Raw genomic sequence first — 144,179 nt, forward strand, 5'->3', positions numbered from 1 at the left:
TGCTGTCATCAGACCACCCCAGGAGACTATGTGCACGTGGCTCTGGACAGTCCCAACAGGGACCTGTGTCCAGTCAAGGAACACCCGCTTCTGCTGACAGTACCCCAGTGTGGCTTAGTACCGGATACAGTCCGTAGCACCCCTGCCAGGCACAGGTACCGTGTCTGTGGCCACAGACACTGATCTGTATGTCCTGCCAGGTGCAGTCTGTGGCTGTCCACAAACTCCAGTATATGGCAGCCATGAGGTGGAACTGTGTGCATGCATACACACATGCGAAATGTTAACACCTAGGGCTACCACATACATGCACACACTGCACCAACAGTGCCCCACTCTGTACTGCTGTCCCTCACCAACACACATACACATACATGTCAATTGGTGGTATCAGTGGCAGACTCAGGCATACCTAGTTCACACCCTGTGCATATGATGAAACTGTGCCACCTCCTGCAATCTCCAACATCAGTGCAGGAACAGGTTAACATGTTGCTGATGCACAGGGTGACTACATAGAAGTGTATTACTAGTATCATGTTGGTAACAGTACAGTGTGCTGATATGATTGTGTGTATATCCTAGCATGCCTGATGCAGTAACTGTATGACTGTCCTGAATTGTTATCTACACCCATAGTAAGTACCATAGTGTAACAGCTGCACATTATTGCATACCGGTGGTAAGGATGTCAACAGATAGCCACATACATAGGTAGCACAGGGGAGAAGGTAATGCAAGTAGTGATACGCAATGATGGACATGTACACTAATGGTGGCATGTTGCCCACAACGACTATGCAATGTGGATGTTTGCGCATGTTGATATGTGTGCAGTACCAATTTAATTTAAATTAAATTAAATATTAAATAATATCAGTTTTACCATGGACATCTGAGCTGTGCATTCCTGGGTACATGTTTATAGTGCCTGCATATTTGCACTGTTACCTACTGGAAGTGGTACCCCTTCTTTGTTGTACAATGGACTACTTCCAGATCTGCTTACTGTAGCTTTGTTTGCATGCATGTTTGCTTGAGGTTCCCTGGAACACTGATTTCACCCGCAATGCAGATTTACAGAGCTTCTGTGGATTCCTAGTGACATCTGCATTGCGTACTATACGTATGTCAATGTCTCACTTGACAGAACGTCACTGTCTGTCCTGTTCGCATGTACGTTGCCTGTGACACATTGCATATGACTTACCTGGCATTTGCCCATGTGTGCAGTCATAAATGCCAGCGCTATGAAATCAGAAGCAGTACACCCACACATACTCACCTTCAGTATGTTGTTCCCCATTGGCCCTATGTGTTGGTAATCACCATGGCAATCACACTACTATGGTAACATGTGCAAAGGTAACCTGTGAATCACCTCTATGGTCCAGTTGTGGTATATGTGAGCCATGTGGCAATGTCACAGCTGCTACATGTATGCAGTCAACCCTCTCCCCTGGCCAGGAACATACAACACATGTGTGAGATGCAACCACATAGCCAATCTGGGGACTGAGCACTCTGAACCCAGTACTGCCATACCCTGTCAGGTGGCATGACATACTACAGTGACTACAATACCAGTCTGACATAGACCTGCACTGACAGCAATCCAAACACATGAACACACTGGGGCATACTTGGAGCCTCAGAATAGCATCCTGCCTGAGCATCACACACCTCTGCAGCTGGCACACAGGCATACATTAAGTCGGAACAGAGCACATGCCACACATGGCACACACATCCCATGTGCCAAACACTCACAGCCTGTAGGGCTACACAACACACCTGCTACAGATGTGTCAGGTACCTCTCTTGGCCGGTGCAGTGGGGTCCCACTCAACAGTCTGTACATGGTGAAGGTCACAGTGATATGCCCGTGGGGCACTATGGTCCACCACATAACACATGCATACAGATCAGTCAGAAGCATGGACACATATGACTCAGTCATTGTCCATGCCACTATGGATGACCTGAGATGTACCTCCCTGGACTACATGATAGGGAACATAGAAGGGCTCTCTCAGCATGTGGCACGGGCTGGTATGAGCCTGACCTTGGTTGCCATCATACCCTCATCAGGTATGCTACCACAATATGTAGGAAGGGTGTTCTATGTCTACATTCTGCTCAATCTGCAATGTCATTCATAGGGTATCCAATGGCTGTCAGCATGTGCTTACATGCTAGGGAAGCCACAATGATTTGCGAGGGGCAGCTTGCACGTGTCACCCATGGGCCATTGTATATTGGCGAAGCCTCTTGATACACACATAGTGCCTTTTGCTGCAGGGCACAGATTACATAGCCACCTCCACGGGTATCACACGGGATAGGACACTAACAGTAATGCTACACAACACCAGCAGTGTACACCGCAAGATGCATGCACTGGACACTGTCCTCAGCATGGTAAACTGCAATATCTGTGCAGTAACAGATTCCTGATTCACGGCTCACAGGTGCAACCCATCACTGCCAGGTTATACCTCATACCATGCCTGTTGTCCCCTACACATGTACCACACATGAACAGGGGGGAGGCATCTCAAGGCACCACAGATACACACACCTCCAGGTTGTTGGCACAGCACAAAGCATCAGGGCCTATCCAAGTGCAGCTAACAGTGTGTTGGACTGCCTTCTGGTTCATAGCCTGGCACACACAACCCTCCCATACACAGGAAACCCACCTGTCCTCCCTAACAACACGGAGAATATGACAGTCTCTAGATATGTCTTTATATGGCTGGACTGCATCCAGCCGAACATTGTGTGTGAGCATTACTGTAGCAACAACACACTAGCTGAAAGGTTCCCAGCATGTAGTCACTGAATTGCAGTAGAACAACATGTTACCACTCCCACAACAGGTGGGAACATGCAGCACCTGTTCATTGACTACATGCAGACTATATGGCCCAGACCAGATGTGTATCCCCCGCTGTTAGGATGATACTATATACAACTCACACTGTATATACACATACCACATGCAGCCCCTGCACAGTAAGACACAGTCATTATGTTATGCAGTGCAAATACCATTTATTCACTTGAGGCACGTGTCAGACATGGTAACTATTGAAGGTCACAGGTATATATGTGTATGTGTCACACACATACATCATGTGTGCATTGCCATTGCTGGTTTAAGCAATGTCATGCATTGTTATGAACAACAACCCACACATGGTCATTTTGTGTGACACAACCACATGTGGCAGTTGTGGGTTTCCAAAACATACCTATCTGTGCTCTGACAGTAGTAATAGGCCCAGTAGCGGAGCGCACTATTGGCATTACTGGGAAATCAGCCCTGTTTGGCTGTACTGATAGTGTGGTGACATCACCTGTGTTTACTGGGGGAATATGCAGCATCTGGTGTATTGTAGTAGTTGCCAAAAGGAACTGTTTTTTCACACTTGCAATTACATGCACCCTCCTACACCCCCACACACTTGGCATTTGCAGGATTCATACCCCTACCTAACTATGATATGACACGTGAGAAAGACACATTAGTGAAGTGCACTATTCGGATTAGTGGGAGGTTGCTCTTCTCCAGCTGTACTTATAGCGTGCTGACATCATCAGTGTTTGGAAAGGGTAATGTGCATCATGTAGTGTGTTCCCCTTATTGCCAAAAAGCACATGCTTTTTATACAGAATGGCACACACACAAACTCCCCTCATCCAAACACACACACTTGCTATTTGCAGGATTCAAACCCCTACCTAACTATGTTATGACACTTGAAAGAGACGCATTAGCAGAGCGCGCTATTTGGATTATTGGGAGGTTTCTCTTCTCCTGCTGTACTTATAGGGTGCTGACATCATCAGTGTTTGGAAAGGGTAATGTTCATTATTTGGATTACTGGGAGGTTTCTCTTCTCCTGCTGTACTTATAGGGTGCTGACATCATCAGTGTTTGGAAAGGGTAATGTTCATCATGTAGTGTGTTCTCCTAATTGCCAAAAATCACATATCTTTCATACAGACTTGCACACACACTAACCCCTCTCCACACACACTGGGCATTTACAGGATTCAAAACCCTGCCTAACTATGTTATGACACTCGACACGGATGCATTAGCAGAGGGCACTATTCGCATTACTGGGAGGTTTCCCTTCTCCTGCTGTACTTATAGGGTGCTGACATCATCAGTGTTTAGAAAGGGGAATGTGCATCCTGTACTGTGTTCTCCTAGTTGCCAAAAGGGACATTCCTTTCATACAGACTTGCATACACACTAACCCCCCTCCACACACACTGGGCATTTGCAGAATTCAAACCCCTACCTACCTATGTTATGACACTTGAGACGGACGCATTAGCGGAGCACTCTATTTGCATTACTGGGAGGTTTCCCTTCTCCTGCTGTACTTATAGGGTGCTGACATCATCAGTGTTTAGAAAGGGAAATGTGCATCCTGTAGTGTGTTCTCCTAGTTGCCAAAAGGGACATTCCTTTCATATAGGCTTGCACACACACTAACTCCCCTTCCCACACACTAGACATTTGCAGGATTCAAGCCCCTACCTAACTATGTTATGACACTCGAGATGGACGCATTAGCGGAGCGCGCTATTTGCATTACTGGGAGGTTTCCCTTCTCCTGCTGTACTTATAGGGTGCTGACATCATCAGTGTTTAGAAAGGGAAATGTGCATCCTGTAGTGTGTTTTCCCAGTTGCCAAAAGGGACATTTCCCTCACACGGACTTGCACACACAACAACCTCGCTCACCCACTGAGCATTTGCATGGTTCAAACCCCTACCTAACTATATTATGACACTTGAGGGAGATGCATTAGCAGAGCACGCTATCCAAATTACTGAGCATCTGGTCTGCACCTGCAGTATTTATAGGGTGCTGACATCTTTATTTCTACAAAGGTATGTACATCTAGTACTACCTGTCAGGTGGGGGATAGCATATATATGCATTTGCAGCCACCTACTTCAGGGTCAGATATGCACATCGCACTGGCAGGTTATGTTCTATACCATGCTTCGTGACCACAGGACCTGTAACACACAACACAACCAGTCCAGAACACCCCTCCCACATCCAGGACACACACTTTGCTTCCCTGGGAACAGTGCCAGGATATGCAGGTGTTCACATACACCATTACAGTTGTTAACATCAGGTACAGGCATATTGTGTGTGGGAACTACTCAGGCCTCTACAACATTACCCTACAGCCACTACAATTTGTGGATCCATGTGCTATGGCAGAACCACTCACCACAGCCACATGGGGGAATACATATTGCACCTGACCATCTGCAACATGGGTACTCACTGTTCCACACCAGAGGTAGATCACCATTGTTGATATCTGACCATACCCACCTTTCCCTGGACATCCATATCCCATCCCCACCCCCAGGCAAGGTTGTCACTGCAAACAAACTGTATTTATCACAAGCAGACTTTACACTTGTGAAGACTGGGGTGGAAGACTCCAATGGACCCATGCTGGGGGACTATACTGGCCACTCTGCATAATCCTTGACAATTGCATTCTATGAGCATGTGGAAGGTTTGCATTGATCATGCTATCCCACATATACCCATGACTGCTCCACAACAGGACACCTGTCAGGTGTACACCAGCCATATATGAGCTGTCCAACAGACAGAGTGAGCTAATACATTGCAGAGCTGTAGCCCACAGAGGGAGGACATCTCTGAACAGTACTGGCACGACACTTCAATCCCACATAATCATCACGACACAGTGTTGACAGTGAAATTGTCCAGACAATGCAGATAGGGCTCCCCTCAGTCTATTATTGACGCCCACTTACTGTTAGAGGTCCTCAGCAACCTTCTTCCAGCACACACCAACAACATGGATGTGGCCTAGCACATTCAAACCCTGGGATCTCCACTGTGTCCCTGCTTGACAGAGGCACAGCACACTAGCCTCACACGATGCCTTATGTGACCTACTTTACAGTGGCACAGTAGCCTACTGTACTGGGGATGCAGACGCCAAGCACACTCTGGCTAAGCTTTCATTCCCTAGGGCAAACAGCCTAGTATTGACCTCTACACCCAAATGTTTAATTGTCAGATGCACAATATTTGTTGCTGATAGACTGTTTGCAGGTCTTTATTGCCATAGCATTCCCTGTTTCTATGAACAACTTGTGTATCTGTGGAAGATGTTTGAATATGAGGGGGATCCACTATATCACTTATGTCTCTGTAGTCATTTAACTGTGTGCACTGGGCAGATTGCTGTGATGTGGTTGGTTCCTGGAATGACACGTACAAATACCAGATATGTGTGGCCAACTGTTAAATGGAGATATGGCCTAAGTGTGTGAGCATGCCCAGTTCAGCCTTTCCATGGCATGTTGTCTGACATATGTCTCATTTATCAAAGTGTGCGAGCATGCCCAGTGTGAGCTTTCCATATGTTGAACTCTGCAGTCCACCACATATGTGGATGAGTGTGAACTTCAATAATATCTCACGGTTATGGTTGTGTGTTGGGTGTCATGTTGTGTACTTACTGGCCAACTGCTTCGTGTCTGAACACAACAGGGATTATACTGTGCCTGCAGGGTTTGCATGGGATACTTTGCATACAGTTGTCAACATCCTTTCATACTGACCTGACACTGTAGTACCATATAGTGTACTGGTTCAGTACTTTCACTGTGGAGGACAGTATCCTGGGCTTTAGTCCTATCACTGCTTTAAATTTTCATAGTGAGCACAACAGACTGTTTAGGGGCCAGTTGTGCACATATGACCATGTTGCATTATGTTCAGATATGGACTACTTAAACCAGGCTTGTCCAACATTGGTAGTGTATTCCACAACATAGGTGGACATTGGCAAACACTAGCGATGTGCCCTAGGCCATTTCTAATGCTAGTCAGAGAGTGTGTTTGTCCTTCGACACACATTGTAACTGGAGTTTGCCATGACATGTCATGGTTAGTATACTGTGCCTCCGTCTACCTGTGACATAACAGTGATACCCAGGGTAAACCTACCATCTCCCATCCACTCATCAAGATTCCTCTTGAGGAGAGTCAGTGGGTGACTCTGGCTAACCTGTACTGGGAGTTTACTCAAGAGTGGGGGTGGCTTCTGTGTTATGGATCATTCAGTACAGCTTGTCCTATGTATGTCAGTGCTGGGGTTCAGGTCTCTCATGTGCATAGCTCACTGCCATTCAGATTGTACAAGGTGCAGCATGTTCATTGATTCCAGCTTGGACATGGCTTTCTACATCAGGCACAGCTTGCCTCTGGGTGGGCAGTATGGCAGTGTGTGGAGCTGCAGTTTGTTTAATCAGGCAACACATGGCATCTGTTCAAGCTCTTTGCTACTCCTGGTGAGGTACTGTTGGGGACTTTACAGTTTATGGAGGTGTCTGCTGAGGTACATCCCACAGGGGCTATTGTAGTCAATGATGACGGATGACTGCAGAGCCACAGTGACCTCCCCTTATCTAGATCTGACAACCTTCATGATTAGGTGGGTATATGGTATGTTTCTGTGAACACTACAGCCACATGTTTGTCCAGTGCAGGATATCTATCACCTTGTGTCCCCAGGTCTCTCATTACATGTTAGGTACATAATGGGTTAACACCTATGTGGTAATTGGTGGGCACTTACTGTATATCCACGGGGGTTGACTATACACTTTTCTGCAATTAGCTTGCTGACATGGCTATGGCACCAGTTGTCTGTTTCTATGTGGCCCTTTTGTGGGATGCTTGTGTCAGCTGGGGGTCAGATATGGTGGGCAGTTTGTAGTCCTCTACATACATGTTCAGACACAGTCCTTCCATGTTGGCCTGTACCTATGGGACATATATACCAAACGAGGGAGGTCCCAGGACCAAGCCTTGTGGGATGACACTTATATCTGGTTTGTAGTCTGACATGGCTGCAGCATGTCTGACCATGTCAGTTCTGCCCTTGGTCTGGTTTGCAACCCCTCTACTGACATAGGGGTTTATATTTAAGCTGGTGAACATATCTATACTGAACACGTAGGGTATTGTATGGAAGCATTTGCAAGGTCCAGCTATGCTGTGTGGACCACATTGCCCTCATCAATGACCTTAATGACTGTTTCAAATGGGTCAAACATGTTTAGGGGCAGGATCTGCACTTAAGACAGCCACACTGGGTAGGGTCCAGTGTCAGTAGTTCCCCGATATCTTTATGTCTGCGGTACATGCTGATCCTTTCCATAGCTGTGCAGACCAAGCTTGTCAGGATTCTGGGGTGGTAGTTTGCAGTATCCATTCAGGCAACACCTTTGTTGAGAAGGACCACTGTTATTGTACACTGCTCTTTGGGTACATATCCTGTGGTAAGGCTGACATTGAGCAGTAGTGTGATTTGACATTCCATTCTTCTTGGAGTCCATGTTGGACTCAGCCCAGGACACTATCTCATACCATTGCTGCTGTGTGTTTTGCTTTGTAGATGCTGGCTGTTACCTCAGCATCTGCAATGTCAGGGGGCCAGCAATCTGCTGGGATAGATATTTTGCATTCTGGGGGGGGGGGGGGTTGCACTGCACCTGCCAGGTTGTATGTTGGCAATATGTGTGTGTGTTTGGTATGTTGTTTGTAATATTTGTGTGATTCAGAGCATATCTGTGAATTCCCAACATGGTTCCTACCATCAGTTGAGTAAGCCTTGGGATTATCCTTAGTGTCCTGTACAATTTGTATCTTCATAGGTTCATAGGTTCATACTAGGCTATACACCCTAGGGCATTTGTAAGCCTAGCCAGAGTGTGTGTGTCTTTCGCCGCCCCTTGCTATGTGAATATTATGGCCATTTATGATTTACTTTACTGTGCCTCTGTCTGGATGTGACACAGTGAAGACCCCCAGTGTACATCTACGATCATCCATCCACTTGGCAATATTCCTGTTGAGGAGTGTCAGTGAGGGGCTCTGCCTAACATGGAGTGGGATCCTGTTCCAGGGTGTGGGGGGCCTCTGGGTTATGTATCTGTCCCTCCAGCACATCCTATTTCATTATGTGTTGAGGTTGACATCTGTCACTCTCACAGCTCCAATGGCTTTGAATTTTCTGGGGTGGAGCATGTCCATTACTCCTGTGTTGGACATGGCCTTGTACAACAGACATACAATGCCTCTGTGTAGGCAGTATGTGACTGCATTCAGCTGGGGTGTATACAGCCAGGCAGCATATGACATATATTTGAGACCCTTTATCCTCTTGGTGAGGTACCTTTGAGGTCTTTCTAACCGCTGCAGGTGTCAGGTAAGGTACATCCCAAATGAGGCATTATACTAGATTATGGGTCTGATAAGAGAACAGTACAGGGGCACAATGACCTCTGTTGACATAGATGTGAATCCTTTCATGATACGGTGTCCAATATAGACAGTCTTCCTAGCCACATTGGCAATGTGAGTGTCACATAACAGGTTACTGTCCACTTGTGTCCCTAGGTCCCTGATTACTCCTTGCATACATAATGGTTTACCACCTATGTGGTAATTTGTGAGTACCTTGTTTGGTATTTGGTGGGACATTCATACTGTCCAGTGTCTTCAGGACGTCTGGGTGGGGTTCCTGTGTGTGAGAGTGTGGTCTGTAGCATGCTACAGACTGTACAGCAGGTTTGACTACAGTTAGGTGCACATGGGTGGTCTCCGATGCTTCGTGCATTGTCAATTTCCTGGACATATGGGTGTCTGTGCTGCATATGGATACTCTCCCTCCTTTCATGTTTTGGTCCAGGTTTTGGGGCCATGACGCATGATATGAGGCATAACCCGGTAGTGCTGGTGTGCTGTCAGTAGGCTTGCAGCAGGTTTCTGTCACTGCACAGAGATCGATGTTCTCCATACCGAGGAGGGCCTCAGGAGCATGCATATTGCGGTTTACACATGTGGCATTTGTCAGCATTACCCTTATGTTTCTTACCACTTATGTTTTCTAGGGTGGTGGGTTAGTCTTTTCAGCCTTGCCTACATTCGGCTCTATGGAGGTGGCAAAAGCTTTATCCAGATGCCCACGGGTAACAGGTGCAAGCCATCCCTGGAACAGCAGCATGGCTTGTCATGCATGACATCTCAAGCAGACAGACATTAGATCCTCTTGGACTGACAGTTGTAATTGTGCCACCTGTTAAAGCTGATCATTCTGTGTTTGTACTGTGGCATCATGCTTGGTGAGGGTAGGATGCTGCAAACGGCCAGTGTCATACTGGCCTGGAGTACATACTCAGAGAGCTCATCCATGTCTCTTTTCATGTAGTCCAGGGAGGTACATCTCAGGTCATTCACACCAGCATGGACAATGACTGCATCATATTTCTACTTGCTTTGGGGTGACCTGCGTACTTGTGTTATGTGGTGTATTGTAGCAGCCTACAGGCAGCTTACTGTACCCTTTCCCTTGTTGAGTCTGGTGAGTGGGACAGCAGTGTGTCTGCCTATAGAGTCACCAAACTGTATCAGGCATGTTGTTTCTCCTTCTGGCCTGTGACTGTTTGGCACACCAGCTTTGTGTACTATGTGTTGCATGTGCTATGTTTGGAGGTTGTGGTTGCTTGGGGGTCTGCTTTGGAGGCCTCTGTTGGTGTGGTGTGCTTGTAATTAGGGCCTCCGGGAATGTTTTTCTGTGTTTATGTGTTTGGTTTACAGTTGTGATAGGTCTATGTGGGACTGGGTTTGTGGTGTGTGTGGTTACCTTCTCCTCCTGACTAGTTTTGACAGTACTGAGTTGAGGGAGCTCAGCCTCTGGTTTGGATAAATGGTTGCATCTCTCACATATATTTGTATTTATTGGGGGGAGTTGAGGGTTGTCTGTGTACTTGGGGCAGGTGTAACATTGCCTCAGGAGTCACAGATTCTACTTGTTGTAGTTGGCCTTAGTGGATTGTATGTGTGGGCATGTTTTATTGCCATACTACTGATCAGTGATTACTTCCCCTTTTATGTTTGCTCTATCATGTAGTAGCTTCCTCATTCTCTTGCATGGTTTGGTAATGGCTGGAGTCCAGCATGCCAGATGCCTGCGTGTATGGCATTGTGTCTTGTTGTTATTTGTGATTGCATAATCCAAGCATTCCTGGCTGTGTTCATGGAATGCCTGTATAACAGGTTCTGCGGTGTGTCCCATATTTTGCACCTGCACAGGGCCTTTAATGGATTCCACATCAGTTTGGAGGGGTGCAACTTATGCTTTACACATGTTTTTCATTTTGGTTTTCTGGCCAGGGACTGTGGTGAGGATGTGTATATCCGGTGTGATTACTCTATGGTCTGGTCTTACCAGTGAGGGATACACTTCTCATCTTGCCATCCAGTACCCATGTTGCTGATTATCACATCCAGTATGCTTACCCCTCTTGTGGGAGTGGTACGTTGTTCCTGGGCATTTTGGTTTATGGATTCTAGGAACTTTTCTCCTACAGTGTTGGTGCTAGTATAATGCTCCCAGTGTATGTCTGGGTATTTTCAGTCAAGCAATATAATGTGGTTTGGGGGGCTTGATATATTCATGTATTCCAACATAGGCCAGGTGCAGTTTCTGGTGTTAGGATGGTAGTCTGTAGCACGCTATATACTGGGAAGCGGTTTTAGCCACTGTTACTTGACCATGGCTAGTCCATGCTGCTTCTTGTTGTGGTACCAACATGGGGGTGTGGTTATCCTTGACAATTATTGCTAGTCACCCTCCTTATGTGCTTGTTCCATGTTTTGAGGCTGTACAGCACAGTATGAGGTGTAACCTGGTAGTGTTAGGGTGCTGTTGTGAGCCTTGACCCAGTTTTCTGTTACAGGACAGATATCAACATTCTCCATACTGGGTGCGTTTACACTGCACGCATCTTGCTGTTTAGACTTCTGGCATTGGGTAGCATTACATCTAGGTTCTTATCCCTTGTGGTACCTATGGAGGTGGGTTTGTGTTTTGAGCCTTACCTATTCAGGGCATGCTGTGGGTACTGACAGCCTTTGCCAGTATCCATGAGGCCTGGACTGATAGGTGCACACCACCCCTAGCAGGTGGAGCATCATGTCATGCTCAGCATGTCATCCCAGGCTGGCACACATTGGCTCCCCTTTGACTGACTGCATTACTTCAGCCAATTATTGCAAGTGATCATCCCATCGTCATATTGTGGCTTCATGCTTGGTGAGGGTGGATGTTAGTCAGGGTCCTCAAGTATGCATATAGTACATGGTGTTACATTACTTACCAGATGGCATTCATGTCTCAGGTGGTGCTGCAGGGCTGCCTCTGTCAGATACACATATTACACTCCCTGTACATGTTTGAGAGCAGGTTATGTCATTTTAGGCATTCATGCTATTATATGAGTGAGTCAGAGAGGGGTATCATTCCCAGGGTTCCTACTGAGCCAGTGTATGTGCTATGCGTTGCCTCTTTGCCAAGGCCAGGGCATACTGGGCACGCCTCCTTCTGCCTACTGGGGCAGGCTCAGGTTGTTCCTCCTCTGAGTCACGTTCTGCCTGTGATGGCCTTGGCAATGTTGGGGGGCTGTTTGGCCCGGCCCTATGCTGGTCCTGCTGCAGCTGTTTTCGCAAGATCATATTATGTAGCATAGCACATACCATGACAATTTGGGTACATGTAGTTGGTGAGTACTGCAAGGCTCCACCAGATGTGTCCAGACACTGCAACCGTGACTTGAGCAGCCCAAACACACGCTCTATTACATTACGTGTTTGTGCGTGTGCCTCATTATAGCATTCCTGTTCAGGTGTGTGTGCATTTCTGATGGGTGTCATCAGCCACGGCTCCAGTGCATAACCTGCATCCCCCACTAGGTGTCCGTGTGGGATGTCCCCATTGGAAAATGTCTGGTACAGCTGCGTCAGATGCCAGAGGATACCCGGTAGACTTGGTCATTGATTTGACTGTGGAAGTCTCCTCTAAACGCTTGGAGGGTTTTCTTACACCTCTTCTCTCCTCTAGATCTCCCCCCTCGCCAAGTGGAAGACCATTAGACACATTGGATCCATTGCCTTTGGACCCATCTTGTGGGCAGGATACTATTGTTGTGGACACCAATAAGGACCCTGACTTCTCGGCCAGTTTTATTACTGCCTTCAACACAAACTCAAGGCATATTTGTTCCATTATGAGGAAGAACTGTTTTTTTATCATGAATTCGGGGCTACACGATAGGCTAGGTTTATCTCCTATCTTCACGTATAGGAGGGGTAATAACCTTAAAGATATTTTACAGAGAAATACGAAATGTGACCACTTGACGAGAATAAAGGGCACATCTACTTGTGGGTGTTGCAAATGGTGCAGATACCTGTGAGTAGGTAACTCTTTCATCATTGGGGAGAGGAAATATTTCATCAATCACAAAATTAATTGTAAAACGAAGGCCATAGTATACGTAGCTTTTTGCCAATGCTGCGCAGCTTTCTATGTTGGTAAAACGGATAGACGCTTCTGTGACCATATATACCAACACATCTACGCTATCAACAATAAGAAAAGCGACAACGCATTGTCAAAACATATTCTTCACAACAGCGGCCACAGCTTCCTGTTTATGGGCATTGACCATATCAGCATGGATATCAGAGGTGGCCCACAATCTCTCATTGTTGAGACTCGTGAGCTCGAATGGCAACTCCAGCTGGACGCCTTTTCATTTCCTGGGCTAAACGAAAACTGTAATATTGCTGCTATTCTTAAATATAAGAGCTACCTTAGATAATACTTTTTTACTCTTAGTGGCGTACCAACCTATCCCATTGGTCAACTCCAAGGACAGTGAATAATGTTGCATATATTGCTTTGCTAGGGTTAAGCCCAATGAATGTTCTATTCCATCTATAGTTTAAAGTAATAGCAACTTTAACATATTGATTTCCTTTGATATGTAGCTTTTTTCATATTGCTTGCTCCTGTTAGGTGACCCGATGCAGTAGCACATTTAGTTGCTCTTGTTTATTGATATTTACTATATACAACTTTTTAGCTTCACATTTCATTTAGAATGTTTTTATTCTTTTATATAAGTTTTACAGGGCATACTATGTATTTGTTTTCACCTGCTCTCCTTGTTATTGTTGCCCTTTTAAGTTTCATCGTTGCCCCTTTAAGCAACATTGTGGCGCTTGTGGTGATGTCGTCAACAAGCGCCAGTTACTTTGTTTTAAATGCATTTGGTTTTAATCCTTTCAACTGCTGATGAAACTTCTGGCTTTCTGGAAGCGAAAACGCTGTTTTGGTCTTGAAATAAATTGCGTTTCTTTTCTTTTACATCGTTCTGGCTGCAGTGGTGTTCCGTTTTTGTTTTCAGTGAGTTTATTTGTTTCTTATTTAACTCATAGATATGGGAATCATGGTAGCTCCCAGGGCAGCCAGCACACACATTCATTATTATGCCCTGGGCATCACACACGACCTGGCAGTTGTTGGAGGGGAAGCCCTTGTGGTTAACGTAGGCCCTACCACGCTCACCGGCTGGTGCTTTGATGCATATGTGCGTGCAGTCTATTGCACCCACTACCTCAGGGTATTCCACTATTTGCTGGAAGAGATGCATATTGCTGGCCAATACCTCATGGGCATTGGGGAAATATACATGATCACCGACATGTGCTGACATGGCATCCAGGAACTGGTGCAGTACAAGGCTGATGCCTGTGATATCCCCATCATATCACCAGTTGGTCTCTGGAAGGTACCTGTTGCTAGTATTCTTATGCCAACACATACCTTGGTTTCCATTGGGATGGGTTCCCCTCTGTTGGTTCTGTGTGTGAGGCGTGGCCTGCACAGCTCGACAATTTGCTGCAGGAGGTCTCTGTCCACTCTATAGCGCTCTACTATCTCCAGCTCATGTAACATGTGGTAGGTGACCCTGAGCCTGTACACTCTTCTCCGTCTCCTCACTGTGGGTTGTCTGGCACCATCTGCATTGTCACCACCCTCAGCAAGTCGCCTATGTCTCCTTATGACAGCTATGGCAGCCCCTAGCATTTCTGCTCTGAGTTCAGCTTTTTCAGTTTTCACTTCTAATAGCTTACTCCTGTCTTGCAGTGTCTCCTGAGAGATACATCCTGCACTGCTGTTTGCAGAGTTTTAAGTGCTTGGCTGAGCTACTATTCTGCCTGTGTAATTGCCTGCTTCTAATTGTTTTCACCTGCTAGCTCCAGCAGTATTCCCTGCTAGCTTCCTACTAATTCTGTTGCTTCCTTTTCCTTTCTGTTTCCTCAGGAGGGAGCAACGTGCATACCAGCAAAAACACGCTCACAGTGGCTTACACGCGCGCACACATGCTTACACGGTTCGGAATCTGCTTATTCGGGTTAAAATGCGTGCACACCAGTACAAACAGTGTGACAACTCTGCCAACAGGCTCCCATATGCTCGGTCTGCCCTTCATGTGCGCACACTAGCGCAAACAGTCTTACAAGTCTACCAACACGCTCCCACATGCTCAGTCTGTCTTACACGCACACACACTGTCCTATCCGCACCTCATGGCGTGCACACATGCGCATGCACACCCAGCAAGAAACTTTGGTGTAAGTAACAGTGTACACCTTCCATTTCTTGACTTTCCCATGCTTATCTTGTGGCACTCCTCTTTCCCTGATCTGTGTATAAGTAACAGTGTACACCTTCCATTTCTTGACTTTCCCATGCTTATCTTGCGGCACTCCTCTTTCCCTGATCTGTGTATAAGTAACAGTGTACACCTTCCATTTCTTGACTTTCCCATGCTTATCTTGTGGCACTCCTCTTTCCCTGATCTGTGTAAGTAACAGTGTACACCTTCCATTTCTTGACTTTCCCATGCTTATCTTGCGGCACTCCTCTTTCCCTGATCTGTGTATAAGTAACAGTGTACACCTTCCATTTCTTGACTTTCCCATGCTTATCTTGTGGCACTCCTCTTTCCCTGATCTGTGTATAAGTAACAGTGTACACCTTCCATTTCTTGACTTTCCCATGCTTATCTTGTGGCACTCCTCTTTTCCTGATCTGTGTATAAGTAACAGTGTACACCTTCCATTTCTTGACTTTCCCATGCTTATCTTGCGGCACTCCTCTTTCCCTGATCCGTGTATAAGTAACAGTGTACACCTTCCATTTCTTGACTTTCCCATGCTTATCTTGCGGCACTCCTCTTTCCATGATCTGTGTATAAGTAACAGTGTACACCTTCCATTTCTTGACTTTCTCATGCTTATCTTGCGGCACTCCTCTTTCCCTGATCTGTGTATAAGTAACAGTGTACACCTTCCATTTCGTGACTTTCCCATGCTTATCTTGCGGCACTCCTCTTTCCCTGATCTGTGTATAAGTAACAGTGTACACCTTCCATTTCTTGACTTTCCCATGCTTATCTTGTGGCACTCCTCTTTCCCTGATCTGTGTAAGTAACAGTGTACACCTTCCATTTCTTGACTTTCCCATGCTTATCTTGCGGCACTCCTCTTTCCCTGATCTGTGTATAAGTAACAGTGTACACCTTCCATTTCTTGACTTTCCCATGCTTATCTTGTGGCACTCCTCTTTCCTTGATCTGTGTATAAGTAACAGTGTACCCCTTCCATTTCTTGCCTTTCCCATGCTTATCTTATGCACTCCTCTTTCCCTGATCTGTGTATAAGTAACAGTGTACACCTTCCATTTCTTGACTTTCCCATGCTTATCTTGTGGCACTCCTCTTTTCCTGATCTGTGTATAAGTAACAGTGTACACCTTCCATTTCATGACTTTCCCATGCTTATCTTGCAGCACTCCTCTTTCCCTGATCTGTGTATAAGTAACAGTGTACACCTTCCATTTCTTGACTTTCCCATGCTTATCTTGTGGCACTCCTCTTTCCCTGATCTGTGTATAAGTAACAGTGTACACCTTCCATTTCTTGACTTTCCCATGCTTATCTTGTGGCACTCCTCTTTCCCTGATCTGTGTATAAGTAACAGTGTACACCTTCCATTTCTTGACTTTCCCATGACTTATCTTGCGGCAGTCCTCTTTCCCTGATCTGTGTATAAGTAACAGTGTACACCTTCCATTTCTTGACTTTCCCATGCTTATCTTGCGGCACTCCTCTTTCCCTGATCTGTGTATAAGTAACAGTGTACACCTTCCATTTCGTGACTTTCCCATGCTTATCTTGCGGCACTCCTCTTTCCCTGATCTGTGTAAGTAACAGTGTACACCTTCCATTTCGTGACTTTCCCATGCTTATCTTGCGGCACTCCTCTTTCCCTGATCTGTGTATAAGTAACAGTGTACACCTTCCATTTCTTGACTTTCCCATGCTTATCTTGTGGCACTCCTCTTTCCCTGATCTGTGTCTGTCATCTGTCACGTAACACTGTCCTCCAATGAACTGCATTTCTTTCTGCCATTCCCCCCTGTGATGTCACCTATCTCTTACTCTGTTCCTCCCCCTTATGTAACTCTTACACTGCTCAGAATGTGCTCATTTGCTATGTGACAGTGGGATTCAGTATCCTAACCCTCATTTACATCAGATTGCCTACTAATGCTTAGTTACATGTCTTAGACTCAGCTTCCCCCCTTAGCAACCACTACACGGTGGCCATGTTGTTTTTGGTCTGCTGGTCCCTGCATTGTAAATCCATGTATTGAATAAAACCCACATTTGTGGGTTTATAACCTTCATTTTTATGTTTTACATAGCGCAGCCTGTTTGCGCGGGGCTGTGCTGCATTTAAACACCGGCGATCGCCGAAAAAGAAAAACATATTTATTTCTCATATTTGCATCGGGGTACCTTGCCAATGGCCACATATTTGGCCATTGGCATGCTGCCTGACACATATGCACCCTTTATTTGGAGCTGACATGGCTCCATTGTGATTTTTGCAGAAACGTACTCAGTTGTCAACTGAGTACATTTCTGCAGCTAAAACGACTCTTACACAGGCTCATTTCTGTTTCGTGGATCGCTACTCTACCTCATTTGCATGCCTTTCGGCTGCAAGTGAGGTATTTTGCATATCCACGCCCAGTCCGTGTAAGAGAAGTTTTAGCTGGTCTCTTACACGGAGTTTCGGGCTGTTCCTGGATCGAGAGGCTTGCATGGAGTCTTACACGTCTCTTACACTCCATGCAAGCCTTTGTGAATCCTGCCCTCTATGTTTAAACCACTTGGGGTTTTTTTGGCTTCTAAGGTGCTTATTTGGTGTTAAATTCAGATTAGGTTGAATGCTGGGACCATCCAAGCAGGTCAAACTAGTGGGACAGTATTCAAGTATTCAACTTCACCTTTATTTACTGATGCACTAAATTACTGCAGCAGGGGACAGAAAATGCACTAATGCAAAATTAGATTCATTGAAAAGGTCACTCAAAAGTACCACATTTCTGCACTGAAATATAACAAATGCATACCATTTCATACCTTTAAACCTCACAGTTCCCAAATCAATGATAACGCCAAAAATAACGTCGGGCAAAGGCAAAAATGTAGATAGCTTTTAAAAATTGCTTGTATAAACTTAGAAATTTGCTAAAATAACAGATTTTGCATTATCCTGCATTTTCTCAGGGATATGAAGTCTGCACCTCAAATATGTGCCATTGTTTAGTGAATGCAACCCTCAATGATTTGCTAAAAACACAAATTTTACAAGGAGCAGACCAAAAATATGTGGCAAAAGTCTTGACAGTCTTTGAAATTCTAGAAAGTTAACAGACATGTTGTCAGTGTTAATACTGATAATGATGAAGATTAAGCAGTCTTGGTTAAATCCTCTGTTGCCAGTGCCTCAGTGGACTGGGCCGTAGTCAGGGTTTTATCCCTCTAGACCACGGATCTGGCTTATATGGGCTTATTTCCAATTTCACATTATACACATGCCAAAAGGGAAAGAGTTCTCCACATACTGCCTTAGATGGACATACAAGTCATAGGTGTGTACAGCAGTCTTAGTGACTAGGTCATTAGATGGTGTGGCAGAGCATTTCTGAATTACTTCAGGCCCTGAGAGAGGAATATTAGGTTTGCATTGAAATAGTCCTTGATTATGATAAAGTTAGGCAAGATGGTACTATGTCTGAGGGACAAGATGACAGTTTTACAGTCACAAGGTCAGGCACTGAGATGGTTTTCTTAACCTATGTGATTTTTTCAGTGCAGAGAATCTGCGCTACAGTTGGACTTAAAGAGTGAGGGAACAGATCAGAATTAACACTGGACTTACTCTCCACCTTTGGCATAACAACACAATCACTGCCCAGGGCATAATTACTGACCAGTACATTTGGAAACAAATTCCGTTTACAAAGGAATGTTAGTGTCTTTATCTGTAGAAGATCTAGGTCTCAGCTGGTCAGAAAGTCTGTATGAAAATTCTGAATCAGTTCCTTGAAGTAGCATGTTTGACCTGCTTGAACCTTTACAACTACTGTGTGTTTTTTCTTTAAATATCAGTCCCAGCCAAGCTCGGTTTTATTAGGTCTGGTATGACTAATATATTGAAAAGGGATTCTGATATTTATATTCAAGAATAATTGTGCTACCAGTGAGTGTGTGTGTGTGTGTGTGTGTGTGTGTGTGTGTGTGTGTGTGTGTGTGCGTGCGTGCGTGCGTGCGTGCGTGTGTGTGTGTGTGTGTGTGTGTGTGTGTGTGTGTGTGTGTGTGTGTGTGTGTGTGTGTCTGTGTGTGTCTGTGTGTGTGTGTGTGTGTGTGTGTGTGTGTGTGTGTGTGTGTGTGCACGCACACAAGTGTTCACATTTGTGTGCATGTGTAAGACTGCTAAGACAAAGATGCCTACATGAGACTTTATAAGAGTGCAATATGTTACACTGGTGGAAAGGGTCAAGGATGAGTTAGGAGCAAATCATGGGAGCGGGTCAGGTAAGGAGTTATGGACAGGTGTGTGAGGCAGAGGCAACCAGGTAAAAAGACAAGAAGCACAATATGCCTACATATAAATATGACGTTAGCAATAAGGGCAAATTGTAGGACTTACACGAGGTGGAATGGAGGGGATGAAGAGGTGGAAGAGGCACAATGAGGCAAAAAGAAGGGCAACAAAAGTGATGAGGACATCAAAGGGTTAAGGTAAAAGGTAGTTAGAAAGGATCAGGAAGGGCTCAAGGCCTTTTTTAGGTACATAACAGAAAGACTGAAGGCAGGGATAGATGGAGAAAATTTGACAAAGATAGGAGAAGGATCACAGAGGACTGGAAAAAGGAGAGGTAGGTTGTTTCAGACTTCAGAAAATAAATAAGGGGAGGTGCCATACTGGGAGAGAGGGAGGGCAGCATGCAAAGAATGCTGGGAAACAGGGAGGGCAGAAAGGAGAGAATGCTGGGAAATAGGGAGGGCAGAATGGAGAGAATGCTGGGAAACAGGGAGGGCAGAATGGAGAGAATGGTGTACAGAGGTCAGGGCAGAGAGGAGGAGGTGGAGACAAAACTAGCTGTCCTTGGGGAGAATAAAGCAGAAAGTGCAGATCATTGGCTAAAGCAGAAGTATCGGAGAACTGGAAAACAATGAGTGCTGTAGAGCTGGACAAAAAGAAAACCAGCAAAATCCTGACAACTACAGACCTGATAGTTTAACAACAGTGGCAGGGAAAGTCACTGAGAGACTCCTGATGGGAAGGCTGGAAGTACTTATAGACCAACACAACCTCCAGGAAAGCAACCAACTTAGGTTTATGGCCAATATGTAGCTTTATGATTGGATGTAGGTGAACCTGACAAGAGGGTAACAGTAGCTGTAGTCCACCTCACCTTAGCAAGGCCTTTGACTCAGGATCACAAAGGAGGCTGATAGGAAAGCTGATGAAGCTGGAAGTAGCCGCCCCCCCCCCCCAAAAAAAAAAAATTGCTGCATGGCATTATGCAAAGATTTCTGGGATCATTAAGGCAGGCAGAAGATTGCTTATCCCAGCCATCCACAGACTATCAGATTCATCTGTTGACCAAGCTCACTGAATGTTTACCTTCGCCCCGCAAGCTTATCCAATCTAGCAGACCAGATTCCAGTGTAGAGGGCTGATTCATCCTGATCCTTCATCCACTGCCAACCCACAGAATGACTCTATCTTACCCTGTTACTGGTTATTCCAGAGTCTTAATCTGTGAAGGTGACTCACTTCTCCCAAACACTGACCCTACATCCTGCCAGTGACATGATTGCCTGCATCACCACATGGACTACCAAGGCCCCTTTTTTAACAAGTATGCATGCACCTTCATGTGCAGGGACAATGGCTATCATTACTGGCTTCGGTTGAGATAGAGGATGACCTTCTGTGCACCAGCTCCTTATGTAAGTACTATGGTCCTCTGTCCTTGCACTAAAGTGTCATTTGAGCTGGAAGAGAATGATCACTCCTTTCCCATAGACGAGGCAAACCATAGCCACTCCTTTGTCCTTGTCCACAACTCAGCTCTTCCACTTCCTGAACCGCTATTCAAACTCAGGTAATTTTGATCACAGTCAAAGCTTTATCCCTTCATGCCACAGAGGCAGATTAGGAATTAGGTAACTGACTAGTGGAGTATCACAGGGATCTGTCACGAGTCCAGTACTATTCAATGTGTTCACCTCAAATATAATGAAAGGAATGAAGAACAGGATCGATGTCTTCAGCGATGCAGCGGTTGATGGGGTAGGGAGAGTCTACATAAAGACCTGGAAATGCTGAAAAAGTGGGATAAATGTGCCAGTTGTGGTTTATGCAAATGAACGCAGCATAGTACACATCGGTCACAACAATCATCATGTGAAGTATCAACTGACAGGGAGAAATTGATGGTAAATGTGGGAGGTGACCACACCCATCCTGGACCCCTCGGCAGAGTGAAAGAGCAGTGTAAGCAGAAAATAGAATATTGGGGTGTATTCTAAGGGGGATATTTTTCAAACTTCTTCTTGTACATTGTCCTTCAGTACTGTCTGTAGTTCTGGAGGCCATATTAGGAATGAAACATCAGACTGCAGGAAGGAATCTAGGGGAAAGCCGCCAGAAAATTCTGTGGGACTGGGGAGAAGGGATGTCAGCAGAGGGGACAGGAGCTAGAGCGCACATAAAACCAGAGTAGTTGGAGGGGGACAATATTGATGCTCAAGATGATGTCAATGGTATGTGCAAGGGTCACCCTGAAAACAAGGACAGAGGGGAGGAAGGGTGCACAATCAGCATGTTTTAGAGATAAACTACTCCTTAGATCTCTGAAAGTGCTTGTTCAAAAGGAAAGTTGTAGAACTATGAATATATTATCAGAATGGATTGCAGGGAAAGGGTTCATGAGGCATTCAAGAAGAAAAGGAAGGGAAAAGGTAGAGACAGAGGAAATATGTTAAATGGGTTTTACAGGGCAGACTGGATAAGCTTATCATCTTTGTCCACCATCGAGTAAATGACATGCAACTCAGTAAGAAAGTGAAACATTTTTCTGTAATAATTCCTTCGATCGATGTGGGACCTCCTCCAGTGGTATCTCAGGGATACACCACATCTTCTTTACTGAAGTTCTTTTGTGTCTAGCATGACATTTGAGAACTCTTCCAAATACTATTTATTTTAATCAGTGCTACTCAAAGTCATATTTACCAAATCCAGTCTGCTTCTGATATGTCTACTCAAGTACAATTTCACAGGCAATTTTCCTAGAGCACTTTAGCAGACAATCTTCCAGACAACATTAAACTACCCACAGATGCCCTTAACAGTCCCAGTCTCCACATTCATCAATAGGTCTGTGACAAAGGGAGATACTGCCAGCAGGGCTATCTGGAATTTTGTAAATAATTATACGTCATTTGTGAATATCAACATGATCGTATAAGATGCTTGTGTTACAACTGTATTAGAACTGCATGTCATGTGTATATCAAACTTGTTTGTACAGACATGTGTACTGAAAAAACATTTTGCAAATTGCTTAAAATGTATCCACAGTGTGCCCTACTGGAATAGAACAGAAATGTACCTGCACTATTGTAACTGTTTAAATGTATATTTTAACAGTGAAAACTGGAACACAGGAAGTTAACTTCAGCCCAGCAAAACTTCAGAAAAATAGCTGAAATTAAATTACTTTATGGCTACGCAATAAAAAATTATATCTTTCAGTTTCAATCTGAGAAGGAGATACAATGCCTAAAACTAGGGAACTTTCCTCTCACAGATGACTCGCCTAGCCTACACAACCTCCTCTTTACCAGTATATCTCTGTAACCTCCTCCAACCATGCTCAATTACCGCTTGTTTCTGTACTACTCCATTCTATCAGGCCTTATCTTCCTAGCCTATAACACCACAGACCTCGACAATTATAACATGAAATACCATCACTCTCCTACTCAGTCAAACAACTACCCCCAACCTCTGACCAAATCATACAGTTACATCAGCCCACAACTTTATTCTTTTTCCTACTCTCTTCTATACTGTCTCAATCACATAAACTCCTATTACATTCCTATCCCAACTTTCAGGCTCCATCTCATAGAAACCAAACTAACAAACCTACTGCTGCACTCCCTAACACACATTAAACTACAAGCTGACATCCATCCCAACCCTGGCCCAAACTATGACTCAGCTAAAACACAAAAACACCTCCCCAACCCTAATCTAAACACCACAAACTACAGCACCTCTGCAACTAATATGCAACCCCCCCATGCCGGTCATTTCCAAATATGATCTACTAATCACCAACTTCAATCTCAGAGGCCTAGTAAATAAAATCACAGAATTTCATGCTATCTTATCCACCTACTCTCCTGACTTAGCTGTTTTAACTGAAACTTGGTTAAAACCACACATCAAAGACCCTGAAATTACTCTCCAAAGTTATAACATAATAAGGCTGGATAGACTAAACAAAAGAGGTGGTGGTGTAGCTGTTATGTTCAAAGACTCTCTTAAAGTAGAAAAAATAAACACAATCCCACCAGGCATCCCCAACACTGAAATACTCGTTACATGTCTACAAATTAACCCATACAAAGCCATGATTATCATAGCCATTTACCTGCCCCAGGAAACAATCTTCCCAGCATTGAACATCTCCTCTTCTGGTCCACCTCTACTTTCAGTCAAGAAACTATCATCCTATGTGACTTTAATCTTGACTGGCTTTCCTGTGCTTCCAACTGCCCCTCTAGCTTTATCAATCTATACAACTATACACAAATTATTAACTGTCCCACTCATACTGAGAAACACTCAAAAAGAGTCTCTACCCGATTGAATATTAACCAACAAACCTAACATGAGCTACCAAGCTGGCTGCCTTCCAATCAGCCTTAGTGATCATACCCCCACTTTTTTACTAAAAAAAGAATTCAAACCCAATCAATTACTCCCTTCATATATACTCAATGTAAAAAAAATTGCCCAACACTTTCAACCTATTGCTACAGCAATATGATTGGTCACCTTTAAAAAGCCTCAACTGGACCTTGGAGTGGAATTCTTGAATAAATTTCTTGACTTACTAACTAGTTTGGCACCCATAAGAAAAAGATATACCAAATCCAAACAGTTACCATGGCTTTCTAATGACCGCAAACTTCTTATCAAAGAGATAGAGTAAAGGTCCTATAGCAATCCTCCAAAACCAAACATGATCTCACCTCATATCAGCAATTAAGGAACCAAATTAAGGAAACTATAAATATTGACAAAAAATACGACTTCCAGTAGTTAGCTGAAGTGGTTGTGTGGTCTGCATTGCTCTGGGTATCACTCATCTCTGCATTTAAGTTTGACTTGAAGCTCTTTAAGGTTTGATCACTTCTATTTTGTATCTTAGTCTAGCATTATATTTGTTTTGTTTCAAGTTTTCAGAAGGAAAGTGAAAGTATAACGATTGGTGAGGATGGTGTGACTACATCCTACAATGGGTTTAAGATTTTTAACCATATGGAACCGAAATTAAACCGGAACGCTTTCAACTGTTCGCAAAAGGTTTTAAATTTGTCCCATCTAGGGGTTTTGATGTTTGTGATGCCATAACAGAACTGAAACATTTTGCTAGAAAGATTAATTTTGCCTTGATATTTGAACAACAACAGCAACAACACAAAGATGGGGAAGCAAATTTTAGACAAGCAAGTATTTACAACCCACCATTACATCCTGCATTACAGGTTTTTGAGGCAGCATGTATTTCAGACATTTATACAATAAGTATGGATAAAAACAGAAAGAAAAAATGTGAATATACATCTAATTTAACCCCTAATGAAAAAGAAGTACTGGATGAGTTATGTAGGGACAGAGACCTTCGAATTATGAAACCAGATAAAGGGGGTGGAATGGTCTTAGTGGATGCACTGGACTATTCAAGTAAAATCTTAGAAATGTTATATGACAGTACTACTTATGTGCCAGTATCTATCAATGAAATAAATATTGCTTACAGGAAAATAGACCTGTTAATTGAATAATTAATTTTGGAAGAGAGGTTAGATTTAAAGGTGGGGGGATACTGCACATAAAAAAACCTTGGATTGCTTCCTTCTTTGGCATCCCCAAAGTTCATAAAAGCACCACAGATCCTCCCTATAGGCCCATAGCTTCTGGTGTAGAATCAAAAACATACCCTATAGCTACCTTTTTAGATTACTCTTTAAACATTTAATAAAAGATTACAAACACCTATTGGTAGATTCATGGGATTTTTTGAGCAACTTAACACCGACGACATATGAAGGGGAAACATGTTTTTTGAACATTGATGTGGTGGAACTTTTTTCTTGTATTCCAGTGGAAGAAGGTCTTGATATGTTCCTGGATTTGTTAAGGGAGAGAAATTCTACATTTAGGATAGATGTAGATGTATTAGTGGAACTAATGAGGGTAGTACTGGAGAATAACTTTATCTACTTTGAGGGGGAGACCTTCAAGCAAATCAGAGGCATTGCTATGGGGGCAGCCTGTGCCTCCATATATGCTAACTTGGTCCTCTTCAAGTGGGAAACCAGATACATTTTTGGATCTATGTACAGAAAATACATCAAACTATACAGCGTTTTCTGGATGATATTTTTATCATTTGGGAAGGGCCTGAGGAATGCATAGGTCCTTTTATAGTATATTTAAACTCCACTACCAATTTTTTGAAGTTCACATACAAAGTAGGTCTTCATAAAATAGACTACTTGGATGTTAAAATAGAAAAATATGAAGGAAATTTGAAATCTAAAAAACATCGCAAGGACACATTTAGTAATTCTTACCTTCCATATACGAGTGCACACCCCTGGAAGCAGAAGAGGAGTATAGTAAAGGGTCAGATAGTCAGGGCAGCCAGAATGACCTCAGAAAAGAATGATCTCCTTTCTGAAATTGACCTAATTTCACAATTTTTTAGAGGTAGAGTATATCCCAGCAATTTAATAGTAGAAACAGCAAATTAAATTATTAAGGGATGGGGGACAAAATGTATACCCTTACTGGGTAACACCCAGTACAAATTACATAAATCTACAACTAACAATGTAGTAGAAAATAATTATGGAAGGGCCTTGGTTATCCAGTACAGTAATTTCTCTAGTGATTAAAAAAAATAGTGGAGTCAAACTGGAAAATGTTAAGACACAACCAAGAGATTGTGGACAGGATAGGTAATGAACCCCGATACGTATACAAAACAGGGACTAATTTAAATATATTATTTGAGAGGAACAACAAGGTTGTGGAAAAACAGATCATAACTGGGGCAAAAAATGTGGTAGGTGTGCATATTGTAGGTACATTACAGATAAGGAACAAGTAGTGTTGGAAAACAGTTTGAATAGTCAGGTTACTTTCAGAAAGGGTAATTGTCACACCAGGGGTATAGTCTATTTAGCTGTGTGGAGGGACTGCCCTTGTTTTTATGTAGGAAAATCTGAAAGGACCTTAAATAAAAGAATATATGAGCATACCTACAATATAAAAAGGAAAAAACATGAACAATGCATTATACAAACACATACACACAGAAACTACCCACAGAGGGTTTATGTTTGGGAATTTTGGAACAAGTGTTGGTTAGCCTTGGGGGGTGATTGGGAGAACTGGTTGTGTTGCAGAGAAACACAACTAACCCCCCAGGACTTAATGACCACATGTCAATTAAACCATATTTAATTAAAAAAGCAAAAACATTAGGAGTGTAAGTGTACAGTACATAGAAATAATACATTTTTAAATGTGTATACATTCCCCTTGATGTTACTATAATGAATTTTGGTGGTGGTTTCACACTTCTTATTAATGTACAATAAGACAATGTATGTTTTTCTATGTATTTATTAATTATAATTAATTATATTACACATACTTTTAAATTATTTTACTATATGGTTTTTAACCAAGGAAGTTTTGTTAAGGAAGAAGGTATACCTCTTTAAGGAATTTTGGCGCCTTTTTAAATGAAAGAGTTTATATATATATATATCTTTAATACCTTGGACATCTCTGGCTGCTGTGCGCTCCTGGCCCCAGCGTCTTCAACCTTTTCTTGTTCCCTAAGTGTTCCCAGATCACCAGCTTGTCTCCCTTCCACTTGAGGTTGAGAAATTGATTATCTGGAATAAAAGGACCCTTCCACATCACCTGCTGTCTTATCCCTGTGCTATTCCAAGAAAGGAAGAAAAGTATGTGTTCTCCTGATACTGGCAGAAAAGCTGACATTTAATAGTTTATATGTCTTGTAGATTGTAATTGTTAGCTTCTAGCCAGGAATGCCAGCAGCCATGCCCTCCTCTGTATCCAATAGCTAGATTATAGACCCTTAGTCCCTCTATTGTTGCCTCCATTAGCTGACTCATAGTTAGTATCTAGTCCTTGACCAGCCTTTCCCAGATATTTACTCCTGCCTGTCCACTAGGTGGCACTCTCATTCAGTCCCAACCATTAGTCCATACTGCCATCCTATAAATTACATCTTTACTCCCTGCAACTTATACCCAGCTCCTATCTTTCCTTCACATGCCTTCTGCTCTTCAGTTAATACCACTTTTCTCCTCTAAACATTACCACTTTACATTTATTATTCTGTAGTCATCTGCTCTTTCACTTACCCTGTGCTATCAGCTATCCACTGATTGTTCATCCTGAACTGTTCCACTCACTTGTCTCCATTCTTGGTTCTATGCTATTCAACATCTTTATCAATGATTTTCACTCTGCCATCCCTAATACTAAAATTGTACAATACGCCGACGACTCCACTTTAATCTGTTGTGCCACCAACCTCCCAGAACTTCTATCATACACACAAACAGCTTTCTCCACCACTGAGAAGTGGATGCTCCAAAACCACCTTTCTCTAAATGCTAACAAATCCAAAATACTTCTCTCCCCCACCCTCAAAATCCTCCCCTCTCGACAAAAACTCATTCCAAATTAGAAGCCATAGTAATTCAACTATAGAAATTGTTCCCTATGCCAAACTACTTGGGGTCACTATTGATGAAAACCTAAAATTTGACACCCATATTCAACTCAATATCAAGAAGACACATCAAAACTTGGCCTGCTATATAGAAACATTCACTATCTCTCTCCTTCTTCTAGACAAACACTCGCCACTACCTGTATTCTTCCCTCACTACTGCATGGCGCCCCTCTATTAAATAATTTATCTGCCTCCCTTTCCTCAAAAATGGAAATTTGTTATAATAAAATTTCTAAATTCGCCATCAAAGCCAAACACACCTCCCACCATTGCTCTGCCCTCTACTCACTAAACTGGCTAGAACTCCCCAACCTTCTAGTCTACCTACAACTTAACACTGCACATAGGCTATTATTTAACCCCTCCAAATGTCCTGCACTATCCAACATCCTACAACTTTACACCCCTAACAGGCCACTTAGATCTGCTCACCTAAACCTACTCAGTGTCCACACACCAAAGCGACCAACCGGCCAACTCCTCCTATCCTTTTCCTTAGCCAAAAAAATGGAATTCTCTACCTCCATCTTTACGAATGACTGAAAACCCTAACAACTTCAAAACCCCACTCCATTCCCACTTATTCTCTGATAGGAAGTGCAACTGCACGTTCCCCACTTAGCCTTCTACTCTCAACACTAATTGTATCTCCATGCTACTCCTTCTTCCTACACTTTATTCCATCATTCTACTTATTTCTTTCTGCTGCCTTTTGTAATTATTGTAAATACTGTAAATAGTCTGCACTCCCTTTTATCCCCCTCCCTACAATTTACACTTGGTCTTCCAATCTGCCCCAACAAAACTCAAATTCTATGTAACCTTATTAACCAATCATGTTAATTTATGACCCATATGCTATGTTACCATTGTACCCCATACTGTCTCTGGTCTTCCAATCTGCCCCAACAAAACTCAAATTCTATATAACCTTATTAACCAATCATGTTAATTTATGACCCCTATGCTATGTTACCATTGTACCCCATACTGTCTCTGGTCTTCCACTCTGCCCTAACAAGACTCAAATTCTAAATATCCTTATTAACCAACCATGTTAATATATGCCTCATATGCTATGTAACCATTGTACCTCATAACTGTCTCTGTATGACAATTTTACCCGTATTCATAAAACCTATTGTTTTCTGTTCTATCTTAATGTACCCATATGTTTGAATCTTAAATTTAATTTTACCTGTTTTTTATCTTTACTAAGTAATGTGGAGCTTTTCTCCCCGGGCCTCCACTGAAAACGGGCTCCTGAGCCCAGTGGACCTCCCCGGTTATCAAACTGAAATAAAATAAAATGTTGTTGTAACAGTTGTAATGGTTTGTTTCATTTGCTTGAAAAAGCCCAGCACTTCAGCAGGGTGAAAGCACTTGTACTTTATTTTGTTTTACTAATTAAATTACTTATAGCCTGTTCCAGTGTGCCCAGACCATTTATTTTTTCTGAGTTCATTGGTTTGATGGTCTGAGTGTTTTACCATTTTCTTATTACATTTGTTTTGTTTTACGTTTTCTGTTCTGTTGGAGTTTTAAGAGTTCCCCACCCACCCACTCAGTCCTTGTGTTCTTAAATTTGGTAACTTTTGAGATGCCCACCCCTACTATAAATCTTATTTTGGACACTCCTCCCAGTCCCATCTCATCAGCTTATTCTACTGAGTAGAGAGAGATCATTTGGGAAGGCCCACCCCCTTAGGTTCATAGGTTGGTACTAGGCTTTCAACCCTAGGGCCTATACAAGCCTAGCCATAACAATTCCCTCTCTATTTCTTCCCACACTATTTACTTCCCTGGATCCCTGTCTAGCAGGGCGACTGACGTGATCCCCCGGGTTAATTTCCTTTGTCCCATCCAATCGTCAAGGTTCCTTTTGAAGAGGGCCAAAAAGGCACTCTGCTTGACATGTATGGGCAATCTATTCCAGAGTCTGGGGAGTCTCTGGGAACATATCCCTCCAGCATGTTTTGTTTATTGTGATGATAAGGTTTAGATCCCTGGAGCATGTGGCTCTGAGGGATTGGGATTTCTTTAAGTGTAGCATGTCCAACAGCTCTGGGTTTGACATGGCTTTGTATGTTAAGCAGAGATCGCCTCTGAGTAGACGATATGCGACAGAGTATAGCTGGAGTTTTTTAAGGCGGTCAGCATAGGGCATCTGCTTTAGGCCTGTGATTCTTTTAGTGAGGTATTTCTGCATTCTTTCCAGTTGTTGCAGATGTCTTGAGAGGTACATACCAAACGGGGTGTTGTATTCTATAATGGGTCTAATGTGGGATGAGTACAGTGGGGCAATGACCTCCTTTTTTTCTGGATGAAAAGCCCTTAGTGATGAGGTGTGCCACATAGAAGGATTTCCTGACTGTTGTGGCGATGTGGTTATCGAAGGTGAGACCACTGTCCACCTGTGTCCCTAAGTCTCTTATCACACTTTCATTGTTTAGTGTACTGCCACCTATATGGTAATTCATGGGTACATGTTTTTTCCCAAAGGGGATAACTATACATTTCTTGGCATTGAGCTTGAGCCCATGGCTCTGACACCAAGTATCTGTTTCTGTAAGGCCCTTTTGTAGAGTATCCACATCATTTGAGAATTCAGTAATGGCTCCCAGTTTGCAGTCATCTGTGAACTTTGTTAGCCAGAGTCCCTTAGTGTTGGCCTGTACTTCAGAGAAGTAGATGCCAAACAAGAGCGGTCCCAGGACTGAATCCTGAGGTACTCCACTTGTCACTTGTCTGGAGCTGGATTTGGAGTCAGCTACTTTTACAGTGTGGGTTTTATCAGTAAGCCAGTTAGCAACCCATTCAGTGATGTAGGGATTAATGCCCAGCTTAGTAAGTTTATTTATGATTCCAGAGTGGGGGATGGTGTCAAACGCCTTGGCCAGGTCTAGATAGGCTGTGTGGACCACCCTACCCTTGTCCATGGCTCTGGAAACTGATTTGAAGAAGTCAGTCAGGTTCAGGAGACGAGATCGGCCCTTCACAAACCCAAACTGGGTGAGGTCCAGTGTTTGAAGGTTGCCAGTGTCTTTGTTTATACGTTCCATGATAATACGCTCCATGGCCTTGCAGATAAGGCTCGTCAGACTGATGGGACGGTAGTTTCCGGGATCCAAGGTGGGTCCCCCCTTGTGGAGTTGGATAACTGTAGCTCTACACCACTCAGTGGGCATGAAACCTGAGGTGAGGCTATGATTAAACATGACACTTAGGTGAGGTGCCAGTTCATATTGTAGTTCATGTAGTGCACAGTCCAGGATGTCAACTGGTCCCACGGATGCTGTATTCTTAGCTTTGGAGAGTGTGTTTTTTACCTGTGTGGCCGTTATTACCAGAATTTGGCAATCTTCCTGTATTGAGATGGGCCATTTAGGGGGTGAGAGGGGGGGTGAAGTTGGCACTGAATCAATCTGCCTGGATATTGGCAATATCCTTGGGATCAGTATATTTAATGTCATTCTGTTTTAGCTCAGAGCAGATCTGAGCATTGCCATTTAGATTCTTGACATAGTAATAGAATGCCTTGTGGTTGTCTTTGGAACCTTTGGCAATTTTATTTTCATAACTAGCTTTGGAGGATTTTATGGGGGATCTCAATTTCTTACTGAGGCTGGTAAGGGAGTTTTTTGCATCCTGGGATTTTCCTCTTTTCTGCAACAGTTTCTTCCTTTTGTTATAAAGTTTGTTTATGGCAGGGGACCACCAGATTGGCTTCCTTTTTTTGGATGAGAGCATCTTGGTTCTATTTGGGATGGCACAATTCATGCATGAGTGGATGTGCTCGTACAGTACCTTAGTGTAGGATTCAGCAGTTGAACTTTCAGTTCCTGTCTGCATGGGTGTCATGAAGTTTGTCACTTCTGACTTGAGTAGCATGAAGTTGACTTTGGAGAAGTCTTTTTATGGAGGTTTTCTTACTGGAGGGTGGGGGTTGGGATGTGGATGTTAAGCGTGATTAGCTTATGGTCAGACCTGACTAATGAGGGGGTGACCATAGGTGTGGAGCATTGATTTCCCATGTTGGTAATGACTAGGTCTAGGATATTGGAGCCCCTGGTGGGACTATGGATTAGTTGATCAAGGGCGTTGGAATTTATGAATTCCAAGAACCGTTGGGCAAAGGTGTTGGTACATGAGTAGTTTTCCCAGTTAATGGCAGGATAGTTAAAATCACCCAATATTAGGGTGTTTGGTTCTATCTTAATATTTTCCAGTATGTTTAGAAAGGTGTAGTGAGAATCTTGGGGTATGGTGGGGGATCTGTAGCAAGCTACAATTTGGATTGCAGTCTTAACTAGTGTTAGTTGCACCTGGAGAATTTCAGATGCATTGTGTTGGGCAACTAGCCTGGTGGTGTGAATATCCTTGGTGAATACTGACACTCCTCCACCTTTAGTGTTTCGGTCCTGGTTTGGTGGCTGAAAAGTTTGGTTAGACTGGTAGCCTGGTATTGCAGGGATGCTCTCTGGAGCCTTGAACCAGGTCTCAGTTACTGCACAGATATCAATGTTCTCCATTTTTAGGAGTGCCTCGAGAGAGTGCATTTTGAGGTTTAGACTTCTAGCATTGAGTAGCATTACCTTCAGATTTTGCATGCTTGTACCTGTTACGGTGGTGGTTTTGTCCTTTGAACTTTGCCTAAAACGTTTCTCAACCTTAAATTATCATGTTTCATCCCTTCCCACTTAACCTAAAAAAATGCACTTTATTCATCTGCTTTTACTGTATTTGTGTTTCTTCCTACTTTATTTTGCTTTTGCTGCCAGTTCTTAAAATTACTCAGTTGCATTTATTCTGCTGCATTTATTACTGTTTGTTAGTAGCCTGATTACATTGTAACTGTTATTTTAAGCCTTTTGATTTAAGCACTTGGGCTTCAGGCCAGTTGTTTTACATTAAGAAGGTATGTGGTCTGCACTCTTGTGGGAGGAGAGGGTCGATTCTGCCCTTCTGAGCTGAGAATTTCTGGTTAAAGGCTTATTGTGTCTGCTTATTTGAACTGTTTCTTTCTGAAATTGGTGCACCTTGTTTGCTGTAGCATAGACTAGATTCAGGCCTGCTGAATCTAGCTTTGTTTGCATAACTTGAGCACTAATCCAGGCCATCTTTTTTTTTTTTTGAGAAGGTTCCCCTGCACACTAGTGGCAGGAGTGTGCAGTTAGTACTTGTCTGATTGAAGACTGCTGGAACAGGACTCAGTTTTGAGCTTTTTTATTGGTTAATTGGTTAATTTGTTTAAATCAGTTTGCTTGTTTGCTACTGTTATATTAAACATTTCTAACTTGTTTTGCTTGCTTTTCCACCTTTCCTGTTACTAGAGTAGTCTAGATACAGATTTGCTGCATTCAGGACTGTATTGTATTTCTGAATTCCCAGACTTTTGTGTTAGATGGAAGCCTTTCAGCATATCAGTGGGAGTTGTAAACACTATTTAGCCTATCTACCACAAAAGGGTGGTTTCTAGCTCTGAAATTGTAGCTTATTGGCCATTTGGGCAGCTTTTCTCTCCCTTTCAACTTTCTGCTTTAAAAGCCCATGTTTGTGTGGGATTGTGCGTCATGTAGCACCGCTAAGCTGGGGTAAATTATTACCGGTGCCTGAAAGTCTGCTCTTCAGTTTTCCCCTTAGATCTTGCTAGTTCTCTTCTCTCTTGCATTTAACTAGCTTATTCACCTAGCACTTCATCTGGCTTCTTGTAGCAATTATTGTAGCACACATAAGTGTTAACAGCACTAAACATCCTATAAGGAAACAGCTCCAGTACTTATTAATAATGGCCATCCCTCCTGGCATGTCTAAAGGTCAGTTCCCTGTACTTTCTCCTATTAACCTGTGAACTTGGGCATTCTGAGGCAGTGTAGCAACTGCCTCATGTACACAGACAACCCTCTCCTCTTACCTCCCAACACTCAGACTTGTGAGAGATGCACTTACATATCCAAACTGGAAGCCATGCATTCTCCAGCTAAGACCGGAGTAGCTGGTCAAGAGGAGAAGGTCAACACCTGCACCACACCACATGGAACACATAGCCCTCCAGAATACCCACCATCACAGCACTCACATAAAAACACAAACCACACACCCACCCTCATGGAGACTCTCAATAGAAATCTACCCAAAGAGCAGAGACCTCCAAGGCAGAAATGCACTCGACCACCACAACACAGCACAAACCACAAGATGTACAGCTCACCTACACAGTGTACCCCCTCAACCTAAGCCCCTAAGGCAAAATAGCTTGCCCAATGCATTAATTATATTATTAATAATTCCCTGAAGTGCAGGCCAACACAGAAGGTCTTTGGCTAACAAAGTTTGCAGATGACTGCAAACTAGGAGCCATAATCGAAACTCCTAACGATGTGGACAAACTACAAAAGGGCCTCATTGAGACAGATACCTGGTGTCAAAGCCATGGCCTGAAGCTCAATGCCAAAACGTGTATTGTCGTCCCCTTTGGTAAAAACTCTGTACACATGAACTACCACATAGCTGGTAGTCTACTTAATGCCGAAAATGTGATAAGAGACCTTGGGACACAGGTGGACAGTAGTCTCTCCTTTGATAATCACATCGCCACAGTGGTCAGGAAATCCTTCTACATGGCTCATCTCATCACAAAAGGATTCTCATCCAGAAAAAAGAGGTCATTGTTCCCCTCTACTCATCACTCATTAGACTCATTATAGAGTACAATGCCCTTTTGGTATGTACCTCACAAGACATCTACAACAACTGGAAAGACCACAGAAATACCTCACAAAGAGGATTACTGGCCTCAAACAGATGCCCTATGCAGACCGTCTCAAAAAACTACAGCTTTACTCCATCGCATATCGCCTACTCAGGGGCGATCTCTGCCTAACATACAAAGCTATGTCAAACCCAGAGCTGTTGGGCATGCTCCACTTAAAGAAATCCCAATCCCTCCAAGCTACATGCTCTAGAGACCTAAACCTTGTCACCACAATAAACAGAACATGCTGGAGGGATAGATTTCTGTCCCAGAGACTTCCCATACTCTGGAACAGACTACCTATCTATGTCAAACAGAGCTCCTCATTAGCACTCTTCAAGAAAAATCTTGATGATTGGATGAGAAATGGGAAATTCACCCCGGGGATCACTTCTGTGGCTCTGCTCAACAGGGGCACAGGAAAATAATTTTCTTGGGTGGCGAAAGCCAGGGTACATTTTTTGGCTAGGCTTGTATGGGCCCTAGGGCCGATAGCCTAGTACCTACCTATGAACCTATGAACCTATAATATTAGGGGACTTGATAGCGAGGCACACTGATGTCCTAATCACTAGTTTGAATAAGGAGAAGGTAACAGTCAGCTGTCTGTTGGGTTCCAGGATCCGACACATAACACGTGCAGTCAGGTCACTCCATAACAAGTACAAGTGTGACTCTATCATTGTTCCTGTGGATGTGAATGACCTGAGACCCACCTCCCTGGACTACATGAAAAGAGACATGGAGGAACTCTCAGATTATGTGGCCCAGGCAGGTATGACCTTAGCCCTGAGCACCAGCCTACCATCACTCAGAATGATACCACAGTACAAGTAGAAAATGATTGACTTCAACAATTGGCTAAGTTTCTGATGTCATTCTAAGGAGATCCAGTATCTGTCTGTTTGGGATAACATGATTGACAGACCTCGATGCTTTGCCAGAGATGGCCTGCATCTGTCACCCCTAGGTTTCAAGATATTGGCTAAGGCTCTTGCCACCCCTATAGTGCCTTTTTTAGGTGGTGTTCCAAAGACCAAATTACCACCATAACAGCTATAAATAAATGCAATCTGAGGGTCATGCTTCTCAACGCTAGAAGTCTAAATCTCAAGATGCACTTGCTCGAAGCACTCCTCAAAATGAAGAACATCGACATTTGTGCTGTAACAGAGACCTGGTTTAAAGCAGCAGAAAGCACCCCTGCACTACCAGGCTATAATCTATTCCACACCTTTTGGCCCCAGAACATGAATTGAAGCTTCAAAGGTGGTGGCATCTCCATATTCATAAAGGATATGTACACCTCCTGACTAGTAGCCCAGCATAATGCATCGGAGATACTTCAGGTACAACTAACAGTGGGTAAGATGGCGATTCAGGTGATAGCCTGCTATAGGTCCCCAACCATGTCCCAAGACTCTCGCTCCATTTTCCTAAGCACCCTGGAAACCATTAGGGTCCAAACCATCACTCTCATACTGGGTGACTTCAACTACCCCTCCATCAACTGGTAAAACTACTCATGCACCAATACACTTGCCCAGCGCTTCATGGAATTCATTAATTCCGATGCCCTGGACCAGCTCATTCTTACCCCCACTAAAGGAAGCAACATCCTTGGCCTGGTTATTACTAACATGGGTAACCTTTGCTCAACACCAATAGTCAATTCCTCCCTGGTTAGATCTGACCACAAACTAATTACCATGGGAATCCACATCTCCCCCACACCACCAGCAAAGGTAACCATCATGAAAAACTTCTCCAAAGCTGACTTTGGGCTCCTAAAAACAGAGGTGGCTAACTTCACATCACCCATGCAAATGGAGAATAGCTACATGACTGCCGAATCATACACCAATGCACTGTAGGAATACGTACATAAATGCATGGAACTAGCCATACCCGACAGAAGCAAAACACTCTCCTCCAAAAAAAGGAAGCCAATCTGGTGGTCCCCTGCCATTAACAAACTCTACAACAGAAGGAAGAAACTGTTGAAGAAAAAGATGAAGTCCCAAGACTTGAAAAACTTTCTTATTAGCCTCAACAAAAAGTTGAGATCCCTCATCAAAACCTCTAAAGCTAGCTATGACGGCAGAATTGCGGCAGACACTAAAAACAACCACAAAGCCTTCTACAGTTATATCAAGAATCTCCACGGTAATACCCAGATTTGATCTGAGCTACTGCACAATGGTACCTACTATACTAAGCCAACAGATATTGACAACATACTGGCTGACAGATTCAGTGCCAACTTTACCCCCCCCCCCAAAGGACCAATCACAATACCAGAAGAATGCCAGGCACCCAGCATTACTGCAGCACAGGTTAAAGCTGCATTGTCCAAGGCCAAGAATACAACTTCATTGGGACCCGACAATATCCCTGGCTGTGTTCTACATGAACTACAAAATGAACTGGCACCACACCTGTGTGGCCTGTTCAATCACAGTCTCACCTCAGGCTTTGTCCCTACAGAATGGCACACTGCTAGAGTCATCCCTCTCCATAAAGGGGGAGTGACTACAGACCCTGGGAATTATTGCCCCATTAGCCTGACAAGTCATATATCTAAGGCTATGGAGTGCATCATCATGGACCTAATTAACAAGGATATAGGGAATCTCCAAACTCTGGATCTCATGCAGTTTGGTTTTGTGAAGGGAGATTATGCCTGCTCAATCTGGTTGACTTCTCTGAGTTAGTCACCAGAGCTGTGGATGAGGGCAAGGCAGCTCATACAGCCTACCTTGATATGGCCAAGACCTTTGATACCATTCCCCACTCAGGAATTATTGATAGACTCACCAAACTAGGAATCAATCCCTATATCACTAGGTGGGTTGCAAATTGGTTCACAGATAGAACCCACAGTGTGAAAGTAGCAGACTCCAAGTCAGACTGCCGACCAGTCATGAGTGGAGTCCCACAGGGATCGGTCCTGGGTCCTCTCCTGTTTGGCATCTACTTCTCAGAAGTCCAGCCAACATGGAGGGACTCTAGCTGACCATATTCACAGACAATTGCAAGCTGGGAGCCATTATTAACTCCCCAAGTGATGTAGACATCCTACAGAAAGGCCTCACTGAGACCAACAATGGGTGTCAAAACCATGGCATTAAGCTTAATGCCAAAAAATGCAACTTCATTCCCTTTGGGAAAAGCTCAGGCCCACTAATTACCACATTGATGGTAGCCCACTGAACACTGAAGGTGTTATAAGAGATCTGGGGACAGAGGTTGACAGCAACTTCTCCTTTAACCACCACATTGCCACTGTGGTCAGAAAGTCCTTCTATGTGGCACATCTCATTACTAAGGGTTTTGCATCCAGGAAGAAAGAGGTAATCATTTCTCTCTACTCTTCCCTCATTAGACCAGTCATAGAGTGTAATGCCCCATTTGGCATGTACCTCACTAAACACCTGCAATAGCTGGAAGGGCCACAAAAGTACCTCACAAAGGGGATTAAACACATGCCCTACATAGACAGACTCAAAAAAACTCCAGCTTTTCTCTGTGTCATATCATCTGTTAAGAGGTGATCTCTGCTTGACTTACAAAGCCATTATAAAGCCTGTTAGAAATGTTACACCTAAAGAAATCCCAATCCCTCTGCACCACACACTCCAGGGACCTCAACCTCATTACCATAATCAACAGAACATGCTGGAGGGATGGGTTCATAACACAGAGACTGTCCATGCTCTGGAATAGACTTCCCATACATGTCAGAACACCTCACTGGCCCTATTCAAGAGAAATCTTGATGAGTGGATGGGAAATAGAAAGTTCACTCCAGTGGCTCTGCTTGCTAGAGGTACCAGGAACTAACGTTGGGTGGCATGATTCCAGGGCACTTCTATGGACTAGGCTTCTAAAGGATCTATGGCTTTTGGCCTAATACACATCTATGAGCCTATGAACCTATGAACTTCCATACCTCACAACAAAAGTTCCTACACAACCCTCATAAATTCTGGCAATCTATTAACTACTTCATAAATACTGGTAAAACTTCCCCCACCCCTTCCACATCCAATACCTCCGAATCCTTAGCATCTCAATTCAACTCTCATTTTATCAGCTTAATCACCTCCCTCCTAGATAACTACCAAAAAACTACCTGTCTCAGTCCCCTCCTCTACCTATAGCATTGCTAACTCTTTCTCCTTTAAAGCCGTCCAAACTTCTTACATAAAAAAGCTCTTCAGCAAACTTAAACCCTGTTGCCTTGCTGACGACCAACTCCCCAACAAATTCTTAAATATTGCTGCTCCATCTATCGCCTATCCTATCTCTATCCTTATCAATCATTCTATCTCTAAACAATATGTACCTCACCTCTGGAAAATCTTACACATCATCCCCCCTCCAGAAGGGTGGAACCTCCAGATATCACAAACTACCATCCAATGGCCATCCTCCCACCCATAGCTAAAATCTTAGAGAAATGTATTCACCAACAACTCCAAAATCACCTCACCACTACAAGCTGGTATCCCACTTCCAGTATGGCTTTAGACCCGAGCATCGTACTAACCCAGCCTTAATATAATTTGCTGACACTATTCGTTACTTAAGAACAATGGTTTCCTAGTCTCAGCACTTTTCCTTGACATGTCAAAGGCATTTGACACTGTGTCCCACCAGCTTCTCCTAAACAAACTTGCTACTTACAACTTTAGCTCATCAGCACCTACATGGTTTCATAGCTATCTATCTGACCATAACCAGGCCACCAAATGGGAGAACAATCTTTCTCCTCTACTGCCAGTGTCCACTGGTGTACCCCAAGGGTCCATACTCAGATCACTCCTCTTTGTCCTATTACTAATAGTATAAACTCGGCAACCCAACTCGCTACAAGCATACAATATGCAGATGATACAGCCCTTATCTGCTCTGCTCCCTCCCTCCAAGAACTTCTGGACAAGACTCAGAAATCATGTCAGAAAATAGACACTTACCTATCTAACGACCAGCTCATTTTAAACCCTAACAAGACCAAACTAATGATTTTCACCAACAAACCTTCCAATCCCCACTCTCCTTCACTCTTTATTCATTCCACCAATGGAACCAGAATTGAAACCACAAACCATACCAAACTCCTAGGTGTAAGTATAGATGACAAGCTGAAATCTGATACTCACATTTCCCTGGCAATCAAAAGAGTTCATGCCAAACTCGGATCTCTCTACCATGCAAGAGCTTTCCAAGTAAACCAAGCCAGACTTGCCACTTCTAGATCCCAACTTCTATCTACCCTGCTCTACTGCTCACACATATTTACAAACCTGTGCAAAGCTGACCTTAACAACCTAGCAATCTGCTATAATAGAGTTGCAAAATGTGCCACTAATCATCCCCATAAATCTTATCACTCCTCTGCTCTTCTACAACTCAACTGGCTTGAGCTCCCCACCCTGATAACATTAAACCAACGTACCTTTGCATACAAGATAATTCACAACCCCAATCAATGCCCTGCACTTTCCACCCTAGTCCAATCACAGGTCAGTACAAGATCCCTTAGATCTTCAGACAGGCTAATGCTAAAAATAACCCAGTCTCACAACTACCATGGTAACGCTCTCTCTACTCTAATAAATAGGCAAGACCCGGAATGCTCTCCCACAACACATCCAAAACACTCCCAACTACTCTTCCTTTAAAACAAAAACAAAAGAACATCTCAAATACACCTGGCTCTGCCCTTGTAGTTCTCCTAGGTAATCCATCCTCCCTCCCAGTACTTTCACAGTATTCCTCTCAAAGGAGTTTTAAACTCTGACTCAAGCCCATTAAAATTGCAACTACTTTGTGAACATTCTGTCTGTGTAATGTGCTCTGACTAATGTCACTATGTCATGTTTCTCTGTCAATTTGTTCATCAGATTTTTATTGATTTTGCTCTGGTCTCTATCAATATTTATACACTCAGTTATCTACAATGCTGTACATAGTATGCTTTGTGATGAATTTTGTCTCTGTTAACATTAAATTGCTCAGTTATCTACAATTTCTGTAGAAAATATACTCTGGACTTCTTGAGTATATATATATATATATATATATATATATATATATATATATATATATATATATATATATATATATATATATAATATTTTGCATTATTTTGTATTATTATCAGACATTACTATTGTATGTGGAGCTTTTCTCCCCGGGTCTCCACTGAAAATGGGCTCCATGGCCTAGTCGGACACTACTTGGTTAACAAATGTAAATAAATAAATTAAATAAATAAATTCTGTATTGTCTTCGAAGCATTTTATTGTTTTATAACTTCTAGCATTGGCCAAAGATCCAAGGAAAACCCCTTCTCTATGTATTTTTACAGGTAGATGCTAAATGCTGTCACCAATGGTTGCTTTGGGCCTGGGGACTAGAAGTCAGATGACAAGAAATGATGTCATTTTGCAAGCTAGCCCAGCAGTAATATATGAGATATTAATTTGAGAGGTCTCTTAGAGAAACATAGCTTTCTGTATTCTGTATTTGACCTGACAACAACTAAAGAAGATGCAGTCATCACATTTGCCTTGCTCTATAGTAAATTAACTAGGGTATAGTAATTATCTTAGATTCAGTCAAGGATATTGTGAAGCATACTTTAGATGTTTTTCTTTCTTTATTTGAGACTGTCCTGCCATGTTGTTTAAAATATTTCCTGTGATTTTGAACTTTGATGTCACTGTAAATATATACTGAGTATTTTTTGTTCTTTTATGATTTATTATTAAATATGTTTAAACCTTTCATTGTGGCTGATCTTTGTAGAGCTATTTAAGTTCTGAGAGTACTTGTATATTTATTTGGTGACACTATGGGCCACTCCTAATAACCTTGCTCTTGGTCAAACTACCATTTGTATTAATAGTAACATTACACAGTAAGATTGGACACCCTTTGTTAATGGTCTTAAAGAAGTTTAAAGGAGCTGGCTGGTGGCAGTGATAACTACCTTATAGTCTGGGCAAAAGGGGGCATAGCTAGTAGACCTGTGCCAGCCTTTCCCAGGTGTGTGTGTGTGTGTCTGTGTGTGTGTGTGTGTGTTTAAATCAAACCTCAAAGAGTGTGTGCCAGCTATCTGGGCAGGGAGACAAAGCACTGGCTGGACAGAGAGGGTGCTGGAGGTCTTGGCTTGGCCACTCAGATGAGATCTAAACCCTATAGCTGTACCAGTGGGGAGTCTTACTGGGGATCTGGAGAAAGAGGGAGAAACCTGCACCGGACTGACTGTGGTCTGTATGTGCTCTTAAGGGAAATTGCGCTTGATGCAGAGAGCTGCATCTGGAAATACTGTGTGTGTATCTTGTCATCCTCTCATTGTGTTTCTCCCACTGATGCCAGTGGTGAGGATTGAGGCTCCTTGAATACTGGTCCAAGGGTGGGGCCTCACATTTATTGGTGGCAGTGGTGGGATATCCACATATTTGAATTCAGTGGTGTGGATATTGAACTCCTGTAGCCTGTAAATAGTGGTCACTAAAGAAGGTGTTTGTACTCTCAAGCAGCTGCACAGTGAAGATTCAGAGTTTCATATCACAGCAGTGTTATTTATTTTTTGTTAGCTTAGTTAGTCAGGGAGAGCAGGCAAGTGTGTCAGCAGAGTAGTATGGCAACCTGACAAAGAGCCAGTTGGCTAAGATGTGCCAAGACAAAGGATTGGTGCATGCCAACCTGACTTAATCAGAAATTATTGCAGCCTTAGTCACAGCTGCATCGCAGATCAGCAACCAGGAGGGCAACCAGACTGGCCTTGGGGATGTACAACTCTTAGAAATTGGACAGTTCAACCTTTCCACAGTGGACTTAAACATCTGTCTGGAATTAAAGAGACTTGAACTGGAGGCTAAACAGTTGGAAATATAATCAGCAGAGAGACTGCAGCATTTAGCGGCTGAAGAAATCGAGACACTGGCTTTTAGAGGCTGAAGAAAATGAGAAACTGGGGCAGGAGAAACAAATGGAATTAGAAGCAGTAGATTGACTGAGACATCTGGAAACTGATGAAAATAAGAGGCAGAGGCAGCTTGAAAAGGAGATGCTGGCTTTTGCCAGGGTCATGGGGGTAATGGGGACCCTTCCCCAGGGTCATGGAGGTAATGGGGAAGGGAATAACTGAACCCCAGAAACAATAATGGTCAGTAAATGTCTTCCACAATTTACAGAGGGTGATAATTTTGAAAGTTTTATTCATGTTTGAAAGGGTATGTAAACAGTATAATGCTGACCAAGGGCTCTGGGTATGGTTCCTGACACCCCCTTACTCATTGGTAAAGCTATAACTGCTATTTCTAAATTGTCTGATACTTATTGCTTAAATGATAATGTTGTTAAAAATTGTTTATTAGAGTGTTTAAATTAACACCTGCAGCTTATAGAAAAAAGTTTCATGAGCATAGACGCAAAGCAGATGAAAGTGTGTGCGAATATATTGCTGAACTAAGCACTTATTTTCATAGGTGGGTGAGTGGGTGTCAGGTCACCCCTTTTGAAGGGCTGGCAGACATTTTGGTGAGGGAACAAGCCCTTAGCACTTTGCCTGAGGAAATGAGAATCTGGTTAGTTGATAAGGAATGTAATACTGTAGATGAGTTGGGGAAAAAGGGAGACCTATACCTAGCAAGCAGGGCATCACTGCACAGGAAAGGGATATCCAGTGCTGCACATGGGTCTAAGGGAACCCATGGTGGGCAGCCTAAACTGCCCCAACAGAGTCCACCAGTAGCAGGGGAAGCCACTAGTTCAGGTACACAGCTAGGATCAAGGGTTAAATGTTTTAAATGTAACCAGTGGGGCCATGTAGCATATAGAAGTCCACAGAGGCAAGGTGGGGAACAAAAGGTAGGAGAGGCAGCAGTGGGAATGACAGAATGCCAGCAGTAAGCTGTCTGCAGACAACAGGGATACCAAACTACTACAAAAGGTTGTATCCTATCTTAGTAGATGGAAAACAGACCACTGCTAAGAGACACGCAGCCTCTGACCTAACCATTGTGAAGCCTGCAATAGTTAAAGTTGAGCACCATTTGCTTGGGTAGTCTACTCCAGTCAGAGCTTTAGAAGGGATCCTATTCCAAATGCCTTTACTAGGGTTCACCTTGACTGGGAGGGTGGAAAAGGAAGCAAGCAAGTAGGTATGTTTCAGGATATCCCTGCAGATATTCTGACAGGGAACGATTTTGATAATGCGGTACCTTGTGCACATGCAGTTATATGCAGTCACGCTTGGAGACAGGCATGTGGGTCTGGTAGCCTGGGGGGGACCCAGATAGACCACACACTTGAAGCCAGGACTGGTGAAGTGGTTACTTCACAGAGGGAGCTACCCTGTAGCAGTGAGACTGAAGGTGAGCCACAGCTGCTGGTGGGTACTGATGTTCCCTTGGACAGAGTGACTGCAATGGTAGAAGTGAATAGTAGTACCCAGGCTAACAGTGTGACACCGCTGTCAGAAGATACCAGACTTTCTGTGGAAGAGGAGCTGGGAAGGATTACAATGAGAGAGCTGAGACAGGCTCAGCTCTCAGACCCTACATTACAAGGCTTGAGGGAGGTAGCCAGAGAGGCACTTGATTCTCAAGGAAAAGGGGAATCTGTATACTGGGACAAAGGGTTACTGCACAGAGAGTGGACCCTTGAGGGAGAGCTAGAGGGTATGACAGTACAGCAGTTGGTAGTACCCGGACCTTACCATCTGGCACTTCTAGCCATAGCCCATGACATTCCCTTTGCTGATCATATGGGCATAAAACATACAAAGAGATGTATTATGCAGAACTTTTATTGGCCTGGGATTTCCATGGATATAACAGGGTACTGCAGGACCTGTGAGCAGTGCCAAAAAGTAGGCAAGGCAGGAGATAAGGTGAAAGGTACTTTGGTGCCTTTGCCTGTGATTGAGGACCCATTCCAGAGGGTAGCTATGGATATTGTGGGGCCTCTGAGTACCCTAAGTTCCACAGGGAAAACGTATATCCTAGTGGTAGTAGATTATAGTACCAGATACCCTGAAGCGGTGGCCCTGTCCTTCATTGAGGCAGAAAAGGTGGCAAATGTTTTGTTAGAGATTTTCAGCAGGGTAGGTTTTTCAAAAGAAATGCTGTAGCATAGGTGCTAATTTCATGTCAGACCTGCTGGCTTGTCTGTGGGAGTGCTGTGGATTGAAGCACCTAAAGACCACCCCCTACCACCCCCAGACTAATGGTCTGGTGGAGAGGTTAAACTCTACACTAAAGATCATGTTCCGGGCATTTGTAGACCAGTTTAAGAGGAAGTGGGACAAATATTTACCCCATCTGTTGTTTGCTTACAGGGAGGTGCCCCAGGAATCCACATTTTTTTCACTCTTTGAGTTACTGTATGGGCATAGGGTGAGGGGACCTCTAGATTTGATTTGTGATGAGTGGGAGAGTGAGTTTGAATTTCACAAGGAGTCTGTTGTGGCATATGTCCTAAACCTCAGGACAAGGCTCAGGGTAATCATGGGCTTGGCCCAGAAGAACCTGGCATGATCCCAACAGCAGAAAAAGGTCTGGTATGACAGAAATGCTCAAGCTAGAGAGTATGCTGTAGGTAAGCAGTTTAATGGTTCTCATTCCTGTCAGACACAACAAGCTGCAGGCAGCCTGGGAGGGACCCTACAAGGTGGTAAGGAAGGTCATTGATGTTAACTACATGGTAGAACTGCTAGGTAGGAGGCAGGAGCACAAACTATACCATGTAAACTTGATGAATCCCTACCATGATAGTGAGGCCCTTATGCTGAGTATTTGTAGTGGATGGCAGGAGGAGTCTGAGGGAGATCTGGTGACTGATCTCAGTGAGGCTGCGACAGACACCTCAATGGAAGGGGTAGCTATATTTCAGCAGCTATCCCCTACCCAAGTTCAAGAAATTCAATCAATGTTACAGGAGTTGGGGGGCATGTTCACTGGGAAACCAGGGTGTACCCACCTGGTGCAGCACCATGTGGATACAGGCCCCTTATAGGGTGCCTAAGAGAATCAAACAGACTTTGAGGGAGGAGATACAGGAAATGTTGGAACTGGGGGTAATCCAGTAGTCCAGCAGTCCCTGGGCCTCCCCAGTGATGCTGGTACCAAAGAAGGATGGCAGCACCAGGTTCTGTATGGACTACAGGAAACTAGTCACACAGAGTCAGGTGCTTACCCCATGCCTAGGACAGATGAAGCCCTAGAGCAGCTGGGTGTGGCTAAGTATCTTACCACCATTTATCTTACCAAGGGTTACTGGCAGGCGCCCTTGGCTCCCAATGCTAGAGAGAGGTCAGACTTGGTGACTCCTTTCAGCTTGTATGAGTTCACAAAGATGCCCTTTGGGATGAAAAATGCCCCAGCGACTTTCCAGAGGCTGGTAGATCATATCCTAGTAGGAGCAGGAGATGTTGCCCTTGCTGACCTGGATGATATTGCCAGCTACAGCCATTTTTGGCAAGAGCACCTTCAGCATGTCAAGGGAGGTGCTGAGCAGACTACAAAGGGCAGGGTTGACCATTAAGCCCATTAAGTGTCAGGTCAGTATGGCCGAGGTCTGTTACCTGGGACGTAGAGTGGGGAGTGGTAAAATCAGACCAGAGCCTGCCAAAATGGAAGCCATCCATGCAGAGCTTGCCCCTGTCAACCAAAAGTAGGTGAGGCCATTCTTAGGGACAGCAGGGTACTACAGAAAGTTTGTCCCCAATTATAGTACAATAGCTGCCTCCCTCACCAATCTGACAAGGAAAAAAATCCAGATAAGGTAGTGTGGACCCCAGCATGTAAGTAGGCATTCCAGAAGCTTAAAGGAGCTTTTCAAGGACCCCTTGTGTTAGCTAGTCCAGATTATAGCACAGAATTTGTTGTGCAGGTAGATGCTTGAGACCATGGGCTGGGGGAAAAGAGCACCCAGTGGTATATCTCAGCCATAGGCTCCAACCCAGGGAGGAATACTATGCAGCTGTAGAAAAGGAATGTCTAGCCATAGTATGGGCACTGTAGAAACTTCAGCCTTATCTGTATGGAAGGAAATTCACTGTAGTTACAGACCACAATACCTTAACATGGCTGCATCTAGCCAGCTCGCACAATGCCAAGCTACTAAGGTGGAGCCTAGGGTTGCAGGCATACAATATGATAGTGCAGCACTACAGTGGTGTTAGCAGTGCCAATGCAGATGGGCTCTCAATACAGGGAATGGGGTAATGTATTCCCAGATAGGCTCATCCCTCTCAAGCAGCTTGAGTCTTCGAGTGGGGAGAAGTGTGACAAAGGGAGATACTGCCAGCACAGCTGTCTGGAATTTTGTAAATAATTATATGTCATTTGTGAATATCAACATGATTGTATAAGATGTTTGTGTTACAACTGCATTAATACTGTATGTCATGTGCACATCAAACTTGTTTGTACAGACATGTATGTTGAAAAAGTTTTTTGCCAAGTGCTTGAAATGTATCCACAGTGTGTCCTACTGGAATAGAACAAAAATGTACATGCACAATTGTAACTCTTTAAATGTATCTATTTTAACAGAGGAAACTGGAACACAGGAGGTTAACTTCAGTCCAGGAAAACTTCAGAAAAATAGCTGAAATTAAATCACTTTATGGCTATGCAATAAACGAGGCTAACTTTCAGTTTCAATGCAGTAAGGAGACACACTATCTAAAACTAGGGAACTTTCTGTATTGTCTTTGAAGTGTTTTATTGTTTTATGACTTCCAGGATCAGCCAAAGATCTCAGGAAAAGCCCTTGTCTATGTATATTTACAGGTAGATGCTAAATGCTACCAGCTGACATCAATGGTTGTTTTGGGACAGGGGACTGGAAGTCAGATGACAAGAAATTATGTCATTCTGCATGCTACTGGATGGCCAGTGTCCAGTTGCCCAGCTGGGGTTACCTTGGATAACTCTGTTGAACAAAATCTGGACATAAAACTAATCAATCTGCCAAACATGAATTAAGAATTATCACACACAATAAAGGTTCACTGACAGGATGCAGTTTGGAAGTGGATGGCAGGATGGTAAGGGGGTGGCTGGACATGCTATGTATCCAGGAGACAATATGGAAGGGCAGTACAACAAAGACACCTGGCTTGGTATACAGGGTCTACTACTCAGGAGGAGGATGGAATAGAGATGGCATGACAGTTGTTGTGAGGGAGAGTATTCAGAAGAGTGTAAGGGATGTCATCAAAAGTAGACTAATGCAATGACAACATGGGTTGGTGTTGATACTGGGGGACCTGAATGCACATATTGGGAAGACAGAACAGGATATGAGGACCACCTGGGTCCAAGTGGGTGGGACAACAAGAATAAAGAAGGAGAGGCCATTCTAGACTTTTGTCTGGCAAATGGCTTGATGGTGGCCAACACATGTTTCAGTGAGAGAGACAGTCACAAGATCACATGCAAGTGTGACCAACATGCAACTCAGGTGGACTAGTAAAGAAAGGGTATTGAGATAGAATCAGTGATTGTAAAGTCATCCCCAGTGAAACAGTCATCCCACAGCATAAACCACTGGTTGCTACAATAAGCTGCAAGCAGTGGTCAGAGAAGGCTCTAAGGTCAACAGAGACAAGGCTGAAGACCTGGAAGTTGAGTGGAGAGAAATCACAAGATTTCTTGGGTGGCACAGTGGTGCAGCGGTTAACGTTGTCACCTCACAGCAAGAGGTTCTCCGGTTCGATTCTCAGCTGGGGTGCCTTCTTTGTGGAGTTTGCATGTTCTCCCTGTGTTCGCGTAGGTTTCCTCCGGGTACTCCGGTTTCCTCCCACATTCCAAAGACATGCATCTGGAGCATTTCTCCCTGGGCCTCCGCTGAAAACAGGCTCTGTGGAACCTAGTTGGACTTTCCTGGTCAACAAATGATAAATAAAATAACTAAATAAGAGTTTCAGTAATTACTCTGGGCTTTAACACCTCAGGATGAAAAGGAAATGGGCAGAGTTGAAGAAGAATGGCAGCATCTCAAAACCGCAGGTGTGACGACTGCAAACAGGTATGAGGCCGAGCCAGGAATGGAAATAAAGTATACAAGGACAGCTGGTGGTGGAATGAAGAAGTTCAGGAAGTCTTCAGAAGAAAGAAACAGTGCAGAAAAAAGTGGGAGATAGAAAAGATGGACCTCGCTAAGAAAGAATACTGGCTGGTTAACAAAGAGACTAAGAGAGGAGTTGCAATATAAAAGAATAAGGCTTCAGAGGCACTCTACCAGCTTCTAGAAAGTGACTCGGTAGATGGCACAAAGAAACTCTATCAGCTTGCAAGGCAAAAACAGAAACATGAAAAAGATAGTCAGGCACCCTTCATAAGGGATACCAGCAATAACATGCTCACCATCCTGCTTCATCCTTCTATGTGGCACACCTCATCACTAAGAGCTTTTCATCCAGAAAAAAGGAGGTCATTGTCCCACTGTACTCATCCCTCATTAGACCCATTATAGAATACAACGCCCTGTTTGGTATGTACATCTCAAGACATCTGCAACAACTAGAAAGGCCACAGAAATACCTCATTAAAAGAATCACAGGCCTAAAGCAGATGTCCTATGCTGACCGTCTATAGAAACTCCAAATATACTCTGTCACATATCGTCTACTCAAAGGCGATCTCTGCTTAACATACAAGGCCATATCAAACCCAGAGCTGTTGGACATGCTACACTTAAAGAAATCCCAATCCCTCAAAGACACGTGCTCCAGGGATCTAAATGTTGTCATCACAATGAACAAAACATGCTGGAGGGATAGGTTCCTGACCCAGAGACTCCTCAGACTCTGGAATAAACTGCCCATACATATCAAGCAGAGCACCCCTTTGGCCCTCTTCAAAAGGAACCTTGATGATTGGATGTGAGATTGGATGGGAGATAGGAAATTCACCTCAGGATCACGTCAGTCGCTCTGCTAGACAGGCGTCCAGGGAAGTAAATACTGTGGGAAGAAATAGCCAGGGAATTGTTATGGCTAGTCTTATATAGGTCCTAGGGCTGATAGCCTAGTATCAACCTATGAACCTATGAACCAGTCCACAGAAAGTCAAGGGCAGATTAAAGGAGTAGTTCCAACAGCTTGTGAATGAAGAAAACTACATAGAAGTTGTACTGCCCCAGTCAGAGCCTATGGTGAGAGAAGGGGAGGAGCTGTACTGCCCCAGTCACAGCCTATGACGAGAGAAGGGAGGAGCTGTACTGCCCCAGTCACAGCTATGATGAGAGAAGAAGGGGAGGAGCTATACTGCCCCAATCACAGCCTATGGTGAGAGAAGGGGAGGAGCTGTACTGCCCCAGTCACAGACTATGATGAGAGAAGGGGAGGAACTGTACTGCCTCAGTCACAGCCTATGGTGAGAGAAGGGGAGGAGCTGTACTGCCCCAGTCACAGACTATGATGAGAGAAGGGGAGGAACTGTACTGCCTCAGTCACAGCCTATGGTGAGAGAAAAGGAGAAGCCCACCATAGGAGAAGTAAGAACAGCACTAAGGAAAATGAAGTCAAGGAAAGCAACAGGCTCAGATGACGTCACAGCAGATATCATTAAGATGTTGGGTGAGACAGGGCAGAAATGGCTCCTGCGGGTACTTGTAGCAGTGTGGAGAGAAAGGCATATCCCAGATAACTGAAGAATAAGCATTATAGTTAGTGGCAGTGTTCAAGAACAAAGGGGACAGTCACAACTGTGGGCAGTACAGAGCTATCAAACGTTTGTCCCATTGTGTGAAAGTCCTGGAGAGGGGGATTGATAAACAAATAAGCAGAGAAGTAGGAAGTAAGATGAGAGATGAGCAGTTCAGATTCAGATCAGGATGCAGTCCAACAGACTCAGTGTTTACACTGAGACAGATAGTTGTGAAGAAGGTAAAGATGAGGACAGAGTCCAACTGGGCATTCCTAACCGTGAAGAAAACATATGACAAGGTCCCAAGAAAGCTGGTTTGGACAGTCCTGCAATAGTTGAAAGCCCCGGAAACATTGCCAGAACTAGCTCAGGCTATCTACAAGGACCCAATGACTCAAGTGCAAACAGTGTTTAGGCTCTCAAAGGGGTGCCCACTAGGAGTGGGTATGCATCTTGGTTCAGCTCTGAGCCCACTGCTATTCCTACTGGTGTTGAACAACATTAGTAAACACATTGTAGAGGACAGATGAACAATGTTACTGTATGCAGACATTGTGACATTACAGGTCGACTCTGAGCAAGAACTTCAGCCAAGGATAGGGGAATAGAATGCAAAACTGAAGGCACATGGGAAGAAGCTGAGTTCAGATAAGACAGTTGCAATAGTAGCAAGTGAGGGAAATCAGAAGAAGCTGAGAAATGAGGTAGATGGGAAAACAGTGGAACGGGTTAACAGCTTCAAGTATCTGGGAAGATTGGATGAGGAGAAGGGAAGTCTGAATGAGGAGGTCAAACTTAGAATCAGACAGACTGCAGCCAATTGACAAAGAGTGTCAGGGTAGAATATGACAGAGGAATGTCAAGGAGGCTGAAAAATAAGGTGTGCAAAACAGTGGTGTGACCAATGCTACTGTATGGTACAGAAACCTGGGCAGTGAAAGCGGAGCAATTGAGGAAGCTAGAGGTGATGGAGATGAATTGCCTGAGATGGGTGTAGGATGCACACTGTGGGACAGATGAAGAAAGGGGGGCATAAGAGCAAAAGCAAAAGTAGATCCACCACCCTCACTGTAGGTGATTCTGAGACGTAGAAAAGCAGAAAACAACATGCTGAAGAGGATTTGGGACAGACAGGAAGAAGGCAAGACGAAACAAGGGAGTCCAGCAAGGAGGTAGATGGATTATCTGAAAGAAGACCTGTGGTAGTCAGGCGTGAGTGTCAAAGAAAGCAGGAGAGTGACATTGATTCAAGAGAGATGGTGACAGATGGGACAACACCCTGACCCCATTAGAAAATGGGAAGAAAAGGGAGGGGAGTTAATGATGATGATGGTGATGATGATGATGATCGTGATGACGACGACGATGATGATGGTGATGATGATGATCGTGATGACGACGATGATGATGATGATGGTGATGATGATGATGGCGATGATGATGATGATGATGATCGTGATGACGACGACGATGATGATGATGGTGATGATGATGATGGCGATGATGAGGATGATGATGGTGATGATGATGATGACGACGATGATGATGATGATGATGATGATGATGATGATGACGATGATGATGGTGATGATGATGGTGATGGTGATCGTGATGACGATGACGATGGTGATGATGATGATGATGGCAATGATGATGATGGTGATGATGATTGCCTCAAATTCCAAAATCCTTGGACTTACCCTGGACAATGAATTAAAATCTGACCTCCATATACCCAATGTTATAAAAAATTACCAAATGCTAAGTGCCTTATTCAGAATCAAACCCTGTCTCTCAGAACAAGCCCAGAAGGCTGCAGCCAGTGCTTACATCCTGCCCAGTATTTTCTGTGCTGCTCCAGTCTGCATTAACCTTCATACTACTCAGCAACAAAGCCTAGAGCAAGGCTACAATAAAACAAACTTAGTCTCCAGTCTCCCTAGCAGAGCTCAATGCACCACTGCATTACTTTAGTTAAAAACAACTGGATGGAGTTTCCATCTATCTCCAATACACACAAGTGAAGGTAGCCACTCTGTTCTGCACCAGCCACCCAAATGTGCTTTCCTAATCTCACTGATGAAGCAGCTCTGTGGATCTCTGACATCATTTAGCTCTTGATATCTTTTCCTCCTTCTCTTCCTCTTCATCCCCTTCTACACCTGCGTACGCGAACGACTTGCTCTACTACAATCCACCTTATTACTTTTTCCTTCTTTGACACCTGCTACTTGTCACATTCCCCTAGACACCTGCTCTATTTTGGATCTATAACCACTGTACTTCAAATATTGTTTGTACTCACAAAGGGCTACTATAATCTCTCTTTATGTTTTTTCCTCTTGCTAAATATGTTTTTGGAGCTTTTCTCCTCAGGCTTCTGCTGAAAAGGGGTCTTTCCTGACTCAATTGGACATTCCTGGTAACCAAATACAAATAAACAAGACACAGCTAAGTGTTGCTCTGCATTGCAATAGAAAAAGCAAAAATCTGTCTAGAAGTTTTGTATGACTCTGTCAGCGACACCCTGAGATCTGATGAAGTCCTGACTTCTTCAGGGACAAAAGCTCTTAACTATGATTCCATTAAAGGATTTTACTTCATTTGTGAGTGCTTGGACTTAACTTTAGCACTGCATTTCTCAGGTTATTAATGTTCTAGAAATGTTACTTTAGCACAACATTTCTCAGGTTATTAATGTTCTAGAAATGTTACTTTAGCACTGCATTTCTTAGGTTATTAATGTTCTAGAAATGTTACTTTAGCACAACATTTCTCAGGTTATTAATGTACTAGAAATGTTACTTTAGCACAACATTGCTCAGGTTATTAATGTTCTAGAAATGTTACTTAGTCACAGCATTCACCGTATCAGTCATCACTTCTGCAGTTTTACCTGAAATGTCAGGTAACAGAGTTCCAGGTAATGCATCGACATTACTCTGAGAAACTATTTATTTAGTAATCAGATGTTGATGGTATTATAGCCCATCTCTGGATTCTTGATGCTGCCCTGGTAGGTAAAGTCTTAAGATCAACAAACAATGTTAAAAAAAAAAAAAAAAAAAAATATATATATATATATATATATATATATATATATATATATATATATATATATATATATATGTTCAGATCTACTTCAGTAGATTGACTTACCTGAACACCGAAGCCCAGATACCTGAGATGAAACCACCGAACAGACCTGGATACCACCGGGAAAACTGTAGGTTATCCAACACCACGAAAATAAACCACACTAAATTTAACCCATCCAACTGGGGGAGGGGCTTCGCCCCCACATCCCCCCTACTTAAATATGCCAACTCCTTGATCATACTATAGCGCACAAAAAGGCAAAGGTCACCATGTTGGCCAACCAACTCTTTTCCAGTGTTAAACTTCCTACATTTTGCCTTTTGGCATCCTGGTCTATTCGGTGCTTTTGTCTTGGGTGTCTGTGCTTCGGTGTTCAGGTAAGTCAATCTACTGAAGCACTTGACTAATTCTTTTAACTGTTGGAATAAACTGACTGTGGATTATTCAACTCAGCTTGCATTTCATTTTCCACCTAATCAAGTTTGGCTGGAAGGTCTTGTTTTGTTCCAGATCCATAGGTTAATATGTTCCTAAGTAAGTACTAAGCTAGCTGCCCTTGCGGGCCATTTTAAGCCTAGCCAATTCCCTTTATGTGCTCAAAATAACCTATCCTATTTTATTATAGCGTTACCCATCCCTTGGTCAATAATTATATATTACCCCTAAAAAGAATAACTGGGATCATATCATAGATAATTTGACTGGGCCCATGTGTGGGATAAAGAATTTAGGAGCTGCGTCTGTCCATTGGTAGTACAGGGGGCAGTCATGGGGTAAATATTCTGTTTCCCATCTATAGATCTAAGTTGCACTTGAAAATGAACAGGAATGAAGTTTGTTTTATGTGGGTAGGGAATCTGTTCCATAAACAGTGGTACCCTCTGTGAAGTATATCTCTCTCTCCAAACCATTTTTGTTGATGTTACAGATGAGGTTTAGATTCCTAACCCCAGTATTTCTGATGCCATTTGACTTGTTGATGTGCAGTAGATCCATTAGTAATGGATTGGAAGATGTCTTGTATGCCAGACACAGGTCACCTCTTAGTTGTCTGTAGGATACTGAGTAGAATGACAGGGCTTTGAATTGGTCCATGTAGGACATGTTGTTTAGGCCTTGTATCCTTTTGGTTAACTATCTCTGTGGGCATTCCAGTTGTATGTGTTTGGACAGATACTTGCCAAAGGGGGCATTATATTCAATGACTGGCCTGAGGGTGGAGTAAAAGAGGACAATGACCTCCTACATCTAGACACGGTCACTTTGTTTATGGACAGTAACTAACTTGATTTTTCTGTCCTAGTGGTTTGTTTATCTTTTTGGCTTGTCGCCACAGCAGAACTCCAGTCCGCGAATGGTTGGTAGTCGATTTTTATGGTGCCGAGTTGCCAGCCAGATGCCCAACCTTCAGCAAAGGCACGCCCATTCATGCATGTCTTTCAGAGGCCACTCGACCGGATTTCCTTTCTGTGGAGACTCACAGCAAAGTGCATCCTTCCCAGTTTGAGAATATTTTCTCTCATTGAGATAAATAGTTATTGTTACATATGCAATTGCTCTTTCCTCTGTGAAGGCACAACGACTGAATAGTTTTCATCTGTGTCATAAGTAAAGCCATTCCAGGCATATGACATGGTTAACTTCTGACTGTACCATGCCAATACACTGTCACAAATCAGTACTTCTTTACAATTTCTAAAAGTGGTTACTTCCAATAATTTCCATTTCTAGGGCACATTTTCTTTTAGCAATTAAAACAACCATGCTAACTCTTTATATTCTTTAGGCACGAACATTTTATAAGGAATCAAACCAATAAGCAGCTGTAATTAGACATTAACTAATAATTAAACCAAGAAACGGCTGTAATTGATTCACACAAGTGGGGAGGGTACACCACAAATACCTCTCACTTTCTTTGCAGAAGGGAATATCCCTTTCCTGTCCAGCAAATGTCTTAAGTATTCAGTGTGTGACTCACAGTCCAGGAAAGTCCCAATTATTCAGTGTGCGACTCAGCAAACTCATATTTTTTTTAATCTAAGTGCATAGTCTTGCGACCTTTACAGCATTTACTAAGATGCTCACATTCTCTCTCTTTCTGATAATTTTATTAATTGATTTTTATTTATTTGTCTGTTGATCAGGTGAGTGGGATGGTCACTAGATCCTTCTCAGTTAGTAGCAAGGATGGGGTAAAGGGGAACAGCCACCACAGGAGCAAAGTATTAGGGAGAGCAATCGAGAATTCCTGCATATTTTTGTTTTTCTGTACAGAATGGCACTTCAGTGCTTTTTGTTTTTTTCTCTTCATCTGAAGAGCTGAGGGGGCATCACTCAGCCACATCTCAGACCAGAGACAAAATTAAATATGAAGAGTTAAAAGTTGGCAGATCAAAAGACACAAAGAAAAACAGAAATAGTGCATCAAAGGTAGCTAACAGATGTCAGCAGAATCACTTAATGCATAAAGGGTGATGTATAAAGATGCTGTGTATGGCTCAGTTATGAGTGACAGTGACTATTTTATCGATGTAAGTTGCAGTTTAAGTACAAATTAAAGTCATATATGAGTTTGTCCATCCGAAATATTGAAATTAAGGAAAGCCAAAAAAAAAAGAGTGAGCATGGGGTGTAATTCATCTGAAGAAACTGCATTCTGGCTGGGTTGTAGAAAATGTAGGGTGAAGATCAATAATGTTCAGCCCTGGAGCTTCTCGTGGTTCTGCATTGGACCCAGTATTGCTTAGCATTTTCATGTTTAATTTACAACTGAAAAATAAAAAAAATATATGGTTCATAGGTTCATAGGTGTGTACTAGGCTAATGGCCCTGAAGCCTTTACAAGCCTAGCCCATAGGATTACCCTGGCATTGTGCCACCCGACCTTAGTTTTTAGTACCTCTGTCAAGTAAAGCAACTGGGGTGATCCCTGGAGTGAATTTTCTATTTCCCATCCACTCATCAAGATTTCTCTTGAAGATGGCCAATGAGGTGCTCTGCTTGACATGTATGGGAAGTCTATTCCATAGCATGGGTAGTCTCTGGGTTATGAACCTGGCCCTCCATCATGTTCTGTTGATTGTGGTAATGAGGTTGAGGTCTCTGGAGTGTGTGGCGTGAAGGGATTGGGATTTCTTTACATGTAGCATTTCTAACCGAGCTGGGTCAGACATGGCTTCATAAGTCAAGCAGAGATTTCCTCTAAGTAGGTAATATGAGACAGAGAATAGTTGGAGTTTTTTTAGTCTGTCCATATAGAACAAATGTTTAAGGCCTAAGATCCTCTTTGTGAGGTACGTTTGCAGCCTCTCCAGTTGTTGCAGGTGTTTAGTGTGGTATATACCAAATGGGGCGTTGTACTCAATGACTGGCCTAATGAGGGAAGAGTAGTGGGAGACAATGACCTCTTTCTTCCTGGATGCAAAACCCTTAGTAATGAGATGTGCCACATAGAAGGACTTTCTGACTACAGTGGCAATGTGGTGGTCAAAAGAGAGGTTGCTGTCAAACTGTGTTCCCAGATCTCTTATAACGCCTTCTGTGTTCAGTGGACTACAATCGATGTGGTAATTCATGGGAACTGGGTTTTTCCCAAAGGGGATGACGACACATTTTTTGGCATTGAGCTTAAGGCCATCATTCTGACACCAGTCGTTGGTCTCAGTGAGGCCTTTCTGTAAGATGTCCGCATCACTTGGGGAGTTAATAATAGCTCCCAACTTGGAATCGTCTGTGAACTTTGTCAGCCAGAGTCCCTTTGTGTTGGCCTGGACTTCAGAGAAGTAGATACCAAACAGGAGAGGACCCAGGACCAAACCTTGTGGGACTCCACTCATGACTGGTCAGCAGTCTGACTTGGAGTCAGCTACTTTCACACTGTGGGTTCTACGTGTGAGCCAGTTTGTAACCCACCTAGTGATATAGGGGTTGATGCCTAGCTTAGTGAGTTTTTATATGATTCCTGAGTGGGGAATGGTATCACAGGCCTTGGCTAGATCAAGGTAGGCTGTATGAACCACCTTGCCTTCATCCACAGCTCTGGTGACTGACTCAAAGAAGTTGACCAGGTTGAGCAGGCATGATCTACCCTTCACAAAACCAAACTGTGTGGGATCCAGAGTTTGGAGATTCCCTTATCCTTGTTTATTAGGTCCATGATGATGCATTCTGTAGCATTGCATATCAGACTCGTGAGGCTAATGGGGTGAGAGTTCCCAGAGTCTGTAGTTGCTCCTCCTTTGTTGATAAGGATGACTGTAGCAGTGCGCCATATGGTAGGGACAAAGCCTGAGGTGTGGCTGTGATTGAACAGGGCACACAGGTGAGGTGCCAGTTCACTGTGTAGTTCATGTAGAACACAGCCAGGGATATTGTCAGGTCCATAGAAGCTGTATTCTTGGCCTTGGACAGTGCTGTTTTAAACTATGCAGCAGTAATACTGGGTGCCTGGCAATCTACTGTTATTGTGACTAGTGCCTTGGTGGGGAGATGGGTAAGTTAGCACTGAATCTGTTGGCCAGTATATTGGTAATATCTTTTGGCTCGGTATAGGAGGTACCATTGTGCAGTAGCTCAGAGCAAATCTTGGTTTTGCCGTGGAGATTCTTTACATAACTATAGAAGGCCTTGTGGTCATCTTTACTATCTGCTGCAATTCTGTTTTCATAGCTAGCTTTAGAGGATTTGATGAGGATCTCAACTTTTTGTTGAGGCTGATAAGGGAGTTTTTCCAGTCTTGGGACTTCACCTTATTCCACATCAGTTTCCTCTTTCTGATGTAGAGTTTGGTTATGGCAGGGGACCACCAGATTGGCTTCCTTTTTTTGGAGGAGAGCGTCTTGGTTCTATTGAGTATGGCAAGATCCATGCATTTGTGTATGTGTTCGTACAGTGCACTGGTATATGATTCTATGGTCATGCAACTGATCTCCATTTGCATGGGTACCGTGAAGTTAGCCACCTCTGTTTTTAGGAACCCAAAGTTAGCTTTGGAGAACTTTTTCATGGTGGTTACCTTTGCAGGTGGGAGGTGGGGGTGGGAGGGATGTGGATTTCCAAGGTGATTAGTTTGTGGTTGGATCTAACCAGGGAGGAGTTGACTATTGGTGTAGAGCAATGGTCGCCCATGTTAGTAATGACCCGGTCAAGGATGTTGCTACCTCTAGTGGGGGTAAGAACGAGCTGGTCCAGGGCATTGGAATTAATGAATTCCAGAAAACATTGGGCAAGTGTATTGGTACATAAGTAGTTTTCCCAGTTAGTGGAGGGGTAGTTGAAGTTGCCCAGTATGAGAGTGTTATGTTGGACCTAATATTCTCCAGGGTGCTTAGGAATGTGGAGTGTGAGTCTTGGGACATGGTTGGGGACCTGTAGTAGGCTACGAACTGAATCGTTGTCTTACCCAATATTAGCTGCACCTGAAGTATCTCAGATGCGTTATGTTGGGCTACCAGTCTAAAGGTGTACACATTCTTTATGAATATGGAAACACCACCGCCTTTGGAGCGTCGGTCCATGTTCTGGGGCTGAAAGGTGTGGAATGAGTTATAGCCTGGTAGTGCAGGGGTGCTTTATGCTGCATTGAACTAGGTCTCTGTTATGGTACAAATGTCGATGTTCTCCATTTTAAGGAGTGCTTTGAGCGAGTTTTTTTTTTAGATTTAGACTTCTAGCGTTGAGCAGCATGACCTTCATATTGCATTTGTTTGTAGCTGTTACAGTGGTAATTTGGTCTTTGGAACACCACCTAAAAAGGCACTATCTGAGTGGCAAGCCCAGGGGTGACAGATGCAGGCCATCTCTGGCAAAGCATCGAGGTCTGTCAATCATGTCATCCCAGGAACACAGATACTGGATCCCCTTAAAATGACACCAGAAACTTAGCCAATAATTGAAATCAATCCTTTTCTGCTTGTACTGTGGTATAATTCTGGGTGATGGTAGGATGCTGCTCAGGGCTAGGGTCATACCTGCCTGGGTCACATAATCTGAGAGCTCCTCCATGTCTCTTTTCATGTAGTCCAGGGAGGTATGTCTCAGGTCATTCACACCCACATGTACAATGACAGAGTCATATTTGTACCTGTAGTTGAGGGACCTGAGTGCATGTGTTATGTGGTGGATCCTGGCACCTGACAGGCAGCTGACTGTTACTTTCTCCTTATTCAACCTAGTGAGTGGGACATCAGTGTGCCTCACTATTGAGTCACCTATGACTAGTGTGTTGGGCATGCTGTTTTGCCTTAGAGGCTTTGGTTGAGTGGCACACTGTTTATGAGAGTTATGTGTCTCATGATTAGTGCTGTGTTTTGTGGTGATCAAGTGCGTTTCTGCCTTGGAGGTCTCTGTTGTTTGTGTAGATTTTTATTGAGAGCCTTCGTGAAGGTGGGTGCGCAGTTGTATTTTTATGTGAAGGCAGTGCTGGTACATGTTTTGGAGGGCTATGTGTTCCATGTTGTGTGGTGCAAGTGTTGACCTTCTCCTCTTGACCAGCTATTCCAATCTTGGCTGGAGAGTGCGTGGCTTGGCTATATAAGTACATCTCTTGCAAGTCTGAGTGTTGAGAGGTAAGAGGATAGGGTTGTCAGTGTACAGGAGGCAGTTGCTACATTGCCTCAGGAAGCCCACATTCACTAGGTTAATAGGAGAAAGCACAAGGAACTGACCTTTAGACATGCCTGGAGGGGTGGGCATTAATAATAAGTACTGGAGATGTTTCCTTGTAGAACATTTTGTGCTGGTAGCACTTTGTGTGCTACAAGTTATTGCTACAAGAAGTTTGGTAAAGTGTTAGACTAATAAGCTAGTAAAAGTGCAGGAGAGGCGAGAACTAGTAGATCAAAGGGAAAAATTGAAGAGCAGACTTTGGCACTGCTCAGAAGCATGCAAACAGTCTTGGATACAGCAAATTTATATCTGGACTAGACTATTTACAGGAAAGGTGGGAAACAATCACAAACACAGGAATTTAAACCAGAAAGTTGAAATAAATGGAAAAACTGCCCAAACAGCCAATAAACTACAATTTCTGGGCCAGAAACCACTCCTCTTGTGGTAGATAGGCTACATATTGCTTACCACTCCCACTGATAAGCTAGAAGGCTTCCCTCTAACACAGAAAGACTTGGGGGCTCAGAAGCTTACAAACAGTCCTGGATACAACAAATCTGTATCTGGACTAGACTAGTTACAGGAAAGGCAGGAAACAAGCTTAGAATTAGATTTTTTTACAGAAAAGCAGCTAAAACAGCACTAAAAAATTCAAGTGCACTGCAAGCTAGCACACTTGAGTGTGCAGCAGTATTAAAGCAAATACAGTTGAAATAAATGCAATTTATTCAAAATATATTCTGAACTGAATTCAATTATTGTTTTATTCAACTCTGAACAGTTAAAAAGTGCCAAGAATATAATTATCAGTTGAGAAGCACACAGGGAGATTCTAGCAAAGTTTTTTTTTTTTTTTTAGTAAAGTGGAAAGGGAGAAAGGAGGAGCAGAAGATAATTCAAGGTTAAGAAACTAAACGGGTTGGCCTTCTCAAATGTTCTCTTTGTATTAGGTAGAATGAACACTAGACTGGGAGGAGTGTCCCAGATCAAATTTACAGTAGGGGCGGGCAACTGCAAAGCCACCAAGTATAAGAACAGGATACCAATAAGAAGGGAGGGTGGGAAACTAAATCAGTTATATGATACACTCCTTGGCAGGAAATCAGAACAAACACAAACAGATGTTTACCAAATGGAGAAAATTTCCAGTTAATACTTCACACACAGTGAAACTAGCTAGAAAAGATTTACAAACAGTGTGACAGTAAAAAACGTATTTATCAGGCCCTGTGAGGCAGATAATTTTAGTACAACCATGCAGATTAGTTTATAGCTATAAAATACAGTAAAAATATGCAGCAGACAATAAAAGTGCTATAAATATCTATAATGAGCAAATATCACAGAATACCATGCTATCAACACAAGGGAGCCCTTTTAAATGTAGCCACATCCCAATAAAATTTGATAGGTACTGGTTCCCAAAGGTTTTGTGGGGGCTATATATATATATATATATATATATATATATATATATATATATATATATATATATATATTTGAACAGAGGTAGCTGGGCATTTATAAGTCTCCGCTCTCTAATAGGGACATAGGTGCCAGACCAGGGGCATATTTACTGTTCCCCAATCCCCATCCACTGATTCAAGTTTCACTTGAATAAATGCAGGGTTGAGCTCTGCTTTACATGGATGAGAATCCTGTTCCATAGAGGGGGAGCCTTTGAGACAAAAAGTTGTTCCCCCACCGTGTCCTATTTATGCTGCAGGCAAGATTTCAGTCCCCGGATCTGGTGGTCCTGATGATATTTGTTGTACTAAATTTTCAATAGGTCCATTAGGGATGAATTGGAGGACACTTTCTAGGCTAAGCATATGTTGCCTTGCAGCAGCGTATAAACCACCAAATAAAAGGACTAGGCTTTGAGACAGTCCACAAAGGACTTGTTTTCCACACCATGTATTTTTGTTAGGAAGAATCTCTGAGGATGATCCAGTTACATGCTAAAGGGGATGCTGTACTCAATGATTGGTCTTATGAGAGTAGAGTACAGTGGAAAGATGTCATGTTTGGATCTAGATCCATACCTCTGCATATAAGTTGTACAACATAGAATGATTCACTATAGCAGACACATAGTGGTCAAATGCCAAATCACTGTCTGCATGCTTTCTGAAATTCCTGACTAGACAGTCTACTTTTAGGGGTGTATTGTCAATGTAATAGTTTGCTGGAGTGGCTGTCTTTCCAAAAGATACTATGACACAATTTTTGGCATTGAGTTTTGATCATGGCACTTGCACCTGTTATTACTTTGTTAGGTCTTCTTGGAGGATATTTGTATCTTGGGAAATTAAATGACTAGACCCAGTTTGTAATCATCTGCAAACTTGGTCAGACAAAGGGCATTAACATTAGCCCTGCCCACAGAGAAGTAGATGTCAAACAGGAGTGGTCTTGTGTTACCCCACTAGTAACCAGCATTTTTGTAGAGGAAGAGTCCCCTATTCTAACTTCTGTGGTCCTGTCTCCAAGCCAGCTGGCTATCCAGCAGGTGAATTTGGGGTTTTTATCTAGTTTAGTGAGATTTTCTACAATGCCTGAGTGGAATATTATGTCAAATGGCTTGGCCAGATTGAGGTAGCAGTATGCACCATTTTGCCTTAGTTCATTGCTTTGATTACCTTCACAAAGATGTCTACCAGTTTGACTAAGCAAGACCTACCTTTGACAAACCTGATTTGGGTCCACTGTTTGTAGGCTACTTTTGTTGTCATTTAGGATATCCAGGATTATTCTGTCCATAACATTGCATATCAGGTTAGTCAGGCTTATGGGTCAGTAAATCTCTGGACAGCGATGGCCCACTCTAATGCAACAAGATAACTGTTGTAGTTCTCCATGCATTTGTCATGAAGCCTATTTGTTGGCTGTGGTTAAATAGTGTTTCTAGTGGCCCCAACAGTTCATGTTTCATGCTACAAATGAGACAACCTGGGATATTATCAGTACCCACTGATATCATGTTCATGGCTTTAGAGAATGCCTTGAGCATCTGCTCTCTAGGGAAAGTTCAGAGAGTTATGGATGTGGATATTTCCTGAAGGGCATCTGGCAGGGCGAGGTGGGGCAAAACTGGAGCTGAATTTGTTGGCCAGGATGTTTGCTATATCTTCCAACCCCATACACGTGGCACCATTTGCAATTAATTTGGTACATTACTTTATATTGCCTTTGAGGCTATGGACATTGTTGAAGAAAGCTTTGTGGTGGTCCTTGGCCTATGAGGCTAATTTTACCTCACATTTGGCTTTAGTGGATTTCATTACACCCCTCAGTTGCTTGTTTAGGTTGATGAGGGATTTTGTACCTCCTAATTGTTGTTCCATGAAAATCTTCCTTTTTTATACATCTTATTGATATTGGAATTCTACCTGGGTGGCTTGCTTTTTTTAAACACATTTACTGAATCATCATGTAAGACATAGGCGTGAGGGGGGGTTAATAAAGCCTACACTGTCTTTTTTACCATGTAGGCATCATGCCACACTGCTTACATGAAAGTAAGCAGGTCTGTGATCCAGTAATCACTGCTGGGCAGCAGGCATGCACGTGCCAACACAGGAACTTCCGTAGCATGCAAATTACCTCATAAGTAGGTGAATCTCATGCAAATGAGGCAGGTATAGTGATCTAGCAAGCAGATAGACAGCTCTGCAGACCCTGTGTCAGTGTCCTTAGTGTACACAAATAAATTCCGTGTACAGGAGTGTGAAAAGGCAAAAGGGGTGTAAAGATGCAGATGGATGGACAGAAATGGCATAACACACACACAGATATGAGTGAAACTATCCCCTGCATGTCTCAAAAGTTACATTAAATATGTTAAAATAAATTTTTTTTAATAATCTGGGCATGTTTGCATGCATGCCTTATATATAAAAAATTTGTGGAAAAACTCAAAATTAATATAATGAGACAGAAGCGTATTACAGGACCCTGCATGCAGTATTTACAGTGGTGCATTGATGCTGTTGCTAACGTGGCAGTGCTTGGAAGCATGTAGTATCCAGGGAGTGAGCATGGAACCCCATGCAAATGAGGTGGAGTTACTGAATAGCATAATGGGGTAATCATGTCCGCAGATGCTGTTCGTCTAGGTATAGAACTGTGTTGGTGTCCACAGAGGAGGTAGCTGACATCAAAAGAGGGTGTGTCTACTAACTTCTAAGCTAATTGGAGCACAGCTGTGCCCATTTGAGTGGTGCAGTGCCATGCTGAGCATGCAAGTCTGGCGGGGGGGGGGGGGGCTATGCATTGATTTCTAAGCTTTGTTTTGCTACCATATGGTAGTGAGCACATTTCTTTTCCCCTCACCCCTGAGGTGAGGGCCATCAAAATGCAACACTTCTACTGTGTAGCACACTACCCTGAGTTATTGGGAACCACAAATTGCACCCATGTACATATCAAGTCACCACCCAGTGAGGAGGGTCGAATCTATGTCAACCGAAGGGGTACCACTCCATCAACTGCCAGATCATGTGCAATGCCCAGGGAATTATCATGATTATGTGTGCTGGCAGCCCTGGCAGCTATCACGACTCCCATATCTGGCACTCATCACAGCGGTACCAGATGTTTGCTAGGGAGAGCATCCCACACGTCCATTTACTGGGGGATGCTGGGTATACACTGGAACCGTGGATGATGACACCCATCAGAAATGCACACATACCTACTAAAGAACAAACTAGGAACATCATAGAGCATGTGTTTGGGTTGCTGAAGTCACGATTCTGGTGCCTCGATATATCTGGTGGAGCTCTGCAGTACTCTCCAGCCACATGTGCACATATGTTCACAGTTTGTGCCATGCTACACAATATGATCCTGTGGAAGCAGCTGCAGCAAGCAGGATCAGCAAAGGGAAGGGATACACAGCCCCTCACCAGTGCCTAGGTCACCACAGCCACACTCACAGGAGGACTCGGAAGAGGAGCCCACTGATGATATCCCTGTAGGCAGACATAGGCATGCCCAGTACTCCCTGGCATTGGATAAGAGAGAATGCATAGCACATTCACTGACAACCGAGGGTCTTAGGGACCGACACCTCACTCCTATGCACATACATATATTAAAATAGCTGATGCCAGGTAATCCACACAACCTGTACTTATCCATGTATTGACTGTGTACTGCTTGCATCACACAGAGTCAGCCCTGAAGTACAGTTTTGTCAACTGCTGTGTTCACAAGGTAAGTCTCTAACCTACACACTAATTGTAAGAATTACTATAATAAGGTATCATATGTATGGATCTGCTGTTATTATGCAAGGAAATATAGGGGGTGATGTGGTCAGATTTAACATCTACATGGGACTACAGATACCCAGTCCAATAGTATATGTTCCTCAATATTCTCTAGGCCTCCTGGTTGAAATATTCATGACATCAGGCAAGGGAGATGTTAAACAGTGGCCATGCATGAAATTTGGACTACTGTCTACCCAAGCTGAACAAGTGCTGTTTTTCCCCCAACCCCAACACAGCCATGTACCCTTATAGCCACATTAACAGAAAGTCAGCTATGGTATATCAGTGGACCAGGCATTCTCAGGGCTGTTATAGATATCACTCACACATTTTATGTCTCTCTTCATGCAGGATAACATTGTACATATGTATGTGTTGATTGTGTGATGAATGACTCCTCTCTGTCTAGTGACCAGTGTGGCTTAGTGGACTAGGGAAATTAGCAAAGGTGATGGTGTTGATGCCTCTAACAAGGAATTACTCACATCTTTTGCATGTGAGGTGGTACTATGTTGGTGTTTTCATGGAATGTCATATCACTCAACCTCTTAGTTCATGAAATCTGGACAAAGTCAGAAAGATTGAAGGGACAAAGGCCCAAACATAGGGACAGAATTGAAATAATGGTCACATAAACCTAGACAGTTGATGGAATAAAAGCTGTTGCATTATCACATATTCTCTGAAGGATATAATGTCTGAAACGCAAATGTTTGTCTGTAGTTAGTTGAATGTATTGACGCCAACATTCAGTTATGCGGTGGAAGACCACAAATGTATGAGGAACAGGCCAAACATATGCGGCACAACTCTGGATATTCTGTGAAAATCAGGTGAGTTGAGAGGTTTGCAGACTGTCAGCCTGTGTGTGGTGTAACATCACCAACCTCAGGCACATATTAATTACAACAAACAGCTGGGGAATGCCATGAACATGTTGAGTAAAGTGCAGTACTGCAGAAACAGAGGCGAATGTTAATGTCTGTAACACCCACAATTGCCGACTGGAATACAGGTAAGTGTGGCCTGGAGTCGCATTATAAGTACTGACAGTCCCACTGGGCATGGCTGTACACTTAGGAAAAATGAGTGCACTTCCATTGCCCCATCAGTGAAATGACCTGTTATGTATAAATTGTTTATATGTACAGACATATATGTTTACATATCCATCTGTCAGTTTCTCTCTCTCACACATGCATAGTATCTCTATCGCTATGTATTGTCAGATAGATATATACTGATATATATATATATATATATATATATATATATAGTTTCTCCCTTTTTAATTTCTCCAAATCTTTTGGATTTCTAGTACAGTGATGGGAATGGACCCCATTCCTAAGTCAAAGTACGATTAAAGTTCATGAAATTAATAGTTTCAATCTTTGATGTCAGCCGAAAGTGCTCTTCACAGCACCCGCAATGTGCCTAGTAATGACTCCTTCTGCAATTTGTATGGAGTTACATGTATTGGTAGCATATCTAAATATGATTGTAAACTCTGTTTTTATAAGACCCATTGCTCCTGCTACTATTGGAACTATCTGGGTATCTTTCTTCCACATTGCTCTAGTTTCTGCTCGCAAATCCTGATATTTTATGATTTTGTGTCCCTCTGTACGCAGGACACTGTAGTCAGTGGGTGTGGCGATTTCAGTGATCAGTGCTACTTTTGTCTTCTTTTCTTGGACCAGTATATCCGGTTTTCTAACATCTATCTTTTGAACTGTTGGCAATGGATGATCCCATGTGATGCAGACTTCATAATTTTCTATGATGCTTTGTGTCTCATGTTTCCAGGGTTTTTCAGCCACTTCAATACCATAGTGTTTGCACAATCCCCAGTGCAACAGTCTCGCCACATTACTATGCCTTTCAGTATACAGTCCTTCTGCCATTAGTAGGTCACAACCAGCAATGAGGTGTGCAACTGTTTCCAATTCTGTTTCACAAAACCTACATTTGTCTGTTTCTCCCACATGTTCAATGGACTTAGTAAACCAGCATATATGTAGCCCACTATCTTGGACCACCAATATTAACCTTTCATCTCTTGGTTTGAATTTGCCTCTCCTTAACCATTCCTACATTCATTCCTCATCAACACAAGGTTCTTCCAAAGGTTTTCTATACTTACAACTGTATTTATGAATTTTCCACATTTCTTGCCTTTCTTCCTGGTCCTTCACTTTATATTCTTTCTTTTGTTTTTTGGCACATTCAGTTGCTGCCTGGTTTTTATCCACTTGTAGTTTGATTTCCATTCCTGCTTGATGCTGATATGCTTCAGCTAGCCTATGCAGAGAAGTCATCTTAGATTTATTCTCCTCATATTTCAAAATTTTCACTATATTTGGGCCCTCTGAGGTCAGTAGATATGTGTGGAGTCTCACAACTGCAGATCTGTACATGTAATCAATTTCAAGGAGGCCCATCCCTCCTTCGGAATGAGGAATATATAATCTTGGTATGCACTGATTTTTATAAATCCTTTGGTGAGTATGAAGCATCCTTCTTGTTTTCCTATCTAATCTATCCAGCACGTTTTGGGGCCAATCAATCACTCCAAAACTGTAAGTTAGGACAGGAAGAGCAAATTAGTTTATAACTTGGGTTTTGTTCCTAGATGTCAACGCTGTTTTCAGGATTAATTTAAGTCTTCTAAACTACTCCTTACTGAGTTTTATTTGGATTTGTTCATGTTTTATTGTTGATCCTTCGTCTGCCCCCAAATATTTATACACTCCCTCTTGCTCAAGTTTTTTTGTATCATGTTCTTGTCCCAAACTGATGCTTTCTTGATGCTGCAGTTTTCCTGCTTTAAAGGTTGCTTTTGGATATTTATCAAGACCAAATGGGATTCTTATATCATCTGAAAAAAATTTGACAACTTGCAGTTGTGCTTTCAGTTCCTCATCTAATGAGCTATACAGTTTCAAATCATTGACAAAGAGAAGACGAGAAATCTTTGCACTTTGTTATTTTTTAGGAGCCACATTATAGCCATGAGCTAAGCTGTCAAGTAGACAGCTTAATGGGTCAAGGACAAGGCAGAATAGCAGTGGTGATAGAGAGTCACCCTGGAATATCCCCCTTTGGATTTTTATCCCTGGAATAATAAGTTGTCCTTTATCATGGCTTAATTACAAAGTGGTCTGCCACTGTTTCATGGTCACTGTAATGTACTCGATCAGTGTAGGGTGTATCTTATACATTTTAACCACTCTTTTATCCATGAATGTGGGATCCAATCAAATGCTTTTTTGTAGTCAATCTGGGCCATTCTTAAATTATTCCCCTTTTTACAGTTCTTCACTATGACTTTATTTAACAGCAAATAGTCCTTTGTTCCATATGACTTTCTTTTATTGCCCTTTTGTTCTATTGCCATAATTAAGTTTTCTTCTAAATGACTATAAACTCTGTCGGCATCAATTCCAGTGTATGGTTTATATCTCATCAGAAGGTAAGTTATTGGTCTATAATTTTAGGGTAGCTTGCAGGTTCACTCTTAAGTAGGAGAATTGTTTTTCCTGTTGTTAGCCAGGCTGGTGTATGTTCTGGGTGTGCATATAAATAATTCTTACTCATGGGTAAATCTTCGTACAAACATGTTAATACTTTTAACCAGAAGTTAGGTACTGCATCTGGGCCTGGGGTTTTCCAATTAGAGGCTTTTCTTAACTTTCTTTCAATCTCTCTGGCTGTTACTTCATCCCATTTTATATCCTGTACCTTTAAACTTCTTATTCTTTCTTTTACTTCTTCTATCCATTTAGCATCTTTGTTATGTTCCACAGGATCTTCATAGATACTTCTCCAAAATGTATCTATTTCTTCTTTTTTTTGGTGGTCTTTCAATTCCTTTACCTTATTTGCCAATTCTCTATAAAACATTTTTGGTCATCAATAAATTGCTTATTTTGTACTTTTCCTTTATGTTTGTCTACGTAACTTCTAATATTTTCTGCCTTTGTTGAGATTTTTAATTTATTATTTGTGATAGTGCATGATAGATCCTGATCTGCTCTAATACTGTGCATTACTTTTAACAAGTCTATCTTTCTGAGTATTTTTGTTGATCTGTTCCCTCTTCTATACTCTTCTAATAGTGATGCTTCTTATCTTAGTTGCTTTATAGTTTTCTCTATTTGATACTTCCATGATCAGACATCCATGATCGATACATCCATATTAGATGGCGCAGTGGTGCAGTGGTAGCATTGTTGCCTCACAGCAAGAGGTTCTCTGGTTTTATTCTTAGCTGGAGTGTCTTCTATGTGGAGTCTGCATGTCCTCCCTGTGTTCATGTGGGTTTTCTCTGGGTGCTCCGGTTTCTTTCCATGTCACAAAGACATACATCTGGAGCACTTTTCCACTGAACTCTACTGAAAATTGGCTTCATTCCATGTTGGACTTTCCCGGTAAACAAATGTTAAAAAAATAAATGATGGTATTTGATTTCTCCCCTTTCTCTCCTTCACTACCCTGTGTTCTTGTGGTAGAACTTTATCAGTTATTAATTTGGCTGCACATGTATCTTGTTTACTTCTGTTATATCGCATGAATCTCTATGGACAGTCCTAATTACTGTATTAATTTGTTTTATCAAACTTCTGTCTTTTTGGGTTTTATTGACCTTCTGCAGTCTATTTCTTTCATTGATCTTAATATGTCTATCTCTATTAAGTCAAGCATCTCTTCTCTTTGCTCGGTTTCTTCTAGACACTTTTTTTGTTTTCCATTTCCTGTGGGCATTCTATACAAAGTGCTATAGCATCTTCCTGTGGCACATTCTCTTCAATTTCATCCTGTGCCATCTGTTACTCTGTTATATGGGAACTCACTGGCCAATCACTCCTGAACATTAACTTTGTCAGAATTTCCACAGTTTCCTGTTCCTTTCCTTGCTGTACAGCTTCAGGTGAACATTTATACTGGTTTTCTGTGGAAGACTCCAAAATATCTTCATATGTCACCTGACCAATTGCTTCCCGTTCTACTGGTTTCCCCATAATTTGGAGTTCCATTACTTTATTCTGTTGTGGTGCTTTCTGAATGAGATTTTCTACACTGAATCCTTCACTTTGCAGGCACTCCATAACCTCAGTTTCTTTTTCTTTAACTTCTCCATTACTAATCTCTTTTTCTACTTTTCCTCTTTGTCTTCTTTTTTTGTATTGTAAAGTTTTCCATGTCCAGATTCCTTTGCCTGTATTTCTCTTCAAATATCTTTGGTGCTGTTCTTTTTGTATGATTAGTTTTGTTTTCCCCTTTACTTAGATATTACACCATATTAATACTCTTTCCCATATTCATCCTGATCTTCCTGTTTCTCCTTACTTTGTGGACTTGTTCCATCATGCTGTGATGTAACCTGTGTTAGATCTACTCCAAATCCTTCACTTCGCAGGCACTCCCTAACTTCTACTTTTTTTTTTTTTAACTTCTACTTTACTCATCTTTTCTACATTCCCTCTATGATATTTTTTCTACTGTGAAATTTTTCATATCTGGATGCCTTTGCCTGCATTTCTCTTCAAATACCTTTGGGGCTGCCTTCTTTATGTTGATTAACTTGGCTTTCTCTTTTGCATAAATATTGCGTCATATCAAATCTCTCTTTCTTTCCCATGTCCATATTTCCTTTTTATGCTTTTCAAAAGTATCTCAGTTTTGTTGTTTACATTTTTGCACTTCCTCAGATGCTTCTTTTTCCAAACAGATCAAAGTTTCTTGATCTGTATACTGTTTTTCAGAAATATGTTGTATTAATGACCCCAAATTTTTATTTGAAGCTTCTGACAGTTTTTTTTGTGGAAGTATTTTTCTTTCTTCTAACTTATCTCTTAATCTTTTCATTCATTCTAGGCTATCTGGTTCTAAGCAGGCTCAAGCCCCGAAAAGCCATTTGCATGCCTCCCCCAGGTTTGGCTTACCCTGGAACTATGCCCTTAGGTTTGGGGAACTATGCCCATTATTTTGCAGTGCGACCTGGGGTATACTAGGGTGAGGCTGCGATCTCCCATCCATTGCATTCATCAAACAAAGCCTTAAGCCAGCTCTTTGCCACAGCTATACATATTGTTTTATTTTGGTACATACGGATTTCTTTAGTGTCAGATCTAATGAATCTCCTCTATCCCTCTATCACGCGTGCGCGTGTGTTTAAGGGGTAGGTCTTTGTGGCTTGTGGCTCTGATGGATCTAGATTTTTTGAGGTTTGTGGTAGTCAGGGTTACAGGTTTGATATTACCTTGTCAGTGCACAGTGTCACAGGTCACCCAAGCTGTAGGCTGAATTTAGAGGAGTAGTTCTTTCAGTCTGGCAGCATAGGTCAGATTTTCAGAGATTTAAATCCTCATAACTTTCTTGTGTGGCCTCTCAGCTGCTGCTCCAGCTGCTGCAAGTGTCGGGTCAGATATGGGGCATTGGGTCATTCATCATAAGGGGGATGAGGATGGGATACTATGACCTCTCTTGATCTAGATGTCTCTTGATCTTCATGATAAGTGGGCAAGGTGGGTCTTCCTAACTATTAACTATTTTTTTTTGCAACATGGGTGTCGAATGACAGACTGCTGTCTGGTCCCCCCCAGGTCCCTAACCCTCTTTCTGTGCTCAGTGGATTTCCAGGTAGCTAGGTAGCTAGTATGTTTTTTTTAACCCGGTATTATGATATGCATTTGCATTTTAACTTTAGGCGGCGTGGCTGGGGCACCAGTTATTTTATTCGTTATCCCTTTCTGAAGGGATATCTGTGTCAGATGTGTTTGAACCTCTGCACCAGTTTGCAGTCATCTGCAAACTTTGTCAGCCATAACCCTCCCGTGTTTGCTTGTACTTCGGAAAAGTAGATGCCAAACAAGAGTGGGCATATCTCATGTCTGAAATTCTATTTTTTTTGCATAATACTAACAATACATCATTTCTTTCTTATCCTCAATAGACCCCTCTGTCATCTTTATGGATCTTCTTTGGCCTATTAGTTTTTGTGATTTTTGTGGCCTGCTACTTCCTTCTACAAAGGGGGGGGGGCATCCTCCCCTTGGGCCTGGCCTAGCCCCATTGTAGGAATGTTTCCATATTTTGAGGATTCTACACTGTAATTTATTTCCAGTCCTGGCACCAGTGCACCTACCAGGACTGGGCACTTTTCTATCCTGGGTCTTGTGCACCCAGCTATCTTTTTTAGCTTTTGACATACTTCTGGCCATGATATATGGTATATAAACGCAGTCTATATATCAGTGTCGCCTTGGTGAGATTTTGTGAAAAACAGGGTCCACCTCATGAAGGTACTCACCAAGACTTGAGGATGAATTAAATTTCAGCACTACTACTCTCCTTCGCTTGCTGACTTTTCATGTCTCCATTCGGACTCCTTTTATATATATATATATATATATATATATATATATATATATATATATATATATATATAAAACTCTTTTCACTGAATCACATTTCACTGAAGTACTGTCGGGCAAATAAAACATATATGCCCTTTTCCCCACTGTAGTGCGATCCTGGAGTTAGTATATATATATATAGTTAAGGGGGTGTGGGGAGCACAGCCCCCCACATTGGGGTGTGTGGGTGGCATAGCCCCCCACCTACTTTTGATTTTATATTGTTAGCTTTCAGTGAAATGAGATTTATAAATATAAAATCTAAGTAGGTGGGGGGGCTACGCCCCCACACCTCCCCTAACTATATATACTAACTCCAGGATCACACTACAGTGGGGAAAAGGGCACATGCATTTTATTTGCCCAACAGTGTTTACATTCAGTGAAATTTGGTTCAGTGAAATGAGTTTTCTATGATTTGAGCTTTCAGAGATTTTTTGAAGGTGAATTGAAGTTCAGTGAAATGAGTTTTCAGTGAATGAAAGTAAACCCATATATCAGCAGTATTTAACACATATACATATACACACGCACACGGCTACATTTATATACACATCTCTGTTATATAGCGGGAGAAGCTCTATTCTCCTGCATCATAACTAGATTATGGAACAATCTCCCCCTTCTATAACCACACTACCTTCTTGCAATCACTTCAAAGACTCACTAAAAACTCACTTAAAAAGTCTCTGGTTATGCCCATGCACCAATCCCAACTAGTAACCCTCCTTTTACCTCTCCTTCATCTCCCCTCCCCTAGCCACCCTGCCTCACACTGTCTGATCACTGCATTCCTTCCCCTGCAGGCTCTGGCTCACCCTTTTCCCTCCCCTTCCCCCTCCTCCCTCAATCTCTCAGACCTGTTATAACATGCTTAACTGCCTCACTTCATCCCAACTCCAAATACATATACAACTGACTTACACCTAGCCCTCTCACTACCACGTACACTACTCACTCAGTCTCTTCTCTTACTCCTCTGTCTTCCCCTTCCATCCCATTAGCCCTTCTAGCTTGTTCCACCTTAGTGTGGAGCATCTTCTTTATATCTGTTTGAGTTTAGTGCAATATTTGTATATAAGATTTAGGTATATGACTTTAGAACAGTATCCATTTGAGCTTAGTACTATCTGTATATACATCCTACCTTTATTCCTAGCCTCTAGCTAGATATTGGTATATCTGTTCATTACTATGTTTCATATTGTATGTATAGCTAATGTTTACTGCAGTGTGTATTATTTGCTATTGTATGTATATTCAGTTATTCTTCATGTACTCTGCTGCTCATTTATTGTTATGCAGAGCTTTTGTCATATATTGGCATGCTGAAGGAAGAGTATGTGAAAGCTATGAGTATGTCACCTACTGGTGACTGTGGTCCCAGCTATGCCATATGACTGCTACCATACCACTGTAGACTCATGGTAATCTGAGGCACATTAGGTGTACATCTGTGTGGCTAGGTCTGTTTGCCCACTTTTCTACCCTGGGTATGTACATCATGTTTGCACTGATGTGCTATTAACTGGGGACATAGGACTACCTGATGGTAAGGATACTACATATATATTTGCTCAGTGATTATGGCCATTAGTATGTCACCAGGCAAGTGTTTGCAATACCCTCCTGCAGGATACTGACATAACACAGAGACTCCATGAGTGCTCACAATTAGCAGGCAGCAGCCAACAGTGTTAACCACAGTCATTCAGTACTCATGGGCACTGTGGTGACATGCAGTCCAAGCAGTAGAGGACCCAGGACTGCACCCTGTTGAGCACTGCTGCTTACAGATCAGCTATCAGAGTCGGGTGTCCCAATGTTGTGCATGTCTGTCATCAATGGGCCATGTAGTGACTCCTACAATGACAGTATCATGGATGGCTACATGGGTGCTTTGTATATGTTGCCTGAATGGGTGGTATAGTCAGATGGCTTGGCTCAGTCTGGGAGTTGTACAGCCTGATGTACCCTCACCCATGTTCCTGCTGACTGCCTTGGAAATGTCCACCACATCTTACAGTCATGCACCCCCTGTCACACATCCAAAGTGTGTACACTCAACTGTGTTTACACCACAGATGTGTGCTGAGCAGCTCCCTGATGATTGCCCCTATGGGCATACAGTTATGGATAGTTGTAGAGTTATGTTGGTCAGTGGATGCACCACCTCTGTGCAAGAGTAGAACAGGTACATTAGTCCACTCAGCTGGTGTGCTGATAGTGGTGTTTGTATGAATGTAAGGGCTTCCCACTGGTGTTACTTACCCATGTCAGCTCACAGGTGGGTGTCAGCCTGGAACGTTAGCATGTGCAATAGATGCTCTGTGCCTTCCATTGTGAGGCCTGCTATGAACTGCTCTGTCAATATGGTGGTTATGGGACAGGTTGTAGGACTGTCATATGTCACATGTGGTGGGGACTAGGGAGTGTACATGATGCAGACAGTGTAAAAGTACAGGTTAGTTATGTGCACAGACCCATCATATGTGGCATGATGGTGTCTGTAGTCAGTGGCTATCTGGGCCTGTCCTTTGGGGTAACACAAGTCACTACACTGTGTGTACTGGTCCTGCTTTGTGTGAGTGGTGACAAGTGCCACTTACCATGTTTACACACCATCACAACAACATTATGTGCTGCTGTTACTGGAGGAGGTTGTGCCACCATGTTAGGGTGGTATCCCCACCACAACTGTCACACAGTAATGTCCACCTGTTATTGCACAGCCTGGTAATGGCACTTGTCCACCAGTCAGGTGTGCTGATCCATGATGAGCCTGTGTCCCTGCTGTTCTATACAGCCCAGTTCATGCAGTTGTAATGCTGATGACATATTGCATGGGTGTAGAGCTCTGCAGACATGCCAGTCCCATCTGAAGGGGAGGTGCAGTCACACTATGTCAAACATCCCACAGGTGGTTATAAATGTCTTTCTTGACATATATGTCTATTGTCTGCAAGGGAGTTATATGCTGGTAGTTCTAAGGAGACTGTCATGTGGCCAGATCCCATGAGGGTGGACCACACATTGGGGGGCTGTAGTGGTCACCCATATTGCTACACACATGATGATATATGTCAATTCCCCATGTGGAGATGTCACTACCACTGTTGTACACCTACTGACACTGGGTCAAACACTGTTAATGTTGCTTTATGCCAGATCATGCCTCCCTATGACTGTCACACTATGCAGTGGATATTGGGCAGCAGTCTCACTCCACCATCCTTGGCCTGACAAGGTCTATGTGTATATTAGGGCAGCAGACCATGGTAGAAACTGCATACATCATGTTCAGAGTGGTATGTCAGCTGGTGTATAGGCATGTATCTGAGACTCATACCCTGGGAACATAACATTGGGAGACCTACACTGCACTACAACATTCACCAGTGGGATTCATCATCCAGCATTAATGGCATGCCCCTTCTAGGTATTTCCTCCCTGCAGTCACAGCCACTGTCAGTGACCTCTGACTGGTACGTTAGCAAGTGCCTGCATATTGGGAGCCATCACAACCTCCCACACAGACCCAACAGTTATCCAGGATGGCCTATGACACAGTCAGTTGTTGTCTGAGCCACTGACACAGACAACATGCCAACCACTGCACAATACTACCGTATGGGATATCATTCACCACAGCACAATATTGTAGTGTTCACACACCACACACACTTAAGCCATAACACATGAATGTATGGACACACAGTACTGTACCCTTTGACAGTCATTGTTCATTAGGATGTGGGGATGCATTCACTGTTGTACCACCTATACCGACAGGTTTTGGATGTAAATGTCAGACTGTCACTGCAATGCTGTCTGTGGCAGACAACACACCTATCATTGTGTGCAATGGAACCCTTGCCATGTCACCACACAGGCTTATTGTACAACTGTAGCAGCCACACAGGTGCCATTGTACACCAATACACAGTGTAGATAACATGTCCTATGGAGTCTGTGTCATGACAGTACAAATGTAGTCTGTCACCTACATGCTTTGATGGGAATATCTATGTTCCCATACAGGGGAGGTGTAAGATCCCACAGAGTACCTCCCATGTTGCCATGAGAGGAGTAACACATGTCTCGTGTTCTACACAGCTACAACATCAACGTGGTATACATAGCACATACTGGAGAGATTGCTACTTAATGCATGCAGTACACACTACATGAAACAGGTCCCGATGCATGTAAAGCACACATCTGCTGTGACACACATCATGTGCAGGTTACACAATGGGATGCAGAACACAACAATCATAACTGATGTTGGCCAGCTGTCTGAATCGGATGCAGGATATTTGTAGATGGGTACACTCCATCACCACAGCTTGGAGATGTGTAAGTTCCAAAAACTCAGGTGACACGTTCATAGGTTCATAAGTAGGTACTAGGCTATTGCCCTAGGGCCTATATAAGATTAGCCAAATGGTACCCTGGCTTTCGCCACCCAAGAAAATTATTTTCCTGTGCCCCTGTCGAGCAGAGCCACAGAAGTGATCCCCGGGGTGAATTTCCTATCTCCCTTCCAATCATCAAGATGTTTCGTGAAGAGTGCTAATAAGGAGCTTTGTTTGATATAGATAGGTAGTTTTTTCCAGAGTATGGGAAGTTTCTGGGACAGGAATCTATCCCTCCAGCATGTTCTGTTTATTGTGGTGACAAGGTTTAGGTCCCTAGAGCGTGTAGCTCAGAGGGATTGGGATTTCTTTAAGTGGAGCATGTCCAACAGATCTGGGTTTCACATAGCTTTGTATGTTAGGCAGAGATTGCTTCTGAGTAGGCGATATGCGATGGAGTAAAGCTGGAGTTTTTTCAGATGATCTGCTTAGGGCATCTGTTTGAGGCTGGTAATCCTCTTTGTGAGGTATTTCTGCAGCCTTTCCAGTTGTTGTAGATGTCTTGTGAGGTACATACCAAAAGGGGTGTTGTACTCTATAATGGGTCTAATGAGTGATGAGTAGAGGTGAACAATGACCTCTTTTTTCCTGGATGAGAAGCCTTTTGTGATGAGATGTGCCACATAGAAGGATTTCCTGACTACTGTGGCGATGTGATTATCAAAGAAGAGACTCCTGTCCACCTGTGTCCCAAGGTCTCTTATCACACTTTCAGTGTTAAGTAGACTACCGCCTATGTGGTAGTTCATGGGTACAGAGTTTTTACCAAAAGGGATGAAAATGCACTTTTTAGCATTGAGCTTGAGGCCATGGCTTTGACTTCAGGCATCTGTCTCAGTGAGGCCCTTTTGTAGGATGTCCACATCGTTAGGAGTTTTGATTATGGCTCCTAGTTTGCAGTCATCTTTGAATTTTGTTAGCCAAAGACCTTCTGTGTTAGCCTGTACTTCAGAGAAGTAGATACCAAACAAGAGAGGACCCAGGACTGAACCCTGTGGTACTCCACTTGTCACTGGTCTGAAGTTGTTTTTAGAGTCTGCTACTTTCACAGTGTGGGTTCTGTCAGTGAGCCAGTTGGCAACCCATCTTGTGACATAGGGATTTATGCCAAGTTTAGTGAGTTTATCTATAATTCCAGAGTGGGGGATGGTGTTGAAAGCCTTGCCGAGATCTAGATATGTTTATGTGAACCACCTTACCCTCATCTATGGCTTTGGTGACCGCTTCAAAGAAGCCTATCAGGTTTAGGAGACATGATCTGCCTTTTACAAACCCAAACTGGGTAGGGTCCAGAGTTTGGAGATTACCAATGTCATTGTTTATAAGTTCCATGATGATACGTTCCATAGCCTTGCATACCAGGCTCATCAGACTAATGGGGCAGTAGTTCACGGGGTCCATGGTGGCTCCCCCTTTGTGGATTGGGATAACTGTTGCTGTGCACCATTCAATGGGCACAAAGCCTGAGGTGAGGCTATGATTGAACATGGTACTTAAGGTGGGGTGCCAGTTCATTCTGTAGCTCATGTAGAACGCAGCCTGGGATGTTGTCAGGTCCCATGGATGCTGTGTTCTTGGCTTTGGAGAGTGTGTTTTTTACCTGTGCAGCTGTGAATACAGGAACTTTGCATTCTTTCAGTATAGAGATGGGCCCTTTAGGGGGTGAGAGAGGGGTAAAGTTAGCACTGAACCTGTTTGCTAGGATGTTGGCAATATCAGTTGATTCTGTATATTTAATGCCATTGTGCTGTAACTCAGAACAGATCTGAGTGTTGCCATTGAGATTCTTGACATAGTTATAGAATGCTGTGTGGTTGTCTTTAGAGTCAGTTGCGATTTTGTTTTCGTAACTAGCTTTGGAGGATTTTATGAGGGATCTCAACTTCTTACTGAGGCTGACCAAGGAGTTCCTCCAGTCATGGGATTTTACTCATTTTTGCAACACTTTCTTTCTTCTGTTGTAGAGTTTGTTTATGGCAGAGTACCACCAGATTGGCTTCCTTTTTTTGGAGGACAGCATCTTGGTTCTGTTAGGGATTGCACAATCCATGCACTCGTGTAAGTGCTTATAAAGTGCATTTGTGTAGGATTCAGCAGTCGTACTTCTATTGTCCGTCAGCATGGGTGTCATGAAGTTTGCCACTTCTGTCTTAAGAAGCGTGAAGTTGGCTTTGGAAAAAAAATTTATGGTGGTTTCCCTAACGAGGGGGGTGGGGGTGGAATGTGGATGTCTAGGGTGATTAGCTTTTGGTCGGATCTGACCAACGAGGAATTGACCTCTGGTGTGGAACACCAGTTGCCCATGTTGGTAATGACCAGGTCTAGGATATTGCTGCCCCTGGTGGGGGTGTGGATAAGTTGATCCAAGGTGCTGGAATTTATGAATTCCAGAAAACGTTGAGCACAACAGTTGGTACATGAGTAGTTTTCCCAGTTAATGGTGGGGTAGTTGAGATCACCCATTATTAGGGTGTTAGGTTGTACCCTAATATTTTCCAGTGTATCAAGAAATGAGGAGTGGGAATCCTGGGGCATGGTGGGGGATCTGTAGCAAGCTACAATTTGGATTGCGGTCTTGCCCAGAGTTAGTTGCACTTGGATAATCTCGGATACATTATGCTGAGCAGCTAGCTTGGAGGTGTGGATATCCTTAATGAATATGGTCATGCCTCCACCTTTAGTGTTTCGGTCCAGATTAGGTGGCCAAAAGGTGTGGTATGAATTATAAAAAAAGATACCACGAATAACAATCCAGCCAATATACAGAAAATGTATTACTTAGCGCCTCGGCTATTCAGCCTTCAAAGAGTAAAAAACACATTATTAACATGACCAATATATACAAATAAAATTAACAAAACACACCCACTGTAAATTAGATTAAATTAAATTACATATTTCCACTCACAATCCTTGTTTAACCCTAGTGGTTCCAATGTGTTAAACTTTAAAATATATGAAGTTTCTTTTTTACGAAGTTTAATATTTAAACTAACAAGTTCACCCAGAGATACCACAACCTTTTCCAAAACACAACCCTGAATACAATCAGGGTTAGAACCATGAAAATCAAAAAAAATGACTACCTAAAGGGCTGTCCATTTAACATTTTTTATATCTCTTAGTGTTCTTGAAAGCGTACTTTGAAACTTCTACTAGTTTCACCAATATAATATTTATTACAACTACACTTTAAAGCATATATAATCCCACAAGTGTTACATTAAAAATGACCTTTTACAGAAAAATAACATCCATTAATATATTTAAAATAATTTACCACATTTTTACATACAGAACATTTGCCACATTGCACAGTACTTACAGGTGTTGACATTGTTTGTGTCTTTCGGCTTTTTCCCGGTTAGGGGTCGCCACAGCGGAACTCCAGTCCGCTAATGATTGGCGGTAGAGTTTCATGTGCTGGCTTGCCGGGCCTAACGCACAACCTTCAATGAAGGAATGCCCGTTCACGCATGTCGCCACATAGAAGACGCTCTAACTGAGGATCGAACAGGCAACGTCTAACTGTGAGGCGACAACGCTACCACAGCACCACCACCGCAGTTCCTGCTAATTCCCACAATAGGTAATTCAAAATGGTTATGTACTACCATGTCTCCTAAATTTCTTGCCTTCTTATAAGAAATTTGTAACCTTTTAGGCAATAATGAATACAATTCCTTATCTCTAAATAATATAGGCAAAACTGTTGTGCCGTATTAACAACTTTGTTACTGATGACATTAAAAGTAGTTACAAAGAAAACATCATTAGTACTTGTTCCATCATTGCCTGTATAGGAACTAAAAGTATTATCAGGCCTAAGATAAGCAATATCCCTGTTATTAGTTTGAGTATTGGGCCACCTTAATTCCATTATTTTAGCTTTAGCCTTTACAACTAACCTGGTATCAAAATCCCTATGAAGAAACATTTTTTCAGATTCCAACATTTCCTTATTAAATACTTCATCTATATTAGGAAGTCTATGTATTCTTAAAAATTCATTGTATGGTAAAATGTTCATTAAATGATCTGGATGACAACTGCTTCCGTATAGGAATTGGTTTCTCTGTTCAAATTTATTATATAGCCCAGTATTTCACATAAAAAAATAAGATCATCTATAAATCTTAAATACAACAAAACCTGTGACCCATAAAAACTTTGACTATATATATTGTCAAACTCAAATTTGCCCATAACCAAATTGGCATACATGGGGGCGAAAGCCGCCCCCAATGCAGTTCCTTGTAGTTGACAGAAAACTTCCCCATTAAAAGTAAAAAAAAACATTTGTTAAACAAAATAAAACCAGATCAATCATAAAACATGACATAGGGGAATCACCTAAAAATGGAACAAAGCCTGAATACCAACATTTTGTTTAATGTTGGTGTATAAACTTTTTACGTCCATGCATAACTAATACATAGAACTATTCCATCTAAATCCCTTTATTTTAGTCAAAAAATCTTGACTATCTCTCACATATGATGGTAATCTTAAAACATATTTTTTTCAAAACTTCATGCAAAAAAAAGTACTGATAGATTTTAAAAAATACTTTTCAGCAGAAACAATAGGCCTCCCAGTCAGATTATTAAGGCCCCTGTGCATCCTGGGTAAGCAGTAGAAAACAGCTCAACTGCTATTTGTAACATCATCGGAAGAAAAATAACGTAAACATTGGCCCTTATCAAGTAATAACTGATAACTATCAATAGCTTTAAAATAACAGTCGATATTGCATTTTTCATAGATATTGCTATCATTTAAGTGCATGTAGCACATATCTAAATATTGCACAAAATTCAAAACCACAATTTGATTACCTTTATCAGATGGCTTTACAACAAAATTTCTATCATTACAAAATTTAAAAAATTCTATCCATTGTTGTTTATCTAAATTAAAACAAATGTTAGATTTATTACACATTAACATGTCATAGTGCTTTTCTACCTCAAAATTAATTGTAGAAATATAGCTCTGCATGCATGTATTAGTATATGGGGCAATAAAACAACTTTTAGCCTTAATTACACTAGTGTCAAGGCTAATATATGCACTAGCAGCACCGTCATTAACTATACAATCAGTAGAATTATCTAAAGCAGATGTACATGAGTAAAAGGAATCATCAGAAACACTTTCAGAGTATACACAATTACCACTATTAACATTTATATTCTTATTATTAAAAAAAAATGTATCAATGCAACTTTCTACCTAGCAAGAAAATCTCACTTTTTAAAATATGCACTCTAGGAAGAGCAGTGGGTATGAATTTCAAACTTTAACGCAATACTGACCTCACAACATCAGAAACCGCAGCATTAGATAAATTCAACAACAAGGAGTAATTTACAACAAAGCGACCATCAGTTCCATCTCTTCTTTTTGTTAAATTGTCCTTTCTGATTGCCATTGGCATTTCTATATTGTCCCCAGTCACTTCTGTTCCGTTTACCGTGAAAGTTGTTTGCGGGTTTACTATTAGTCCATTGATTGTCTTTCTGAAACCTCTTATTAAAGTCTGGAGCATTTCTGGCCTCCAGTAAACTGGGAAAGTCTTCCTGTTCCCCAGTGATATTAGAATTTTGCTCAGCCCCATCAGGAAGAGCAAAAGAAACAGTAGAAAAAGCAGAGCTGTTATTTAAACTGCTGTTATTTCTTTTCCTGGATGAAGAGCGTTTATTATTATGTTTATAAAGAAAGGCCTGATCTAATTTATAATCTTTAGTGTCTCTTGTATTTTTAAAACTTTTTCATTCTATGAGACCCTGTTCTATTTCTTGTAGCATCACAATAATATATTTTAACATTTCATCCAACTTGAAACAAGAAACAAATTGTTGCAATTCCATACTCACCGCCAAAATCTCTTCCTTAAGCTGACGTTTTTTAAGGTGGTCTCGATCAATGAGAATATGGATCCATTCAAGAGAGCAATTATGGGCTGCTGCAATCCACCTTTTGCGAAAAGCCAGATCCTCAGGGCTTTTCGTATCAAAGGGGGTAGTAGGTGACTTAGCAGCCCGCAACCCTCTAGGAGTAATATTTAAGTCCAAGTAGACTTGCCCAGAGTTAGTTGCACTTGAATAATCTCAGATGCAGTATGCTGAGCAACTAGCCTGGAGGTGTGGATATCCTTAATGAATATGGACACGCCTTCGCCTTTAGTGTTTCGGTCCAGGTTAGGTGGCCGAAAGGTGTGGTATGACTTATAGCCTGGTAATGCAGGGGTGCTCTCTGGAGCCTTGAACCAGGTCTTTGTCACTGCACAGATGTCAATGTTCTCCATTTTAAGGAGTGCCTCGAGTGAGTGCATTTTGAGGTTTAGACCTCTAGCATTGAGTACCATTACCCTCAGATTTTGCTTGCTTGTACCTGTTACGGTGGTGAATTTGTCATTTGAGCCTTGCCTAAAAAAAGGCACTATAGGGGTGGCAAGAGCCTTAGCCAGTATCCGGAATCCCAAGGGTGACAGGTGCAGGCCATCTCTGGTAAAGCGTTGTGGTTTGTCGATCATGTCATCCCAGGCAGACAGATACTGGATCCCCTTAGAATGACATCAGAAGCTTAGCCAATTGTTGAAGTCAATCATTTTGTCCTTGTACTGTGGTATCATTCTGGGTGATGGCAGGATGCTACTCAGGGCTAGGGTCATACCTGCTTGGGCTACAAGACTGGACAGCTCCTCCATGTCCCTTTTCATGTAGTCCAGGGAGGTACATCTCAGGTCATTTACACCAACATGGACAATGACAGAGTCATATTTGTACTTCTTGTGGAGTGACCTGAGTGCATGCATTATGTGGCGGATCCTGGCACCCGACAGGCAGCCGACAGTAACTTTCTCCTTGTTTAGCCTGGTAAGTGGAACATCAGTGTTCCTGACTATAGAGCCACCTATGACTAGAATGTTGGGTACGTTGTTATTACTTATGGGCTGTGGTTGAGTGGCACACTGAGTTTGTTGGCTATGTGTCATTTAGGTTGTGTTGGGGGGGGGGAGGTTGCTTGCGTTTCTGCATTGGAGGTCCCTGTTGCTTGGGTAGATTTTTTTTTTGAGAACCTCCATGAATGTAGATGTGTGTTTTGTGTTTCTATGTGTGTGTTTTGGTGGTGTAGGTTTTGAGGGACTATATGATGAGTGTGGTGTGGTGCAAGTGTTTACCTTCTCCTCTTGACTGTCTAGTCTAGACTTGGGTGAAGAGAGCTTTGCTTCCAGTTTGGATAGTGGATATTATCACAAATTATGAATGTATGGGTATGCTGACTAATGCCAATGTCCTTGTTAGACTGTCATACACATAGAAACCTATGGAGACATGCACATATACTGCTGTACCTTGATGATGTCATATTTCCACTGTGCTGCCATGCCATCCTGTGCCACTTTATTGTCGCAGTATGTCCATTGGTTGTCCATTCAGATTCCTGGAACAGAAATATACACAGGTTCGTGACATACCTCTCATTGTGCAACAATACTGCCAATGCAACATTGTACAACATAAGGTCCACAAAAGTGTGTTGTGTACTCATGACACATGCCAGCATACAGTATATGTTGTTGTCTACTACAAGAGGTATGGCAACACAATTCTGCAGTACACAAGTACATGTCAAGTAATATAGTCACCCTGTGGATCAGACACATAGCTTCATGTCCCTGCATCAATGGGAAGGATGACAGGGATGTAGCAAAGGTATCATCACATGCACAGAGTGTTGTGTGGGGTTGCTGGAGGCCTAGGCTGGCCCAAATGGTTGACAACATGTGTGTGAGTCAGGAAGGGGAGCAGGTTAGATGGACCATGGAGAGGTGCTGTGTGTGTCTGTAGGTGACTTGCATGTGACAGTGGTGTGTGAGTGTGTGTGTACACAGGCAAGCTCAGTGCTAGCCCTACATGTGTGTATATTGGACAGCTTTGGACCATACATGGTAGAGTTGACAATTCACCATCTCTGGTCCTGAACACAGGAACTGGCTCTGCCAGGAGTTGCACTGGCACCACCATGCCCAAGGTCAGGCATAGTGCTAGTGCCTGATGATGATTGCTGTCTTCTGGGACTGTGTCCTTCATGGGACCACCTAGGACCATGAGCCCATGGCCTGCCATGTTGTGGTGTGGACAGCACACTCCCCTCTGTAGCACTGGATGTACTGCCACTATGTGCATGGCCTTGTGGACTCTCAGCAGATGGTGTTACTAACCTACATTCATGGGTCTGATGCCCTACTCTGACCACATGTGCAGTCCAAGTCATACACTGTCTCAGCCCACCATCTGTCCACTGCATCAGTGAAATGATCCAGGGTGTCCCCAGTGCAGTGAAGGCAGTCACGGATGTCAGACTGTGCTGCATCCATGACCCTAAGCATCCATCTGGTGTTGCATTCAGAATGTGCCTGTGCCTCCATGATGCCCGAAACATGTGCTGAGTGACTCATGATGTGACACCAACTGCAACAGGTGGCAGCTGGCCAGCAGTCATCCTATAAGAACCCATGTCAATCCACCTGTGTGGGACCTCACCAGCTCTGGCTATGGCTAGTGTCTACACTCACTGAGGCCATAGTTGCCACACTGTCCTGTTCAATGTCACCACCCTCTGACTATCCAATATCTGTGGCCTCTGGGGACTGGATATGTGTGGGCATAATAACTGTGTGCAGTGACAATGGGGGCAGAAGAAGGAGGTCAACCTGTGGGACAGATTCAACCCCTGACAGCCCCACCTGTGCCTCACTGTGGCTGTGAAAGTAAAGAACAGGTTAAAATGAAGCTCAGTGGATTACTTCTGAAAATGTAAAATAAATGTTCTGCATTTCAGTGTGTAGAGTGCACGCAATTAACTAACTTGGCAAAAAACATATAGCTTGACATTCATTGTTAATAAGAATCAGAAGTAAAATATTTTATCTTTTATAAACTATGCAGCTTGTGAAATTTATTATCTACAAGCAGGTCAAGACAAACTCTTGTGTGCAGCTGTGTGTTGTCAATATGAAACGCAAGATAGGTCACAAGATAGGTCAAGGATGAAAGGAGTTATTCTTCAGGAACAGAATGTTTAAGATATGGAAAACAAACTGTCTGCAGACCAGCTTGAAAGGAAAGACTTATTATTCTGGCAAATTCTCTAAACTGCCGATGCAGGCAGAAAAGACACTATAAAGATTGGGACCTTTTCTTTTGTATCAGAGACTTTGATTATTCTAAGCTGAAGTACGTTTTGCTGTATATACCTTTCATTGTTAAGCAAGATGTAAACCTTGTGTGCAGTAAATGAATGTCGTAACAGCAGAACTGTCTCAGTGTCTTCATTGAGTAAAGGTACAGACTACCTGAATAGTGTAGTACCAATTTAACAGTTTAACATTGGTGAGAGCAGTCCAGTTCAAACAACCAGGGGAGTTGACCTGAAGAGGTGCCTCTCACAGTACTACATTCCAGCGCAGACCTTTTTAGAATCGATTCTTCTCTTCCTAAAGGTTGTCCATTGACTGGAGGACAAACACTGCAGTGCAGTACAGGGCAGTAAGGTAATTCTCCTTCAGACAGTTGGTGATATACGAGGTCCAAATTTTCCCCTGCTAAAAATTTGTCACACTAGCATCTAGTGAAAGACAGCAGAGAATTCTCCCACAACTGATCTCCGTGTCAAGGCTGACCATTTTTGTGGTAAATATTTTCTTCTGTTTTTCTTTTAACAATTAATGCAATTCATGAAATTGCCAAGAAGTGCACTCAGTCTTTTACTTTTGATGTGTCTGAATCATATGCACATGTGTGGAATTATTTAAATACATGGTATGATCAGCATGTTAGGACCTGTAAGTCTTTATTGGGGAAAACTGACAATCCAGCATTGTGCGAATGGATTGCTACCTTTGATTGGTATGTACTGTCAAAGGAAAAATAACTTCAAAATGATCAACACATGGCAGGTTCAGGTTAAGGCACTTTAATCTTGCAGCAAGGAGACAAAAACGTGCTAATACAGAGTTTGTCTAACTAGAATCAGGAAGTGAAACTATTTTTATACATTTTTACAAGGTATTGCCTACTAAGCTGACGTAATAAATCACAAGTTCTTTCGATATTATTTCACAGCAGCTGTTTGTCCATGATTTTCTGCTGGCATATCAAGTTTACAAAAAAACATCCTAAGAAAAACAACGTGGCCTTGTTGACCACCGGTCTGATACAACTTCTCACTATGCAATTTTACCATTCAAGGTACTATGGCTAATTCGAGCACAAAGCAAGTACAGATTACAGTTCATTTCTTCAAGCAGTCTTTGTTTGATGTATCTCTTCTTTTCCACAGCTGTGCATGTTCTCATAACACGAACAGGGCTGATTATTCATATTCAATCACATTATAGAAAACAGTATTGTTCTATTCATTCACTATTCATTCATTTTTCTGACCTAGCAGATAATCACCTGCTTCTCAGTACATTTCCAAAAGGCATAAACATGAATTTTGCTGTGCTAGCAAATACTAGGTCAGACAGCATCTTGCAATTTCAGAAAGCATACTGCAGTTTGAAAAAGCATCTTATAATTTCACACAGAATTAAGCTGTACATAAAATAGAATGAAATGTGTTAACCCTTTTAGCTTCTAATAAGCACTAAACATATACATTAATACATATTTTTCTAACATTTCCCCCGTTAATACTTTTTATTCTATTTTCAAAAGCATAACCAATTGCTTCTTCTCCTAACCTCATTCTATTCAGAATTTGCAGTTAAGAGAGTCATTCAGTTTAAACTTATGAAAGTGTTTAATTTTTCAGCAGTTCTTCAATTTCAGTACTTTGATACAAAGTCTCAGAAATTGACATGTCTATAAAATCTTTGATCAATCTTTTCATGCAGGGAATACCAAAACAAACACACATGCCTAATAGGAGTAATCCTACACAAATGGCAATCAGGACGTTCATTAGGATGCTACACCACCCCCCAAACAAATTCTGGAAAAAGTCCATCAGTGGGTTCGGGCCTGGTTTGGTCATGGCCGACACTTGCTGAATCACCTCAAGATGGTCGTTTATCTCATGCTGGTTGTCAGGAATATACAAATAGCACTCCTCTTTTATTAAAGCGCATGTACCACCTTTCGCTGCTAGGGTGAAGTCAAGAGCCATGCGGTTTTGAAGCACCACAGTTCTCATAGCGTTCAGTTCATCAGTCATTAACTTGAGAGCAGAAAAAGTTGCATTACTCATTACTTCAAGAAGTTTGGACAGTTTTTTCAGCTCCCAAATCGATTTCACTGCGCCATATGCAGGGGCTATACCTGCCCACGATATAATAGTGTCACTCAAGTCCATGTGTGTCAGTTTATCTTTGTTTTTCATGGAATTATGGTTTCTCCAGCCTGCTTCGATTCGTCCCACTGGATTTTCAGCCTTCTGATTGGATTTCCGGTTTTCTTGGTGACCTCTCTGACATTTCAAATTCTTCCCTGAGGCAAAACTGCAGTGTGTTGTATGACCGGAACCAGGTAACCCAAAAAACAACTGCCGGACCAGTTCTCAGGTAACCATTTGTATGCCTTTTTCCCACAAACAAAATAACAGTTCTCTACTTTAGTATTAATATACACTTGCCCTGAATGAAACATTTTCTTATCAGTAATAGATAGTTGTTTTAAAAGAACAGGATTACGTTGTATCTCATCAATAGTCTTATGGATCGACTCAAGATATGAGTCATAGTTTGCATCACAGATATAACCTGCATTATTGGCTTTGGTATAACATTTCTAAGGAACAGTCACATTACAATTACTCCAACCTACCTGAACAGTATCATTTTTGTAAAAACATACAATTCCCTTTTGTGTAACAGGCAGGTACAATGCTATTTTGTCTTGTGATTTTACAGTTGTAGTATCAAAAAGCAAATTTTCCCAGGTCTCATTGACCCCTAGGGGGACAGCAGTCATTAATAATCCCCCATATGCTGTTGGTATAGCTGTGCAGATCCAGCAATTCAAAACATTAAAAGTTTCAGCATACATATATTTAATTGCTTGGTAAGTGTTAAAGTTCAGATGCCAGTCTATGAATGATTCACGTTTATTCAGTTCAGCTCGTGTGGCTGGAAAAAGGAAAGGCCACAACAGAAAGATTAATGTTACCAGTATGGCCAACAGAATGATCATGCAATACTTCTGAGGTTGTTCAGCATTTCTATTTGCTCCGTATCTGGTCATTTTGTTCTTGTATAACAGTAACAAGTTTTTTGTCCAGTTCAAAGTTTTTAACCAATTTACAGTGTGTCAGATGAATCCAGGATGCTCGCTTTGCGATCTTGACTGCAGTGGGTGTTGACAGTAGCACTTGGTATGACCCTTCCCACTTCGGTGTGGTCCAGTTCCTTTTCTTGATAACCTTCACCCAGACCCATGTGCCTGGGACTACTGCTGCTTCCGATGGTCTGGTTTGTTCTTTATCTGAAACAGAATTTAACTGCAAAAGTTGTTTATTACTTAAAAGTTGTCTCATATACTCTACAAGTGAACTGTCAGCCTCCTGGTCTGCAGGCAAAAGAGGTTTCCACTGAGGTATATAATATGCCCTCCCAAACAGTATTTCAAAAGGAGTTAACCCCTTTGCATTTGGAACAGTTCTCATACTCAACAGTGCCAGAGGCAGGCAGTGCACCCAGTTCTTCTGTGTCTCACTAATCAATTTCCTAAGTTTGTTTTTCAAAACCCCATTATGCCTCTCTACTAATCCTGCGGATTGGGGGTGGTATGCACAATGGTTCTTTAAGGAAATTCCAAAATATTGACTCAACTGTTGTATGGTTTGATTTACAAAGTGTGTGCCATTGTCACTGTAGATCTTTTCCGGTATGCCAAATCTAGGAATAATTTCTTTAACAAGGACTTTTGCAACAGTAGCTGCATCTGGATTTTTGGTCGGAAAAGCTTCCACCCATTTGGAAAACATATCTATAATGACAAGACAATATTTCTTATTTTCACATTTGTTTAGTTCTATGAAATCCATACAGATAGTATGGAACGGGTACGGTGGTGTTGGGAAACTCCCTTGCTTAGGCTTCAATGCCCCTTGTGCATGATGCCTGTTACAAACATGGCATGCTGCACAAAACTTTTTTGTGTAGTTTTTAAATCCATATGCAGTGAACACTCGGTTCACTAACTGTACCATCCCCCCTGTTGAGACATGGCACTGTCCATGGCTCAACAAAGCTGCATATCTAAACAAGTTAGACGGCAAAATTGGTTTTCCTTCTTTGGAGATGTACAGCCCTTTCTCAAGAATTGCTCCTTGTTTTATCCATTTCTGTTTTTCTACATTTTGTAGTAAGTGTCTGCATTGTTTTTAACATTTCTAAATCTAAAATCTCAGAAGGTTGTAATTCCTCACTCATAAGAAATACTTCTGAAGCTGAAGCTGCCTGTTTTGCAGCTATATAAGCTCTCGCACTACCATTTGAAATCCTATCCTGTTGCTTGGTATGAGCTACGCATTTACAAATAGCTACTTTCTGAGGTAACTGAATAGATTCTAATAAATCTAAAGTAAATTGCGCATGATTAATCGGTTTAACAGTAGATGTTATCATTCCTCTATTTTTCCACTGTTGTGCAAAAACATGTACAGTAGAAAAAGCGTACTGGCTGTCAGTAAAAATGTTCACACATTTACCCTTTGCCAAGGTACATGCCCTTGTCAAAGCAATCAATTCTGCTACTTGTGCAGATAAGTTGTGTGGTAAAGACGTTGCTTCTAAAATCTCAGTATCAGAAACTACTGCATACCACACTAGATTCTGTCCTGTAGGACCCCTTCTGCATGAGCCGTCCACGTAATATGTCACCTCGGCATCATCCAAGGGAACATCCGTTAGATCTTTTCTAGGCAGTGTCTTTTGCTCAATCTCCTGCAGGCAGCTGTGTGGTGTGCCATCCGCAGGGGTTGGGAGCAAGGTAGACGGGTTTAAAGTTGTACATCGTTCAATTGTCATATGAGGTTGGCTCTGGAGTATAGTCATACAGGAAAGATGTCTAGCAGGAGAAAGATATGCTACTTTTTCTTGCAGTAAAATAATTGTGACTGCATGAGGCACTCTCAATGTGAGAGGGTGGAATAACACTATGAGGCCGAAGCCTGTACTGCCATTGCAGCTGCAACTACTGCCTGTACACAGTGGAGCAGGGATCGCGCCACTGGGTCCAGCTGTGATGAATAATAAGCTATGGGGCATTGCTTACCCCATTCTGCTGTGTTAATTAAAAGCACTACACCCTCACAAACTCCCCTTGAGTACCTTGTTCCCCATTGTCCCTTTTTTTTCAATTATAAAGGAATTCCCAATACTATTCTAGCATGTCCAAAGGTCAATTGTCAATCTCCTCTCCGGTCCAGCTGGTGAATCTGGGAATCTTGAGGCAATGTTACAACTGCCTCATGTACACAGACAACCCTCTCCTCCTCCCAACAAATTCCAACACATGTGAGAGATGCAACCATATAGCCATACTGGAGGCTAAGCTCTCTCAACTCAGTACTGGCGAAACCAGTCAGGAGGAGAAGGAAACCACACTCACTACAATTCCAGTCTCACATAGACCTACCACGACAGCAAACCAAACACATAAACACACAAAAACATACTCGGAGGCTCTAAATAAAAATCTGCCTAAGCAGCAGAGACCTCCAAAGCAGACACCCAAGCAACCGCTACCCCAAAACAAAACACGTGCAACACATAGCTCACAAAGCTAGTGTGCCGAACAATCACAGCCCTTAAGGCTAAACAACACACCTGATACACTTGTAATAGGTGACTCTATCGTCAGGCACACTGATGTCATGCTCACCAGGCTGAACAAGGAGAAGGTCACGGTGAGCTGCCTGTCAGGCGCTAGGATCTGCCACATAACACAAGCACTCAGATCACTCCAAGGCAAGTACAAATATGACTCAGTCATTGTCCATGCTGGTGTGAATGACCTGAGACGTATCTCCCTAGACTACATGAAAAGAGACATAGAGGAGCTCTCTGAGCATGTAGCCCAGGCCGGTATGACCCTGACCTTGAGTAGCATCTTACCCTCACCAAGAATGACGCCACAATATGAAGACAAGATGATCAATTTCAACAATTGGCTTAAGTATTGGTGTCATTCAAAGGGGATCCAATGCCTGTCAGCCTGGGATGACATGCTCGACAAGCCACGATGCTTCGCTAAGGACGGCTTGCACCTGTCACCCCTGGGCTTTCGGATATTGGCAAAGGCTCTTGCTACCCCATAGTGCCTTTTTAGGCAAGGCTCAAAAGACAAACCCACCTCCATAGGTATCACAAGGGATAAGAAACTAAGAGTAATGCTACTCAATGCCAGAAGTCTAAACCTCATGATGCACGCACTTGAAACTCTCCTTAGCATGGAGAACATCGATATCTGTGCAGTAACAGAAACCTGGTTCAAGGCTCCTGAGAGCACCCCAGCACTACCAGGTTATACCTCATACCATGCTTTTTGGCTCCAAAACTTGGACCGAACCACAAAAGGAGGGGGAGTATCAATATTCGTCAAAGATACCCACACTTCCAGGTTGGTGGCACAGCACGAAGCATCAGAGACTATCCATGTACAACTAACAGTGGGTAAAACTGCCTTCCAGTTTATAGCCTGCTACAGACCACCCTCCCAAACCCAGGAACCCCACTCGGCCTTCCTGAGAACACTGGAAAATATGAAGGTCTCTCCAAACACCATTATATTGGGAGACTTCAACTACCCAAACATAGACTGGGAGCATTACTCTAGCTCCAACACCCTAGCCCAAAGGTTCCTAGAATTTATAAACTCAAATGCTATGGAACAACTTGTTACCACTCCCACAAGAGGGGAAAACATACTGGACCTGATCATCACCAACATGGGGACTCTATGATCCAGACCAGAAGTGTATCCCTCACTGGTAAGATCAGACCATAAACTAATCTCACTGGATATTCACATCCCGACCCCACCCCCTGCCCAGAAAACCGCAGTGAAAAACTTCTCTAAAGCAAATTTCACACTCCTCAAAACTGAGGTGGAATCCTTCAAAGCCCCCAGGCCTGTGGAAAATATGGCCCAGACCGCAGAATCCTTTATAAACACATTCTATGAACACCTTCAGGAATGCATGGATCATGCAATCCCAAATAAAACCAAGACCCAATCCTCCAAAGGCAGATGTCCTGTCTGGTGGACCCCAGCCATAAACAAACTATACAATAGAAGGAGGAAGCTAATACATGATAGAGCAAAATCCCAAAAAGGGAAGGCATCTCTGATCAGTATTAGCAAAAAACTACAGGCACTCATAAAATCGTCTAAGGCCAGCTTCGAGAGAAAAATTGCACAGGACACTAAGGATAATCACAAGGCTTTCTTTAGTTATGTTAGGAACCTGGGTGGGAATTCCCAGATATGCTCAGAATTAGTCCAAAATGACAAAAAATACACCAAACCCACAGACTTTGCCAACATCCTAGCTGACAGGTTCAGCACAAACCCCCCCCCACCAAAAGGGCAAATATCTATCCCAGCAGAGTGCTGCCCCTGACATCTCAGATGCTCAGGTAAGAGCTGCCCTCTCCAAAGCAAAAAACACAGCATCAATGGGACCAGACGGTGTCCCGGGCTGTGCCCTACATGAACTCCAAGAAGAGCTAAACCCAAACATAAAACTATTGTTCAATCTCAGCCTTACTACAGGATATGTACCCAAAGAGTGGCGTACAGCAACAGTGGTCCCTCTCCACAAAGGTGGTGCCTCAACGGATCCTGGAAACTATCGCCCCATAAGCCTGACTAACTTGGTCTGCAAAGCTATGGAAAGGATCATCATGGACCTCATAAATAAAGATATTGGGGACCTACAGACACTGGATCCTACCCAGTTTGGCTTTGTTAAGGGCAGATCCTGCCTCTTAAACCTGGTTGATTTCTTTGAAACAGTCACCAAGGCCATTGACGAGGGGAAGGTGGTCCACACAGCCTACCTGGACCTCGCAAAAGCCTTCGATACAATACCCCACTCGGGCATTATAGATAAGCTCACCAGCTTAAATATAAACCCCTATGTCACTAGATGGGTTGCAAACTGGCTCAAGGACAGAACCCACATGGTTAGAATTGCTGGAGCCATGTCAGACTCCAAACCAGTTACAAGTGGCGTCCCACAAGGCTCAGTCCTGGGACCTCTCTTGTTCGGTATATATTTCTCAGAGGTACAGGCCAACACAGAAGGACTGCGGCTGACCAAGCTCGCAGATTACTGCAAACTGGGCGCCATAATCGACTCTCCAGCTGACACAAGCATCCTCCAAAAGGGCCTCATAGAAACAGAAAACTGGTGCCAGAGCCATGGCCTCAAGCTAAACGCCAAAAGGTGTATAGTCATCCCCTTTGGCAAAAACAAAGTGCCCACAAATTACCACATAGGTGGTAATCCATTAAGTACAGAAGAAGTAATTAGGGACCTGGGGACCCAAGTTGATAGCAATCTCTCATTTGACAACCACGTGGCCAAAGTGGTTAGAAAAACATTTTATATAGCCCACCTAATCATGAAGGGATTCACATCTAGATCAGTGGAGGTCATCGTGCCTCTTTACTCATCCCTCATCAGGCCCATAATTGAGTACAATGCCCCTTTTGGGATGTACCTTACCAGACACCTGCAGCAACTGGAAAGACCCCAAAAGTACCTCACCAAGAGGATCAAAGGGCTCAAACAGATGCCATATGCTGCCCGGTTAAAGATACTCCAGCTCTTCTCAGTGGCATACCGCCTGCTCAGAGGCGATCTGTGCCTGATGTATAAAGCCATGTCCAACCCGGAATTAATGGACATGCTGCACCTCAGAAAATCCAAATCCCATCGAGCTACATGCTCGAGAGACTTGAACCTCAGCACTGAAATAAATAGGACATGCTGGAGGGACAGATTCATAACCCAGAGGCTCCCTTCACTCTGGAATAAAATCCCAATCCAGGTTAGGCAGAGTCCCTCATTGACTCTCTTCAAGAGGAATCTTGATGAGTGGATGAGAGATCGTAGGTTTACCCCGGGTATCACTTCTGTGTCACTGTTAGACAGAGGCACAGTATACTAACCTCGAAAAAGGGCATAGCAAAATTAATTTAAAATGGGTGGCGAAAGCCAAACACACTCTGGCTAGACTTATAAATGCCCTAGGGCAGATAGCCTAGTATGAACCTATGAACCTATAATACTGATGTCATGTAACCTTGTTTACAATCTACAGTTTGGAAAAACGTTTATGATAGTTTGGTAATCCTAAAACTAATGAGGATGCTATCAGTTGTTTCAGTTTGCAGAAAGCTGATTCTGCTTCTGGTGTCCATTGTAATAAATCTTGTTCTGCCACAGGCTTCTTGTATATCAAGTTAGTCAGTGGAGCAGACTCCAAGGCATAGTTTGGAATCCAACTCCGACAGAAATTAGTCGTGCCCAGGAAGGACATCATTTCCTTCTTGGTAGTCGGTTTGGGTGCTTGTAAAATTGCTATTCTCCTATCTTCATCTAATGTTCTGCCTTCTTTGGATATTACATATCCCAGGTATTTAACCTGCTTTCTCCAAAGCTGCAATTTGTTTTTGTTTACTTTATGTCCTTGAGTGGCTAAAAATTATAGTAATACTATGGTATCTTCTCTACTTTCTTGCTGGGTGGGGGCTGCCAGCAGGATGTCATCTACATAAAGTAAAATTTGGCTGCCTCTTGGTGGGCTAAATCCTGCCAAGTTGCTTGCTGTCTTTTGTGCAAATATTGTTGGGCTTTCACAATACCCCTGTGGTAGCCGTGTGTATGTATACCTTTTCCCCTGAAATGTGAATGCAAATCAGTGTTGGCTGTCAGGGTGTATCGGTATCGAAAAAAATGCATTGCTAATATCTACCACAGAAAAATACTTCTATTGAGGCTTCAAATCATTCAATAGGGTGTGTGGATCTGGCACTGTAGGTGCTCTAGGTATTACTGCGCCATTTACAGCTTGTAAGTCTTGGACCATACGCCACTCTCCGTTTGCTTTCCTGACAGGAAATAAGGGTGTGTTACATGGTGAATCAGGAGATTCTACCAGTACTCCTTCCTTAAGTAAAGCTGCTATTATAGGTTTGATTCCTATTTCTGCATCCTTCCTTAAGGGATACTGTCTCTTTTGAGGCCTAAATGCTGATTTTGGCGTAATAGTAACTGGTCCTGCTGTACGAATTAGTCCTACATCTGATTTCCCTGTTGACCAGAGAGTTTCTGGTATGCTCCGTAAAGCTTTTTCTTCCTCTTCTAGTAAGAGTGCTAATCAGCTGTCCTCACTAGACTGCAAGTGTACAGCTGGGTGTGTCTGTGTTATCCAATTTAACTTCTGCTTTTGTATTCCTTGTTCTGACAATTCTAACTCTGTTTGTTTTTCCCGTTTTGTGACTTTTTCTCCAAGATCTGCCCATTTCACATTCTTGTCTTTAGTTAACTAACATGTGGTAATCGATTAGATTTATAGAGTGCAAGGAATTCCTGGGGCAATGAACAGCTAACTACACTGTTCTCTTCTATGTCCCAGTACAGATTACGTAATACTAATCTGTTTGCATGTTTTTTAAACAGTTCTTGCTCATATTCCTTATCAGGTCCTGGTGTGCTACAATAATACAGAGTACAGTGCAACAAATGCTGTTTATCAGTGTCAAGGGAGGGGGACTTACTGATGGCTACATTCATCAGTTCTTCGGTTACTGCCCCTGGACCAGTTGTAACTAAGTCCTGGCTGTACCAATAAAATGTTTCACCCTCCGGTCGCACCACAAAAGTATCCATTTGTCGCTGTGCTTCCATACCCTGCATAGTCGGTACTACTGCTATGCCAAATATCTGCATAAGATCTCTGCCCAAAAGATTCACTGGGCATTTTGCAGAAACAACAATTTTGCTTTTCTGGGTCATCCCTGAAACAGGGTCAGTTATTGCTATGTTATGGGAGAGTGGATCCCAATACAGCTGTCCATTTCTGCTTTCACTAATATGTAATCAAGTGATTCTGAATTTTCTGGTAATTTGGAAGGATGTGTCAGGGTTCGTGAAGCCCCTGAGTCACACAGGAATTTAACTTCCCTCCCCTCTACCAGAAGTGTAACTTCCGCTTTCGTGTCTGCTAAGTAGAGCTCTAGGCTCAATAATGCTAAGCCCAAAATTTCACTTTCTTCACCATCGGTGATTTCTTGTACTTCTTCTGTTTCTTCTATCACATTCTCTACTCCCTCTATCACATTTGCATTTGTCTTTTCTTGGTTATTCCCTTCTAGTGATTCTTGACTATCATATAGTCAGTCCTCACCCTCCTTATCTTCCATGGCCACCTTCTTGTTTTGCTTGCAATCCCTTGCTAAATGTCCCTTTTTTTCACATTTAAAACATTCACCCCTTTTCTTTCTCTCTTCAAACTCTTCTGATCGTTTATCAGATTGTTTGTTTCCCTGGGCATTTTTCTTGCCCTTTTTTCCGGACTGTACTACATAAACTTCTATTCCGTCTTCTACAGCAAATACTTGGGCTTTCTTTTTCTTTTTACTGTTAAAATGCCTTTCGGCATGCCTAGCATATTCAAGTAGTGACTGTAATCTACTTGTACGATGGTCTACCATGTGCTTTGTAATAAAGCTGCTTATAGGCAAAATATTGCCTTTCAAAAATGCATTCTTTAATTGCTGCTCATATGGGGAATCATGTGTTTGATCTTCAGGTACCTGCATTCCACAATGGTTATTAAAACACTCTAATAATCTAGCATAATATCTGTCAACAGTTTCACCTTCCTGTTGGATGCATTGATTAATGCAAGTCCAGTCTGCCCTAGGCTTCCATTTCTCAGAGATTTGGTCTGTTAGACTTTTCACTCTGTTATCCAGTTCTGCGTTGCTATGTGGGAATGGCTTGTGTTCTGCATCATGGGGATTCCAGTTGCCACTGATCATGTGCCAATCTGGACCTACGATTTGTCTGACTACTTTTTCTACTTTTTCTCCATTTAAATGATAACTTAACCTCATGCCCTGTAAGTCTTCTAAGAATTTTCTAAAATTAACTTTTGGATGGGGAATTCCCTCTGTGGCTTTCCGGATGTCTTCCGGTGTCCACGGTCTATATACTAGGAGAGTCGGGTCCTGTCCTGCCTGTGGATTTGGTACTTCTATGAGTGGACATATCTCTTCTTCACTCATAGCTCGTGAATTTTTGTTTATTTCATATAACTCAGTATCTCCTCTTAAGTTACGTGTTCGAGACCTGGTCTCGATGGGATCTCTAACATACGGTCTTGGCTTTGCGGTAACAGCCGGGTATAGCGGAGGAGGACCAGCTTATCCACTTGCTTCATATTCCGATGTAGGAAGCAGAGGGGGTGGAGGGGCTGATGCTATTACCAAATTATTGTCTTCTTTATCTAGAAACATAGCTTTTGAATTATTACTTTTTTGCTCCCTACGGTTTGTTTCCTCAATCCACCTGTGTGCCTGAGGAACCCCCAATTGACATTGCTTTTTTACCTGACCTTTTGCATCAGCTTTAAGCTGTTTGACAAGTTTAATAAGCGAGGATTTTTCTAATTTGCCATTAAATTCATATTTATTAACCCATTTTGTATAGTATCTAACATTGTCGGCACGCTGTGATTGCATATATTTTGCATCTTTGGTTAGCGGTGGGTTTTGGGAACTTTTTGTGCACTTATTACCCATATTGTTCTGATTGTTAAAAAATGTTACGGAACCCTTCTTATTCTCACGTGGTACCACGATTTTCTGTTTCACAGTTTATCTAGAATAACTGTCTTACCTATTCTATTTCCCTGATCTATGACAAGACTGCAATCTTTCTGTCCCTGACTTGTACAATACAAATCTCCTGACAGATATTTCCAATCAAGTCCCTGATCTAAAACAGAAAAAAAGGTAAATCTCACCTTACCTGAGCCTCCGTGATTGACCATCTCTGGTTCGTATACCGACTCGTCCTCCAGTCGCAGATCAGAAAAGTGGCTGGCCTCTTTTGAACGACAATTCAGTCAGAGGTCTTTCAAAGCAGAAGGTCCGATGTGGTTTCTTCCCTGTACGGTTTCATGCCACCTGGCCCATCTGACCTGAGGCGAAATGAGAGTTCCAGTCCGAAGGACCAATCTGTCAAAGGAAAAATAACTTCAAAATGATCAACACACGGCAGGTTCAGGTTAAGGCACTTTAATCTTGCAGCAAGGAGACAAAAACATGCTAATACAGAGTTTGTCTAACTAGAATCAGGAAGTGAAACTATTTTTATACATTTCTTACAAGGTATTGCCTACTAAGCTGACGTAATAAATCACAAGTTCTTTCAATATTATTTCACAACAGCTGTTTGTCCATGGTTTTCTGCTGGCATATCAAGTTTACAAAAAAACTTCCTAAGAAAAACAATGTGGCCTTGATGACCACCGGTCTGATACAACTTCTCACTATGCAATGTTACCATTCAAGGTACTATGGCTAATTCGAGCACAAAGCAAGTACAGATTACAGTTCATTTCTTCAAGCAGTCTTTGTTTGATGTATCTCTTCTTTTCCGCAGCTGTGCATGTTCTCATAACACGAACAGGGCTGATTATTCATATACAATCACATTATAGAAAACAGTATTGTTCTATTCATTCACTATTCATTCATTTTCCTGACCTAGCAGATAATCACCTGCTTCTCAGTACATTTCCAAAATTTTGCTGTGCTAGCAAATACTAGGTCAGAGAGCATCTTGCAATTTCAGAAAGCATACTGCAGTTTGAAAAAGCATCTTATAATTTCATACAGAATTAAGCTGTACATAAAATAGAATGAAATGTGTTAACCCTTTTAGCTTCTAATAAGCACTAAACATATACATTAATACATATTTTTCTAACATGTACGTAAGGCAAAAGTGCCACAGAGTGTACAAAAATGTGCTATTTGCAATGATTTAAATGTTGCTTTTTGCATGCCATGTCATAAACGTATTGTGCAAAACCTGGAACACAGGAACAGAATCAGGATAAAGTAATGCACAAAGCACAGACAGTGGTTCCTGTTTCTATATATCCTGTTACAAAAGATTTGTTAGAGGGTGATGCAGATGTCAAAGTTTATTCCTTACAGTCTGATTTGCAGGAGTTTAAATATTGGATTACTAAAGTTAGCAACCAGCAAGATCTTGACCTCATGGGTCATTTTCAGATTTACTGTGATAAAAGGAATGCGTCTGGTAAACTGCAAGCTGACACCACTGAATGTACAAAAGAATTTTCTCAGTTTTTGAAATTTTCACAGACTGAAATTAAGAGCTTTACACAAACTGTTATTGAACAGGGCAGTAAAGCTACTGGTATGAAGCGTTAATGAGTAAAATTGTCCGTCTGCAAGAAAAATATGATAAGCAGTTGGCTGAAGCACAGCATGACATAACTGTTGCTAGGGAGGAAATAAACACATTATGAGCTCAGTTAGAGACACAGGAATCTGAGGCTGCTAAAGCAACAGACTTAGCTAATCAAGATCTTTTAAAATTACAAGCCCTGTTAGAAGAATATCAGTCTAAAGCACTAGAAACTACTGTCACAATTCCTATCATAGCCTCAGCAGGTTTTTCTGCTGATGCTTATCATCAGTCTAGGATGTTAGAAACTCTCCCTAAGTGGGATGAACAGAAGGGTATTTTAATAACATGATTACATTGGAAGCTTGGGTTCTTAAAACTGTAGTCACTGTATGGAATGATACACTTGAATGTTGTTTCTGGAATTTTATTCCTTAGCATTTCATGGCTTATATTCAGCAAAAGCAGTATCCAATACAAACTAAACACCTAAGAATGACAGCAGTATTGTTAGCATACACTAGGGGGCAGTCTCTCACACCAACACTTTTAGATCAATTTCAAATGACAGTTTGTGACTCTTTAGAAGAACAAGCAGAACATTACCAGCTGGCATATATGCTAGTCAATGGCAGTGATGACAAAGGTATGAAAGATGTAAATTTTCAAAGAGCTGTTATGCGCTCCTTTTTGGACCATTTCGAAGGTGTCCCAGGGGATATCAAACTTATTTATGAGGAATCTTCAAATACACTCACAGAGTTAGTAGATAAATTGTTGCAAGCATGTATTATGTGTAAAGATAATGCTATTCATAAGCAAAACATTTACAGTCCCCGTTCTGCACCCATTGTTAGTGAAGTAAGGGGAAGGGGGCATGGGAGATGGATTAATCAGGGACAGCAAGTCCCACAGCAGGTAGCAGGACAATCATGTCAAGGGCAAGGTATACAGGGGCAACAACGGGCAGCTTCAGCTCCCCCAGCCACTCAGTTAGCTTCTCAAGTTACTCAATTTATAGAGGGTCCTCCAAAGAGACAGCCTATTTGCTATTCCTGTAAACAGGTAGGTCATACTAAAAATGATTGTAAATATTATCACAGATGGCGCCAGGAACAAGAGGCAAAGGGTAAGTTTCTTACCGTGAAAAGTTTTGATAAGCCACGTGTACAATGACAGCAACAGGTAATGTAGCCAGAAGTACAAACACAGCAGTACACTTCACAGCAATATGTGACAGAGGGTAATAGGGGACTACAGCAGCAACCCCTATATACCACAAACTCTCAACAGTCAGTATTCCCAGTACAGCAAAGGGATGGTGTGACACCTAGTGTCAATGTACAAAGTAATATTGTTAGCACACAGGATACAACTGCCCCTCCTTACTTTGTTCCTGAGGGTCCAGTAAATCCTAATTATCAGCAGCAAATAGCTTTGCATCATAAACTTAATTGATCTTCTTATGTTGACTGTGAAGAGGTCAAGGAAACACTGCAATTATGTCCTTTGCAGTCCAATACCACCAATGATTGGGGTGGAAAATAGATCTACTATAGGGGTGTGACCCACCCTACCCAAGTCTCTTTCTTGACTAACTTCAAGAAAGGGAAAGATGGACAACCACTTATCAACATTTGGGTAATGGGAAACCTGTGGGAAGATGTTCTTCTAGATACAGGAGCAGCCGTCTCAGTGACAGGTAGGCATTTGCCTCCTGACTTGTCTAAACGTGCATGTATTTCAGGTTTTAATGGCTCTGGATGACTAGCCATAGGTAGTAAACCTGTACAAGTACAATTCTTCCATCAAGGGGAATCAGTAAAAGGGGTATTTTTGATGCATCATTTTTGCACTTCTACAATCTTGGGAATGGATATATTATCCAAAATGGGAATTGTCATAGACCTTCCTAATGGCACTATATGTCAAGGACAAGGCCCCATGTTGTGTATGATTGAGGCAATACATGTATCAAACAGTTCTGAAAAGGGGCATACTGTCAGCCCTACTGAAAATTAAGTATGGTTAAAGGTAAAACAACAGTTCCCTATGTTGTGGTCTCAAGGGCCCACAGACTGCAGGAAGCTACAGGAAGCAGTTTCTGTAGGTAGTGATAAAGATTTTATTCCACTGTTTCAAAAACAGCATCCAATCTCAAAGGAAGCAGAGACAGACATGCAAAATTGCATACAAAGATGGCTTGATGTGGGAATAATTCAAAAGGGAAATAGTCCTACATATTTACCCATATGGCCAGTTAAAAAGAAAGATGGCACTTACCGATTGGTTATTGATTTACGAAAAGTGAACCAATTCACGACTCCCCGGGCTCATCTGATTCCAGGGGTCCCAGAGTTATCAGCAAGAATAAAACCACAAAGTCAGTGGTTTACAGTCATAGACTTAGCTAATGTTTTTTTTTTTTTGCAGTACCACTGCAGGAAAAAGATTGGCAAAGGTTTGCCCTTACTTTTCAAAATGAACAATATGTCATGACATGGTTACCGCAGGGGTTTCAAAACAGTCCGGTTATATTTCACCAAATACTTGGACGAATATTACAAGGTCTAGAATCTGATGATTCTGTTCTGCATTACATTGACGACATACTAATGCAGTCTGAAGCAAAAGAACAGCATTTAGTTAACGTTACACAGGTCCTTCAAACACTGCAGGAGGCAGAGTTTAAAGTTAAAAGTGAAAAGGTACAATTCATGTCATCTGAAGTAAACTTTCTAGGTACTATTTTACATCCTTCCAGGCATACTCCTTGTTCAGAGAGGGTGCAGGAAATTTTGCAAATTGATAAACTGGTTACCATTCTGGATTTCCACAAATTTCTAGGTATCATGAATTATAATCGGGAATTCATAGAGGATTATGCCAGCATGACATCTCCTCTGTATGACACGCTTTCTAGCCAGAAAGAACTACCCTTTCCGGAGTGGGGACCAAAGGAAAATATGGCTTTTTGTGATTTAAAGGCAGCATTGGCCAAGGCTACAGAATTAATTGCTCCAAATCTAACATGTCCCTTTGTGTTACAGGCAGCTGCTGGACCCAACACACTCTCTCTTGTGCTTTTACAGGAGTTGCCTCAGGGCTCTGATTCTAGAAAGGAAAAGACCTTACACCCCATTACATTTTTCAGTAGGAAGATGACACATGTTGAGAGGGGATATCACCCATGTATTCAGCAACTTTTGGCCATTTACTGGGGTTTAAAACAAACGGAATACTTAACAGCTTTCTCCAAAGACATTATAGTACAGATACCACATTATGCCATACAGGCTTTGATAAATGAGACTCAGTTAAATAAACTGATTGAGGACGTCAGTCAAGCAGTGTTTGCAAAATGGTTGGCATTATTTAGTGCCAAGCAAATTACAATAAAGGCAGGAGATAAGTATTACTTATCTAATTTTATGGGATATGAAGGAAAATGACACAAATGCAATAGGCATATTTCAAATCCAGAAAAGCCCATTCTGTCTCCTGATTTTCAGGAAGACAGGCCATCCGTATTTGTTGACGGTGCTCGATTTTGGGACAATGGACAATATTGGACTGGATTTGCAGTAGTACCAGAAAACCCTTCTATGGGACAGCCGACTGATTCAGTTACCAGGACACATGTCTGCTCAGCCAGCTGAACTGGAAGCAGTTCTTTATGTGTTACAGCATTTTCCACTTGTCAATATTTTTTCAGACAGTGCATACATAGTTAATTCTCTGTGGCTGCATATGTCTACATGGGAAGGAGAAGGTTTGTTGATAATATGGGCAAACCACTCAAGCATGCTTCTGTGTTACAGATTATTTAAAATTTAGTTCATAGTCAGTCCCTTGTGGGTTGCTACAGAATCTTAAAGGTAAAAGCTCATCAAACAGCTACAAATTAAAAATTTCAGTTAAATAACTATGCAGATCAGATGGCAAGAAAGGCAGCCAAGGAAGGAATGTAATTGTATTCTACAGAACACCTTTCTAGTGTACCAGACAAAACCACTGCAGTACATGCCATACAGACATTTTCAGTTCAAAATTTGCAACATGATTTGCTGCAGATCCAAACTAAGTTTGGATTTCAGGAAGAATTACACAAATGTACTCTTATAGGAGAAAGTCCAGAGCAATATTATGCAAAATGTTTTGAAGACAGTTCTAGTCTTCCTTATATACTGTACCAACAGGCATGACAGTTAGTGAAATTTAATCATCAAGTATTGGGACATTTGGGTACACAAACGTTATGGCCCATTGTAAAGAACAAGTACTGACATTCACAGTTAAAGAAAATCTGTGATTTAGTGCATGCTGAATGCTTAATATGTTTGCAGGTAAAAGCTCAACTGAAAAAAACACAAACTCATTACATCCGAGTGACGTCTCCAGGCGTTTCTGCAGTTACCTCCTACTGCTCCTCTAGGCGTCAAATATTGCCTGTTCATATTTGCATTAATAATTCCAAAACCATGTTACATACAAGGTACCGGAAAATTTTATCTTCATGCATACATGATAGCAAACACAATTGTATTGATATATGTCCTCTGTCAATGGGTATTTGTTAAAAATGTAAGGTGATAACTTCAATTTTTAAATGCTGAAGCCACGCCCACTAGGAGTTAAAGGTACACACTCAAAAGAGCTCTACTGGATTTAAGGGTAACTCCAGCGGATGGACCTTGGTATGCCATCCAAATTGACTTTGCAGGTCCATTACCCCCCCCCCCCCCCAGCTAAAGGTGGGTACAGATATCTTTTAGTGGTAGTTGATTTTTTTCAAAATGGGTAGAAGCAATTCCTACCAAAACAATGATGGCTAAGGCTACAGCAGAAGCCTTATGGAAAAAAAAATGTTGTCATTGGGGATAGCCACAAGTTATCGAATCCGATAACGGACCACAATTTGTCAGTAAACTGATGACAGCTTTGTGTGATTTGCTTGGTATCCAGCAACAATTTCATGTTCCTTACCATCCCCAGTCTAATGGGACAGTTGAAAGAATGAACAGGACTCTTAAGGAATGCCTTAAGAAAGCCTGCTTGGAAAAAGGCGTAAATTGGGTAAAACATTTGCCTGGAATCCTGCTGGGTGTCAGAGCAACTCCACACAGTAAAACAGTGATCTCACCTTTTGAAGTCATGACAGGTAGAAAAATGCCTGTAAAATTGCCATTCAATCCTACTGTTAGTAGAAACAGACCATTATTAGAAATTGCACAGCATCAGCAATGGGTAAAATATATTTCTGAATTCTGTCAAAGCCTATCAGAAATGTAAGCATTCAAATTACAGTCAGATGATCCTGTTATGCTAGAAAAAAACTTTCTCTCTGGGACACAAGTATTAATCAAGACATTCCAGATGGATGGTCTGTGGGATAGTAATTGGCAAGGACCTTTTGAAATAATTGCTCAGTTAGGACCTCTAGTGCACAAAGTTAAAGGAAAGAAAAAAAAAACAAAATGATTCTTGTTCACAGAGATCAGCTGAAAGTCATTAAGTAACTTCATGTTTTGTGGTTTTTTTTGTAGACTCATTGCAAATCCCAAGTGTGAAACAGTTGAAAAAGCATCTCTCAAAACAACTTTTCAGATTAATACCACTTACGTGGAAAGGTTATATTACTGTACATAATGAAGATTCTGTTTGTTATTGTACTGACTGTACTCACTGGAGACCTTGGGGCAGAGTGTCAAACAGGAGAAATGCAAGTTTGGAAAATAAACAATGACAAGAATACTCTAGAGCTAGGCTGGCGTGGATGCTCAAAGGTAAATCTTTTTTTGTGGGCAAAGACAGCAGGACAACTTCACTTGTCCATCTAATGCTAATTGTACCTTTGGGCATATAATAGTTCCTAGTAATGTTACCTTTTGGTCCGCGGTTATGGGTCATTATTACATTCGACCAAATAGTTTGAAGGTAACCCTTGAATTTGATTCCAAAGTTTCTATTAAATGTTGTCAATTTCCTATATTTTATTTGGGAAAAGGAGAAAACGCAAAGAAATATCCACCATCAACACAACAGCTAGTCTTCACCTATGTGAAGAAATGTGGTAACCATACCATACAGGGAATTAGTATTCCTCCCAATAATATGAAAGTACAACGAAATTTTACTACTGGAGTTTCTGCAGTATGTAGTAGTACCACAGTCATTACAGGCAGCATACATTAGGCATATGTTCTATCAATATTAACAGGTAAACCTACCTCTGTTCATACAGACCATTTGGTTAAAATCCTTTCTACCTGTAAAAAGGTAGGCAGACAGTATCAAAAGGTGGTAGTACATTTTAACATCACATTCCCAGACACAGGCAGGTGCTGATATAAAAGGGCCTGGTATGATACTCTGCTAGGAGGCCTAGGCACAGGCACGGGAACTATTAATGCAGCTGACATTGAAATTCTGACTAATCGATTAAAAGTAGTGGGGGGAGACATCTCTCAGATTGTGCATTTACAAGCATCTTGGAATCCAAAAATATGGAAGATACAGCTGCACAATATAAATTATCAGCAGCAGTTTTTAGACAAGTATGATGCTATGCAGCTACAACAGGTGAAATTTGATGGTAACATGGCAATTTTTGTAAATTAGACAAAATGCACTATGCAATCTTTGCATGTGGAAATTCAGAAAAATAGAATACAAACTGAACTTATGTTACAAAATGAAAATATTTGGCTATGATTGTTTAACAAATGGATACCTAATACAGATTGGATTAAGCTATTTACTGAAGTAACATACTGTACTCCACAGTATTGCACAAGAAAGTTTATGCATTATAATGTTACTGATACAACTATTATGTGTCAATTTACTGTGTTACCTATGATATTTCTCTTACCAAAAGGGTATGAGTATTGTTGCCACAATTTGAAGGTAATATGCGTTCTGACTACTTAGTTCATATTAGGATAACCACAGTGGGCGACGCAGCCTAACTCAAAGTGGCTGTTACCTTGCACATGTACTGAACTGTTTTTACCTTGTATATTTACTGAATTGTTTTTTTTTTTTTTTTTACTATATTCACCAGAATGTGTTTTTTACTGTGCTACTATTGTCGTGTTACCTTAACCCTACCTGATTCATATGTTGTCATCTTTCTGGTTCCTCCTAGCTCCCTTCCTCCTATCCTGCACTAAAGAACCTGCCTGGTCTTTAAGGACCCCTTTAATAATTTTCCAGCCATTCTAAAGTCTGGTCAAAGTTTCTGCTGCCCAGTGATTTGTTTTCTGACCTGATCCTAACGGACTGGAAAGTATGTCACACCCTAGTCGTAGTTCTCTACATGTATATGCTTAATTTTACACTGTACTGTGTATAGGTGGTTGACTGTTTCTGTGCAATTTCTATCCTGTTTCACACAGAGATAGTATTTAAGCCACTGAGTCAGGTTACCAGCAGCCATACCCCCTCACTATCTGTGTTCCTACTGCCCTTTTCCTATACCCCTACATACCCATTACCTGTTGCTCCCCTACACAGTTACCTTTATTGTAGTTACCTTGTTGCATTCTGCTTTTTGCCCACTAGGTGGTGCTCCTAGGTAACCTCAGGCGATTACTTCTCCCCCACTCTTTCCTAACCTCTTCTCTGGATCTTGTCTCTGACTGCTCCACTTGACTAGCTGCTAAACCTCCTTCTTTTGTGTTACTGCTATTATCCCTTTCCCTTTACACCCATAGCTCCATTATATCTCTTCTATCCCCTCTCACTCCTCTACCCATTTCTACCTCCAACCTGCCCAACCAAACTCTACTTGCTACTGATCACCTTCACTGCACCTGGAACCTGCTTCATATCTGATTGTCTCTGCAACCTCTTCCTCTACCGGCTGTAACCCGCTTCGTTCACACTGCGGGCTCACTCCACTCCCCTACCCTACCCCCAATTCCCACCCATCCCCAGTGGTCCTAAACTTATACTTCACTAACCATTCCCCTCTTATTCTCATCCTATCACAAACCTCATCATCATTAGGCCACTACCCTATATCTTTCTTTCCTAATTAGTACTAATTACCTCTCTTTTGAACTACTCCCTCACATTTTCTAATCACTCTCTGTACTACTTCCCAATTCTACCTCCTCTATAACCTCTATTTATTTCTTATTTGCATAATTTACACCCTGCTCTATCTCCTGAAACACACTCTCCTATTTTTTACTTAACCTACTCACACAAACTACTCACAACTCATAACTACTTATTACAATGGCCCCAACACACAAAACTATTTTCACAAACATATTACTCTTAACTATCATGATAGCCTCTCTTACTATACCTTACTCACTCACCTTCTTTGAAAATCTTTCTTTACATGAACAAAGCCATAACTTCCAACAAACTTTTACATCTTCTTTCATCTACTCCTTTAACCATAGTAATATAACCTGTACCTCTAATTATATACTACCAAAATATCACAGAGCAACCCATGTTACTTACTTTACTTTCAAAAAGAACTTTAATAATCTCTACAAAATCCATAAATTTCTACTATATCCCTAGCAACACCCCCTCCTAGATGGTGACATTCATCCAAACCCTGGCCCCAATACTGACTATGCCTATAACCTTAACAATTTAACATTGCCTGTGATTTCTACATTAATTAAACCACCTAACTCCCTCCTGATAGCTCACCTTAACATTAGAAGTATCAACAATAAAATTTCCCACCTGCATGCACTCCTTGAGGTGCACTCATTTGATATTCTATGTGTTACAGAAACTTGGCTAAAACCAACTACTCTAGACCAGGAAATTAGCCCTCCTGGCTATAACATCCTCAGATGTGACCGTAAAATCAAAAAAGGTGGAGGTATAGCCATTCTCTATAAATCTAATCTCCAAATTTCTCCTTTTAATGTGCTACCATCATTAGATACCAAATCTGAAATCCTGACTATCAAACTCCAAATCAATAACTCCAAATCTATCTATCTAATTTGTATGTATCTCACCCCTGGTAACAATACCAATACTCTTGAAAACTTACTTAGTTACCTCTCTACCCAATTACCACAGGAGACCATTGTACTGGGTGACTTTAACATTGACTGGTCCACCTGTAGTTCCCCTAAACCTACTAATCACGTAAATCTCTTTGGATTCTCACAATTCATAACCACTCCTACTAGAATCCACAAACCTAGCAGTAAGGAAACTACTCTTGACTGGATCCTTATTAACAGCCACCCTGAAATCTATACTCCAGGAACCCTTCCCGATGATATCAGTGACCATATGCTTACCTACATTACTAGACAAAAAGTCCATATCCCAAATAACCTTAATCTCAAAACCTCCCACTCAAAATAATTCTTTAATCCAGACAGCTTCCTAAACGAACTTCAAGCTTGTGACCGGTCACCACTGACCCATCGTGAACTTCATGAGGCTGTGACCTACTTTAACAATACCTTTCTTCAAATCCTAGATTACCATGCACCTTATTGCTCTATTAGAATAAGAACCAAATCTGCCTCATTGCTCACAAAACAAACTAGGCAAAAGATGCTCCTCAGAAATAAAATCTGGGCTAAATGGAGAGCCACCAAATGTCCATCAGATCACCCCCACTTTAAACAGTTAAGAAATGCCACCAAGGACTATAGTCTTAGAGACAAAAAAGATTTCTACCTTCATCTCAAACAAACTAGCCAACAAACTCAACAAAAAGTTTGGTCAGGGATAAACAAACTTCTTCAGCCAGGTCACTCTATTAGTCCAGCCCCAGCAGGTTTTAATCATAATAACTCCAACCAGATCCCCGAAGTCTTTAATAACTACTTTACAGAAGCCATTCAAACACTAGCCAACTCTTTACCACCTTTTACTGCTTCCCCACTAAACACCTCCATGACTTCATCTCCTACCTTTCAAATACAACCTGTACCTACATCTTTCATCTGCAAGCTACTTCAAAAACTGAAATCTTGCACCCCTTCTGCTGACTGTCTCCCATCTGAATACCTACAAATTGCCACAAAAGCCATAGGCTATCCCATCTCTCTCCTTATTAACAGAACTATCTCAGAAGGCAAAATCCCCACCATATGGAAAGTATCCCACATCATCCCTTTACATAAAGGTGGATCTTCTATTGAGCTTTCTAACTATCAACCTATTGTCTTACTCTCCCCATTAGCTAAGATAATGGAAAAATGTATTCACAAACAATTACTTAACCACCTACTACAGTATAACCTACTAGCAAACTGCCAACATGGCTTCAGACCATTCCATAGCACAACAACTGCCCAACTATCCTTCACCAACTCTATAAATAAAAATTGTAACAATAACTCATTTTCCTCTGCACTTTTTATTGACCTGTCAAAAGCCTTTGATATGGTTAACCATAATCTACTTCTAGATAAACTAAAGGCCCATTCTCTCGATCCACAAGCATTAAAATGGTTTAGGTCATATCTGGAAAATAGACAGTAAGCAGTACTTTGGGATAACAATCTGTGTACATTACTTCCAGTAAATATTGGGTTACCCCAAGGCTCTATCTTAGGTCCCCTTCTTTTTTCCTTATTTATTAACGATCTGCACATGAACATACATCAAGCCACCTGCATTCAATATGCAGATGACTCCACCTTAATCTGTACAGCTAAGAATATAGCCTCTCTCCAGTCCCTCACCCAAACTGTTTTTCATAATGTTGAAAACTGGTTTATGCAACACTACCTCCTCCTAAACCCCAAAAAAACAAAACTACTGCTATTTTCTCCAACTCTTAAATCATCTAATGCATTCTTCTCTATAACCTCTAACAATGCTACCAACATAACCCCAGATACTACAACCCGCCTACTAGGTGTAAGAATTGATAATCGTCTCAACTATGATGACCACATCAACTCCACCATAAAATCAGTCAACAAAAAACTTGGTACCCTCTATGGAATTAAACCCTTCCTTACTTCTTCTGCCAGGAAAACTATTGCCTAGACCCACCTCATTTCCACCCTTTTCTATGCCTCTGCTATATATACTAACCTATCTAAAAATGACCTCTCCAAACTTTCCACCTGTCATAATAGCATAGCTAGATTCATCACATGCTCCCCCTTTAAAACTCACCACTGCCTCAACCTCAAAAAACTTGAATGGCTAGAACTGCAGAACCATATACTCTGTCAACAATTACTTATCACTCAAAAGATCCTATACCACCCCAACAACACCCCTATCCTCACTAATATGATAATACCATACAAAAATCTGACTACACTACACTCTGCTAATAAGCTCCTAGTTTCCTCGATTAAATCCAACAACAAAGCTGGTGACTCTCTCTTCTCAAACACAGCAGGTAAAAACTGGAATCAGCTTCCTTCTGAATTATCAACCCTTGCTTCCACTTCTCTATTTAAAAAACATCTTAAAGAACATCTTAAAACTCATTGGCTTTGTCCATGTGCTAACCCAGACTGATATCTTTTTCCCCTTCCTGCTCTTACCCCTATCCCTACTCCTCTAACCTATGCCTCCAAATCTAGTTACTACTCTTGTCTTCATAGTAAGAGAATAAAATATGTGGGCTTTTCTCTCTTATTTGGTATTGCTCATACCTACTATTGTGTTTAGTATAATTTTTTAGTATAATTTTTAGTATAACTTTTATTGTTTAAAATTTTATTATTATAATTTTTCTTTTGACCAATGCTACCTCTGCATTATGATTTTACATGTCTTTTATATATTGTTAACTTTGTCACTGTTCATGCTTGGAGCTTTCCCCCCCCCGGGCCTCTACTGAAAATGGACATATATCCAGTTAGACTAGCCCGGTCAACAAATGTAAAATAAATAAATAAATAAATATGAGAAGGAAAACACATAAAACTGAGTATTGTGCACAGATTCAAAATGTACTAATTTGTATACAGCATTCGCCTGTCTATGTACCATGCTAACTGCGGCATTCTGTTAACTTATGTAAGTGGACCATTATGCCTTCTTTTCAAAGGTTTATAGACATGGCTCCTCAGTATGTTTTTCTCGTTACAGATCAAGATGTAGGTCATAATGTAAAATTAACTTTTGTAGGATGTTTGTCACATGTTGATTTCCTTAAATGGAATAATCAGAGCTATGTGATTACTGAAACCATAGAAGTGAATAATTCCAAGAACTGGAATTATGACTTAATACAGCTTCCCAATATATCTGTATCCTTAGATAATTAAAAAAAACATAATGAACAATACTAAAATTCTCAGAGAATATTTGGAAAAAAGAAATAAAAGTATTCTGTATTATGAGGCATTGAGCACCATTGCAAAAGATAAACTACTTAGTTTGGCTGAAAAGACCAAAAAAGACACTGCTCACAATTGGTGGGATATCTTTACTGGTTGGTTTAAATCAGGAAAAAAACTGTTAAGTTGGTTGATACATCCTGTATTAGTAGTGTTAGGCATTATAGTCATACTAACTATCTGGAATTGCTGCCTAAGTAGTAATTTGCGAAAAACTTATAAAATTCAACAAATCATGATGGCTAACCTAGATAAACTGGAAAAGGTTTCAGTGTGTACAACTGAAGTTGAAAATGAACATTTTCCACTTTTTAAATGAAAAGAGGGAATTGTGAGAGTAAAGAACGGGTTAAAATGGACTTCAGTGGACTTCTGAAAATGTAAAATAAATGTTTTGCATTTCAGTGTGTAGATTGCATGCACTTAACTAACTTGGCAAAAACATATAGCTTGGGATTCATTGTTAATAAGAGTCAGAAGTAAAATATTTTATCTTTTATAAACTATGCAGCTTGTGAAATTTATTATCTACAAGCAGGTCAAGACAAACTCTTGTATGCAGCTGTGTCTCATCAATATGATACACAAGATAAGCCAAGGATGAAAGGAGTTATTCTTCAGGAACAGAATGTTTAAGATATGGAAAAAAAACTGTCAGCAGACCAGCTTGAAAGGAAAGACTTATTATTCTGGAAAATTCTCTAAACTGCTAATGCAGGCAGAAAAGATACTATAAAGTTTGAGACTTTTTCTTTTGTATCAGAGACTTTGATTATTCTAAGCTGATGTACGTTTTGATGTATGTACCTTTCATTGTTAAGCTAGATGTAAGCCTTGTGTGCAGTAAATGAATGTCATAACAGCAGAACTGTCTCAGTGTCTTCAATGAGTAAATGTACAGACTACCTGAATAGTGTAGTGTAACTTTAACAGTGGCCACCATCATCATCAGAGTCCAAAGAGAAACTGACATCAGGATGTGTTGGCGGAGAGTTCCCAATCCATTCGGTCACCTGTGGGAACTAAGACAAAAGCAGGACATTACTACCTGCACTATCATGTATGGAAACTCCACAGAGACTCATAATAATGGGGATCCACAACTGCATTACCAGTCTCACATCTTCTCATCTCTGCTGTCATGCACAACAGACTTCCTCACAACAAAATACATTCCACTCAAGCCGTTTATAACAAGCAAGTCAGGTAAATCATATTGCCCAGTATAATTGACCTTTTAGTTATGCAATATGACACTATATCTGATAAAACAACATTTAACACCCAGTACACCTATCTTAACAAATATATAGACATACACATTTCAATGCTTAAGGTATGTACCATCAGCATTTCTGTTTTTAAAAGGCATGTTGGATTAATTGCCTCATTTAACCCAGGAGGCCTATTTGCTCTTAACTATAACTGCACAAGTGTTTCTGTTTGTTCAACTGCAGTGCTGTGATTACCCACATTGGGAACCTTAGGTACATGTTCCAGACTGGAACACACCAACCATCTGCTCTGATTACACTCAACATGAATTGTACATAGGCCATTATTCTGGCCCTTAACTTTAATAGCATAAATATGTTCCATAGCAATACAGTATCAAGGTTACCATGAACAGGACTACAGCCTGGGACAACACCTGATGACCTGTAAAAAGGTGAGGATGAAGTATTTTCAGTACTACTGCTTATTGCAGCACAACGAGGTAATAGCTGTGTATATCTCACATGTACAGTAGCTATTGTGTTACTTGACATATTGGCAACATTTTGAGTATGTGTGCACAATGGAGCTTAAACCCCACCTCCCTAAAGCACTTAGACCTGACACCCATGTAAAGGTATGTATAGCCTGACAGAATGACTGCTACAGGATTACAGTGGTGATCACAGTAAGCTTACCTGCATGCTCCTCTGCTGTGGACACTGTGGCACCCACCTCCATGATGTATGGTGTGATGGATGCCTGGGAGCTGTCATGTGTCCCTAGGTTCACCAGGCATTCCTCAGTGGCCATGAGTGGTGGTTGTTCCACTACAGGCCCTCCACCAATGATGGCAGGATCCTTGGCTATGTCAGCTGCCCTTCATCATGCAGCATTCACCATGTCAGTAGTGTGGTATAAAACCTGATCATATGTCCTCTCCTGGTGGCCACAGGCATTCACCTCCCAGACAAGGTTTACCCACAATGCAGCCCACTGTTCTCTGCTATACCTCCCCTGGCTAGGAGTATGTGGTGATGCTGCCTTAGTCCTTCAAGTATTAGTTCATTCTCAGAATCTGAGAAGGGGGCATGTCTTCTATGATACATTAGTCCTGAAAGACAACAAACTGAAAACATTACAGGAGCATACACCTGAATGTCCATCATGTAGAGATACAACAAGAACAAAATGGCTGGCATTGTCCACTGCTTGCTCAAACATGTCACACCCCACAGTGTGAAAAGATACTATGTGTATGAATACAACCAAGATGGTATCATTACCAAGGTATTTCCATGTGTGCCATGACAACTTCTGCTGTATGATCATACACCCAACACTCCAGTCCACTGTGGTGTGTCCCCTAAGGCCAACTACTCAATAATATGTTATAAGAGCAGTGCCAGACAAATAGCAGTGTGCTATTACAACCACTATATAAGGAAGGTCTGACAACACCACTGTGCCACACTGACAAAAGACAATGCAACCCTGATGTATTGTACATCTCCTGTAGGTGTAAGTCAGCAGGGTATCACTGATATTTCATTACCACACGTCTAAGATTGGCTTACTGCTGTAATCCCTGTTCCTCATACCTCTATCCTCCCATCTGCATCCTGTTATACACAAAAAACAGTTACATACCTGCTAGAGTACAGTACTCCTCTATTGAAATGTGTGTCTGATAAAGTTTCACAAAGGTTTGCTCTGTGTGAGGAAAGTTTCATACAGACTGTTTCCCCATTGCCAGCTGCTTGCAGTTTTAACATGCTGCTCATTAGCAGGTAATAGCCAGCTGCTTGCAGTTTTAACATGCTGCTCATTAGCAGGTAGTAGCCAGCTGCTTTCAGTTTTAACATGCTGCTCATTAGCAGGTAGTAGCCAGCTGCTTGCAGTTTTAACATGCTGATCATTAGCAGGTAATAGCCAGCTGCTTGCAGTTTTAACATGCTGCTCATTAGCAGGTAGTAGCCAGCTGCTTGCAGTTTTAACATGCTGCTCGTTAGCAGGTAATAGCCAGCTGCTTGCAGTTTTAACATGCTGCTCATTAGCAGGTAATAGCCAGCTGCTTGCAGTTTTAACATGCTGCTCATTAGCAGGTAATAGCCAGCTGCTTGCAGTTTTAACATGCTGCTCATTAGCAGGTAATAGCCAGCTGCTTGCAGTTTTAACATGCTGCTCATTAGCAGGTAATAGCCAGCTGCTTGCAGTTTTAACATGCTGCTCATTAGCAGGTAATAGCCAGCTGCTTGCAGTTTTAACATGCTGCTCATTAGCAGGTAATAGCCAGCTGCTTGCAGTTTTAACATGCTGCTCATTAGCAGGTAATAGCCAGCTGCTTGCAGTTTTAACATGCTGCTCATTAGCAGGTAATTGCCTGCAATCCAGTCTGTGGCTCTATGTTAATTGCAGCCTAAACAGCTGACTTGCATTATCATTAGCTAATGACATGCAACCACTGTGCAATATATAAGGCCTTCATATAGACCAGGGCCCCTTTCTTAGCTGTTGAGATGGACAGTACTGGGGTGAGGAGACTACATTGTCACAGACGGAAGGTCTGTCTGTAGCAGGAACCTTTACATAGAGCTGTGCGTACCCCAGGCTGCAGCTGCTGCTGCAGGTAGTAGACATAGGCAAAGGGTGTGAACACTTTGGAGGGTGACAAGTTGTAGGTGTACATGTGTCAGCTGTGCCAAGCTTGTTGTAGAGACAGAGCCAGGGTGGGGGTACCCTTTACATTCAAATTAAAGAATGTGTTTATGGTACATATGTTAGGCAAATGTGTCAGTAACAGAGTAATAGGTGACATATACTTGTGCTATATGGATATGTGAGGTGTGTCCCTACCTGCAAGCCTGTGACTTCCAGCATGGAAAAGCAATTATTACACTTTCAATACTTTGTGTGGATAAAGAGTGCATGAGTAATTCATTAATTGCTGTCTTCACAATAATGTACTTGAAATGCAACACAACAGTGACTTTGAACCCAAGACTGGGTTTTTGCAAAATGTTCTGCATGTGAGGCATTTAACAGACTGAGCTGCTGAGCCACTGCTAGAGCAGGTGTGTTTGCAAGATATATGTGCACACATACAGGCTGTGACAAGCATTTTCCACATCCATTAATATGTGCATGGCTTTATATAGCTGTATTTCTGCAACAGGGTCCCAGCTGAACATGTACTTTGCCACATTTACCTGCTATCACAGGCCTCACTTACATCCATAATCATGTCTTTGGCTGTCTAGTGGTGTACTATTGCACCAGATTCCAAGGTACACTCCCATTTATTACATTACTTTTAATTCCAGTTTGTGCGATGTGCACACAGCTCCACTGAAACATGACTAATGACTGTAACTGGCAATTACTTATGTTTTGTTTAAACCACCTGTTTTAATAAAGAGTTGCATGGCACGGTGGGTTAATGCATTGTGTTCTAGGTGTGATGGGCTCAGGTTTGAAACATAGCAGAGATGTTTATTTTGTAATACTGTTGTACAATGTGGTAAACACATACAGTCATTGTAGCTCTAGTTAGCTGAGCTAAGGAAAGCTGCTTGACATGGCACATCACACAGCACTGTGCTTAACAAATATAAAGAAAAGAAAAAAGGGGAGACAGGAAAGTGGTGAGAGCAAGCAGGGGAAAACATAATGAAAGGCAGGGAGGGATGCACAGAAAGGGTGTAGGAAAGAACCAGAGCTATGCATTTCTTCTACAGCAACAACTGTGCATTTGAAAAGATTTGTATCTGAATTTGGACTGCCACCCCCAGAGAGATGGGTGATGACAACATAAGTGTGTTGTCAAGCCAATTGGACCAAATTACTTGTGTCCAGTGGACACGTGTACGAAATGGAGAGCTATGTATGGGAAGATATTTTTTTTTTGGGAAATGTGCCCATTTTTTTAAGACGATAGTAGAATGTTGGGGAAGGGACATAGGTACGTGTGGGGGAGGTAAGTTGGTTAGGTGAGGATGCATTTGCAAACAGAAAAAGACAAGACAGAAGATGGGGCAGAGTATGACACATGAGGGGGGTGAACACCTTGGATAGGAGGGTGATGTGGAATCTGAGTCCCATGTGCCTCCAGATGGCAGCAGTATGACTTACATCTCCACTCATGGGACTGTCAGCACTGCTCCTTCACTGCTCTGAGGGTGGCTGTGCTGGATGCTGGGCACCAGGGTGAGGCTGCCCCACCAGGTTGGCCAGCATGCCCTCAATCTGGTGCAGGCAATGGTCATAGCCATGGTAGACTATCCTGCACACCAGGACTGGAAGCTCATTCTGGGTGACTACTCTCCCTCTGCCACCACTCCAAGAGGTGTCCTGGCCCCATCCCCTGGGGTGTTACTACCTAACACAGCAGGTAGTGCAGGGGCAGCAGAGATAGCACCACCAGTCTGGGTTCCAGATGTTCTGGGACACGGTGCCATGGCTGGTTGAGGCAAGGTAGGAGGATCAGCTGGAACCAGCCTACCCTGATGTATTGTGGTATATGAATTATAGCAAGACGTTATGGTTTGTAATAACAAAACCATTATTAGTATTAACAGAATGGAACATTGTGTTTATTAATGCAAATACATATTAATGTATATTATGTGCAACACAACATTATGTAACATAACAGTCAGGATGGTAACAGCATGCCAGTGTGAAGTAAACCATAATGCCAATATAACAGTTAATTTAACAACATATGTTAATATTGCATCATAATAACACATAATAATCAGCCACAATTTTCCAAAATATAGTTTAACAAATTATGTCAACATTAAGTGATAATAATACATAACAGTAATGCGTATATTAAGATAAGGGGTGGGGAGAGAGAGAGAAAAGCATTCCATTAGTGACTTTGCAGATGATATCTTTGACAACAATGGTAATACACATTTCTACAGGTATGTACTGACAGTTGTGATTACAGCAACTACAATTCTCCTATAGCTGTTGTGGCATGTACATATCTCTCAAGCTGATAGCATGGAACAATAAGGGCCAAGCACTAACAAATGCAGGTACACAACTACACAGAACAGTTTCACATAATGTGGACTTATGTAACTACCAGGATGTTCTGTAAATGGATTTGGTAATACATTGCATACCAGGTAATAATTTATCTGGTAAACATGTGACAGATGGATTAGTCCGTTTTAATTACATTAGAGAAATCTTGACACTTGAGAGACATGTTTGTGTACAGTAAGTAAACTAGACAGCTGTCCTAGCTTAGTTGGCAGGTCTGGGAGTTGAACCCACTAGCTGTGACTGCAGGGGGCATCTGCAAATAATTTAATAATTAACTGCAGCAGCATTTTACAGATATGCTTCAGATACAGCCATACTGGGATCACACAGATTTATTTCTGAATCAACAATGCTGATGACCTCATTCTTGGTATTGAGTATAACATTTTGTGAGAGCTAAACACAACATCTGCACATAATATGAGATAACTCACCCATAATATTTTTGTGTTCCTGGGGAAAGAAAAAATGTGAGCATTATATGACTGATAGTGAAAATGAAGTGTTACATATCACTGGATTCAAGCCCAGGACTGTGTGTGGCAAAATGTACTGTGTACAAGGGATTTAACAGACTGAACTACTGAGTCACTGCTGACTACTGGGTGACTGATTCTTGCCTGGAGATCACCTAGAAACATACTATGAACTGAATAATAGCAATAGGGGACGTATGAGGCAAAATAAGTAAATGGTGCCAAGTTCAAACTGCGCTAACAACGTTCTCACAGAAGCATTAAAAGTCAGTACTACTCACACCAAAACACATACATATTAAAGGGCTCAGAAGAATTCCAGTTCAATAGAGATGGATCAATGCTTTAGGGATAAAACAAATCTTCACAGTCGGGCAGTTTTCACTTCACCAGCAATAAAATCCAACAATATAGTCCAGCACAAACAAGTCTTCACAATCCGGCAGTATTCACTTCACCAACAGCAGAATCCAACGGTATAATCCAGCAGCTAATCCAAAATGCATAAATATAGGCACGAGCAATAAAAAAAATGTAATTTATTATAAAACATGCATGCGGCTAGCGCTTTCACCCGTAGGCTTCATCAGGCCATAAGCATTTAAGAACAATGCATTTCTTATATACTTTAAACGCATATGACATAATTTCCTTTCACTAGTCATTTAAAAGCATTTTTCATATATTCTTTTAAACGCTCATGACATCATTTCCTTTTACTAATCAAAAATACTATATTAATATATTTTATTTTTTGTTCATTAACATTAGTTATTTTAATGTATAGTTATTTTAATGTATAGATATTATTTTTATATGCACATACATTCCTCTCTATTTTATATGCACATACATTCTTATTCTTAGTATATTACACCTTGTAGTGGGAGTTTTAGTATATAGTATTTCGTTTGAGATGCATATTTATATCTTTACCTCCCTTCAGATGTAATGAAGTTGTATTTGTAGCTGTATCTCCTATTTATTTATTGATAGAGATACTTCTTATGTTATTAAGTAGAAATTATCATTGTTTGAGATATGATAGGTTGTATTCTACGCTTACGTTTAATTATATATATATATTTTCATTTTTAGAATCCAATAATGTTGACTTTTAGTTTATGTGTCAGTATTGGGTTTGGTTTAGAATGGAATAGCTCAGTTTATCTGTAGCAATTAGATAATATTTATGTTTTAATATATTAATATATATTGGTTTGTATGCAAATGTTAAGTATGTTACATTTCTGTTACTTAAAAAGTAGTAACGCGTTTACAATGACAATTGATTATATACGAGCTACATGTTTTGTTTCATGAAGTTAAATATATGTATTTTTGATTAGTAAAAGGAAATTATGTCATGAGCGTTTAAAAGAATATATGAAAAATGCTTTTAAATGACTAGTGAAAGGAAATTATGTCATATGCGTTTAAAGTATATAAGAAATGCATTGTTCTTAAATGCTTATGGCCTGATGAAGCCTACGGGTGAAAGCGCTAGCCGCATGCATGTTTTATAATAAAATTACATTTTATTTATTGCTCGTGCCTATATTTATGCATTTTGGATTATAGCTGCTGGATTATACCATTGGATTCTGCTGTTGGTGAAGTGAATACTGCGAAATTGTGAAGACTTGTTTGTGCTGGACTATATTGTTGGATTTTATTGCTGGTGAAGTGAAAACTGCCCGACTGTGAAGATACATTGGTCCATCTCTATTGAACTGGAATTCTTCTGAGCCCTTTAATATGTACGTGTTTTGGTGTGAGTAGTACTGACTTTCAATGCATCTGTGAGAACGTTGTTAGCGCAGTTTGAACTTGGCGCCATTTACTTATTCTGCCTCATACTTCCCCTATTGCTGTTATTTACTTGTTGATTTTGTGTGGGGAGTTATTTAAGCAGCCAAGATATACCTACTATTACTTATACTATGAATTGAGCAATACAAGTTACAGGACATTCCTCTAGCATTCTAGTACTGTTGCAGTGTTATACTAGACTGCAGTGACAGTAGAATACACGTGCATTGAATACAACCATACTGCATATATTACTACAGCTTTATTTCACTTTCAACAATGCTGGTGAACACATAATATTGTTATTGGTATGAAATATATGTGGAGTCCACACACAATATCTGGTCATGGAGTGGGCTACCTCACCATATATCATTACTACCTGAAGTCTGTGGAAGAGAGAGCATTATGTGACCAATAGTGTCCTAGAGACAGCCTTGAACAGGCCATTAGATTTCCATTCTACAGCTATTACAGTATTTACTTGACTGCAGGAACCTTACCCAACAGACTCAATGCATACAGCTCCACTGCAATGGTTATGACAAGACAATTCTGATGTACACCATTTTTCTTGCTGTCATTGGTATTGTTGCTTGTTTTTATATAACTATATTATTATTCATTTATTGCACTACAGCTCTAATTCCATATTTATTGCACTACAGACATTCTTATATATACTCTATTGCAGTTAATGCTTTACTCTTTTGTGCCTAAAGTACTACAGTTAGCATAATACATCCATACTCACCACAATCATGTCGCAATCTGGCCAGGTGCCTGGCATGGCAGTCGACATTTTGAGCCCTCTCAGCTGCAGCTGTTGGGAGAGAAGCACACCATTAAGCATGCCAGTTTTGCAGACATTCAGCTTGCATTTTGTTAAGACAGCAGAAAACATACATACTTGTGAGGCATTCCCTGCAGTCGCTTCTTCGACCCAGGTGCCCAAGGTTCCCCTCTTTCTCCTGTTCAGGTTGTCATGGTAGTGATGACACTGATCAACTGCTCACCTGTGTGTGGGATATCAGGAACACTGATGAGTTCTCCCAGCCAACAGGTCCTAGGCCTCCACCTTACACTCTGAGCCCTGGAAACCACCACCCTGCAGCAGCTTATCATCATAATTGTTTTTACAAGGAGCCCAATCATGACCCTGGACTCCTGAATGCCCCACCGCTGTGCCCAAAAGAGCAACACCAGCCATACCAAAAGTTGATTGAACTCCAATGGATTTTGCAAAATTCCCACCTACTGTGCTTAATATAGGCTGCTTTTTCACCCTTATACATCACTGAGTAACATTCAAAAAAGTGCTGCATTGCTTAGCAGCACACAAACCAGATAAACAGAGCTGAGCAGTGCAAAACATGCAGTACTGTGGGTTCAGAGAAGCTTAGCACTGCACAAGCATTAGCAGCAGTTAACAGGTTTATGCAGTGCTTATTATGATTGAGCAGAGCCCAGCAGAGCACAGCAGTGCCATATTTTACAAGTTTATTATTAAATTATAGAAAAATAGTGCAGCACATTACAGACATGTTCTGCCTGCTATGGATTTGAACCCAGGACCTACTACACATATAACTGCAACTCTACCCATTTAGCTACTTGGATATTATGAAAAGTGCTACATCTTCACATATACTACAGAGCTGCTTGTTAGCATTGCTAAGTACCTTGCTGTGCAAACAAGTGTAAAGATGTGTAAATAATTAATTACATCCAGTTTCTATTTTTAGATGTCTGGTGGGTGTTGGCTGTGTATGAATAAGCTCCACCCAGCTTTGCTGTGCTTCGTGCATCACCACGCAAATGGCAATTAAAAAAAATTAAAAAGTACAAATGCATGTAAATATGATTATTGATTACATGCAGTTCCTATTTTTCGATGTCTGGCAGGTGTCAGTTGTCTATATGTGAGCACAGCTTGGCATTGCTGCAATCTACCCCACATCATGCAAGCATGCAGTTAAAAGAAAATAAAAAAACAGGGGAAACATAACGCATCATTGAAATGACATATTACACATCTGACACACTTCACAACATTAATACAGTGGCGGGGACGATTGCAGGGAGCCTCATACTTATCTATAGCCACGGTTAGCTGCTAAACCTGTCCCTATGCTGATTCAATATCCGTGTTCTTCAGGTCTCCCTCAGTAGTGTGCCATCATTAATATGCATGGTGCACTGCCGAGGGGGACCGTGGCCGTGCACACAGATGCATTCTATGTAGTCTCTACACTGTGCCTACATGGATTTTATTAAATCCTGGGGACAGTCAAACATACATTTATTTAAAAGAAAAACATTTGAACATGTTGACAGGTACAACCATTATACATCACATGCATGTTGTTATACAGTTATCATCAATCCAGCATAAACTGCTCAGTTCCTGCCTTCCCTTAAGGTCACTCCTCCTCCAAAACATGATTCTGCATGTATCATGCCCACAATTTCTATTTTTCTATGTAGTTTGCTCCTACCCTTTTCTAATGATCTCATCTCCTGTTTTTTATCTCTGTTACAATATTCACTACTTCAAGTACATTTGGTTCAGACTTTGATTTAATTTTCTAGTAATTGCTTTTATGACAGTCATCGGAATTAAACTTCACAAGGTTTACTATGTTTAGGCAGTTCAGATCCTGAATCCCAGCTCAAAGAATCTTTTCCTTAGTTACACCCAATTGTTCATCCAATATTTCTGACAGAGTACTCTGTAGGGAATTTTTGAAATCTGTCAACTCATTAGATTCCAAAAACATATGCACCTGGTTACCTCTTTCTTTCCCATCACACCTCCAACATTTTCATCTACCTGAGGAAAAATTCTTTGTAGTCTATTGGGATATAAAAATACCTTTGCAAACACTTCCTAGACTTTGTTGTATATTTGGGAGCTGTAAATATGTCCTCTCGTTGTTTCCTTGTGAATTGCACATCAAATCTCTCTTCTCTGTCTTTTCAAACCTCATCTGATTGACTCCTATAGTTATCATGCAATATTTTATATGACCTACTAATTATCCCTTTTTAACAGCAGCTTCTGTTCTAGATTTAACTAAAAACCTCTACCAGAGCATTTCTTTCATTTAGGATTCCCCTATTCCTTTCTCTTTGCCTATACTTAGTCCCTAACAAGAAGGGAGGGGGCATAGCCTTACTATATAAAACAGGGCACCAACTTACACCATTAAACACTTGTCTTCCATCAGACACCAACTCTGAAATTCTTTTTGCCAAACTACAACTAAATACTTGTAAGTCCATTTATATTCTATGCTCTTATCTTCCACCAGGTAATAACATCAACCTCCTTGAAAATATCCTCAGCTGGCTGTCCACTACCTATCCTCAAGAAACCATTGTCCTAGGTGACTTTAATATTGACTGGAATATCTGTAATACTGATAACCCTTCTAACCACATTAACCTACATGGCTTTTCTCAAATTGTTTCCTCACCCACTCGCATCCATAAACCCACCAACAAAGAATCCATCCTTGATTGGATCCTTATAAATACTGTCTCCCCTAACTACACGGTAGGCATCCTCCCTGAAGATATGAATGATCACACTTTAACTTATTTATTTTGACATAAGACCAATACACATAGACCTACAACCTTCAGAACTACTCGCTCCAATAAACACTTTAACCCTGAACAATTCCAAAATGAACTAAGTCTTTGTAACTGGTCACCCTTAAAACACCTTCAACTTGATGAAACAGTGGCTATTTCAATTCTAAGTTCCTTGAAATCCTCAACCTCCATGCCGCTTCCCGTACCCTCAGGAATAGGACCAAAATTGCACCTTGGCTTACAAAAGAAACTAAGCACAAAATGTTGCTGAGAAACAAACTATGGTCAAGATGGCGTGCTTCTAAGGACCCATCTGATCACATAAAATTTAAACAGCTTAGAAACTCTACTAAAGCATCTGTACTATTAGACAAAAAAAATTCTTCTTTCAACTCCAGCAAAACAACCACCAAAGCCCAAAGAAATTCTGGTCAGGGATCAATACACTCCTTCATCCAGGCACCTCCAAAACACCCACCCCTTCCGATATCACCAAAGACACTCCAAAACAAATTGCTGACTCCTTCAACAACTTCTTTACTGAAGCTATCCAGTCTCTTGCTAACTCACTACCTCCTGTATCTACTTATTCCCCCCCTCCTCCTTTACCTCTCCACCCACTTTCAAATTCCAACCTGTCCCTACATCCCTCATCAGTACCCTCCTACAAAAACTCAAACCCTCTACCCCCTCTGCAGACTTACTACCTGCTCAGTATCTACAAATTGCAGCCAAAGTAATTGCTTACCCTATCGCAATCCTAATTAACAGAACCATAAAAGAAGGTACTATCCCATCCAGCTGGAAAATCTCACATATTATCTCCCTTCATAAGGGTGGAAACTCAACAGAACTTTCCAACTTTCGTCCAATTGCCCTACTTTCTCCCTTAGCTAAAATCATGGAAAAATGCATCCACCGACAACTACTTGACCACCTCCTACTAAATGGACTACTAGCTCACTCTCAGCATGGCTTTCGTCCCTTCCATAGCACTACTACTGCCCTTCTTTCATTTACTGATCACATCAACAAAAACCATAACAATAACATCCTCTCATCTGCTGTCTTTATTGATCTTTTAAAAGCATTCGACATGGTTAACCATCATATTTTCTTGAATCTTCTGAAATCACTCTCACTTGACACTCAAGCACTACAGTGGTTCAAGTCTTACTTAGATAATCAGAAACAGGCAGTGCTCTGGGAAAACACTCTATCCTCCCCTCTTCCTGTCTCCCTTGGTGTACCCCAAGGATCTATTTTAGGCCCTCTTTTATTCTCAATCTTTATCAGTGATCTAGCTTCTAGTATCCCCCAAGCTGTAACCATACAATATGCTAATGATTTCACCTTAGTCTCCTCATCCACAAGCCCAGCTGAAGATCAGACCCTCACCCAAAATGTCATTGAGCTTGTAGAAGACTGTTTTTTACAGCAATGTCTCCTTCTTAACCCTAAAAAGACTAAACTACTGCTATTTACTCCAACACAAAAATCTACTCCACTTCATTTCTCTATCATATCCAAAAATGGCACAGTCATATCTCCTGACACAGCAACCAAACTTTTAGGGGTTACTACTGACCATAGCCTTAACTATGACACTCATATTAATACCACAATAAAATCGATAAACAAAAAACTTGGCTCCCTCTACAAAAGCAAGCCCTTCCTTACTCCTACAGCCAGAACTAGCATTGCCCACACCCACCTTATCTCTACTCTCTTCTATGCCTCACCTATATATACTAATCTATCTAAAAGTAACCTAAACAAATTGACTATCTCCTATAACAGTATAGCCAGATTTGCTACCAGCTCCCCATTTAGAACACACCACTGCCTAAATTTAAAACAACTCAGTTGGCTTGAACTGCACAATCAGTTTTTATTTCAGCAACTAATTATCACTCAAAAAATCCTTTATTACCCAGATAAAACACCGATCATCTAACAAACTATTAGTATCTACACATAAATCCAACAATAAAGCAGGTGACTCCATTTTCTCCTATACAGTGGGGAAAAGCTGGAACCTACTTCCTGGTGACCTCACTAATATCTCCTCTACTTCACTTTTCAAAAAGAAACTTAAACTTCATCTTACTAGCCGCTGGCTCTGTCCCTGCAGCAACCCTGACTAAAACTCTCTCCTCCTGTTACATCACCACGTAACTTTTCCTTAGCTATTCCACCTTATATTCCTCATATTCTAAAGGTCACTTTACATGAAAGTTGGACTTAGTTTACCCAGCTAGACTTAACAGATACACCTCCCGCTTCCTGCTCTACTCGAACCTCACTTCACTTCACTTCTCTCTCCTTTTCCTCTTTATATTCTCCTCTGTTCCTCGTCTCTTTCCCAACTCCGTACTAAGACCCCATTCTAGAATTCCCCCCTGCCTTCTTGTTAATCTCCTTCTATGAAAAAAAAAAAAAAAGATTCAAACCGGAAAATAAGGGATGTGGTATTTTATCTGTATTTTTATCTTATCTAAACTTTAATGTATCTGTTACTGAAGTTAAATGCCTTGTAACTGTAATTTGTTTTGTTTGTAATTTTGTCTGTTCTTTTGGAGATTTTCTCCCCGGGCCTCTACTGAAAATGGACATATATCCAGCTAGACTAGCCCGGTCGACAAATGTTAAATAAATAAATAAAAAATACTTTGATATCAGTCCATGATAAGGAAGGTAGTCTCTAGCCTGAAGCCCAAATGTCTTCTTGTCCTCTTCCCATTCTATTACCTTTCCCTGTCTAGTTATTTACTCCCAATAGTTTGGTTCCTTTGCCAGTTTTCTCCAGTAAATTTCAGCCCCCTCTTGTCTCTTTTCTGTATCCCTAATTGCAGTCATCTCTATTGGCAGACTCTCAGGGTGGCTTGCTTTTTGAGTTGATCCTGTGCTTAATCTGGGTTGGTACAGCTGTCTCAATGCTGTTATTATGTTTATACAGGACTACTGTTCACCTAAATGTGTGGGAAGCACTGTAGTCTTTCGCTGCAGGAGTACTGTCTGTGGCTTTAAACCAAGTCTTGGTGACAACACAGATTCATAGGTTCATAGGTTGGTACCAGGCTAACAACCTTAGGGTCTATACAAGCCTAGCTATAACAATTCCCTGTCTATTTCTTCCCAGAATATTTATTTCCCTGGTCCCCTGTCTAGCAGGGCCACTGACATGATCCCTGGGGTGAATTTCCTATCTCCCATCCAGTCATCAAGGTTCCTTTTGAAAAGGGCCAAAGAGGCGCTCAGCTTGACATGTATGGGCAGTCTATTCCAGAGTATGGGGAGTCTCTGGGACAGGAACCTTTCCCTCCAGCATGTTTTATTCATTGTGATGACCAGGTTTAGATCCCTGGAGCATGTGGCTCTGAGGGATTGGGATTTCTTTAAGTGTAGCATGACCAACAGCTCTAGGTTTGACATAGCCTTGTATGTTAAGTAGAGATCGCCTCTGAGTAGGCGATATGCGACAAAGTATATCTGGAGTTTTTTTAGACGGTCAGCATAGGGCATCTGCTTTAGGCCTGTGATTCTTTTAGTGAGGTATTTCTGTGGCCTTTCCAGTTGTTGTAGATGTCTTGTGCGGTACATACCAAATGGGGCATTGTACTCTATAATGGGTCTAATGAGGGATGAGTACAGTGGGACAATGACCTCCTTTTTTTCTGGATGAAAAGCCCTTAGTGATGAGGTGTGCCACATAGAAGGATTCCCTGACTGTTGTGGCGATGTGGTTATTGAAGGTGAGACCACTGTCCAGCTGTGTCTCTAAGTCCCTTATCACACTTCCAGTGTTTAGTGTACTGCCACTTATGTGGTAATTCATGGGTACATGTTTTTTCCCCAAAGGGGATAACTATACATTTCTTGGCATTTAGCTTGAGCCCATGGCTCTGTCACCAAACATCTGATTCTGTAAGGCCCTTTCGTAGAATATCCACATCATTTGGGGATTCAGTAATGGCTCCCAGTTTGCAGTCATCTGCAAACTTTGTTAGCCAGAGTCCCTTAATGTTGGCCTGTATGCCAGAGAAGTAGATGCCAAACAAGAGCGGTCACAGGACTGAACCCTGAGGTACTCCATTTGTCACTTGTCTGGAGGTGGATTTTGAGTTGGCTACTTTTACGGTGTGGGTTCTGTCAGTAAGCCAGTTGGCAAACCATCGAGTGATGTAGGGATTAATGCCCAGCTTAGTAAGTTTATCTATGATTCCAAAGTGGGGGATGGTGTTGAAGGCCTTGGCGAGGTCCAGATAGGCTCTGGAGACTGATTTGAAGAAGTCAGTCAGGTTGAAGAGAAAAGATCGGCCCTTTACGTAACCAAACTGGGTGGGGTCCAGTGTTTGAAGGTTGCCAATGTCTTTGTTTATAAGTTCCACAATAATGTGTTCCATGGCTTTGCATGATGTCTACATTCTCCAGAATGAGTCGAGCTTGAAGGGTTTAGAGTTTCTTGTTTAGGCTCCGAGCATTGAGCAGTAACACCTTAAGGTTCTTTGAGTTGCCTTTTTTAAATTATTATTATTTTTTTTTATTTATTACTATGTTGATAGTTCTGTTATTTTGACATTGCATAAAGAAAGGTCCCAAGGGGGTGGGGTAGATAAAGTTTTATCTGATATCCAAAAACCTAGGGTTGACAGGTGCAGACAATACTTGGCAAACCAACTGGGTCTATGAACCATGTCCTTCTATGCAGATAGATACTGGTTTCTCCTGGAGTGACACCAGAAACTAAGCCAGTTATTAAAAACAATAATTTTCTGTTCATACTGTGGCATCATCCTTGGTGAAGGTAGTAGAAGGCAGTAGAAACCCTCTGGCTGATGAAACAATCTCACTTTAAGCCATCTTGTATGTTTCCTAACTCAGACTGACCAGGCTACTTTACTACTGCAATTAGAACAGCAGCCCTAGATTTTTTTTTAAAGCAAAAATTCACTTTGGTTACTCAAAAGTGAAAAGGTACCAACTAGCCACAACAAGTAATTGTTACTTTAAACTCCTTTATGTATTTCTGAACTCAGAAAGACCAGGCTACCTTTCTACTTCCACTACAGCCGCAGTCCCACTCTTCTTAATGTAAAAACAGACTTTAGTTAGCCAAAAGTCAGGGTATAATTAAAAGTTCATTAAAATAATATTGTTTCTATCTTTGATATCAGCTAAAAGTGCTCTTCACTGCTCCCGCAATGTGCCCAGAACTAACTCCTACAATTCATATGGAGTTATATGCATTGGTAGCATATCTAAATACAACTGTAGATTATTTTTTTAAACCCATTGCTCCTGCTACTATTGGAACTATCTGACTATCTTTCTTCCACATTTCTCTCATTTTTGCCTATAAATCCTGATATTTTATGACTTTGGGATTATCTTTACTTGAAACACTGTAATCCTTGATGTAACAATTTCAATAATCCATATTACTTCTGTTTTTTATCATGGACTATTATATCTCGATCTCGGCTGGAGTGCGGGGAGTGCCTTCTGTGTGGAGTCTGCATGTCCTCCCCGCGGTTGGGTGGACGTTCGAAAGACATGCATAAATGGGCGTGTCTTTGTTGAAGGTTGAACATCGAGCTGGCACCTCGGCGTTCGTGAAAATCTACTGCCAATCATTAGCAGACCGGAGTTCCGCTGTGGCGACCACTAACCGGGAAAAGCCAAAAGACAAACACTATATCTTGATCTCTTACATCTAATTTTTGAAAATACATATTATGGAATGTTTTAGAATTGAAGGTTGCACAGGTCTTGCAAATTTGTGTCACCTAAAACATGCATGCACTCCAGTGACTCATGTTTGCATTTTGTGTTTCATACCATACACTATTGATTGCAGGTGAACAAATTGTGAACAGAATGTTCTAGGAGAAAATCTTTGCCCAAAATATGGATTTATTCGAATGTAGTGGGTTGTACATCTGATGTAAAATTTTAATAAAAGTTAGCAATACAACTTTTAGAAGGTATGCAGGTCCCATAATTCACTATACTACAAACAACTCATGTTATAGGAATGGTAGGACCACCTCTATAACAAATTCTGAGTCAGAGAAATGAGGTGAGCAATGGAATGTTGATGAATAACGTTTTAAATTTCTGAATGACTTATTCTGTTGTGCATTTACTCATAAAGCTCGTGCTCACATTTCCATCTTCATACTGTGCACAATTAGTGATACACAGGGGAAGGAAGTTTGTGAACTGACTGTTCCAGAAATGTAGCATAAACACCAAGGATGTACTTTTTAAAATCCTTCATTCATTTTGTAACAAGAAAGCTGACATATGAAAAGTTATAAAAATGACTGTTGATGTGTAATTAGCTTGGGTCTTATAATGTACCCATGTCTGCTGGAGTCTGGTCACAAAGGTGAAACCTCACTGACCAGTCCCAACTGAATGAGCATATTAGATCAAAATCTCTATCGTAACAGAGTAGTAATGTCTCTGTGAAATGAGGCAGACAATGAAATGCAGATGAATAAAACAGTTTTAAAGCTTTGAATAGCTTCTTATAAAAGCATCCTGCAATACATTTACTCAGATGTCTGATGCTCACATCTCCATCATCATATTATGGGCTGTCAATGTACAGGTGAAGGAAGCTCACATTCAAAATGATATAAAAATTTAACGCAAACATCAAAGGTGTGTCCTTTTATTGCTCCATGCATTTTCTAACAGGAAAACTGACATATGAAATGTTATACAAATAACTGTTGTGCTATTACTACATTTTTACGTTATGATGTAATATGCTCATGACTGCTACTGTTTGGCCACAAGTGTGATCAGTTTTGGCTGATAAGCGTATTACATTATAACCCTTGCCCGAACAATGCATTAATGCCACTATGCAATGGTGTAGGATGCTGCATAGATTTTGTGTTATTAAAACATAAATAAATATCCCCCCTTCAGTCTGAGGTTTATAATGCAGCTGATACTAGACTCATAATTTCAAAGTTACAGTGTAGCATTAATTCCACTCAGCAACCTCTCTTTTGACCACCACATTGCCAGTGTGGTCAGAAAGTCATTCTATATGGCACATCTCATTACTAAGGGTTTTGCATCCAGGAAGAAAGAGGGCATTGTCTCCCCTCTACTCTTCCCTGATTAGGCCAGTCATCAAGTACAATGCCCCATTTGGCATGTACCTTACTAGAACTAGACACCTGCAACAACTGGAGAGGCCACAAAACTACCTCACAAAGAGGATCATAGGCCTTAAACACTTGTCCTATATGGACAGACTCACAAAACTCCAGCTAGTCTCAGTCTCCTATCGCCTACTTAGAGGTGATCTCTGCTTGACTTACAAAGCCATGTCTGACCCAGCTCTGTTAGAAATGCCACATCTAAAGAAATCCAAATCCCTCTGCACCACATGCTCCAGAGACCTCAACCTCACTACCACAATCAATAGAACAAGCTGGAGGGACAGTTTCATAACCCAGAGACTGCCCATGCTATGGAACAGACTTCCCATACATGTCAAACAGAGCACCTCACTGGCCCTCTTCAAGAGAAATCTTGATGAGTGGATGGGAAATAGAAAATTCAGCCCGGGGAAACACTCCAGTGGCTTTACTCAACAGAGGCACTGGGAACTCATGTCATGTGGCACGATGCCAGGGCAATCCTATGGGCTAGGCTTGTAAAGGCTCCAGGGCCATTAGTCTAGTACACACCTATGAACCTATAAAATAGCCGTACACTCAGCGGACAACCTGACTGAAAGATTGCATGCATTATGAGATCCCATCATGCATACACACACACGTTAAAAAGCTGTACATAAACCTAATAGCATCACAATAAGTTTAGTACTCCTTGCATTTCCTGATAACTGCACTTACACAATTCCTTTTTTATTAACATCTGAAGACATGGTCAGGGAAGTCAATAAAGCATCCTTAGTATTTCACATCTTGCATTGATGGACAGGAGAATCTCCTCCCCAATAAGTCATGACAGATATATTTCCCTCTAAACAAACATTGGGGGGAATTTAATAATGCTTACACCTTATCTCCCATGTAGGCATCGCAGCGTGCTGCTAATATGGACATGAGCATTTTTAGATTCAGTAAGCAATACAGAACGGCATTCATGCATGCGCCAACATGGAAACCTCCATGGCATGCAAATCATCACATAAGCAGGTGAAGCTCATGTAAATGAGGCAGGTAGAGCAATCTAGCAAGCAGATAGGCATCCCTTCAGACCCCGTGTCAGTGTCTTTAGTGTACACGGAAAACTTCCATGTATAGGAGTGATGACAGACAAATAAGGTTGCAAAAATGTAGATATATGGACAGAAATGGCATACCACATACAGATACGAGTGAAACTATCCTCCTGTGTGTTTGAAAAATTAAAGGAAATAAGTTAAATTGTTCTTTTTTTTCAATAATCTAGGCATGTTTGCATGGCGTGCTGCAGTTTGCAAACATGCTTTATAGATAAGTAATAAAAATTGAAAAAAATATATATTATGTGACAGAAATGTATTACAGGACTTTGTATGAAGTCCCTACAATGGTGCATTGGTGCTGCTGCTAACGTGGTAGGGCTTTGAAGCATGTAGTTGCTCGGCTGTGTGCATGGATACCTACGCAAATGAGGTGAAGTTACTGCATGGCATAAATGAGTAATCATGTCCGCATATCCCCTTCATGTAGGCTTAGACCCATGTTGATGTTTACACAGGATGTAGCTGACATCAGGGCGGTGTGTCCACTGACTTCGAAGCTTATCTCAACTTAGCTGCTCCTGTTTACGTGGTGCACTGACGTGCTGACCGTGTCCTTTCAGGGGGGTGTGTCCACTAACTTCTAAGCTCTGTTTACCTTCAGTGCACATGATTGCGTGTGTCATTTTGGGGGTATGTTCACTAACTTATAAGCTTTGTTTATCTATGGGGTGCATGTTTGTGTGGCCTGCTGCTGCGCTGAGTGTATCTAAAAACCCAATGACATCAATTAGTTTTGACCCTTGTTTGAGTTAAAGTAGGGCCATTAAATGATGTTTATGATATACTGGGCAGATGCAATGCATCATAGGTAGCTAATCACACAGTCAGCACCTACAACAGAGCACTATAAAATATGCATACACCCTACAATCTGATTATTTCCCCCATACTCTGCACCATTGGACTACAGACTTGGAAATTTTAACTGAGAGAGTGCTAGGGGCTGCTGCAGGTCTGCTACATACGTATGTGCTAGATGCTGAGGTCAGTGCTGCTGGTGCTGCTGACAATAGGCCTAGGAAGAGAAGGAGAGGAGTGTTCAGGCTCAGGGTAACCTTCCAGGAGCTACATGAGCTGGAGATTGTAGAGCATTACAGGGTGGATAGGGACATACTACAAGAACTCGCTGAGCTCTGCCGCCCTCAACTCAGACCCAGAACCAACTGAGGGGAAACGATCCTAGTGGAAATAAAGGTATGTGTAGCCCTTAGGATACTAGCTACAGGTACTTTCCAAAGACCAGCTGGGGACATGATAGGGGTCTCACAGGCATCAGCATTCAGGGTACTCCACCCAGTTCCTGGATGCCATACTACCATATGCCAGTGAGCACATTTCTTTTCCCCTCACCCTTGAGGTGAGGGCCAGCAATATGCAACACTTCTACCATGTAGCACGGTGGCATAGATTGCACTCATATATACATCAAGGCACCACCCAGTGAGGAGGGTAGAATCAATGTCAACTGCAAGGGATACCACTCCATCAATTGCTAGGTCATGTGCAATGCCCAGGGGATTATCCTAAATGTGACTGCTGGCAGCCCTGGCAGTTATCACGACTTCTATATCTGGCACTCATCACAGCTGTACTCAGGCTTTTTTTGGGCCTGTACATGCTGGTACTGCATACCAGCACCTCTGCTGCCCTGTTTCTTAAAAATAAAAAAAAAAAAACTTTCTTTTTTAAAAGAACGCCCTTTGCATTGGGTAGCACAGATGCAGAGGACCTTCTGTTTCTGAACGATGTGTGACTGATCATTTACACCTTCCTGGTGCGCATGTGCGGAATTTGAATTCCTGAAGATATTTGGACTGCGGACCAGGACCGGACAAGTGAGTGGTATGTGTGCATGTGTGTTTAAGTTTTTAAGAGGAGTGTGTGTGTGTATTGTGTGTGTGCGTGTGTGTGTGTGTGTGTGTGTGTGTGTGTGTCTGTGTGTGAAAGAAATAGGTAGGCGTGTGTGTGTGTGTGTGTGTGTGTGTGTGTGTGTGTGTGTGTGTGTGTGTGTGTGTGTGTGTGTGTATAAGAAGTAGGTAGGTCTGTGTGTGTGTTTGTATATAAGAAGAAGGTAGGTATGTGTGTGTGTGTGTGTCTGTGTGTGTGTGTGAGTGAGTGAAATGTCCAGATTTTCACAGAATGTCAAGATTTTAGTCTCACATCCGTGATCTGTTTCTCATAAAACTGTGTTTTTTGGCAATCCCTGGTAAATCACTGAGGATTAAGACAGCAAATAATGGCAGACATTTGAGCTTCAGACTTCATATCCTTCAGAAAGTTCATACTAATGCAAAATGTGCTGTTCTATCAACTTTCTAAGTCTTTAAGAGCAATATTTAAAAGGTGTCCCTATTTTTGGACATTTGTTCCCCCGCCAGCTATGTTTTTTATACCGCCACTAAATTACCATCAAGCAAAGTATGCTGTATCACAGCTTAGGATCACAGTTATATCTATTAAGTCTCATTGTCCATTGTAATGTGATTTATAAACAGCTGCTATAAAGGACTGGACTGGCTGTACAATGGATGGGATGTTTTACTAGTAACTGCATATGGCGGATGTTAGAGATTAAAGAAAATAACAGTAGCAGATTGAATATGGAGTAATACATGTTTATACTGATTCAGTGCATTCAGTGCTGGACTGTATACCATGTGTTCAATGACACTGAGCTGACCAAACTGAAGATTTTGAGGATCAGAGTAAGTATTATCTCTTGTCCTTATGCAGCAATTATAGCTAGGAATGTTCTGCAGGAGGCTGGTCATACTGTGACTCAAGGACCAGTGCCAGCAGCCATATTAAATCAATAGATATCTGCTACATACCATGGAGTGTACATCTGTGAGAATCAAGGTGGGCTGAAAATGTAATCAGATTCAAAAAGTTGTTGTGTCTTTCGGCTTTTCCCGGTTAGGGGTCGCCACAGCGGAACTCTGGTCCGCTAATGATTGGCAGTAGATTTTTACATGCTGAGTTGCCAGCCCTGACGCACAACCTTCAACGAAGATACGCCCATTCACGCATGTCTCCACACAGAAGACACTCTAGCTGAGAATCGAACAGGACAACATCTTACTGTGAGGCGACAATGCTACCACAGCACCACCACTGCAGTAGTAATAATAAATATAACGTAGAGCTGTGAGTGAAAAATATTTTATTAAAAACACATAAAAAGATTGAAGTTGCTAAATAATGACAGATATTTGAGGTTTAGACTTCATATCCTTTAGAAAAATACATACTAACACAAATCCTGTTATTTTAGCAATTTTCTAAGTTCATGAGAGAAATATTTATAATCTGTTCCTATTTATTTTAGACTTTGTCCAGATTTCTTGCATTAAAAGGTTGAGGTGTGTGTGTGAGACAGTGAAATGCCCTAGTTAGGGTTAGCAGGTGGTTAGTAATTTGCTTATGCTCAAGCCCTGTACCTTAGCTACAGGAAACAAGAGCCTGAATCCTCTACCCAAAATATGCAACTGTTTTGCTTAGCAAATGGTATCACTGTTGTGTGTTTAGAGTTTTAAAGCAGTGTTAGCACAGCATGTAGCATAATTTTGTTTTGATGCAGAAGGCTGTGGGTTCTATGCCCACAGCATGTAGATGGATTGCTGATACTGTTAGATTTTAAGAGGGTGCAGTGCTGCAGTCCTGAGTATGTCTTTCTTTTGATAAGATGCCTAGTAACCATGAACCTGTTTTAGTTTGTCATCCATTCCCTATTGCAATATTACCAGCTTATCGTTTTTAATGTTCCATAGGCAATTTATTCTTCAAGGGCAGCAGGCAGTGAATTTGTAGATGAAATACTTAAATATAAAGTTTTTTGCTAGCAGCAACCTTTTCGTTAGTTACACTCAGATCACTTTAATGTGGAATTATTCAGATGACTTTTACTTCTGCAGAGACTGCGCATGTTGACTGATATTGGTGGGTTGTAATGACAGAAGGTTGAGTGGCATTTTATGGTTGAAATGTTCCGAACTGGGCAGTTTTGGAATTATTGGTTCATATGTTTTGTTTCTTTGCTTACTGGCTATAAATTTAAAACATGCTCTAACAAGTGGTGTTATATTATACAGGGGATATAATTTAATTATTATATATTATAATTTAATACAATCAGGAAGGTGAATCAAATACATTTTGCATGGTCCCTAAATGTGTGCAAAGGGTCTATGATTTGAAAACAGCCCAAAGATAAACTTAATCTGCCACTGGCCAGATGCATTTTCTTTGAATGTGAGAATCAATGCTGTTTCAATGAATGTGAGTTTCAAAGTCACAGAAGTTTTAATGCTAAGTCTGTTTTCATTGTGAGACTGTCCAGCTTTGTTTAGCAAATGTCTATCAGTGTTTGTGCTGGAAAATTTGAAATAAAAGTTTTAAATTAAATTAAAATATCTGTAATCATTGTAGAAGTAAAGCAGAAATCAGTATGCATACTGAGAGTTTTGAACAGTGTTTATGGCAACTGGGGAGAAATAGCCGAATAATGAGACACTTTAATTGCTGGGTGGGGGCGGGAGGCTGAGGGGGTGTTGACCCAAATGCAACAAATGTATAACACCACCTGATTGTTTACAAAAAAAGCACTGGCTGTACCAGATGTTTGCTGGGGGGGGGAGTCATCCCACATGACCATTTACTGTGGGATGCTGGGTATGCACTGGAACCATGGATGATGACAGAACTGCACACACACCAATGGAAGAACACCATAATGAGGCACATGCACAAACTAGGGACACCATAGAACATGTGTTTGGACTGCTGAAGTCACGCTTCCTGTGCCTCGATATATCTGGTGGAGCCCTGCAGTACTCTCCAGCCACATGTGGGCAGATGTTCACAGAATATGCCATGCTACACAATATGATCCTGCAGAAACAGCTGCAGCAGGATTAGCAACGGGAAGGGATATACAGCCCCTCACCAGTGCCTAGGTCACCACAGCCACAGTCACAGGAGGTCTTGGAGGAGGATTCCCCTGATAATGCCCCTGTAGGCAGACTTAGGTGTGCCTAGTATGCCCTGGCTTTAGTTAAGAGGTAATGCATAGCACATTCATTGACAACTTAGGGCCCTAGGGACTAACACCTTACTCCTACTCACATACATATATTAAAATTGTTAATGCCAGGCAACCCACACAACCTGTACCTATCCATGTATTGGCTGTGTACTGCTTGCATCAGACAGAGTCAGCCCTGAACTACAGTTCTGTCAACTGCTGCATTCACAAGGTAAATCTCTAACCTACATACTACTTGTAAGGATTACTAAAATATGGTATCATGTGTATGGATCTGCTGCATTTATGCAAGGAAATATAGTGGAATATTTGGATAGAAGTAACATCCATATGGTACTACAGATACCCAGTCCACTAGTATGTGTTCCCTAATAATCACTAGGCCTCATGGTTGGAATATTCACTGCATCAGTTAAGGGAGATGTTAAGCAGTGGGGTCACATGATATTTGGACTACTGCCTATCCCAGCAGATCATGTGCTGTTTTTCCCCCCACACCCAACACAGCAGTGTTCCCATATAACTGCTTTAACAGAAAGTCAGCAATGGTATATCAGCAGTCCAGGCAATCTCAGGTCAGTAACACAGAAATTGATCACACATTATATGTCTCAGTTAATACAGGAATAACAATGTACGTATGCATGCGGTTGATTGTGTGATGAATGACTCCTCTCTGTCTGGCAGTTTGTGGGGCTCAGTGGATTAGGGAAGTTAGCATGAATGATGATGTTAATGGTTCTAATTTGGAAGTATCCACATCTTTTGCATGTGAGGTATTATTATGTTGGTGTTTTCATAGACTGTCAGTCTGTGAGTGGTGTAACATTATGAACCTCTGTCACATATTAATTACATCAGACAGCTGGGGAATGCTGTGGACTATTTGAGTGAAATGCAGTACCGCAGAAACAGGGACAGATGTCATTGTCTGTAACACACAAAATCCTGGGCTGGAGTCGCTTTATAAGTACTGAGAGTCCCAATGGGCACGCCCACGCCCATACTCTTAGTTAAAATGAGCACAATTCTGTTGCCCCTTCATAAAGATGACCTGTTTTGTATAGATATGTCTATACATACATGCATACATACATTTTATATATATATATATATATATATATATATATATATATCTACATATATATATATATATATATATATACATATATATATATATATCACATTGATACATAGACTCTCCCCATATATCTACATACCACATATACACATACACACACACAGCTACATTTATATATAAATCCCTGTTAATTACATAAATATGTGTGTGGATGTCTGTATTGTCCTACATACTCTAATAATGGTGAGTAAAGCTGTACTATCACACATCTATACTGTTGCTGAAAGGATTCAAAGTAAGGGCTCAACAGTACATAATGCACTTACCTACAGACACCTGTGCCTGCTGGATGTCACCACATAGACAGAAACAGGTGAGCAGGTGGTGTAATGTATAATGTTGTCAACACACGCATGGATAGGGCACATTTTTCCTGCCCACAGGCTTGCCTATCTAGGTACAAAAAGCCATATATGGCCATACATTTAACTGTAGGCACATAACTGGGATAATAACAGTTATCTCACTGCTTGGATACCAGATGCAGATAACAGTATGAAACAATATCACTCTGCAGGCCACAGATGGCAACTTAGATTAGATGCATCTAGACCCCCTGGTATCAATGAGTTTATATCTTTGTCTAGCATTTTAAAATATAGATCTAGTTTTGTTTAAACTGATGTTTTTGATGAGCTTCTTATATATAATATTTTGCACATATACATATTTATATATTTTTTATACATTCAACATTTTTGTATACGTTTTTTACTATGAACTGATCCCACCTTAAACATTTTGATAAGGTATATTTTGTTTTGATTGGTCTACCTATAGGGCGGGAATTTTTTGAATTTATTTAAGGCAGTTGATTTCTTTGTGATTTCACTACTCTGAAGATGCCCGAATGTATTAATGGGTGAAAGCGCTTAGTAGTGGATTTGTTTTTATGTCAACTTTTATGAATTTTTTGTCTTCTGGATTATTAAACTTTTGAGCTGTTTCTACATACTGCTGGTTTCTCAGCTTGCATTTATCTGGGACCTGGACTTGGTTTACCTTACTAGTTTTTGTAATGCACAGGTACTGTGCCTGCAATCATATATAAAGCAGACTTAAACTAAGGCACTTGCGATAAGTACTGTGATTTATAGTGTATAAGACAAGATAAGTAGGGGTTCTAATCTCACTCCAGGTCACTTGATGCATGTGTGTGGGTGTGTGTGTGTGTATCCCATTACAAAACAACTGATGATCCCTTATGGCCTATCAACCTACAATGGTTATGCAGTTTTTGGCCCTGTAAGTTGCTGCTGGCTTCCAAACTGCCCTCTTCTACAAGCCCTGATGATGCCATCCACCTTAAGACTACCAGCTGCCAGGGTGTTATCCCATTTAACCTGTGGCATGTGCAATAAGTACTGTGATCTATAGTGTACAAGACTAGATAGGTAGGGATTCTAATCTCAATCCAGACCACTTTGTGTGTGTGTGTGTGTGTGTGTGTGTGTGTGTGTGTGTGTGTGTGTGTGTGTGTGTGCATGTGTGTGTGTGTGTGTGTGTAACCTCCATGCAAAACAACTGACAATCTGTCATGGGCTATTGACCTGCAATGGTTATGCACTTTTTGGCCCTGTATGTTTGTTGCTGCCACCTTAAGACTACCAGCTGCAAGTATAACATCATACTTCACATGTGGTATGTATGATAAGTACTACATTCAATAGTATATAAAACTAGATAAGTAGTGGTTCTAATCTCACTCCAGGCTACTTGGTCCATGTGTATGTCCGTATGGCAAAAATATGATCACCTTAGAAATAGTTAGGGTTTTAGCATTATTTTATTTGTAGCTGGTGATTTGCCCCCCCAAAAAAAATGCCTGACCACAACAAGGCCTGCTAATGCCATCAAGCATATGTCCTAAATGAGGTGTGTTGCATGCATCACATACTGAGATCTGTGGTGTGTACCATGACATAGATAAGTGTTCTAATCTACATACAACCAACTTCCACTATGTGCATGCCTTGGTGTGTCCTTTAAGCAGTGATTGGGAGTGGTGCTAGCCTCAATGTAGCCATGTTTGTGTGTGAGCCTGTTAGAGCATTTTACATTATGTTATGGCACCATAGGATGTTTGAACTTAACTAGCATAATGGCCATACATCCTTCACAATCCTATGCAACTTTATACCCTTAGTTACAGGATCAGCACATATTGGGCCAGTCAAAGAGGGACACATGCAGAGACCCTGTGGTGAGATGTCGGTTGCCCAGGCAATCATACAGATGGCATTTGATGAGGTGCACTGAGGTGCTCTGTTTGCCATTAGGCAGCATTCTGTTTCAAGGGTGTGTCTAATTCTGCTAGACAAATCTCTCCCACCAGCATGTATTACCAATGTCACATACTAGGTTAATATCCATACAGTGATTAAACCAGCTACTATGTCTCTTACAGATAGGCAGCATTTACAATCAAGCAGGGTCACATATTGCCCCATATGCAAGGCAGAGATCGCCTCTGAGTAGTCTATATGCCACAGGCTACAATGACACTCAGTTCAGATGATCCCCATTGAACACATACTGAAGGCGTGAAGTTCCTTTTGAGGGACCATACTGTTTAGTACAATTGCCAGTACTGCTTGGAAAGGTACATTACCAAATGGCCATTGCACTCAGATATTGGCATGCTGAGGAAAGAGTACATGGAGGTTATGAGTATGTCACTTATGGGTGACTGTGCCCTCAGCTATGCCATATGATTCCTGCCATACCACTGTAGAGGCACGGTGATCTGAGGCACATTAGGTGTAAACCTGTGTGGTCAGGTCTGTGTGTCCAGTTCTTTCACACCTGAGTATGTACATCACATGTTGCAATTGATGTGCTACTTTCCAGGTACATAGGTCTTACTAATGGAAATAACACCACATATATATTTGCATGGAGTTTATGGCCATTAGTATGTCAACAGGCATGTGTTCAGTGATATGTAACAACTTGAACAGCAGTAAGAAGAAATCCACAACTGGCCACATTACAAACACAGGTTTAATAAAGAACTCAGAACTCTACCACCTCGGCTTAAAGCCTTCCAGGAGTAATACAAACACACAACTTTACACAGACTTTTTATAGCACCATTCATTAGTTAATTACTCAATTACATAATAATTGTTTCCAATTAATTTCTAAGTTAAACCTACAGGTATCATAGCATTAAACTTTAAAATACAAACAAATTCTTTATAAAGACGTTTGTTCTTAATGTCACATATTTCACCAGTTTTCATAAAAATGTGTTCTAAAACAGAAGCTTTTAACAAATAATAGTCAGTATTATGAACTGTTTTAAAGTGCATTGCAATGTTACTTTCTACTTTACCATTCTTTACATCCCTCATATGTTCCTGTATTCTTACTTAAAATGTTCTTTTACTTTCTCCTATGTAAAATAAATTGCAGGGACATCTAAAAACATATATTTGTAAAATAAATTGCAGGGACATCTAAGAACATATATTACCCCTTCACTATTACATGAAAAACTACCACCAGGAGAAAACTTGATACCATTTATTTTCTTAAAATTTGTAACAACACAGGAACATATAGAGCAACCACCACAAGGGTGAGTACCCCTTCATGGCAGGGGTTATATATAATGTCTCATTAGGAATAGAAAATTAACTAGAAACCAAAAAATCTTTTAAACTTTTTCCTTTTTTATAGGAAATACAAGGACTATTTGCTATTATTCTTTCCAACTCCACATCCTGAAGTAAAAATTTCCAACAGCTATGCAGTATTTTGTTACTCCAGCTATTATACACTGAGACAAAATATATCTTATTTTTACAAGATTCGGTGTTATTCCCTTCTCCATGCATAACATGTTGACATTGATTTAATCCCAGTCTATATGCTACAACTCTTTGTAAAGACTTCTTAACCATATTGTAGTTATAGCCCCTATTAACAAACATATAGAAAGTGTACCTGCACTTTCTTACAAAATCCCCCCCAATCACTACAAATTCTGTGCATTCGAAAAAACTCCCCGTAGGGTAGGCCTTCCAAGAAA

The sequence above is a fragment of the Protopterus annectens genome, chromosome 4.part0 (genome assembly GCF_019279795.1).
Source record: "Protopterus annectens isolate FY-2018-M chromosome 4.part0, PAN1.0, whole genome shotgun sequence".
NCBI lineage: Eukaryota > Metazoa > Chordata > Ceratodontiformes > Protopteridae > Protopterus > Protopterus annectens.